The sequence below is a fragment of the Phyllobates terribilis genome, unplaced genomic scaffold (assembly GCF_046119375.1).
Source record: "Phyllobates terribilis strain yellow unplaced genomic scaffold, ASM4611937v1 Scaffold_7__3_contigs__length_470593459, whole genome shotgun sequence".
In the NCBI taxonomy this organism is placed as follows: domain Eukaryota; kingdom Metazoa; phylum Chordata; class Amphibia; order Anura; family Dendrobatidae; genus Phyllobates; species Phyllobates terribilis.
This window is the reverse complement of record NW_027362767.1, coordinates 251,555,015-251,676,910: the sequence shown is the minus strand read 5'-3', so window position 1 is coordinate 251,676,910 and position 121,896 is coordinate 251,555,015. Positions and strand designations below refer to the sequence as shown.

The 121,896-nt window shown below is 45.9% G+C and overlaps 1 protein-coding gene across 3 annotated transcripts; it reads left to right on the top strand.

Moving 5' to 3' along the window:
- The first annotated feature begins 1,403 nt into the window (after positions 1-1,403).
- On the top strand, positions 1,404-115,691 carry FAM163B (family with sequence similarity 163 member B). Of its 3 annotated transcripts, none has more exons than XM_073640244.1 (4): positions 1,404-3,072; positions 30,901-31,078; positions 99,359-99,474; positions 108,669-113,564. In XM_073640244.1, exons 3-4 carry the CDS (start codon positions 99,382-99,384, stop codon positions 109,050-109,052), a joined length of 477 nt encoding a protein of 158 aa, XP_073496345.1. In that variant the 5' UTR covers positions 1,404-3,072; positions 30,901-31,078; positions 99,359-99,381; the 3' UTR covers positions 109,053-113,564. The 3 variants fall into 3 exon arrangements, 2 of the variants coding, with proteins under 2 accessions (XP_073496345.1, XP_073496344.1); XR_012247430.1 differs by lacking the exon at positions 30,901-31,078 and adding an exon at positions 113,792-115,691 and having other exon boundaries at positions 1,408-3,072; positions 108,669-110,123; XM_073640243.1 differs by lacking the exon at positions 30,901-31,078 and having other exon boundaries at positions 1,408-3,072.
- Positions 115,692-121,896: the final 6,205 nt, after the last annotated feature.

The following is a 121,896-nucleotide window of genomic DNA, read 5'->3' as shown; positions in this document are numbered from 1 at the left end:
GCACCAGTCCCATCTCTAGGGCATGTCTGGTGTTGCACCAGTTCCATCTATAGGACATGTCTGGAGTTGCACCAGTCCCATCTCTAGGACATGTCAGGAGTTGCACCAGTCCCATCTCTAGGACATGTCAGGAGTTGCACCAGTCCCATCTCTAGGACATGTCAGGAGTTGCACCAGTCCCATCTCTAGGACATGTCAGGAGTTGCACCAGTCCCATCTCTAGGGCATGTCTGGTGTTGCACCAGTCCCATCTCTAGGACATGTCTGGAGTTGCACCAGTCCCATCTCTAGGACATGTCAGGAGTTGCACCAGTCCCATCTCTAGGGCATGTCTGGAGTTGCACCAGTCCCATCTCTAGGGCATGTCTGGAGTTGCACCAGTCCCATCTCTAGGGCATGTCTGGAGTTGCACCAGTCCCATCTATAGGACATGTCTGGAGTTGCACCAGTCCTATCTATAGGGCATGTCTGGAGTTGCACCAGTCCCATCTCTAGGGCATGTCTGGTGTTGCACCAGTCCCATCTCTAGGGCATGTCTGGAGTTGCACCAGTCCCATCTATAGGACATGTCTGGAGTTGCACCAGTCCCATCTCTAGGGCATGTCTGGAGTTGCACCAGTCCCATCTCTAGGGCATGTCTGGTGTTGCACCAGTCCCATCTCTAGGGCATGTCTGGTGTTGCACCAGTCCCATCTCTAGGGCATGTCTGGTGTTGCACCAGTCCCATAGGGCATGTCTGGTGTTGCACCAGTCCCATCTCTAGGGCATGTCTGGTGTTGCACCAGCATGGCCTTAGCATGGACCTTACTCTGGGCCTCCATGGATAAGCTTTTCCTTCTGTACAATGCCTGTGGCTAGCTCCTGTCCTGCTGTGTAGCTGAGGGTCTATGGGGGCTGCGCCTCATCACACCAGGGAGGATAAATGAAGATGGGCCCCAGCCACAATAGGGTCCATGAGCTCCAGAAGAGTTTATGAAGCAATTAAAGGGGACATGCCTCATTTCTAGATGCTGACACCCCAGTCTCATGGCCTCTGGTGGGCTGACGGTGGTCTTGTCCAGTAGGCAAAGGCTGGTGGAGGAGGGGAAGTCTCCCTCATCCACCTATTTTTGGTGTGTACTTCTGAAAAAGTTTAGTTTTGGGCTCCCTTAACCCCTTCTATCCCTGTATCATAGGGCAGCAATCTAATAGGAGTGAGAAGGCCAGTATCTCATTCGCATGCGGGTACTGATGGACAGGCAGACATGCCGTCACAAGAGCGATGACTCCCCGTCCTTTGCTTTCCCTAAGTAGAGAGCTATGACGTCAGCTATCAGTAATCATCACGTCACCGCTCATCTCCTTCTCTCTGCTCTGGCGAGGACGCGCGTAACCTGCGCGCCCGCCTGCGCGTCCTCTACCCCGTGATCTCTCGCTGTGCGCGCCCCCGGACCAGGATGAGCGCGCGACCCGACAATAACATTTGCAGCAGCACCGGCAGTGAGAGAAGCAGCAGTCACTGAGCAGCAGCAGCAGCAGCATCCCGGAGCTAGCATCAGTGCCAGCACAGACTAGCCCCCCACTGCGGAAGGGAGAAGGATCCCCAACGTCTCTCTGTACACAGGGTACCCCCTCAAGACTCCTTGGAAGACATCAGACCATCTCAAGACTTTGGTGAAGACAACACATCACTCCGAGGACAGGACATCACTCCTGAACATCAATGCATGCAGGGCAGCAGAAGCTTTGTACTTTGCTACAGACCCCTTCCTGAAAACTGAAGATCTACCCAAGACAAGAGTTCATTTCATTATTCCATCTCAGAGAACACAATATCTCCCAATGACTTTTTTTTTTTGCAAAGAGAGCAGGAATTCAGTGCTTCATATTTAAGATGGACAATGACCCAAGTTCTACACTGAAGACATAGCCCTAAAATAGCGGAGAAGACAAGTCATCAACCTAGGACATCATTCCAGCTAAGTGATCTGGAAAGTGCCGGCAAAACAAGATCTCCAAATTTTACAGGACCCCTAAATTTCCAATGAAGAGAATCATCACTTCAAGACTTCTCAAAGACATCAAAGCCTTCAAGACCTTGCCCACATAATCATTCCAAGGACCTGGTATCCCTTTAGTACATCCTCATAGCTTCTCAGTACTTGCACAGAGTGGTAGATCAGGGCAACTATATACAAACTGGTAGATCAAGGCAATCATCTAGGTAGTGGTAGACCAAGCCAACTATCTATGTAGTGGCAGAGCAAGTCAACCATCTGCGAAGTAGTAGACCAAGGCAACCATCTACATAGTGGAAGACTAAGAAAACCATCTACATAATGGTAGACCAATGTCACCATCTATATAGTGGTAGACCAAGGAAACCATCTTTGTTGTAGTACACCAAGACAACCATCTACATAGTGGCAGACTAAGGCAACCATCTATGTAGTGGTAGACCCAGACCGCCCTAAACATAGTGCCAGACTAAGGTGACCATCTACGTTGTGATTGACCAAAATCAACTATCTACAAAGTGGTAGACCAGGGCAACCTTTTGTGTAGTGGTAGTTCAAGGCAACCATCTACATAGTTGTAGACCAAGGTAACATCTTCATAGTGGTAGACCAAGACAACCATCTACGTGTAGGGTATTATTTCATTATCTCAAGGAACTCTAAAAGTTGGAAATTCAACAGTCCACCCCAACCAGTCATGGACTTGTCAAAACTTGTAATCTGTGTACATCTACCATCATTTCATTGACTTTAGGACCAACAAGAAGACATGACCCAATCACCCTAGTCCTCTCACAGCTGATCCAAGAAACTCATCACTCAATCTGCTGAGATCTGGACCCTAATCCTTGTAAAGAAGACTTCACACTTTCTTCCATGCACCCAGCACCAGGATGGACCGTGCTTCTCAAGTCTGAGCTGCTCCTCTGCCAAGACAGTACCTTCAACTCTTAGCATCTCCAGGACATTATTCCAGTGAGGTCTACCTACTAAAAAACCAAGGACGCCAGGCTTCAGCCTCATGGTCTGGATGCTGGACCTCACATAACAGCCAAGGGCCTTCCACTGTTTAAAGGTGAGGAGCTCTCTGAGTAGTGGTCACCTTTGATTGGAATATCTACTGTAGAAAGTGACCCTATAATTTAGACTTGCAGTCTCCATTTATTGCAGACTGATGGACTGCGCGCTGGGTATAATGTATGTATAATATACATAGATTCTGCCTCCAGAATGAATTCCCTACCACCCAGCCTCCTTAATAGAATTTCACCTTGATGACCTCCTTTCGGTTAAATTCCCACCGGAGGGGAAAAATAAAACTTCATTATTATCTCTGAAACATTAGAGGGTGATAGGTCACTCATGCTCCATCGTATAATTACGAGACTGGATTTAACCCTTTCATGAATGATCCGCTGTATTTCCCCGTAATAGTCTTCTATATCCCTGTGTTCCTTTCTTGTTAAAGAACAATAATAATGGTAATAATAATAATTAAAGCGATTAATATTAATGATAAATCGCAATAAATAAATTAAAATATCAAAATTTGTATAAATAATAATTATTGTTCACTGTTAATAATAACGACAGTGATAACAAATAATGAATCACAATAAATAAAATAATCATACCACTGCTAACAATAATAATTATATTATTAATAAAAAAATATAGAATTAATGATAATCGTGATAGAACATAAATATAATAAAAAAAAAGGGATTTTTTTTTCTGCGCTAATGTGGAAAACATATTTTTATTTTTGGATTACAAAAATCTATTAAAATAGAGATACCTACCAACATGAATAATAAAAAAAACAATAAATGCTAAAAATAATTATTAATAAATAAATGCAAAATTATTATTTAATGACTACTACTTGTATTATTTTATATTCGTAGCACACACACACACATATATATATATATATATATTTTTTTAAAGCAAAGCCTATGTTGACTGTGGCATGTCATACCCCATCAGTAGTATTATATGTGAGTGGGTCTGTTAGTATTTGGATTGCATTGAAGTGTCCTTCAAACCTCTCGTCATGAGCTTCACCTAAATGGTCCGGTCGACTTTACAGGGAATGAATGGTCGGATTAGCTGCGTTTTTTGGCATCATTAAGTCAAGCATTTTGGCGCCAGTTTACAATTAAAAGGGAACATAGAAATGATGAAATGATTTTTAATATTATTATTTGTTATTTTTTTATTTACACGTTTTTATTTTTTTATGTTACTTTTTTTTATTATGTTTTGCCTATAAATATAAACAGATACATATATGTGTGTATATATATATATATATATATATGATGGTTTTCATTTTCTTTTCTTTTAATCATGTACTATATATATGTTTTATTTAGTAGCTTGGCTATGCACGATCTCGTTTCGTTCGGTCTTCTCCTTATTTGGCTGTGAATCCATTAAATCTCAAATAGTAACCGAGCAGCGGTATCATGTATATCTGCAAAGGTCAGCACATACTGCAATAAAATGCATCGCTTCAGATTATTTACGCCCCCCATGAATTATTCTGCTTCCAGGAATCAGATAGGATGTGGGGGATTAAGGTTACGATTTTCACTTGGTGACCTGACAGGTAAATGTCGTCATTTAATTAGGCTTATATATATATATATATATATATATATATATATATATATATACGTTTATTATATATATATATATATATATATATATATATATATTGTTTTAAAAAAAAAATATGCTCATAGTTTGGAGACTATAACTGTGACAGTATGATATTATATAAAAAAAAATAGTATAGCGGTAGTTTTAAATATTATAGGACGGTATAATTTTTAGTTTTTTTGCAGAATGAAGGAGAATATTACAGTCCCAGGTCTGGGATGTCGTAGGACATAAAAAGGACTTTCAGTGGAGATGTCCCTCAGGACATTGTATTAAAACACCATGTGCAGTGAACAGCAACAGTCCTGCCTGATTCTCCGTCCCCAGGCAGCCATAGGACAGGCAGAGGGGCTATGCTTTCCAATCAATTCGGCTTTGTAACCTCCACTTGCACCGTCCTAATTATTTTTGTACTTTACTTTCCACTCATTTTTGCATTTGGGCTTAGGAATGCAAGGAAGACATTATTTGTGTCTTCCCTACGTCTTTCCATATACAGATCACAGATAAACTACTGCCCATTATATCACAACTATCAGCCATCTTCGTGTAAGGCGTTCCCTCTTGGAATTCCTTTTTGCCCCCCCCCTTCAGTAAAAAGAACATGTGAAGTCATAAACGTCTTAAAGAAGTTATCCTTTTTTCCGTTCATGATAAGTTGATCACATGGTCCCCAGTGATCAGATGTTATGTGTGATGGAAACTGGAAAGTTCATTTTTTTCGTGCAGCGCCCCCAGAGGACAAATGAGGTGATGCATATTGAAATAATTGGATTGTCTTGGGTCATTAATGGATTTAACGGATCTTCGAGAGAGAGAGAGAGGCACTCTTTGCTCCATTCTGGCTAATGATCCCTTAGTGAGAGAGAGCCACAAATAGAGGCTCCCTCTTTAGTAGATCCAGCTTGACCTTTGACAGGTCAGAATGTAATACTACATCTCCCCTATAGTGGCCGCTGTAGAGAAAATGAATAGTTAGCATAAGGTTCTGCTGATGACAATTTGTGATTGTTGGGGATTTCTGATGAAAACATAGCTGCTAACCCTGTGGGAGTTGTAATAGTGACCATTTTGATCATCACCCATGTTTTCCAGCTCTGGATATGACTAGTAAATGGCTAATAAATGTGAATACTAATAAACTTTTTATTCTGTTTTGGCCAGTCAATAAGTACCAGTCCTTCATCATAAATATGTAACTTCTCTACCTGGTGTAAAAGCCGCTGTTCTCCTGAATTTGGCGATGTTTTTCTTTTGTTCCTGCTCCTCTCCGTTCCTGAGATACAGCCCCTTCTTCTCTGTATATAAATCTACTCTTGTCAGCCAAATGGGTGTGACCCTCAAGAAATTGTCCACAAAAAATAATTGAGGACCACGCCCACTTAGCTATATGAACTACAGGGAAAAGAAGAGCATATCTCAGGAATGGAGAGGCGTAGGAACAAAAGAAAAACAGTGCCGGATTCAGGAGAACAGCAGCATTTACACCAGGGTAAAAAAATACATATTTATGGCAAGTGATAAGTCCCCTTTAAGAGTTCTTTGCCTTTTGATTTGAAGAATTTCTTATCTTTTCCATCCTCTCGAAGCATCAGAGAGAAGAAAGTGACCAATATCAGCTTGGTAATCTTCTACAGGATGGATCCTATTTCTCAGTCTTTGAGCGTCTGCCCCCTTGCTGGTTTCTAGGTCAAAAATAGCAAAAATGTAATATTCCATAAAATAAATGTTCGGAGTTTTGCGACGTGACTTGTGTCCATACCCAGTGTATAGTAACTCATTAGGATCCAAGCAGAGGATCAGGAGAAGGAAAAGTCTTGTAAGTAAAAAGAAGCAGGTCTCTGGATGTAAGTAATTAGCCTTAAATCTCTCATACCCTTTTGCTTATGCAGAGCGAGGGGAGCCGGAGACCGACGGAAAATAATTACATTCAGTAATAAAAAGGGAAAATTAGTGACAGTGATATATGGCTGCCCTGCTAATTATTCCTGACATTCAGGCTACAGCGTAGTAAACTATGAGATGGAAGCTGGATGTCATTACATATCGGCACGGATATGGAAAAATTGCATTTTCTATATAGTACGACATCCAAAAGAATTTAAAAGAAGAACATAAAATTCTACGTCACGGAATATTTTGTACTAAAAGGTAATATTCCAGTGAAGCCACTGCACAAGACCACCTCTATGAGAAGACCACACCACTATCCAGACCAGATTTCTTCTGGCAATGTTCGGTTCAATATCAGACACTTTCCTTGAGAAGACTACCCCCCCTCCCTAGAAGACCACTGCTCAAAGCAGTACTAGGTGGTCATCTTAAAAAGGTCTCACGCTATGTTCCAGGATATCCCATAGATTTGGCAGTTTTAGCGTATAAAAGTCACGGAGAAATTCAGCTTACCCTTAATGAAGACCAGGTAAGTTTCTGGTGTGGAGAAGCCCGGAGTTTAGTCTCTACCAGACGTTGGTTATGCTTGTAAAGAAAAAGTTGATTCCAGCTTCTATCCATAAAATCAGGTTCTTTATTTCATGGTTAAAATGAACAAGGAGTTTAAGAACGCAGCAGTCGTTTGAAACTCGTCCGGTTTCACGTCCTTGTACCCCTCATCCCCAATTATGATCATACCTATGCCTGTCTTAGTGTTGCCTTGTTCATTTTCACCATGAAATAAAGAACCTAATTTTGTGGATAGAAGCTGGAATCATCTTTTTCTTCACAAGTTTTAACGTATGTTCACACGTGGCGGATATGTTGTGGATTTTCATCCGGATCTTCCGAGCCTACTACAGTAGCCGCAATGTAGATGAGATTTTATCTTGTCATCCACATGCTGCGTAAAAAAAAAATAATTGTGCGTTATTTGCTCAGAAATGGACCTGTGGTATGGGATTCAAAATTTGAAACATTTTTTATGTTTAGTTTTTTTATGTTGATTTCACCCTTTGGATATGTTCACACAGAGTTTTTTTATGTGCATTTTTAAGCTGAGAATTCTACAGCAAAAATGGCTTAGAGAAAAAACAACAAGTTATTTGGTGCTTTTTGGGGTGTATTTTTTTTAGTATATAGAGTGGTTTTTTTTTCTGCTTTAATCGACTCAGTCAATCAAATTTGTAGCAGTTTTTTTGTAGCAGAAAAAAATAACATATTGCTTACTTTGCACTTAAAAAAACAGTACAATGTGCACAATTGGCATTTTTTCCCATTGAAATAAATAGAAAGTTCATTCTGAGAATATTTGAAGAAGTTTGGAGCGACTTCTATTCCAAAATCCACATGAGAAGCCGCTTCAAATATTATTTGAATGAACTTCCTATTGATTTCAAAGGGAAAAAGCCCTGCTGTTTTTTTCATGTGAAAAATGAAGCAACTGGTCAGTTCATGTAGCGTTATACTAGAAAAACTGCTCCATATTTTGTCTGCTGATTCAATTGAAGCAAAACAAAAAATCTCTATTCACAAAAACCTTGTAAAAAATGACACAAAAAATTCGTCTTTTTTTCCTCATAGATTTTTCAACCAGAAAAATTCACGTAAAAAAACTCCATATGAAGATACCTCTTTTTCTGTGTGCACTATTGGGGCAGTAGTTAGAAAACTCACTCTAAACCTAATCCTAGAAATCTCAATTTAATCATTAATCCTAGAAATCTAACCCTAATCTTAAAAATCTCACCCTAACTATAGAAATCTAACCCTAATCTTACAAGTCTCACCTTTATTATATAAATCTCACCCTAATCCTAAAAATGTCAACCTAACCGTAAAAATCTCACTCTAACCCTATAAATTTCACCCTAATCTTAGAAATCTAACCCTAATCTTACAAGTCTCACCTTTATTATATAAATCTCACCCTAATCCTAAAAATGTCAACCTAACTGTAAAAATCTCACTCTAACCCTATAAATTTCACCCTAATCTTAGAAATCTAACCCTAATCTTACAAGTCTCACCTTTATTATATAAATCTCACCCTAACCCTAGAAATCTCACCCTAATCCTAAAATTGTCAACCTAACCGTAAAAATCTCACTCTAACCCTATAAATTTCACCCTAATCTTAGAAATCTAACCCTAATTGTAGAAGTCTCACCTTTAGGCCACGGCCCCACTATCAGTATTTGGTCAGTATTTTTTCTCAGGAGTGGGAGCCAAAACCAGGAGTGGGTGATAAATGCACTTCCACTCCTGAGAAGAAATACTGACCGAATACTGACCAAATACTGATAGTGGGGCCGTGGCCTAAAAATCTAACTCTAACCCTAGAAATCTAACCCTCATCCTAGAAATACAATCATAATCTTAGAAATCTCACCCTAAGGCCTGTTTCACACGTCCATATATCTTCGGTACCGGAGATATTCGTGTCCCGTGTGTCCGTCAGGATCACACGGACACCGCCTGGGAATCAGCGCTACAGTTAGCTGTGTTCCCAAGCGTCGGGTGCAGAACGCTGCTCTCATCATGGTTACATGTCGGCGCTGCGATCAGCACCAGCAGGGACAATCATGAGGGTAGTGGTAGTCTGCTCCGGCAGTGTCCCTGTGTAAAAATAATAATAAAATCCACGTACTCACTTCTCCTAGGTGTCCCCTGCTGTAATCCATGCGACCACTGCTGCAGAGGAGCCGGGGAGAATAAGCCGCAGTGATTGACAGGACACAGCTCCTGAGCTGCCGCTCCGCAGCAACTCATTCTCCCCGGCTTCTCGGCAGCAGCGGTCGCATGGATTACAGCGAAGGATATCTAGGAGAGGTGAGTATATGGTTTTTATTATTTTATTCTTATTTTTACAGATGGAGACTCTGCGGGAGCAGACTACCACTAACCTCATCATTGTCCCTGCTGGTGCTGATAACAGCGCCAGTAGGGAACCATGATGAGAGCAGCATTCAGCACCGGCACTTGCGAACAGCGCTAACTGTACACTGATTCCCAGGTGCCGGTCCGTGTCACAATGATGACACACGGATGTCATCCGTGTGTGTTCAGTGTGAGACACTTTTGCGGACCGTGTATCCATAAAAAAACGGACATGTCAGCGTGTGGAGCACACGGACACACAGTCTGTGAAAACACACTGACATGTGCACAGACCCATTCATTTGAATGGGTCTGCGTGTGTCAGTGTCTCCAGTACGTGTGGAAACTGTCACCACTCGTACTGGATATACTGACATGTGAAAGAGCCCTTAGGCCACGGCCCCACTATCAGTATTCGGTCAGTATTTTTTCTCAGGAGTGGGAGCCAAAACCAGGTGAGGAACAATCAGAGAAAAGGTATAATAGAAACAAGTCACCAATTGTGCATTTATCACCCACTCCTGGTTTTGGCTCCCACTCCTGAGAAAAAATACTGACCGAATACTGACCAAATACTGATAGTGGGGCCGTGGCCTAACCCTAGAAATCTCATTCCAATCCTAGAAATCTCATCGTAACCCTAGAAATCTAACCCTAATCCTAAAATTCACACCCTAACCCCAGATGCTTGTCCCTTGCAAGTATGTGTAAAGCTGAGCTTGAATTTTAGGAATATTGCCCCTTCCTCAGCAGGACAGCACGGTTGCAACTTTATTTTTCAGTTTTCTACTACCCCTTTAATAAACTCCTCCTGAAAGTATCAAAACCGCTTTAGTCAGGGTTATGTGAACACCATTACTATAGGAACAGGCATTGTGCCGTAATGTGTTGTCTTCTCGTGGCAGAAGAAATGCTAAAAGCCCATACTCGCTGCCAGTTTGATGGTGTGCCCCTGATAACGAGCAGTGATACGAGGGGCCCTCATCTCGGTTTTGTTTCTTAACGGTCTTGGAAAAATGACAAGTGACCTCTCCTGTCCACCTACCTACATCAGAGTAGGTCATCATCATCATCATCATCGCTGCTGGGAAGGAGTATGTAACATGGAAGGGACTCCAGCAGCAAAGCTATCACACCCTAAGGACCCCATAGTGACCTAGGACCCCCAATCAGTCACAGCCTTAGGACACTCAAAGTGTTGCCAAACGCCCCTCTAACAATGTGACCCCTAATACTTCCACATTATATAAGCCGCAGAACCGCCAGTTACAATCAAAGGACCCTAATAAAGGGTTAACTCAGGACCCCATAAAACAACAAATAATCCAGTCTCAGACCAAGGACCCCCATATAATGTCTGAACCCCCATACAGCATCAACTACAGAACTCTTATACAGATTAATGTGTATGAGGGTAGTTCTGACTTTTCCTAGATGAAAAATGTTGAGGAAATGAAAGATCAGGCATGTTGGATTTCTACATGCCCAGTCCTTTGTTCCCTTGAGAGTTGGTGCCAGAGAAGTCTATAATTTCCTATTGAAAACACATGCATGCTCAGTGAGCCGAGTGTGCATGTGTATGATAGGGTCGAGAGGAATACTGTAACTGTGGGTCCATCGAGCGTTCTGCTGACAACTATCTAAGGTGTACGGGCCCCTGGAGTTACAGGACCCATATAAAGTAGAGTCCACGATTTCCATTGCCAGGGTTAATATCCCTTTAAATGCCACCTTGTGCCCCTTCCCAGCGCTGACAATGACTTCTCTTATGTACAGAAGGTTTAGATGGAAGACGTCTTTCCTGTAGAGATGAATAGACCTTTCTTGAGTCTCTCATTGTTATTTTCTGCTTTCTGCACATACCCTCTCAGGATTAAGTGTCTTTTGTGGGCACCGCTTGGCACATATTCCATATACATCAACATAAGTAGTGCTGCCTTTCATGATCTGAGCGCGGATCAGAATAATATTTTGATTTAAGCCGCCATCAAAGGCTGAGACTTTATATAAGGAGAAAAATAAGATGGCAATAATCTGCTCGGAAAGCCACACGTTAGTTTGATTTCTGTTTTTGAGCTGAGGGATGATTGGGCGGTGGGACGGATGAGAGATTGGCGTAATCCATCACTGCTCTGCTAGTCTATTGTTCCCGGTGTATAAGACGAGGTCTTTTAACACCATGCTGACATCTGCGTCTTCTGTTAGAAAGGGGTTTAAGAGAGAGTGATGGCCTGAGAGACCGCATCTCGATATACGTAGAAATAATGGTCCTATATAATGCCTCCATAACGTGCTGAGTAATAATGGTCCTATAGACTGCCGCCATAACGTGCTGAGTAATAATGATCCTATAGACTGCCAAGATAATGTGCTGAGTAATAATGGTCCTATAGACTGCCACCATAATGTGCTTAGTAATAATGGTCCTATAAACTGAAGCCATAATGTGCATAATAGTAATGGTCCTATAGACTGCCGCCATAACGTGCTGAGTAATAATGGTCCTATAAAATGCCGCCATAACGTGCTGAGTAATAATGGTCCTATAGACTGCCGCCATAACGTGCTGAGTAATAATGGTCCTATAGACTGCCGCCATAACGTGCTGAGTAATAATGATCCTATAGGGTGCCAAGATAATGTGCTGAGTAATAATGGTCCTATAGACTGCCACCATAATGTGCTTAGTAATAATGGTCCTATAAACTGAAGCCATAATGTGCATAATAGTAATGGTCCTATAGACTGCCGCCATAACGTGCTGAGTAATAGTGGTCCTATAAAATGCCGCCATAACGTGCTGAGTAATAACGGTCCTATAGACTACTGCCATAACGTTCTGAGTAATAATGGTCTTATAGACTGCCAAGATAATGTGCTGAGTAATAATGAACCTATAGACTGAAACCATAATGTGCATAATAGTAACGGTCCTACAGACTTCCGCCCTAACGTGCTGAATAAGAATGGTCCTATATAATGCCGCCCTAATGTGCTGAATAAGAATGGTCCTATATAATGCCGCCATAGCGTGCTGAGTCATAATGGTCTTGTAGACTGCCAAGATAATGTGCTGAGTAATAATGGTTCTATAGACTGAAGCCATAATGTGCATAGTAGTAACGGTCCTATAGACTGCCGCCATAATGTGCATAATAGTAATGTTCCTATAGACTGCCACCATAAAGTGCATAATAGTAACGGTCCTATAGACTGCCGCCATAAAGTGCATAATAGTAACGGTCCTATAGACTGTCACCATAATGTGCTGAGCAATAATGGACCTATAGACTGTCGCCATAATGTGCTTAGTAATAATGATCCTATAGACTTCCGCCATAAAGTGCTGAGTAATAATGGTCCTATAGACTGAAGCCATAAAGTGCTGAGTAATAATGGCCCTATAGACTGCCGCCACAATGTGTATAATAGTAATGGTCCTATAGACTGCCGTAATAATGTTCCTATAGACTTCTGCCATACTGAGCTTAGTAATAATGGTCCTATAGACTGAAGCGATAATGTGCATAATAGTAATGGTCCTATAGACTGCCGCCATAACGTGCTGAGTAATAATGGTCCTATAAAATGCCGCCATAACGTGCTGAGTAATAACGGTCCTATAGACTACCGCCATAACGTTCTGAGTAATAATGGTCTTATAGACTGCCAAGATAATGTGCTGAGTAATAATGAACCTATAGACTGAAACCATAATGTGCATAATAGTAACGGTCCTACAGACTGCCGCCCTAACGTGCTGAATAAGAATGGTCCTATATAATGCCGCCCTAACGTGCTGAATAAGAATGGTCCTATATAATGCCGCCATAACGTGCTGAGTCATAATGGTCTTGTAGACTGCCAAGATAATGTGCTGAGTAATAATGGTTCTATAGACTGAAGCCATAATGTGCATAGTAGTAACGGTCCTATAGACTGCCGCCATAATGTGCATAATAGTAACGGTCCTATAGACTGCCGCCATAAAGTGCATAATAGTAACGGTCCTATAGACTGTCACCATAATGTGCTGAGCAATAATGGACCTATAGACTGTCGCCATAATGTGCTTAGTAATAATGATCCTATAGACTTCCGCCATAAAGTGCTGAGTAATAATGGTCCTATAGACTGAAGCCATAAAGTGCTGAGTAATAATGGTCCTATAGACTGCCGCCACAATGTGTATAATAGTAACGGCCCTATAGACTGCCGCCACAATGTGTATAATAGTAACGGCCCTATAGACTGCCGCCACAATGTGTATAATAGTAATGGTCCTATAGACTGCCGTAATAATGTTCCTATAGACTTCTGCCATACTGAGCTTAGTAATAATGGTCCTATAGACTGAAGCGATAATGTGCATAATAGTAATGGTCCTATAGACTGCCGCCATAACGTGCTGAGTAATAATGGTCCTATAAAATGCCGCCATAACGTGCTGAGTAATAACGGTCCTATAGACTACCGCCATAACGTTCTGAGTAATAATGGTCTTATAGACTGCCAAGATAATGTGCTGAGTAATAATGAACCTATAGACTGAAACCATAATGTGCATAATAGTAACGGTCCTACAGACTGCCGCCCTAACGTGCTGAATAAGAATGGTCCTATATAATGCCGCCCTAACGGGCTGAATAAGAATGGTCCTATATAATGCCGCCATAGCGTGCTGAGTCATAATGGTCTTGTAGACTGCCAAGATAATGTGCTGAGTAATAATGGTTCTATAGACTGAAGCCATAATGTGCATAGTAGTAACGGTCCTATAGACTGCCGCCATAATGTGCATAATAGTAACGGTCCTATAGACTGCCGCCATAAAGTGCATAATAGTAACGGTCCTATAGACTGCCGCCATAATGTGCTGAGCAATAATGGACCTATAGACTGTCGCCATAATGTGCTTAGTAATAATGATCCTATAGACTTCCGCCATAAAGTGCTGAGTAATAATGGTCCTATAGACTGAAGCCATAAAGTGCTGAGTAATAATGGTCCTATAGACTGCCGCCACAATGTGTATAATAGTAACGGCCCTATAGACTGCCGCCACAATGTGTATAATAGTAATGGTCCTATAGAATGCCGTAATAATGTTCCTATAGACTTCTGCCATAATGTGCTGAGCAATAATGGTCCTATAGACTGCCGCCATACTGAGCTTAGTAATATTGGTTCTATAGTCTGCTGCTAAACTGAGCTTAGTAATAATGGTCCAATAGGCAGCCGCCATAAGTGCTGCGTAATAATAGTCCTTTAGATTTCTGCCATAATGTGCTTAGTAATATTGGTTCTATAGACTGGCTTGATAATGTGCTGAGTAATAATGGTCCTATACAGGGCGGACATTCCATTGGAGCAACCTGTGCAGTCGCACTGGGGCCCAGGAGATAAAGGGGCCACTACCATCTCCAAAGCAGGTGGAATTGTGCATTATGATGAGCTATTAGACTGCACAGGGCCCATATACAGTGCTGGCACAGGGGCCTCTTCTGTCTGTGTCCGCCACTGCTGAGGCTGGTACTGTATAGGGAACCTGCGACTATTAATGTATTGGGGTCCTGCGGCTGGAATATTAAAGGGGTCCTGTGGCTGACACTGTATAGGGGTCCTGTGGCTGACACTATATAAGGGGCTTGTGCCGGACATAAAAACTGGGGTTTTGTCCAGAACTATTGGGGTCCTACGGCTAACACTGTATCGTGGTCCTGCGTGTGGTATTATATATAGTGGTTCTGTGGCTAACACAGTATGGGGGTCTTGTGGCTAACTTTGTATTGGGGTCTTACGGCTGGTATTGCATAGGGGTCCTGTGGCTAACACTGTATAGAGTTCCTGTGCCTGATATTGTATAGGGGTCCTATGCCGGACTTTTATTGGGGTCCTGTGGCTATAACTGTATGGTGGGTTTTTGGATAAGTTTGTATGGTATTCTGTGGCTAACTCTGTATTCAGGTCTTACGGCTGGTATTGTATAGCGGTAACATAGCTAACACTGTATGGGGGTACTGCAGCTAACGCTGTATGGGGGGGCTTTTGGTTGACTTTGTAGGGGGGGGGGGTCCTCTGGTTATTCCTGTGACATATCCTGTAGGGGTCTTGTGAATGAAATTATTTGGTGGTCCTGGGTCTGACACAGGACTGGCACGGGTATGGGCACACCACTTGTGCTGAACAATGCAAGTCACACATGATGCCAAAGTCATGTAAAGTGATGTAATAAATCAGAATTGTAGTTACAATCCAAAAATTAGGATTTGGATCCACAAGAGTAAAGAACCTAACTCATATTTTTTTAAAAAAAGGAAAAAATGTCATGAAGCGCGGCGCGCCAGTGTTATGTGCACCCGGCCTACATATCTATCCTCTCTTTACTGGTGACTGCACACGTACGAGCCTTAAATGACTGCACTGTCTCTGCTGATCTGTGTCTGTGTGTTTCTGCTCTGATGGGGCTGTTAGCTCTTCAAGCCTGGCACGTGCCCCCCGGGGGCCCGGAAAAGCGCTTTAATCACTGCCCCACATGACACAGCATTTATACTTAATTCTATCCACGTCCCACTGCCGCTCATCAGAAAATGCATAAAGATTAATGCTAAATGCGCTTATATTAACAGCACAGACCAGGGGCCACATTTCTACTTCTGCTTTGGGGCCACCATAGCTGTGCCTGGCATTGCCCTGGTGCTGAGCTGCAATATTACTATATATCTGCAAATAGAAAAACATGGGTGCGTTCTTCCATAAACAGCGCCACCATTGTCCAGTGGCTGTGGCTGGTATTGCAGCTCAGCCACAATTACACCCAAAGCTAGCCACAGCCATATTGTCCTATTCAGCACAGAGTGTCCCTGACTATATCCCTGCTGGTAGATTATGCTTGCTAGCGAGAGCGTTAGCGAATACAATGTAAACAATGCAGCCTAATACATATTCAGTAGCACATGTCTGCCGATGCAATTAGATCCATGATTCATTCTGCAGCAAGGCGGAGGTGCTGCCAGCCCGGGGTGGTCACCCAGCAATCTTCAGCTGACGCAGTAATACTACTGCTATCATCGGCGGACAACTGGGATGAGCACATCGGCATATGTGCAGTGACACGGGGACGCTGCATTGTGGGTTAATCTCCATCTAAAGGGGCTTTTTGTAGGATTCAGCCCATAGAGAATAATGCGAGTGTTATGCACACGCCCGGACTGACTGGCGTGTGCGGGTGTTGTGGTTCCACTGGACCATGGACCGGAGAGTGCCTGGAGGGGCGTGACTAAGTATCTGGCCGATCCGACCAAGGTGGCACGACGGCATACGACGCCAGTGCACCAGGGAGAAACCGGGCAGAGGGACCAGGTGCTACTCCAGGTCAAACTCCGGACACGGGGGTTGACCCACACTGGGATTACTGGAACAGGCAGGTTAGGCTGGCACAGACTGGTGGATGTAAGCAAACACGGCAGGTATGCAGATGGGTAGATACAGGCGAGTATGCAGGCAGGGAGGTACTGGCCGAAAGGACGGGCTGGAGCACAGAAAGGTTAAGACCCAGTACAGACTGGGTCACAGAACCGCAGATGCGGTAGACAACCACAGCAGAGAGGGAACGCCCGAAGCGGTGGGCAAGAACAGAGCAGGACGGGGCTGCAGGAGCAGCGGGCACAAGCAGGGCAGGACAGGACTGCCGGAGCAGCGGGCAGAAGCAGGGCAGGACAGGACTGCCGGAGCAGCGGGCAGAAGCAGGGCAGGACAGGACTGCCGGAGCAGCGGGCAGAAGCAGGGCAGGACAGGACTGCCGGAGCAGCGGGCAGAAGCAGGGCAGGACAGGACTGCCGGAGCAGCGGGCAGAAGCAGGGCAGGACAGGACTGCCGGAGCAGCGGGCAGAAGCAGGGCAGGACAGGACTGCCGGAGCAGCGGGCAGAAGCAGGGCAGGACAGGACTGCCGGAGCAGCGGGCAGAAGCAGGGCAGGACAGGACTGCCGGAGCAGCGGGCAAAAGGGACAGAGCGGAGCAAGGCTGCCGGAGCAGTGAGCAAAAGGGTCAGAGCGGAGCAAGGCTGCGGAGCAGTGAGCAAGGAGTCAGAGCAGGCTAGAACCGCCGGAGCGGTAAGCAAAGGAGTAAGAGCAGGCAAGGCTGAGTAGGGGGGGACAGGGCTCTGTTCACACGGAACAGACAGGAAGGGAAAGGCAGAGCCAGACACCCACAGGGTACTTGCAGAGAAGTAGCGAGTGGACCACAAACTCACAAACGGGAGTACAGAGACAACAAGCAGGAGTTAGGTACGAGTTCAGACTCTGCAGAAAAAGGAAGGGAACGGACATAGAGGCAAAACAGGTAAAGGATAGGAGAGAGTTCAGACTGGAACTGAGTGTACGGAGGAGACCGACACTGCAGCGGAATACAGGAGCGGGTCTGGGAATACGGCCCCCAGAGAGGCAGGACGAACAGGCAAGGAGCGTGTTCAGACAGGACAGACAAGATACAGGAGCGGGTCTAGGTAATCGGCCCCTAGAAGGCGGGAGGAACAGGCTAGGAGCGTGTTCAGACAGGTCAGACAAGATACAGGAACGGGTCTAGGTAATCGGCCCCTAGAAGGCAGGAGGAACAGGCTAGGAGCGTGTTCAGACAGGCCTGGAAATACAGCCTCCAGGATAGGCAGACAAGAGAAACACAGAACGGGACCTGGCACCTTCAGAGTGCAAGCACACACTGAAAGAAACACTATGCTCAGGCAGGAATAGATGGAAGCAGCTGAGCTATATACCAGGTGACAGACAGCAATAGGCTGAGGACGCACAAGGGGTGTGACCCACAGCAGGTACAAAAAGCAGGAAGTGATCGGGCGCCGCCCTTAAACAGCAGAAACAGACACAAACAGACAGCATGGAGGGAAGCCAGAGAGACATTCTGGACTGGAGATCAAGTGCGCGCTCTTGCACAGTGGGAGATGGACCACCATGCAAGGACGCCGCCAGGTATGTTACAGTACCCCCCCCCTTACGCCCCCTCTTCTTCAGGCCTGCCAGAATCTTCCGCAGGGAATTCGAGGACCAGTCGTTCACTTCAAGGAGATCACTTCCACTGTCCACAGGAAAAACTGATCTCATCTGGTTAGCTAGGATGCTACCTCCTATCCAGCCATCCTCAGCAACAGACGAAACGGGTGGAGTACCAGGAACAGCACACAAGGAAGTCTCTCTCCACATATTTTCAGGTGGCACCCCAGAGGGTACAGGAGACAACTGGAAGTCCTTCACCGGGTTGGAGGGGGACAGAGACTTGAGGGTAATCTCTGCTTCGAGGTACATCTTGTCAAGCTCACAGGAAGAAATAGACGGGTTATCAGGTACATAATGAGAAAAAGTCACTGTCTCTTTGTTATCTGGTGGTACCCCGGAGGATTCAGGAAACAACTGGAGATCCCCCGCCGGGTCAGAAGAGTGCAGAGGCTCAGAGAAAACATCTGCTTCAGAGTACACTAGGTCGGACTCACTGGACGAAGCAGGCGAGGTATCGGGTACCGAGTATAGGAAAGTCTCTGTCCATTCACCACCAGGTGGCACCCCGAAGGGTTCTGGAGACAACTGGCGGTCCTCCGCCTGGTCAGAGGGGTGTAGAGACTCACGGGTAACCTCTGCTTCAGAGTACACTAGGTCGGACTCACTGGACGAAGCAAGCGAGGTATCAGATCCAGGATATAGGAAAGTCTCTGTCCATTCACCACCAGGTGGCACCCCGAAGGGTTCTGGAGACAACTGGCGGTCCTCCGCCTGGTCAGAGGGGGGTAGAGACTCACGGGTAACCTCTGCTTCGGAGTACACTAGGTCGGACTCACTGGACGAAGCAAGCGAGGTATCAGATCCAGGATATAGGAAACTCTCTGTCCATTCACCACCAGGTGGCACCCCGAAGGGTTCTGGAGACAACTGGCGGTCCTCCGCCTGGTCAGAGGGGGGTAGAGACTCACGGGTAACCTCTGCTTCGGAGTACACTAGGTTGGACTCACTGGACGAAGCGAGCGAGATATCAGGTACAGAGTATAGGAGAGTCTCTGTCCTTTCGCTACCAGGTAGCACCCCGTAGGGTTCTGGAGACAACTGGAGGTCCTCCGCCTGGTTGGAGGGGTGTAGAGACTCGGGAGTAACCTCTGCTTCGGAGTACACTAGGTTGGACTCACTGGACGAAGCGAGCGAGGTATCAGGTACAGAGTATAGGAGAGTCTCTGTCCTTTCGCTACCAGGTAGCACCCCGAAGGGTTCTGGAGACAACTGGAGGTCCTCCGCCTGGTCGGAGGGGTGTAGAGACTCGGGGGTAACTACCACTTTGGGGTACCCATTGTCAGGCTCACAGGACGAAGCGGACAAAGTATCGAGTACCGAGTGTAGAGAAGTCTCTCTCCATTTGTCATCGAGTGGTATCCCGGAGGATTCAGGAGGCAACAGGGGGTCCTCCGCCAGGTAGTAGAGGTGCACAGACTCAGAGGTAACCACTGCTTTGGAGCATCCTTGGACATGCACACCGGTTAAAGTGGGTGAAGCATCTGATGCCGGGTGCAGGAAGTTCTCCTGTGTGGAGTCTGGATGGGCAGAAGTCTCTTCGGGCAGGAGAACTGGTGCACTACCCACGCACATTACCCGTTGGGGCTTCTCCAGGATACAGGGAGATGAAGCTTCAGTAGGGACTTCAAGGTTGGGGTCAGGAGGTCTCAGGGAGGACAGACCTTGGCGTGACGGCTTGCCTCTACGTCTAGCACGTCTGGACTGCCTCTTGAGGTTGGGAGAAGTATTCCGGAAAGCGTAGTCACCCTGTGAGGATTCTGGGTGGGCAGTAGTCTCATTGGGCTGGAGGACTATTGCGCTACCCACACACATTACCCATCGGGGCTGCTCCGGAATATTGGGAGGTGAAGCTTCAGCAGGAGCCTCCGGGTTAGGATCATCGAAGACCATTAGAAAGGCCACCAGGAAGGCCATTAGGTCCAGGAGGATCGGATCCTGTGTTTCATATAGGGGGTTGATCCATTCCAAGGCATCACCCGCCAGGTAAGACATAATGAATGCCACCTTAACCCGATCGGTGGGAAAACATAGAGGGTAGAACTTGAAGTGTAGCATGCATTGCTCCACAAATGCACGACTTTGTCTTGGATCCCCATAATAACGTAGCGGATCCGCAGGAACGAGAGCAGATAGATCCATCTGGACGGGTGCGTAAATCGCCTGGAACTCAGCTAAAGGGAAAAAAAAATTTATTTATTTATTTTAATGCATGTATTCGCTGGAAAACTTCTCAGAGAGCGAAGGCCGTGGGGCTCAACGGGAACCATGGCCTGAGCATGCTGTTATGCACACGCCCGGACTGACTGGCGTGTGCGGGTGTTGTGGTTCCACTGGACCATGGACCGGAGAGTGCCTGGAGGGGCGTGACTAAGTATCTGGCCGATCCGACCAAGGTGGCACGACGGCATACGACGCCAGTGCACCAGGGAGAAACCGGGCAGAGGGACCAGGTGCTACTCCAGGTCAAACTCCGGACACGGGGGTTGACCCACACTGGGATTACTGGAACAGGCAGGTTAGGCTGGCACAGACTGGTGGATGTAAGCAAACACGGCAGGTATGCAGATGGGTAGATACAGGCGAGTATGCAGGCAGGGAGGTACTGGCCGAAAGGACGGGCTGGAGCATAGAAAGGTTAAGACCCAGTACAGACTGGGTCACAGAACCGCAGATGCGGTAGACAACCACAGCAGAGAGGGAACGCCCGAAGCGGTGGGCAAGAACAGAGCAGGACGGGGCTGCAGGAGCAGCGGGCACAAGCAGGGCAGGACAGGACTGCCGGAGCAGCGGGCAGAAGCAGGGCAGGACAGGACTGCCGGAGCAGCGGGCAGAAGCAGGGCAGGACAGGACTGCCGGAGCAGCGGGCAGAAGCAGGGCAGGACAGGACTGCCGGAGCAGCGGGCAGAAGCAGGGCAGGACAGGACTGCCGGAGCAGCGGGCAGAAGCAGGGCAGGACAGGACTGCCGGAGCAGCGGGCAGAAGCAGGGCAGGACAGGACTGCCGGAGCAGCGGGCAGAAGCAGGGCAGGACAGGACTGCCGGAGCAGCGGGCAAAAGGGACAGAGCGGAGCAAGGCTGCCGGAGCAGTGAGCAAAAGGGTCAGAGCGGAGCAAGGCTGCGGAGCAGTGAGCAAGGAGTCAGAGCAGGCTAGAACCGCCGGAGCGGTAAGCAAAGGAGTAAGAGCAGGCAAGGCTGAGTAGGGGGGGACAGGGCTCTGTTCACACGGAACAGACAGGAAGGGAAAGGCAGAGCCAGACACCCACAGGGTACTTGCAGAGAAGTAGCGAGTGGACCACAAACTCACAAACGGGAGTACAGAGACAACAAGCAGGAGTTAGGTACGAGTTCAGACTCTGCAGAAAAAGGAAGGGAACGGACATAGAGGCAAAACAGGTAAAGGATAGGAGAGAGTTCAGACTGGAACTGAGTGTACGGAAGAGACCGACACTGCAGCGGAATACAGGAGCGGGTCTGGGAATACGGCCCCCAGAGAGGCAGGACGAACAGGCAAGGAGCGTGTTCAGACAGGACAGACAAGATACAGGAGCGGGTCTAGGTAATCGGCCCCTAGAAGGCGGGAGGAACAGGCTAGGAGCGTGTTCAGACAGGTCAGACAAGATACAGGAACGGGTCTAGGTAATCGGCCCCTAAAAGGCAGGAGGAACAGGCTAGGAGCGTGTTCAGACAGGCCTGGAAATACAGCCTCCAGGATAGGCAGACAAGAGAAACACAGAACGGGACCTGGCACCTTCAGAGTGCAAGCACACACTGAAAGAAACACTATGCTCAGGCAGGAATAGATGGAAGCAGCTGAGCTATATACCAGGTGACAGACAGCAATAGGCTGAGGACGCACAAGGGGTGTGACCCACAGCAGGTACAAAAAGCAGGAAGTGATCGGGCGCCGCCCTTAAACAGCAGAAACAGACACAAACAGACAGCATGGAGGGAAGCCAGAGAGACATTCTGGACTGGAGATCAAGTGCGCGCTCTTGCACAGTGGGAGATGGACCACCATGCAAGGACGCCGCCAGGTATGTTACAGCGAGCCATATAGCGGGCAGATTGCACCATCCAATAGCCCATGCCAGAGCTCAAAGTAAACAGTGAATTTGCCTGTACCCTCAAGGGGTTATTCCCATTTTGTTGTTTTTTATGTCTGGGGTCTTGCTTACGGGTCAGATTTGAGGGCCCATGATAATTTAGGGATTTGGGGGCCCATGATGATTTAGGGATTAGTGGATTAGGAAATGGGAAAGTACCAATGCAGAAGTGTGGCAAGAACCCTCAGGTCCCTAAATCAGATCTCAGGCCTTTACCTACCTCTCATCACTTCTGGTTTCTCGGTGGTCTCCATGGCCCGTCATGTAAAACCCCCTGACACATCAGGCCCCAGCACAAAAGGATCACCAGGCCAGCATCAGGATCTTGTATGCACCGTGGTACCTGATGTGGCAAGGGACTCTTGGGCCAAGGGGCCCACTCACACCTTCAAGACCCTTTACAGTAATGAGGATGCAGGGGTTGCAATCACAATGAGGCCTTGGAGCCCAAATGATCCCTTTGGCCCATAAGATTTTTGGGGGTCCTATTGGAAATTTTGCATTGAGGCCCACACGATTCGAGGTATACCACTGACATATCCACATGACGTACCAAAAGTGTTCAGCTAGAAGAAGTTTGTACCTGTGGAACCAGGGGTCCCCATCCGACCATACATGCCGTGTTCCAGATTTTCCCGTTCTAATTTTTTGGAAACAGTCCAGCGGTGTCACAAGTCAAAAAGATGTAAAGAGAGGAGAGAACAAGGCGCAATGGGTGACTCAGTATTGCAATTGTTAGAGGGGTGTGAGGATGACTACTAACCTTATGAAGTTGTGCACCTCTGCACAACCCCAGTGTAAAGCTCCACAAGCTCCGCTCTGTTGGTGGCTGTCATCTAATTCCAGCGGCGTTCACAGATCCTGATCTCTCAGTGGTGGATCACGTGGTCAGGTTAGTTGCATGTAACGCCGAGATGGACGCCCAGCTTCACCAACACCCCAGGCAGCGCTCCGGAGGGGTTAGGGCAGCGCAGCTTGGAAAACCTGGGTAGTGATTCTAATTAAATTCCTCCCACAGGTGAAAGAACAATAAATTAAAGGCAGCTCTACCGCACCCCAACAGGGGGAAAGGGACAATCAGTGAATATGAATAGCGGTACCAGAGCGCCAATAACAGGGCAAAAATATTAAAAGGACTGATTTATTAATATACACAGTGTGTATATTAATAAATCAGTCCTTTTAATATTTTTGCCCTGTTATTGGCGCTCTGGTACCGCTATTCATATTCACTGACAAGTCAAAAAGAGTCAGGGTTTTACACAACCCCAACGACAAATGGGAAGTTCTGCTGGGATTGGGTTCGGACGAAAGTGTCCCTGAATACTATGTCCCACATGGAAGGGAATGGAAGGAGGGCGGTCACACTACCGGCAGACAAGTATGGAGTACCATGAGTATCTACAGGCCAGTTGGGCCCTTATGGTGCAGCATGGTATCCTTATAGAAAGCTGAGATAAAAAAGCCAAGACAAAGTGAAAAATGGTCAAAATTGGCGCCAACTATGTTATGCAAACATCAAAGCAAAGGGCATAAAGGAAGTAACTGCAGGCGCGTGATGATAAGCATTTCATGTCTGTATTTCCTACATCAAGACGTCTCCGCGCAGTGAACCTGTAATATATTCTGTGGATGTAGCACGCTCTCCCCATGGTACAAGCATTGCGTACGTTAAATTATGGTCAGCATAATTGATCAGACAGGAGCTTCGGTGTCCAGTTTCCTAGGCCACGGGCGGCTTTTTATTATTTTTTTTTCCTTCGACCTGCAAGGAAAACTCCCGAAGGAGACCGGAGAGACGAAAGGATTCTGTTATCAGAGGCAAAACATTCATTATTTCATTAAGAACGTTTAGGAGAGCATGGCCAGATAGCCATCTACACAGCCGGGGCTTATAATACGGGGCCAGGCTGGACGCTTCACTTAGCAAGATTGAAAAAAGAAAATGCAAAGGTTTGTTTATTCGGTGATCAAACAGATTTATTGGCTAGCGTTAACGTGTCAATCACACTGGTCTTGTTTAATTTAAAGGGCCATGCTCCATCTAAAGGTGTTTATACTGTTAACCACGGGATATGCCATGAATGCCTCCTAAATACAGGTCATGCCTCCGGGACCTACACCGATCTCCTCTTCCAACTGATGCCGTTGTTAATATGAATGAATAAGTGATTGCGCATGCGCGGCTTTCTAAATTCGCTTCCAAAAAATAGTCAAGTGAACTTTTTCTGGGTATGCCAGCAATGTTGGTGATGACACAACCCCATTATCCGGTAAATTGAGGGGAGAAATAGATCAACATTCCTACAGGAGTTGTTTTTTTTACCTTCCCATCTCTAATCATCCTAAGGTAAGATTACCTACAGATGCCTAAGCGGGAGGAGATGGTCAACCAAGGGGCACGAGAGCACAGGGCAAGGTCCTGAAAAGCACACCTTTGTACATATGTCTGGACATTAAAACAATTTACCGTAAAGAGATACTCACATCGTCTTCAGTGAAAGAGGGACATATTGTTCACCCTCCTTACATATTGACTGGGCTGAAGAGGTGCCCATGGCGGTGCCTTTGAGTTTAAAGCACATAAAGAAAACTTTAAATTTCTGCTGAGGTATTCAATCTTCACACGTGGCTCCGATGGTTTTTTATAGAAAGATTGGATTCAACCACTATCTGATCACCACAGTACTAGTGTGCAGTCTCTGATTATAACTGATAGCACTTTATAGGAAATATCACTTAAGTATTTTGCGGAGATTAGAGAAATTGTTTCTATACTCATCCTATTATTGCAAAGCTGAGACTCATGTCATGACAATGAATTATCAGGATATTTGTGTGATGTGGGGAGGGCATATGGTATCCAGCAGACACAATGGTATGATTACTTACGTCCTGTCAATGTGGCGTTGACAAGGCGGCCATGCATTTTATTGCAAAGGCCAAGGTCTTGCCTAATTGTGTTTAGAAAAGCCAATGCATATGTCATAGTCAGGATAAGAGATTGAAACATTCTCCTCTTGTGGTGCCGCACGGCGTGAAAAATCGTCTATGTTTCCGCACTTGTCATTTCTTACATATTGTTTTGCATAGTCTGTTGTTCTGTGAGTTATGTGTTGTCACTGTCGAGAGGAATTATAGGATCTGCGTGATGCTAAGCGCAGCAACAGGAGTCATTTCATTTCAGATGAGACATTTCATTGATACAAAAGGAAATTTATTCTGTCTTTGTGACTAGTGAGATAGGAACGGATTTGTTGTGTAGACTAATGTATAAGGAACAGAAAGGGGAACCTGGAGGGTGAATAGATGTCATGTACCAGTCATTTGTTTGCATAATTTAAAGGGATTTTCCACCTTTGGCTAATTTTTGGATTAATCGGTAATGTAACCAATATGGCTGCTATTTCTTGGTGCATCCAGACAGACGTATGTATGTCAATACTTTTTTTTTGAGAAATATAGTAATGTAGGGCTGATGCACCCAGCCGTCCACTTAATGTAAAATATCATTCATTAGACCAGACCACCTTTTGCTTCCATTACTCTATGGCCCAGTTCTGATGCTTATGTGCATATTAAAGGCGCTGGAATGGGGTTAGCATGGGCACTCTGCCTGCGATGCTCTGCGTGTTCTGACACCTTTCTATCATAGCTGTGATGTTCTGCATGTTCTCTTTATATCATAGCGAGCCTTGGGCGACCATGATCCTCTCCACAAATTATACACTACAAGCCCTGTCGTATACCAGGAACAACCCACAAGACCTTCCGTACGGGAACACCCCACAATACCTGTTGTGTACGGTAACACCCCACAATACCTGCTGTGTACGGAAACACCCCACAAGACCTGTTCTGACCCAGTCATCTGATGTCCTTACATTTTTCCTGCTTCCTTTGTTTACTTGACCTTGCATGCCCTGCTGGATTATAATCCATGACGGCGTAGTGTGTTAGTAACTGTAATGTCTGAGACTGTGGTCCCAGCTCTTTTCAGATCATTGACCAGGTCCTCCCATGTAGTTCTGTGCTGATTCCTGACCTTTCTCAGAATCATCCTTACCCCACGAGGCGAGATCTTGCATGGAGCCCCAGACTAAGGAAGATTGACAGTCATCTTGTGTTTCTTCCATTTTCTAATAATTGCGCCAACAGTTGCTGCCTCCTCACCAAGCTGCTTGCCTATTGTCCTGTAGCCCATCCCAGCCTTGTGCAGGTCTACAATTTTGTCCCTGGTGTCCTTAGACAGCTCTTTGGTATTGCCCATAGTCAGGGAATCTTTACTTCTCCCCTGTCATAGATATTAAGAGGATATTAACCATTTCTCCCAAGCCCCTCTCACCCCTCCCTTATCCACCTTTGTGACAAGACAAGAGCTAGCAATCGACCACTGGTCAGTACAAGAGCTGTCTCCATGTAAATCTCAGCACAAAAACCCAATTAACACACTCATGAGTAAGGCCCTATAAATAAATGCTGGCAAGATAGGTGCCAACAACCTGCTTAAAATGCAAGTAGACTTCCCCTGTCAAAGGCAGGGGACAATTAGACGCAGTCTTGCGATAAATCTATAGATGCCTGTTGAAATTTCATTCCCAGGACTTCAAAGAGAGTTTAAGAAAAGTCTCCAGGCCCTTTGGAGTCGAAATGAAATATGAAATAACTAAAGTTCCATACATCCGATAATGATGGGACCCATATTTTTAGTGACAGGTTCAACTAGGGAATGATAGGGATATTTTCGTGTCTCTGGAAATCCCTCTGTGGAACTGTAGCACAAAAGCACCAGAATAATGGATCGCAGGTACGCCATGCATGGTCTCTAAATGAAGGTAAATCATAACAGAAAAAATGGCGTCGTTTGCAAGCTTCTGCGATCAACGACCGATAAGTTATCCCAGAAGTTAGTTATTTTAATGAAAACATGAAGGGTGGAGCCCTGAGCTCACGTGATGTCACCACAGGGGTGTGTGGGCAGATCTCCCCTTAGGCATAAAAGAGCCAACTGAAGATTGATCCATACTCATTGCCAGGAGGGTATAGATACTATAAGCAACGGGTCACGTTCGATAATGTTCAAATCAAATCAGGGAGCCCCTCCTCCACCTATATTGAATCGTCTCAGCAATCTTATAGTAAGTCTCTTCTTTAATCCTTATTATTTTGTGTAACTGCTTATGTATTGAAATGTCTCCTTTGTAAAATCTTGTATATTTTTCTTAAACACTGCCTCCCTTTTGGATTAAATATAAAATTTAATAGTTCTGTTTCTTTTGTCCTGTAATCGTTCCCTTCCCCGAAGCCATATGCTACCAGAACGCAGGCGTCCGGCCAGGCCTGTATTATATTTCAAACGCAGCCGTTGGTGGCAGCGAATAATATTAATAATCGGGCTATCGTGAAGCTGACAGTGACCTACAGAGGGCGTAAACACATATTCCATGCGTTGGAATCCAGAGGTGTGAATTCATACGCTCACTGGTCACTTGCCGATACCTACGTAGGGAGTAGTGGGGACCGTGTGCTCGCGGATCCCTGACGAAATCCCGACAGAGTGACGGCATGGTGAGATATTGTGTGATCTCCCCAGTGTCTTCTTTGTGGAAACCCTGACACCCATGGTGGAGAGGTTGGAGTGTGATTGATTAAGTGTGTGGACAGGTGATTTGTATACAGGTTACGAGTTCAAACAGGTGTAATTAATACAGGTAATAAGTGCAGAGTAGGAGGGCGTCTTAAAGAAAAACTAACAGGTCTGTGAGACTCAGAATTTTGCTGGTTGGTGGATGATCAAATACTTATTTCATGCAATAAAATGCAATTTAATTACTTAAAAATCATACAATGTGATTTTCTGGATTTTTTTTTTAGATTCTGTTTCTCACAGGTGAAGTATACCTATGGTAAAAATTACTGACCTCTCCATTCTTTGTAGGTGGGAAAACTTGCAAAATCGGCAGTGTATCAAATACTTATTTTCCCCACTGTGTGTATATATATTCGGACTATAAGACTATAACATTTTGGGGGAAAATTGGGGTGTGTCTTATAGGCCGAATGTAGCTTACTGGGGGGGCGGTGGCATAAGTTGGGCGATACTGCGGTTGATGCTGCGCGTCCTGCTCTTGGAGGAGGGGATGTGCGGAGGTACGATGCCCAGGGTAGCCGGAGTGGGTGTTCGACGGTCCTCGGCGGTGCGGAGGCTGCCTCGACATTTTGTGAAAGCCCCCGCACTTCCATGTTCTCTATGTGGTGGACTCTGGGAAAATGACTGCTAGAGGCGGCGCCAGCACAGATTGAGATCTCGTCTCCTGAGATCAAAATCTGTGCATGCGCGGCCTTCGGCTGCCATTTTCCCGGAGTCCACCACAGAGAGAACATGGTAGTGTGGGGTCTCTGGACTTTCACAAAATGTTGGCGGAGCCCCTGCACCACCAAGGCCCATCGAACACCCCTTCCTACCACCCTGGGCATCGTACCTCCGCACATCCCCTCCTCCAAGCACAGGATCCACAGCATCGACCGCACTATCAACCGACTCCTGCCGCCGAGCACTGCTGAGCAGCCTCTTCTTCCAGCCTGGGATGGGACTCCCAGCATCACCCTGCAGCGTCACACCTCCTATGCCCCCGCTCCACCACCGCCTCTGCTCCTAGCCGGTAAGCTGAATTCAGACTGTAAGATGGACCACCATATGACGCATTACATTTTTTTTCCCTATTTTCCTCCTGAAAATTTGTGGTGCGTGTTATGGTCCGCTGCGTCTTATAGTCCAAAAAATATGGTGTATGTATATATATATATATATATATATATATATATATATATATATATATATACACACACATATATCCACATATATCACCCATGGAGAGGTGCCATTGTCATAAAACAACCATGTTATTCCTTGCACCTTTTTTATTGTTATGGCCTCCAAATACCCCCCAATCAGCTCCAGACCTGCACAGTGAATAAGATGAGGTTTGGTTGAGAGTGTCTCTCACTATTCATTCCTGTGCTCAGTAAAGATAAAATCTCAATGCCGAGTAGGCAAAATACACTAAATAACCCAGAGTTAGTGAGAAAAATTTACAGCTGATCTGGTGGCGGAAAGAGATAAATCTTTTTGAGAGAAAGCATTGGGTATGCAGTATATCTGCAGCTAGGACATGCTACAGGAAATTATACCCCTATGAGATGCCTGCAGATCCTAAGTGACTCCTCTTATTGATGTCTAAGCTATCGGCTTCATGTTAATTTTTCAGGATTCTTAGAGACAGGGCCCAATTATGGAGGATATACTGGATCCAGAAGTCACCTAATCCCTATCACAGGGGCCACACGTTTGCTTGTCCCTCTCCAGAACTCTCCAGGAGCCTTCATCATTCAAGGCCACCACTATACCCCCTCTTGCCTGGATAGCGTCACCTGATATCCATGAAGTATGATGGGTGGTGGAGACCTCTTAATTCACCAAGTTGGTGGAGGATCTATGTGCCCGTTTTATAATCTGGCCTTCTGAAATAGTCTCCCCTAAAATGAAGATATTTCCCTTTCATTTCCTTAATTGTGGAAAGTCTTATTCTATTTTGCCATTACAAGTTCCTAAAGGATTGGTTTAGAGATGAGCAAAAAGATTGGCAGTACGCTGGTCGGGCGTCCACTTCATTGCTCCTGTGACAGCCGGACCAGGGCAGTGCGAACTCCATTCATATGCCAACATATGCGAAAGGGTCTCCCCGAATGAGTGCCAGCTAAGGAAATTGCCACTGCCGTGGTCAAGCTTCTATAGGGTACCAAAGTGGACACCAGACAAGAGGAGTGCAAATCTTTTTGCTCATCTATGTAATTAAAAATGTAAATGTTCGTTTGTTCAAAATCTTAAATCTCTGAAAATTCTTCACCGATTGCTTTGAAATTTTGACACAATGCATTTGAATACACACATGTTTTTATATACAATATAAATAAATAAAAATGAAAATGTTCGTTTGTTCAAAATCTTAAATCTCCAGAAGTACTTCACCGATTGCTTTGACATTTTGACACAACGTTGCATTCGAATACGTTCATGTTTTTATATACCTACTATGTTTTTATATACCAGCTGTTGGACGTAAAAGCAACAGCGAGAGGGGGGTGTTACGAGCTCAGTCCCAGGCTGACTCTTCCCGGCCGCCCAGCATTCTCCCCCCCTTAGTGACATCTCATTCTCATTCATAAACCCTTCTCCCTCTCCTTCATTCGCCCCAGCCGCTGCCTGTTCTCTGCTACTTTCGTGTCCCCCGTGGGGGTTGGAGGGAAGGGGAATGACGAGACCGTCTGTCCGAGGCTGAAAGATGCTGCTTCTCATCACCACCACCACCACCTGAGAGGCGGCCGCCTCTGCTCTCTGGCACTGCTGCTTCTGTGGCTTCTTCTTCTCCAGCAGGTGAGTCTTATTTCCAACTGCGCAACAAGCAAGCGGGGGAGGGAGGGAAGGAGAGAGGGAGGCTGCACGGAGAGGCGCAGGCCGCGGCCTCCGCTCTGGGTGCTGAGCTGAGCCCGAGCCTCGCAGCAGTGGGCGTATAGCGAGCGACTGCAAATCCCACTGCGCCACCGGCGGGAGCGTCACTGTGATAAGGCCGGTATTGGCCTGGGACATGTGATGCGGATCACCCTCCCCTCCTCTGCCGCCTGCCTTAATCTCTGCGCCCCCTCCTGTCACATTCCCTCTGTACTAGGGAATTGCATAACTAGCAATCCCTGACATGACCGGCTCCATTGTGACACCTGACCTGCAAGTACCAACCTCTTTAGTGACTTGTGCAGAGTACAGGCCTGCAGGAGTCACATAGTACAGGCTGCCACCATACCTGCCTGATGGGCACAACTATCAACAGCGCCAGCATTGCCCCATCTGATATAACCTTATAACTCTAACCCTAACCCAGACTGAGCCACAGCAACGTGTGGCCAGGTACAGATAGTTTCTAATATAAGACCTCTCTGCCGAATCCTAGGAAAGACCTGGATGTAAGCCATCTGTACGCCTCCAATAAAAGAGGGCTCAGGGGCAATGAGAATCCTAGATTTTGATCTCCAGTTGCCACCTCTATGGGCATTAGTGGGTAGAGGATTGCCTTGGTGACTGGTTTGGTCAAGCAGAATTGCTGTTTTTGGTCTATTAATTGGCTAGACTGCTTGATGATGGTTTCCAGTTAGTAAAATATTTTTCGCCTAGGCCGTACACAGTAAAAAATATGAAAAAAAGCCAATAGAATAATCAAGAAATAACACATAGATTATAGATTCTGTAACATCCCTGGCGGCGTACTTGCATGGCTTACCATCTCCCACCATGCAAGACTGCAATCTTACCTATCAGGCCAGGCTGCACACTTTGCTCCAGTACCTGCTGTTTGTATGTCTCTTGTCTGCTGGCTCAGGGCGTTGGCGCTGTTGCTTCCTGATTCTTAAAGCTACAGTGTGCGCAGTCCTAATGCGTCCGCAGCCTATTACTGTGAGTCACTGGATACTTAAACCCCCTCCACCCAGTAGGAGGTGCCTGAGCAACACTTGTTTACAGTCTGTTCTGTGCAACTGTGAGTTGCCAGGTCCTGTCCTGACTCTAGTCTGTTTCCGCCACCCTGGGGGCTGAGTTCCCAGGCTCGTTCCTGTATCTTGTTCCTGGTTCAGTTCCTGTCTGAACAGTGTCCTAGCCCTTTGCCTGTTTGTTTCTATGTCCGAACCTTCCCTTTTCCTGCAGTGTCTGAACCTGCACCTAACTCCTACGCGTTGTCTCTGTACTTCAGTTTGTGAGCTTTGTGTCCACTCGCTACTTCATTGTAAGTACCATGTGTGTATCTGGTTCTGCTTGTCCCCTTTCCCTGCCTCCGTATCTACCTCCTGTGTTTTAACTATCTTCCTGTATTTTCCAGTCTGTTCCATGTGAACAGAGCCCTGTCCTGTCTGCCTGCACCTTCTGCTCTGTTCCGCTCTGCTTGCTCACCGCACCTGCGGTTTTTCTCCGCTCTGCTTGTTCACCGCACCTGCGGTTTTGCTCCGCTCTGCTTATTCACCGCACCTGCGGTTTTGCTCCGCTCTGCTTGCTCACCGCACTCGCGCTTTTGCTCCGCTCTGCTTGTTCACCGCACCTGCGGTTTTGCTCCGCTCTGCTTGTTCACCGCACCTGCGGTTTTGCTCCGCTCTGCTTGTTTACCGCACCTGCAGTTTTGCTCCGCTCTGCTTGCTCACCGCACCTGCGGTTTTGCTCCGCTCTGCTTGCTCACCGCACCTGCGGTTTTGCTCCGCTCTGCTTGCTCACCGCACCTGCGGTTTTGCTCCCCTCTGCTTGCTCACCGCACCTGCGGTTTTGCTCCGCTCTGCTTGTTCACCGCACCGGCGGTTCCGCTCTGCTCTGCTTGTCCACCGCATCGGCGGTTCCGCTCTGCTCTGCTTGTTCACTGCACCTGCAGTTTCGCCCTGCTCTGTCTGTTCACCGCTCCGGCGGTTCTGCTCTGCCTGTTCATCGCACCGACGGTTCTGCTCTGCTTGTTCACCGCACCTGCGGTTTCGCTCTGCTCTGCTTGTTCACCGCATCTGCGGTTTCGCTCTGCTCTGCTGTCCACCGCTCCTGCGGCTCCATTCCTGTGTCCCAGTCTGTACTGGTCCCTATCCTGCCTGCTTTCCTACCTGCCAGTGCCCGCCGGTCTGCATACCAGCCGTGCCTGCCAGTGCCCACCTGTCTGCATACCAGCTGTGCCTGCCAATACCCACCTGTCTTCATACCAGCCGTGCCTGCCAGTACCCACCTGTCTTCATACCAGCCGTGCCTGCCAGTACCCACCTGTCTATATGCCAGCCTAACCTGCCTGTTCCTGCATTGGGTGTGGGTCAATAACTGTGACCGGGGTCTGACCTGGAGTAGCACCTGGTCCCTCTGCTCGGTTCCTCCCTGGTTCACAGAGTCGACTGAGCCGCCGTGTGACCTTGGTCGGACCGAGTAGATACTTAGTTACGCCCCTCCATGCACTCCTCGGTTCATGGTACAGTGGGATCACTAATCACGCTCAAGCCAGTCTGCCCGGACGTGTGCGTAACAGATTCCATCTTTATTATGTATGCAGCCAACGTTAAACAGAGGTGAATTCCAGCTTGACTAATGCCCCTGTTGACTACCCCAAAAAGATGATGCCAACTACTTAATATATACAGAAAATATTATATCTGTACTATTGGATATGAATAGTGCTAAGGCATCAATAAGTGGTTCAGAAGAGGTCTTCTTCCTCTAAGTTGGTTTTCCTGGCAGTGACAGTACAAACCCTTCAGCTTTTTCCGTCTGTGGAATCAGCACAAAATCCCATATTGCTTAAAAGAGTTTTTGGATGAGACATTCATCCCGAGGCTGCCTACCTCATCCATCTTATCGTACACTTTTTATTTCTTCTCCAATAACTTAAGATGCAGAATAAGATGCATCTCGCATCCATTTCTGTCTCTCGCCCCATTTATCTTTTTTGCTTACTATTTACTCTAATGCAAGCCAAAACCATAACTGCTGGCCACAAATGGTTCATTAGACCATTCTTATCCGCTGTCCTCTGATTATTTACCTTCAGTACCTTCAAGAACAAAAAACATGAATTGCGGAAATACGGCCAATACACTTTTTGCTGACAGTGGACATTTGGTGTTCTCTGCGTCTTCGTACCCTTCTTACAATAATGGTACCAGCATTAGAAGTCTTATTTCTTGGTTCAGTGACATAGAATACATTGAATCAAGTGGTAGGATCTGGTCAACTTGATGTCTGATTTTATGCGGTGGCCAAATGGGCAATTTCCCAAGGTCCTGTTTGCTATTAGACTAACCAAGGATGAGCATCTTAGGATCAAACTATAATCACCCTCTATTATGGTGGTCATATTTGCGATATGAATTACACTATCATGTGGGAACTATATGGCAGCATTATTTATGGAACTGTATGGTGTTATGTAAGCTAATATTTTGAAAAATTGTCTAAAAAATGTCAAATTCAGTGAAAGGGAGACTCTATTGGAATGATTGTTCTTGCCTTCTTGCTTCTACTTTCTTTAAATTTTCCCTTGTCCAACTTGAACGGGTTTTCCATAAATGAATGCATATGACTAGTGAACAGATGACAAGACAATGGTGCTAATACGATTGCCTATGCAGATGGCTGCTTTCCATGCGATTCTGGAATGCTACTGCCAACTCTTCCAGGAGTCCAAGAGGTTTCTCGTTTTTACAGGAGCCTCTCTGATGTTTCAAGAGAGTTGGCAAATTTGTTTTAAAAAATAAAATTATATCATGCCTAGTTCACAGCCAAAGGGGTGAAGCAGGACAGAAATGTTCCCTCTATGGGAATCCCTATGTGCTGCTCTGCCATCTTTGTCCAGGTGCAAGATACAGCAAGCGTATATTTTTCTGGAAAGCTACTTTACTTTTAGTTGAGGTTTCTTCTGTATGTCACATCCTATAACGCTCCGATGACACCAACGGCAGATCCTCGCGATCCAGACTAAAATAAAATTTTGTTTTGTCAATGCCTTTATGAAAGCTGACGTTTTTTTCATATGAATTCTTTTCTATAGTATTTGCTTCAAACCAAATTCTCATAGTTTTTTTTTATATTCCCTTTTATACTTATTTTTTAAAAAGTTAAAAAAATAAGTTGCATCCAGATCTGCATGGCATTGTTCTGTGGATTCTGTGTGTATTCAGAAATAGGAATGGTAACGGTGAGATGTTTCTATGTATGTGAATGTTGTCCAGTGATGTAGCTGTATCAATATAAAAGGCCGTATCCTCATAGATATGACGTGACTGGGTGATGTCACTGGATCCAGGTGGTAGACTGCATCCTCATAGATATGACGTGTCTCGGTCATGTCACTGGATCCAGGTGGGAGACGAGATCCTCATAGATATGACGTGACTGGGTGATGTCACTGGATCCAAGTGGTAGATGGCATCCTCATAGATATGACGTGTCTCGGTCATGTCACTGGATCCAGGTGGGAGACGAGATCCTCATAGATATGACGTGACTGGGTGATGTCACTGGATCCAAGTGGTAGATGGCATCCTCATAGATATGACGTGTCTCGGTCATGTCACTGGATCCAGGTGGTAGACTGCATCCTCATAGATATGGCGTGTCTCGGTGATGTCACTGGATCCAGGTGGGAGACCAGATCCTCATAGATATGACGTGACTGGGTGATGTCACTGGATCCAAGTGATAGACTGCATCCTCATAGATATGACATGACTGGGTGATGTCACTGGATCCAAGTGGTAGATTGTATCCTCATAGATATAGCGTGTCTCGGTGATGCCACTGGATCCAGGTGGGAGACGGGATCCTTATAGATATGACGTGTCTGGGTGATGTCACTGGATCCAGGTGGTAGACTGCATCCTCATAGATATGACATGACTGAGTGATGTCACTGGATCCAGGTGGTAGACTGCATCCTCATAGATATGACATGACTGAGTGATGTCACTGGATCCAGGTGGTAGATTGCATCCTCATAGATATAGCGTGTCTCGGTGATGTCACTGGATCCAGATGGGAGACGGGATCCTTATAGATATGATGTGACTGGGTGATGTCACTGGATCCAGGTGGTAGACTGCATCCTCATAGATATGACGTGACTGAGTGATGTCACTGGATCCAGGTCGTAGACTGCATCCTCATAGATATGACGTGACTGAGTGATGTCACTGGATCCAGGTGGTAGACAGCATCCTCATAGATATGGCGTGTCTCGGTGATGTCACTGGATCCAGGTGGGAGACGGGATCCTTATAGATATGATGTGTTTCGGTAATGTCACTGGATCCAGGTGGTATACGACATCCTCACAGATATGACGTGTCTCTGTGACGTTACTGGATTCAGGTGGTAGACTGCATTCTCATAGATATGATGTATTTAGGTGATTTCACTGGATCAATGTAAAAGCCCGTATCCTCTTAAATATGACATGACTGGGTGATGTCACTGGATCCAGGTGGTAGACTGCATCCTCATAGATATGACATGACTGGGTGATGTCACTGGATCCAGGTGGTAGACGGCATTCTCATAGATATGTCATGTCTTGGTGATGTCACTGGATCCAGGTGGGAGACGGGATCCTTATAGATATGATGTGTTTCGGTAATGTCACTGGATCCAGGTGGTATACGGCATCCTCACAGATATGACGTGTCTCAGTGACGTTACTGGATTCAGGTGGTAGACTGCATTCTCATAGATATGATGTGTTTTGGTGATGTTACTGGATCAATGTAAAAGCCCATATCCTCTTAGATATGACATGACTGGGTGATGTCACTGGATCCAGGTGGGAGACGGCATCCTCATAGATATAAGGTGTCTCGGTGATGTCACTGGATTCAGGTGGTAGACGGCATCCTCATAGATATGATTTGTCTAAGTGATGTCACCGGATTCAGGTGGTAGATGGCGTCCTCATAGGTATGACGTTACTGGGTGACGTCACTGGATCCAGGTGGGAGACAGCATCCTCATAGATATGACATGACTGAGTGATGTCACTGGATCCAGGTGGTAGATTGCATCCTCATAGATATAGCGTGTCTCGGTGATGTCACTGGATCCAGGTGGGAAACGGGATCCTTATAGATATGATGTGACTGGGTGATGTCACTGGATCCAGGTGGTAGACTGCATCCTCATAGATATGACGTGACTGAGTGATGTCACTGGATCCAGGTCGTAGACTGCATCCTCATAGATATGACGTGACTGAGTGATGTCACTGGATCCAAGTGGTAGACGGCATCCTCATAGATATGGCGTGTCTCGGTGATGTCACTGGATCCAGGTGGGAGACGGGATCCTTATAGATATGATGTGTTTCGGTAATGTCACTGGATCCAGGTGGTATACGGCATCCTCACAGATATGACGTGTCTCTGTGACGTTACTGGATTCAGGTGGTAGACTGCATTCTCATAGATATGATGTGTTTTGGTGATTTCACTGGATCAATGTAAAAGCCCGTATCCTCTTAGATATGACATGACTGGGTGATGTCACTGGATCCAGGTGGTAGACTGCATCCTCATAGATATGACATGACTGGGTGATGTCACTGGATCCAGGTGGTAGACGGCATTCTCATAGATATGGCATGTCTTGGTGATGTCACTGGATCCAGGTGGGAGACGGGATCCTTATAGATATGATGTGTTTCGGTAATGTCACTGGATCCAGGTGGTATACGGCATCCTCACAGATATGACGTGTCTCAGTGACGTTACTGGATTCAGGTGGTAGACTGCATTCTCATAGATATGATGTGTTTTGGTGATGTTACTGGATCAATGTAAAAGCCCATATCCTTTTAGATATGACATGACTGGGTGATGTCACTGGATTCAGGTGGTAGACGGCATCCTCATAGATATGATTTGTCTAAGTGATGTCACCGGATTCAGGTGGTAGATGGCGTCCTCATAGATATGACGTTACAGGGTGACGTCACTGGATCCAGGTGGGAGACAGCATCCTCATAGATATGACGTGTCTGGGTGATGTCACCGGATCCAGGTGGTAGATGGCATCCTCATAGATATGATGTGTCTAGGTGATGTCACCAGATCCAGGTGGTAGACGGCATCCTCATAGATATGACGTGTCTGGGTGATGTCACCGGATCCAGGTGGTAGACTGCATCCTCATAGATATGACGTGACTGAATGATGTCACTGGATCCAGGTCGTAGACTGCATCCTCATAGATATGACGTGACTGAGTGATGTCACTGGATCCAGGTGGTAGACGGCATCCTCATAGATATGGCGTGTCTCGGTGATGTCACTGGATCCAGGTGGGAGACGGGATCCTTATAGATATGATGTGTTTCGGTAATGTCACTGGATCCAGGTGGTATACGGCATCCTCACAGATATGACGTGTCTCTGTGACGTTACTGGATTCAGGTGGTAAACTGCATTCTCATAGATATGATGTGTTTTGGTGATTTCACTGGATCAATGTAAAAGCCCGTATCCTCTTAGATATGACATGACTGGGTGATGTCACTGGATCCAGGTGGTAGACTGCATCCTCATAGATATGACATGACTGGGTGATGTCACTGGATTCAGGTGGTAGACGGCATTCTCATAGATATGGCATGTCTTGGTGATGTCACTGGATCCAGGCGGGAGACGGGATCCTTATAGATATGATGTGTTTCGGTAATGTCACTGGATCCAGGTGGTATACGGCATCCTCACAGATATGACGTGTCTCAGTGACGTTACTGGATTCAGGTGGTAGACTGCATTCTCATAGATATGATGTGTTTTGGTGATGTTACTGGATCAATGTAAAAGCCCATATCCTCTTAGATATGACATGACTGGGTGATGTCACTGGATTCAGGTGGTAGACGGCATCCTCATAGATTTGATTTGTCTAAGTGATGTCACCGGATTCAGGTGGTAGATGGCGTCCTCATAGATATGACGTTACTGGGTGACGTCACTGGATCCAGGTGGGAGACAGCATCCTCATAGATATGACGTGTCTGGGTGATGTCACCGGATCCAGGTGGTAGATGGCATCCTCATAGATATGATGTGTCTAGGTGATGTCACCAGATCCAGGTGGTAGACGGCATCCTCATAGATATGACGTGTCTGGGTGATGTCACCGGATCCAGGTGGTAGATGGCATCCTCATAGATATGATGTGTCTAGGTGATGTCACCGGATCCAGGTGGTAGACGGCATCCTCATAGATATGACGTGTCTGAGTGATGTCACCGGATCCAGGTGGTAGATGGCATCCTCATAGATATGATGTGTCTAGGTGATGTCACCGGATCCAGGTGGTAGACGGCATCCTCATAGATATGACGTTTCTGGGTGATGTCACTGGATCCAGGTGGTAGACGGCATCCTCATAGATATGACGTGTCTGGGTGATGTCATCGGATCCAGGTGGTAGACGGCATCCTCATAGATATGATGTGTTTCAGTGATGTCACTGGCTTCAGATGGTAGACTGCATCCACATAGATATGACGTGTCTCGGTGATGTCACCGGATTCAGGTGGTAGACGACATCCTCATAGCTATGACGTGTCTGGGTGATGTCATCGGATCCAGGTGGTAGACGGCATCATCATAGACAGGCCCGGACTGCTAATCTGCCTTATTGGGCAGATGCCCGGTGGACTGGTCTGTTAGGTCATAAAATGGGCTGCCTGGCTACTGTTGTCAGTATACCATTGTGTATCAGTGAGTCATGCATTCTGTGTGGAGTCTGAGGTTATCTGCTTATCTACTTGCCTCTAATGCTCTGAAGAGTTTGTCATTGTCAGAAGAGTCATTCACACAGGTACCATTCCTCCAGTATTCACTGGGAAAATACTAATGTGGTTACAAAATGACAGTGTTCATAAAGCAGAGCTGGGCTATGTTAAGGTGGCAAGGGTTCCAGAAGTGACAAGGTGCCAGGCTGAGACCATGCCAATCTACTCATCTGTATATACACACACTGCACAGTACCACTTCTCCTGTCCTGTATATTTACACTGCACAGTACCACTCCTCCTGTCCTGTGTATATACACTGCACAGTACCACTTCTCCTGTCCTGTATATATACACTGCACAGTACCACTTCTCCTGTCCTGTATATATACACTGCACAGCACCACACCTCCTGTCCTGTATATATACACTGCACAGCACCACTCCTCCTGTCATGTATATTTACACTGCACAGTACCACTACTCCTGTCCTGTGTATATACACTGCACAGTACCACTTCTCCTGTCCTGTATATATACACTGCACAGTACCACTTTTCCTGTCCTGTAATATACACTGCACAGTACCACTTCTCTTGTCCTGTGAGTATGACGCGCCCCCTGGGCCGTGGGGTACTCGGTGCCGGGCCGGTCGGTGCAGGGGATGTCACAGTGGCGGTGACCCGGTCCGTGACCCAGGGCGGTCAATAAAAGGGGGATTATTGAAAGGGGATTATAGTTTTTATATATATATAATTCGTGACGCCACCTGTGGTATGCGGCTATATGGAGCCGCCGCTGTGGTGCGGAACCTCTCGAGCCGTTGTTAGTGCAGCAGAGTTGGTTCAGCTCTCCACAGGCAGAGCTCAGCTCCAGGGCAGGAAGTAGTGTTTTTATAGATGTTGCTGTGCGGTGTAGTGCAGAGGATGGCGTAGTTAATAATCAGTCCACAACTTAATGGCGGTTTCCTCTTATCTTTACTTGCGGTGGTTAGGCAGACCGAGACACGGGTACTAGCTGGTAGTAGAGGTCCGGGTGGCCTGGAAGCAAGTTGGGGGATCCACCTAGCCAGGTGGAGTTGTAGGCCTTCCCTTTGCGCTACCTCTTTGGCCCTGCTGCGTATAGCTGAGCTGCGGCCCTCGTCCCTGAGTAAAACGTCTTTGTGCTCACCCGTATGGCTGGCAGCTCGGGCCTTCCTGGAGTGTCAGTTCCACTTGGCGGTGCTGGGCCCTATGATGCTGCTGAGCCTCCGGGTGTCTGATGGGGCCCGGAGACCTGCAGTCTCCTGCCCTCCGGTTTCTGCTGCTGGGCCTTCAGTGCCCCACAACCAGGGCCGGCTCCAGGTTTTTCTGGGCCCCGGGCGAAAGAGTCTCAGTGGGCCCCTTTAACACATACCACGATTCATGATGCAGAGATACAGCGGAGAATATATATATATATATATATATATATATATATATATATATATATATATATACTACAATGCAAAGATTTCACTTCTTACATTACATGAGTGATATCTATTGTAAATTCCACAATAGCTCAGAAACCAGTGAATCGCTCCACACAGAATACTAGCCCCCATATAAGGCTCCATACGGAATACTGGCCCCCATATAACGCTTCATACGGAATACTGGCCCCCATATAAGGCTCCATACGGAATACTGGCCCCCATATAAGGCTCCATACGGAATACTGGCCCCCATATAACGCTTCATACGGAATACTGGCCCCCATATAAGGCTCCATACGGAATACTGGCCCCCATATAAGGCTCCATACGGAATACTGGCCCCCATATAAGGCTCCATACGGAATACTGGCCCCCATATAAGGCTCCATACGGAATACTGGCCCCCATATAAGGCCCCATACGGAATATTGGCCCCCATATAAGGCTCCATACGGAATACTGGCCCCCATATAAGGCTCCATACGGAACACTGGCCCCCATATAAGTCCCATACGGAATACTGGCCCCCATATAAGGCCCCATACGGAATACTGGCCCCCATATAAGGCTCCATAAGGAATACTGGCCTCCATATAAGGCTCCATACGGAATACTGGCCCCCATATAAGGCTCCATACAGAATACTGGCCCCCATATAACGCTCCATACAGGATACTGGTCCCCTTATAAAGCTCCATACAGGATAATGGCCCCCATATAACGCTCCATACAGGATACTGGTCCCTTTATAAAACTCCATACAGGATACTGGCCCCCATATAACGCTCCATACAGGATACCGGTCCCCTTATAACGCTCCATACAGGATACCGGTCCCCTTATAACGCTCCATACAGGATACTGGCCCCCATATAATGCTGCATGCAGGCTGTTACCCCCCACATAATGCCCCATACAGGCTGTCCCCCCCCTTATAATGCTCCATGCAGGCTGTTACCCCCCACATAATGCCCCATACAGCCCCCCCCTTTTAATGCTCCATGCAGGCTGTTACCCCCCACATAATGCCCCATACAGGCTGCCCCCCCTTATAATGCTCCATGCAGGCTGTTCCCCCCCACATAATGCACTATGCAGGCTGCCCCCCCCCCTTTATAATGCCCCATGCAGGCTGTTCCCCACCTTATAATGCCCCATGCAGGATGTCCCCCCCCTCTTTATAATGCCCCATGCAGGATGCCCCCCCCCTCTTTATAATGCCCCATGCAGGATGTCCCCCCCCCTCTTTATAATGCCCCATGTAGGATGTCTCCCCCCACTTTATAATGCCCCATGCAGGATGTCCCCCCCCCCTTTATAATGCCCCATGCAGGATGTCCCCCCCCTCTTTATAATGCCCCATGCAGGATGCCCCCCCCCCCTCTTTATAATGCCCCATGCAGGATGTCCCCCCCCCTTTATAATGCCCCATGCAGGATGTCCCCCCCCCTTTATAATACCCCATGCAGGATGCCCCCCCCCCTTTATAATACCCCATGCAGGATGCCCCCCCCTCTTTATAATGCCCCATGCAGGATGTCCCCCCCTTTATAATGCCCCATGCAGGATGTCACCCCCTCTCTTTATAATGCCCCATGCAGGATGTCCCCCCCTTTATAATGCCCCATGCAGGATGTCACCCCCTCTCTTTATACTGCCCCATGCCTCCATACATTAAAAAAAAAAAAATCAAATACTCACCTCCCTTCTCCTCACCTGCTACCTGCTGCCCGCTGCCCGGGTCCGAACTCCAGCGTTGTCGGTGTCTTCCCGCTCAGCGCTCCCTGTGACGGCTCAGGGGAGGGCGCGGTGAAAAGACGTCACCGCGCCCTCTGACCTGAGACGTCACAGGGAGCGCAGAGCAGGAAGACAGCGGATCTGCGGAGGCACGGGGAGAGGTAAGTATCGGGCTGCCGGGGCCCTGAGCAAGCGGGGGGGAAGGGCGGGCGCTGACACCGCTCTCCTCCGCCCATAGCCCAGCGGGGTGCGCGACCGCCAGTGGGCCCCTCTGCCTGCTCAAGGCCCCGGCATTTGCCCGGGTGCGCCGGGTGCTGACGCTGGCCCTGCCCACATCCTCGGACTCCGGTGTCCGGTTCTTCTGCGCTTCCTCTGGGGTGAACTGCCGTGCAGCTCCACTCCCTAGGTCTTTCCTCGTCGACGTCCTGACTTCAGCTCTTGTCTGTTCTCCTCACACTAACTAACCCCGCCTCCAGATCCCAGTTGCTTAGGGGAGGAGCTTCCCTTGCTCGTCTGGAGCCAGGAAAGTGTCGCATGCTAGTATACCTGACTAGGGGACCCCTCCTTGCTTCCAGGCATGGCATCACCTCTTGTGAGGGAGGCAATGCCACTGTGGCAACCGGACTCCTGGGGTGCCACATATATACACTGCACAGTACCACTTCTCCTGCCCTGTATATACACACTGCACAGTACCACTTCTCCTGTCCTGTGTATATACACAACGCACAGTACCACTTCTCCTGTCCTGTGTATATACACAACACACAGTACCACTCCTCCTGTCCTGTGTATATACACAACTCACAGTACCACTTCTCCTGTCTTGTATATATACACTGCACAGTACCACTCCTCTTGTCCTGTATATACACACTGCACAGTACCACTTCTCCTGTCCTGTATATAAACACTGCACAGTACCACTTCTACTGTCCTGTGTATATACACTGCACAGGACCACTTCTCCTGTCCTGTGTATATACACAACGCACAGTACCACTTCTCCTGTCCTGTGTATATACACACTGCACAGTACCACTCCTCCTGTCCTATATATACACACTGCACAGTACCACTTCTGTCCTGTGTATATACACTGCACAGTACCACTTCTCCTGTCCTGTGTATATACACAACTCACAGTACCAATTCTCCTGTCTTGTATATACACACTGCACAGTACTACTTCTCCTGCCCTGTATATATACACTGCACAGTGTAACGGGTCCGGGAGGCGGAACCTCTGAGCTACTATACAAGGGGGCGGCCCTTGTAAGGGAGCGGGTGGCAGTCTCTGGGTGAACGGACAGGGAGTTACGGCAAGTGATCAGGGCAGTCTCTGGGTAAGGGGTAGGTACGACCTGTGATGGCAGAGCCTCCAGGTAGGCTAGCAGGCAGATGGTAGATGTGTGCTCCCAGGTGAGCAAGCGAGAGTCTCTGGAATAGCAGGTGGTCACGGCACGTGACGGCGGAACCTCCGGGCTGGCAGGCAGGTAGGTAACGGAGAAGCGCTCCCAGGTGAGTGGGCAAGAGTCTCTGGAATAGCTGGTGGTCACCGCACGTGACAACGGGACCTCCGGGCTGGCAAGCAGGCAGGTAACGGAGATGCGCTCCCAGGTGAGCGGGCAAGCTGGTCCATAGACAGACTGACCGGAGTTGTAAGGCAGACCGTCGGACCTCAGGCAAGCAGGCAGGTAGCTGATGTGCGCTCCCAGGTGAGCGGACAAGTTGGTCCTTAGACAGACTGACCGGAGTTGTAAGGCAGACCGTCGGACCTCAGGCAGGCAGGCAGGTAACAAGTATTCAGGCAGGAATCAGGCAGGTAACTAGCAGGAAACTGGCAGGAAACTGGCAGGTAACTGGCAGGTAACTGGCAACGGGACCTGAGGGCTGAAGCACAGGTGAGACACAGGTGCAAACAACATTGCTCGGGCACCTCCATTTTGGAGGAGGTGCCTTATATATGATGAAGTCCTCCGGCCATTGGCCGGGGACTCCTTAGGACGGCGCGCGCGGCCCCTTTAAGAGGAGGGGAGCGCGCGCGCGCGCGCCCTAAGCACAGGGGCCGGGAAGGAGCGCGCGCTGAGAGCAGAGCGGGGAGAGGACGCCGGGCACAGAGCAGAGCGGTGAGGGGAGCAGCGTCCCTGCCTAGCAGAGGGCAGGGACGCCAGCGCTACACACAGTACCATTTCTCCTGCCCTGTATATATACACTGCACAGTACCACTTCTCCTGCCCTGTATATATACACTGCACAGTACCACTTCTCCTGCCCTGTATATATACACTGCAGAGTACCACTTCTCCTGCCCTGTATATATACACTGCAGAGTACCACTTCTCCTGCCCTGTATATATACACTGCACAGCACCACTACTCCTGCCCTGTATATATACACTGCAGAGTACCACTTCTCCTGCCCTGTATATATACACTGCACAGTACCATTTCTCCTGCCCTGTATATATACACTGCACAGTACCACTTCTCCTGCCCTGTATATATACACTGCACAGTACCACTTCTCCTGCCCTGTATATATACACTGCAGAGTACCACTTCTCCTGCCCTGTATATATACACTGCAGAGTACCACTTCTCCTGCCCTGTATATATACACTGCACAGTACCACTTCTCCTGCCCTGTATATATACACTGCAGAGTACCACTTCTCCTGCCCTGTATATATACACTGCACAGTACCACTTCTCCTGCCCTGTATATATACACTGCACAGTACCACTTCTCCTGCCCTGTATATATACACTGCACAGTACCACTTCTCCTGCCCTGTATATATACACTGCAGAGTACCACTTCTCCTGCCCTGTATATATACACTGCAGAGTACCACTTCTCCTGTCCTGTGATATAATATATATATATATATATATATATATATATATATTATATATATATATATATATATATATATATATATATATTATATCACTGTAATGTATAGGATGTGGTGAATCTGCATGGTTCAATGAACACATGTGGATTCACCTGCATGCAGCGCTTTGGACACAGCATAAAGTATCCTGCGTTCAAAGCGCTGACAATACCGACCGTGTGCTCATAGCCTTATAGTATGTGGGCTTGTGGGGTTTGAATGGCTGCTTTTTTTGACCCAGTCTGGCCCTGATCATAGATATGACGTGTCTCAGTGATGTCACCGGATCCAGGTGGTAGATGGCATCCTCATAGATATGATGTGTCTCAGTGATGTCACTGGATCCTGGTGGTAGACGGCATCCTCATAGATATGATGTGTCTCAGTGATGTCACTGTATCCAGGTGGTAGACGGCATCCTCATAGATATGATGTGTCTCAGTGATGTCACTGGTTCTAGGTGGTAGATGGCATCCTCATAGATATGATGTGTCTCAGTGATGTCACTGGATCCAGGTGGTAGATGGCATCCTCATAGATATGATGTGTCTCAGTGATGTCACCGGATCCAGGTGGTAGACTGCATCCTCATAGATATGATGTGTCTCAGTGATGTCACTGGATCCAGGTGGTAGACGGCATCCTCATAGATATGATGTGTCTCAGTGATGTCACTGGATCCAGGTGGTAGATGGCATCCTCATAGATATGATGTGTCTCGGTGATGTCACTGGATCCTGGTGGTAGACGGCATCCTCATAGATATGATGTGTCTCAGTGATGTCACTGGATCCAGGTGGTAGATGGCATCCTCATAGATATGATGTGTCTCGGTGATGTCACTGGATCCTGGTGGTAGACGGCATCCTCATAGATATGATGTGTCTCAGTGATGTCACTGGTTCCAGGTGGTAGATGGCATCCTCATAGATATGATGTGTCTCAGTGATGTCACTGGATCCAGGTGGTAGATGGCATCCTCATAGATATGATGTGTCTCGGTGATGTCACTGGATCCTGGTGGTAGACGGCATCCTCATAGATATGATGTGTCTCAGTGATGTCACTGGATCCAGGTGGTAGATGTCATCCTCATAGATATGACATACCTTGATAATGTTACTGGATCCAAGTGATAGACTGCATCCTAAAAGATATAACGTCTGGGTGATGTCACTGGATCCAACTGAACTGATAGGCCGTCTAATATGTCAGTGATGTCACTGGTTTCTACTGAAGTGATTGGCTGCATCCTCATGAATATGATTATTTTCTTATTGATGTCACGTCTTCCTAGTAAATTAATAGACTGAGGCTCTGTTATCACTTGGCTGTCCAAGATGGGCTCTCTGTCTTAACAGGACATCAATGAAGTGCATTCTTCAGCTTTGAATATCTACAATCCCCTCTTTTAATGTTAAATTGATCAAAAAATGGCTGATTGGTTATTTTTATTGTCAGGTGAACACAGACATGTAATATAGTTCAATAGAAAAGTAACTCTAGTGTCAGAGCGAGGTGTAAATGGACATCCATCTAACATGATTACGAAACTCATCACAGCCTTGCCCTGTGGACACAAAAATTCTACTTTGTAATAAATGTGTTTATTTCTAAATTATGACAGATTGGTGAAAAGGGTCATCACCAGTTTAGATCTATATTATAGTATGGTTACCTCTAGTGCAGGGATGTCAAACTCAAACACACAGGGCCTAAATGAAAAAGTTGGACAAAGTCGCGGGCCAACCAGTATACAGTATAATGGACCCCGCACAGTCCTCCATACAGAATAATGGTTCCCACATAGTCCTTCAAACAGTATAATAGCCCCACATAACTTTCCATACACTATAATGGGCCCCACATAGTCCTCCGTACAGAATAATGGCCCCACATAGTCCTCCATACAGAATAATGGGCCCCACATAGTCCTCCATACAGTATAATGGCCCCACATAGTCCTCCATACAGAATAATGGCCCCACATAGTCCTCCATACAGAATAATGGCCCCACATAGTCCTCCATTCAGTATAATGGCCCCACATCGTCCTCTATACAGAATAATGACCCCACATAGTCCTCTATACAGTATAATGACCCCACATAGTCCTCCATACAGAATAATGAGCCCCACATAGTCCTCCATACAGTATAATGGGCCCCACATAGTCTTTCATACAAAATAATGGGCACCACATAGTCCTCCATACAGAATAATGGCCCCACATAGTCCTCCATACAGAATAATGGCCCCACATAGTCCTCCATACAGAATAATGGCCCCACATAGTCCTCCATACAGAATAATGGGCCCCACATAGTCCTCCATACAGAATAATGGGCCCCACATAGTACTCCATACAGAATAATGGCCCCACATAGTCCTCCATACAGAATAATGGCCCCACATAGTCCTCCATACAGAATAATGGCCCCACATAGTCCTCCATTCAGTATAATGGCCCCACATAGTCCTCTATACAGAATAATGACCCCACATAGTCCTCTATACAGTATAATGACCCCACATAGTCCTCTATACAGTATAATGACCCTACATAGTCCTCCATACAGTATAATGGCCCCACATAGTCCTCTATACAGAATAATGACCCCACATAGTCCTCTATACAGTATAATGACCCCACATAGTCCTCTATACAGTATAATGACCCTACATAGTCCTCCATATAGTATAATGGGTCCCACAAAGTCCTTCATACAGAATAATGAGCCCCACATAGGGGCGAGGGTACTGCTGTCTCGGGCCAAATATAATCACCCATGGGCCAGAGTTTGACATGTTTGCTCTAGAGTGAGCACGATTTGGTTTGTGAATAGGAGTATACATTTTCCAGCCATAACATTAATACCACTAATCACTAAGAAGACCCCACAAAACTTGCCGTATACCAAGAACACTCTATAAGAACTACTGTATACCAGGAACACCCCACAAGGTCAGACATATACCATGAACACTCCATAAGACCCAGCTTATATCAGGAACGCTCTACAAGACCTGTGTTACGGGTCCGGATGGTGGAACCTCTGTGCTTCGGTGCAAGGAGGGGCCAGAGGGGCATGACTAAGTGCCTACTCGGCTCGACCCAGGCCACACGGCGGCTTAATCGACTCCGTGAACCAGGGAGGGACCAGGCAGGTGGACCAGGTGCCACTCTGGGACCGACCTTGTGTGAGAGCAGGTGACTCCCATGGGTCAGATGGCAGGAAGGCTGAGGGGTGGTCCGGGTAGGCAAGCAGGCGGGCACAGCAGGTAACTGGCAGGTGCTCCGGGTAGTCTGGCTGGCGGGCACGACAGGTAACGGACAGGTGCTCCAGGTAAGCAGGCTGGCGGGCACAACTGTAGACAGACTGGAGGATAGAACTGTTAGACAGGCTGGCGGGTTGGACTGACAGACAGGCTGGCAAGCAGGACTGACAAGCAGCGGGACCTGAGGGCTGGAGCTAGTGTTTAGCACACGGAACAACAACCTTGCAGCGGCACCTTCATTTTGGAGGAGGTGCCTTATATAGGGGAAGTCCTCCTGCCATTGGCCGGGGACTCTATAGGACGGCGCATTTAAGAGGGAGGGAGCGGGCGCACCCTAAGCAAAGTGCACGGTAAGCTGCACGCGATGCGCGCCATAGCGACAGGGGAGTGGGAAAATGCCGGTCCTGGACCGCGGCGGTGAGGGGAACGGCGTCTCTGCCCGGCAGGAGGCAGAGACTCCGATGCTACAGTACCCCCCCCCCCCTTTATGCCCCCTCTTCTTTAGGCCCGCAAGAAATTTTTTAAGAAGATAAGGGTCATGAATGTTCTCCCTGGGTTCCCAAGACCTCTCCTCAGGGCCAAACCCCTTCCAATCCACAGGAAAGAAGTCTTTCCTCTTACCCTCTTGGTGGCCAAAATGTTTTCTACCTCAAAGACGTCCTCAGCAGAGACTGGAGCTGGAGCGGTACCTGGATCGTCAGAGAAAGAATTAAGGACAACAGGTGAAAGGAGGGATACATGAAAGGAGTTGGGAATCCGTAAGGTGACCAGGAGTTTCAGCTTGTAAGCCACGGGATTGATTTGGTTCATAACCTCGAACGGACCGATGAACCGCGGACCCAATTTATAGGAAGGTATCTTGAGACGAACATATTTGGAGGAAAGCCAGACCTTGTCTCCCAGACGGAATTGAGGCGGATCCAGACGTCTCTTATCACCATGCTTCTTCATCCGCTCAGAGGACTGAAGAAGCGCAGATTTATACTGTGTGCAGAATTATTAGGCAAGTTGTATTTTAGAGGATTATTTTTATTATTGATCAACAACTATGTTCTCAATCAACCCAAAAGACTCATAAATATCCAAGCTTAATATTTTTGGAAGTTGGAGTGTTTTTTTTTTTAGATTTGGCTATCTTAGGAGGATATCTGTTTGTGCAAGTAACTATTACTGTGCAGAATTATTAGGCAACTTAATAAAAACCAAATATAATCCCATCTCACTTGTTTATTTTCACCAGGTAAACCAATATCAGTGCACAAAATGTAGAAATAAACATTTCTGACATGCAAAAACAAAAAAAATTAGTGATCAATATAGCCACCTTTCTTTATGATGACACTAAACAGCCTTCCATCCATAGATTCTGTCAGTTGCTTGATCTGTTTTCGATCAACATTGCGTGCAGCAGCCACCACAGCCTCCCAGACACTGTTCCCAGAGGTGTACTGTTTTCCCTCCCTGTAGATCTCACATTTTATGATGGACCACAGGATCTCTATGGGGTTCAGGTCAGGTGAACAAGGGGGCCATGTCATTATTTTTTCTTCTTTTAGACCTTTACTGGCCAGCCACGCTGTGGAGTAGTTGGATGCATGTGATGGAGCATTGTCCTGCATGAAAATCATGTTTTTCTTGAACGATACCGACTTCTTCCTGTACCACTGCTTGAAGAAGTTGTCTTCCAGAAACTGGCAGTAGGTCTGGGAGTTGAGCTTCACTCCATCCTCAACCCGAAAAGGTTCCACAAGTTCATCTTTGATGATACCAACCCATACCAGTACCCCACCTCCACCTTGCTGGCGTCTGAGTCGGAGTGGAGCTCTCTGCCCTTTACTGATCCAGCCTCTGGCCCATCCATCTGGCCCATCAAGAGTCACTCTCATTTCATCAGTCCATAAAACCTTTGAAAAATCAGTCTTAAGATATTTCTTGGCCCATTCTTAACGTTTTATCTTATGTTTCTTGTTCAAAGGTGGTCGTTTTTCAGCCTTCCTTACCTTTGCCATGTCCCTGAGTATCGCACACCTTGTGATTTTTGATACTTCAGTAACGTTGCAGCTCTGAAATATGGCAAAACTGGTGGCGAGTGGCATCTTTAATAATTAAGCACACCTTATATAGGGTGTTGATGTCATTAGTCAACACCCCTCCTCATTACAGAGATGCACATCACCAGATTTACTTAATTGGTAGTTGGCTCTCAAGCCTATGCAGCTTGGAGTAGGACAACATGTATAAAAAGTATCATGTGATCAAAATACTTATTTGCCTAATAATTCTGCACACTGTGTAGTGTCTTCCTAAATAACTGAATATTCTCTGACCAGAGACTCAGCGGCCAGATTGTCGACAGAAGAGGAGACGGGAAACGGAATCCGGTGGTGTTGACCGTAGACCAAAAAGAACGGGGATTTAGAAGAAGAGTCGCTCTCATGATTGTTATAGGAGAACTCAGCCCAGGGCAGGGGCTCAACCCAATCTGAGCGTTGACAAAGTGCCGAAGAAAGCTGGTAAGGACCTGGTTGATACATTCCACTTGACCATTGGATTGAGGATAATAAGCAGAGGAGAAATCCAAGGAGACATCCAGCAGCTTATACACAGCTCTCCAGAAGCGCAAAGTGAACTGAACCACGCGATCAGACACAATGTGGAGGGGTAGGCTGTGAAGACAAAAGATGTGATGGATGAACTCCTTAGCCAGCAAAGATGCAGACGGAAGACCAGGCAGAGGGATGAAGTGGGCCATTTTAGAAAAGCGGTCAGCGACCAGCCAAATGACAGTACAACCGGCAGAAACGGAGATCCGTAATGAAGTCCATTGCATTGTGTTGCCACGGAGCGGAAGGCACGGGAAGAGGAAGGAGACGGCCGGATGGAAGGTACCTGGGAACCTTGTTATGGGCACAGGAGGAACAAGCCGTGATGAAGTCCGCAACATCCTTGCGCAGGGAAGGCCACCAGTAATGTCGGGCGATGAGCAGAAAGGTCTTCCTCTGGCCAGCATTACCGGCTAGTTTGGATGAATGGCCCCAGAGTAGAACCTTCTTACGATCCGGAACCGCTACAAAGGTCTTACCGGGTGGAAGATGAGACAGGTCAAACGGAGCCACAGTCGTTACTTTGGAGGGGTCAATGATATGTAGCGGCTCCTCCTCTTGGTCGGAAGACAGGAATGGGCGGGATAGAGCATCAGCTTTAATGTTCTTGTCCGCTGGGCGGTAATGCAGAGTGAGGCAGAATCGAGCAAAGAATAGAGACCACCTGGCCTGACGCGGATTTAATCTTTGGGAGTTCTGCAAATAAGCAAGGTTTTTGTGGTCAGTGTAGATGACCACCGGGTGAAGAGCCCCCTCCAGCAAGTAGCGTTACTCCTCCAGCGCTAATTTGATGGCCAGCAGCTCACGATCTCCTATGGAGTAGTTGCTCGGATGAGGAGAAGAGCTTGGAGAAGAAGCCGCAGATTACCATTCTCCCGGACAAGGATTTCTGGGTGAGCACCTCTCCGGCTCCGGAGGAGGATGCATCAACCTCCAGGAAGAACTGCTTGTTGCAATCCGGACGCTGTAGCACAGAAGAAGGCTTGTTTAAGGGAGACCAAGGCCTCCTCCGCTTCGGAAGTCCATTCCCTGGGATTTGCTCCTTTACAGGTGAGCGCGGAGATGGGAGCAGTCCGGACGGAGAAGTGAGGAATGAAGAGGCGGTAATAATTTGCGAAGCCCAGGAATCGCTAAATCGCCTTCAACCCCTCCGGTCGGGGCCACTTTAAGACGACAGAGACCTTCTCGGGATCCATCCGCAGACCAGTCTTGGAGATAATATAGCCCAGGAACAGTAGAGAGGTCTGCTCAAAGAGGCATTTCTCAAATTTAGCGTATAGGCGATTCTGCCGGAGCCTTAGCAGAACCTGACGAACATCCCTCTGGTGAGAGGGCAGATCCGGAGAGAAGACCAAGATATTGTCCAGGTACACCACCACGCAAGAATACAGGAGATCACGGAAGATGTCGTTAACCAGCTCCTGGAAGACGGCTGGAGCATTACAGAGACCAGAGGGCATTATGTGGTATTCGTAGTCCCTGGCGGATCCGGACCAAATTGTATGCCCCACGAAGATCGAGCTTGGTGAACATCTTCGCGCCTTTAAGGGGGTCGAACAGCTCCGAGATGAGAGGCAGGGGGTACTTATTTTTGATGGTAATATGGTTAAGACCCCTGTAATCGATACAGGGACGTAGAGAGCCGTCTTTCTTCTTGACAAAGAAGAATCCTGCTCCAGCCGGAGAGGTGGATTTCTGGATAAATCCCCTAGCAAGATTCTCCTCTATGTACTCAGACATGGCCCGGGTCTCAGCCAGCGACAAGGGGTAGATACACTAACGGGGAGGAGAAGCACCAGGTACCAGGTCGATGGGGCAATCATACGGCCTATGAGGTGGTAGTATCTCTGCTTCCTTTTTGTCGAAGACGTCCGCATAGGACCAGTAGGGTGCCAGCAGACCAGGTAGATTAGACGGGGGTCGGGCTGGATGAACCGGAACCAGACAAGACTCATAGCATTCCTGACCCCAACAGAGCACTTCACCAGGTCTCCAATTCAGGACGGGCTCATGTCTTTGTAACCAGGGTAGACCAAACAAGAGGGGGTGAGAGACCAGACAGCACATGAAAGGAGATCTTCTCCGAGTGCAGCATTCCCACCTGAAGGGTTACAGGCTCTGTGACGAGCAAGATGGTCTCCGGAAGAAGCCTCCCATCCACGGAGGCAACTGCCAACGATTCAGCCAGACGTAGAGTAGGAATCTGATACCGCTCCACAACAGCCTGTTTAATGAGATTCCCAGCGGCTCCGGAATCCAGATGGGCAATCTCGAAGAAGCGGGTCTCACCACTGGAAATAGAAACAGACAGAGTCAAGAACGGAGAGGATTTACTCTTGCCTAGAACTACCTCTCCAAGTGGTCCTAGACACTGGAGTTTCCCGGCCTCACCGAGGAGGAACGGATCAGATGCTCTGTCCTGCCACAGTAGAAGCAACTCCCCTCGGCTCGGCGCGTCTCCTGGCGAGACTTGACCATCTTGGTTTGGTCAATTTGCATGGGCTCAGGCGAACATGCCCGGGGAATTGCTGGTTGCGAGGCTGGCTTTTGGAATACAGGGTCGAGACACGGAAATCTTCTCTCCTGGGTAGTCTCCTTAGCACGTTCCAGAAGACGGATGTCAATCCAGGTAGTTAATGACACCAGGTCGTCCAGGGTGGAAGGGATGTCACAACCGGCTAGCTCATCCTTGATCCGTACGGAAAGACCCTCCCAGAAGCTGGACACCAGGGCATCGTTGTTCCAGGCAAGCTCAGATGCGAGGGTTCGGAAACTTATGGCATACTGGCCCATGGAGAGACTCCCTTGGTGGAGACAGAGAAGTGAGGAGGCAGTAGAAGATTGTTGTCCAGGCTCATCGAAGACTTTCTGGAAGGCAGCGAGGAAAGCCAGAAGATCGGACACCAGGGGATCCCCTCTTTCCCACAGAGGGTTTAGCCATACCAATGCCTCCCCGGTGAGGTGAGACATGATGAACGCCACCTTGGCCCGGTCGGAGGGGAACTGATGTGCCAGGAGTTCAAAGTACAGCATGCACTGATTCAAGAAGCCCCGACATAAGACGAGGTCACCACCAAAACGTGGAGGCGCAGAGATCCGGGGTCCAGAACCGGGTGCCATAGCGCCAGTGAGTTGAGGTGCCACCGGAGCGGGTGCCGCTCGGCTAGAGACGGACACAGACGGGATGGACAGCGTGTTCAGGCGGGAGTTGACAGTCCGCAGATAGGACAGGATAGTTTCCTGTTGAGATCTCTGACGTGAGGCCTCCTGATACAGATCAGAGAGCGCAGGAGCCTGGTGGCCACTGGGTTCCATGGCCTGTGCAAACTGTTACAGGTCCGGATGGTGGAACCTCTGTGCTTTGGTGCAAGGAGGGACCAGAGGGGTGTGACTAAGTGCCTACTCAGCCCGATCAAGGTCACACGGCGGCTTAGTCAACTCCATGAACCAGGGAGGGACCAGGCAGGGGATCGACCTTGTGTAATAGCAGGTGACTCCCACGGGTCAGATGGCAGGAACTGACCATTACAGCGGATAAGCACAGCAGGAAGGCTGACGGGTGGTCCGGGTAGATAAGCAGGCTGGTTCAGCAGATAGCCAGACGGGTGCTCCGGGTAGGCAACCAGGCGGGCATGGCAGGTAACTGGCAGGTGCTCCGGGTAGTTTGCCTGGCGGGCACGACAGGTAACAGGCAAGTGCTCCAGGTAGGCCGGCTGGAGGGCACAACAGGTAACGGACAGGTGCTCCAGGTAAGCAGGCTGACGGGCACAACTGTAGACAGACTGGAGGACAGAACTGTTAGACAGGCTGGCGGGTTGGACTGACAAGACTTGTTGGCAGGCAGGACTGACAAGCAGCGGGACCTGAGGGCTGGAGCTAGTGTTTAGCACATGGAACAACAACCTTGCACAGGCACCTCCATTTTGGAGGAGGTGCATTATATAGGGGAAGTCCTCCGGCCATTGGCCGGGGACTCTATAGGACGGCGCGCGCGGCCCCTTTAAGAGGGAGGGAGCGCGCGCCCTAAGCACAGTGCCCGGGAAGCTGCACGTGGTGCGCACCATAGCAGCAGGGGAGCGGAAAGACGCCGGACCTGGACCGCGGCGGTGAGGGGAACAGCGTCTCTGCCCGGCAGGAGGTAGAGACGCTGATGCTACAACCTGCCAAATACCGGGAATACTCCACAAGATCTGCCTTATACTGGGAGCACTCCACAAGACCCACCGTCTACTAGGAAGACCAGAGAAGACCTGCCCTATACCGGTAACACCTCACAAGACCCGCCGTAGACCTGGAACGCCCCACAAGACCTACTGTTTTTCAGATGCTATACTCATCCATCTATTAGAATTTGGCCACTATTACAGTCAGATCTTTACTCTTGCTTATTTCACCTGCTTCCAACACATCAACTTCAAATGCTGACTTTTCATTGTTAAACAGTAATGTGACTATCGATCTCACTTTTCTTGACTCACAATTTGAATCTCTCAACCTTTGATCTAGAGATTGAGGTGACGCAACCCAACCATCTGGGACTTCAGAACTGGAGTTGTCAAGTAGACTTTCTTGTTAAAGATATGCTCGCTGTGGTTTATAGCTCAACCGTTTCATGTTCCAGTGTCTCTGCTTTTATCTAAGACTCCTGGAAATAATTCTGTCCAGTGGTGGATCATTGTTCGTAAAGACCTAAAGATCTTGGGAATTGATCTTCTGAAATCCTTGGAAGATTTAATGGCTGAGCCACCTGTCAACTGGCACCTTTTTCTTCTCTTGTATCTGCTGTGTGTCTGCTCGGTTAACAGGCGAGCACTTTGTGCTTTGAATCCAGACCATTTGGGAGGAATTAGACATAATCAAGAGCTAGGATGTCTGATAACAGCTGCAGCAAAGCGAGTGAAAATATTACTCTCCTCTGTAATTACATTTCCGTGCTCTAATTATTTTTTTTCTCCAGTGATGTTCCGTATTTTGCTTTGCAGCCCTGAGGGATACTTCATGTTACCATGTACAAAACCTTCATGGACCTTGGAGAAGGGAACTTACCAAGTGATGGGTCTCATTAGTATTTTTGGGTGGGCAATGAGAAAAGGGGTGCCACAAAAATAAAGGGATTCTGCAGTTCAGCAATATATATATCAGCCTAAATTTTCACAACTTTGCTTCTAAAATCTTTACTGTTTTGTAGGAGCACCATAACAATAATCAAAATATGGCCAACCTCTGTAAAAGAAGTGACTGGTGTTTGTTCTCTGCCCTCCCATCCCTTTTAGGATAGAAAAACCACCACCAATGACCCATTCATAGTTACCAACATCTAAAAAGTCCCAACCTGGGAACTTCCCAAAAATGCTCACTTGTTGGTCAAGGTTTCACAGATTTTTGTAACTTCCCATTGGACCAAATTTCACTCCTTCCAAAGAACTGGAGGGCCTGTTAAATGTTCTGCTCCCTTTTCCACCACTTGAAGGACAAAAGGGTGACTATTGATTCATTGGCCAGGGTGCAATGACATTGGAAGAGGTGTAGCCAAATTTAGAAACCCCTCTTATGTTTTAGTTCACAAAAGCTGTGCATTGTTTTATATTTTTAAGAATTTTGCTGTTAGGTTTCCATCACGAAGACGCTGTGACCATCAGTTCTGGTGCGTCCGATTCTATTGCTTGAAAACCATTCCAGAAAAGAATAAAATATTTTAGCTGGAGTTTTTTGGATCATTTTACATTGAGGGTGGAGTTGTGCTTGCTAAAACGGGGTTGACAAATAATTGGGTGATATTAAATGGACAGGTGTACATTCTGCGACATCTGTCTGGAAGATGAATGGTAAGCAGAGGTTTGCACCTTCAGAAGGATATATTTACTGGCAGGGAAAGGTCTGGAGGATGGGACTGATAACACAGCAGGAGAGTTAATGAAGCTATAAAATATAGTCAGCCTTGCTGGAGCACTGGCTTCTCCTTTAAAGATAATTTGTAGCTCGCATGACTTTGTGCACAAGGGGCCGACCCTTCCAGCAGCCAGAAGCATGACTGATCTGATCTGAGTGACTGACAGGACCGTTGTAATATGGGGTTTAGAGTGACGAGTTAGCAACTCTATCATCTATCTATCTATCTATCTATCTATCTATCTATCTATCTATTTATTATCTATCTATCTATCTATCTATCTATCTATCTATCTATCTATCTATCTATTTATCTATCTATCTATCTCACCCCTATCTGTAAAGTACATGCAGGCTGTGGGATGGCACAGAGCTTCCATTGTCAGGATTTGTATCGCTGTTACAGTTGTATGAAAAAGTTAACTGAACTGTAATTGTTTTGTAAAGAGGAATGGTCAAAAATACCTTCATCCAGGATCCAGGATCTCATTAAAAGCTACAGGAAGCGACTAGAGGCTGTTATTTTTGCAAAAGGAGGATCTACTAAATATTAATGTCACTTTCCTGGTGAGGTGCCCATACTTATGCACCTGTCAAATTTTGTTTGAATGCAGATTGCACATTTTCTGTTAGTACAATAAACCTCATTTCAAGGCAGAAACATTACTGTGTCCAACAGTTATTACATAGATCAAACTGAAATAGCTGTTGCAAAAACACCAATTTTTATAAAACATTAAGCTTAAGATTAATAGGGGTGCCCAAACTTTTTCATATAACTGTATAGAAATAAAATATTTGCAGGACAAAATGCATTGTGGTTGCAGTCTCCCAACATGAGGACACTTCACTTGAACAGTTCAAAATTAGCTTTAAGTCACAATAAAGAGCAGGATCAATCCAGCAACTATATATAAAGTCCATTGGCACCTCCATTAGGCCAAACATTCATGGGCCAGGGGCTTCCTGGTAGCTTTTTTTATCGTATTTGCAGCTTCCAGATGTCGTTCGACCACAGCACGTATCGCCGCCTTCCTATCTCCAGACGTGGTAACTCACTTCCAACCCTCTGGCTGTCATTTTTCAGAAGGTCAGACGGATAGGACAGGGCGTAGGCTTAGCATCAGGTGGGGAGCCTTACCTCGCCACCTGCTGGACCGCTGCCGGGTCCAGTACTTATGGTGCTCTTGTGCCACTTCGGGGCCTTTGTCGCTTGCTCCTGTTTGGTGCTGAGCAGCTCCAGTCAGTTCTGGGCCTGCTTATGGCAAAAGACTCTGCCCTCAACTTATGGCAGGGGACCACTAGTATAACCACAGTAGGGGGAAGCGCACACAAGTGGCACATGCCCAATCTCCAATTTTGGGAGATGGAAAACTTAATTTGGCATCTTCAGAGGTAATGAGTACATTTGCCATCTTTTGCCAAATATTAATAGTCATTATTTTCCCTTTTCGTTGCTATGTCTAAAAAAAAAGTCATATTTAAATATTGGGCTTTCCCATCACACAAGTTTTGCATGATTCCGATGGCTGAGCATACGGAAATCCATCCATCCGGCCATGAAGCCATTTCCTGCTCTCCACTGGGGATTCTCAAATTCCCTTTTGCTTTTTTTGTCCTCTGGTTAAAAAAAGATCATTCTTTGGCTGTCTGCCCTCATCTTTCTAGTGACTGTTCCTAAACTGGATCGACTTTCACAGGTCAAAGTGAGCTGCTCAATGCGTCATTAGGTGATTTCCAGGATTACAACACCACCTACATCCAATACTAGTATATTGGCTGAAGGTAGGTCCCCGGCCTCCCTTGTCTTGACCTCACATGACATTCGGGAGGAGGAAAGTCTGTCTTTTCTTATGGGTGAAGCTTTTGCATTCTGTCTCCTTCAGCTTTTTACTCTTGGATCTATGGGACTGAATACATCAGCAATGAAAGGTCTTAGAGATTATGTTATGATAAAGTCACCCAGCGGGGTGTCCCATCTGTGTGGCCACATCTCTGTCTTGTAATCGGTGTCTCATTGATTAAGTTAAATGGAAGAAGCTGAGTCTCACCGTTTAAGAAATGGAAGTAGCGTCGCTAATAGATGGAAAGAGACACCCCGTGAAGGTCCTGAAATATTGTTTTCCCTTCGTCCGTGATTTGAATGGAAGATGAGGAGATAAAAATCCACACAATGCATGAGGACATGCGAGGGATTGATTTTATTTCTTATAGAAAGTGGTCACCAATGGAAATATCTGATGACCTCACATTGAGAAGGTGGAGGGACTTAACTGCAAGATGAAGCACTGACAGCAATTCAACAGAGGGATGTGAGGAGCAGCCGGTTGACTGTCAAGGATCCATAATGGATCATAATCTTTGTGGACGTAAGACCAACTATGCTTTGTGTTGGAGATATCGACTGACCTCAGATTGAGAAGGTGGAGGAACCCATCCCCAGATGAAGCACTCCCAACAATTCGAGTGAGGGACATGAGATGCAGCAGGTTGAATGTCTAGAGTCTACGATGGGTCCTAATCTTGGTGGAGATATCTGCTGACCTCACATACAGAAGGTGGAGGAACCCAACTTCAAGATAAAGAACTGCCAACAATTCAAGTGAGGGACATAAGGTGAAGTGGGTTGACTGTCTAGGATTCATCTCGGTTCCTAGTCTTGGTGGACCTAAGACTAACTGTGCTGTATGTTGGAGATATCTGCTGACTGCAGATTGAGAAAGTGGAGAAGCCCAACTCCAAGATGAAGCACTATCAACTGAAGGATGTGAGGAGCAGACTGGTGACTGTCTAGGGTGGATGACGGGTCCTTACCTTGGTGGACCCAAGACCAACAGTGCTATGTTTTGGGAGATATCGGCTGACCTCACTTTGAGAGGGTGGAGGAATCCAAACCCAAGATGAAGCACTGCCAACAATTCAAGTGAGGGACGCAGAATACAGCTGGTTGACCATCTAGGGTCTATGATGGGTCCTAATCTTGGTGGAGATAACGACTGACCTCACATTGAGAAGGTCGAGGAACCCACCCCCAGATAAAGCACTGTTAACAATTCAGTTGAGGGATGTGAGGTGCAGCCGGTTTACTGTGTAGGCTCCATGATGGGTTGAAATCTTCGTGGATCTAAGACAAACTGTGCTGTGTGTTGTTGACTAGTACATGACATGGACTGAAACTAATAAAATACTACTACATGCTAAGTGCAACTACATTCCTGTCTTCTCAACAGTATGAGAACGTGGGACTTCAAAACATGTCTGTGTAGTATAGAGAGGCAGTTCACTGTATAACAGATACTTTCCCCAGTCCCGCAAGCTCGCTGCCTTGGGGTAACCCTGGACTCTAATCACTCCTTCAAACCACATATCCAATCCCTTTCCACTTCCTGCGAACTCCAACTCAAAAATATCTCCCGGATCCGCACATTCCTCAACCACGAATCTGCAAAAACACTAGTGCATGCCCTCATCATCTCCCGCCTCGACTACTGCAACCTCCTGCTCTGTGGGCTCTCTTCTACCACTCTCGCAGCCCTCCAATCTATCCGACTAATCCACCTGTTCCCTCACCATTCCCCGGCCTCTCCTCTCTGTCAATCCCTTCACTGGCTCCCCATTGACCAAAGACTCCAGTTGAAAACCCTAACCATGGCATACAAAGCCGTCCACAACCTGTCTCTTCCATATATCTGTGACCTAGTCTCCCGGTACTTACCTGCACGCAACCTCCGATCCTCACAAGATCTCCTTCTCTACTCCCCTCATATCTCCTCTTCCCACAATCGTATACAAGATTTCTCCCGTGCATCCCCCCTACTCTGGAACTCTCTACCCCAACATATCAGACTCTCGCCTACCGTGGAAACCTTCAAAAGGAATCTGAAGACCCATCTCTTCCGACAAGCCTACAACCTGCAGTAACCCTCGCTCCACCATACCGCTGCATGACCGGCTCTACCCTCACCTACTGTATCCTCACCCATCCCCTGTAGATTGTGAGCCCTCGCGTGCAGGGTCCTCGCTCCTCTTGTACCAGTCTCCGACTTGTATTGTTCAAAATTTATTGTAATTGTTTGTGTTATGTATACCCCTTTCACATGTAAAGCACCATGGAACAAATGGCGCTATAATAATAAATAATAATAAAATGTACATATAGTTGCATGTACACTGGATGATAGGCTTACACATGTGTTTTTACAGCACAATATAGTAAGTAGGGAAACAGGTTAATAGAAGAAGAAGCAATAGTCCTTTCATAAAGTGTAACATAACTAGATGCTGAATTTGTGATGATGACATCACTAGGTTTGCACTTTATGTTCTCCGTAAACAGTGGATAAAGAACAGCGCCACCAATGTCTATGGATTGTTACTGATATTGCAACAGGGCAACGGGGATAATGTTTCTGTAGATAAAGACTGCCAGCTGGCGTCGGGAGTCTTATACACCAGGTAATGCTCCCTGGGAAAAAGTATGCAAATAATCTCATAGAAGAAATGAAGTTGACTCTCTAGTGCCACCTTTTGGCAGTAGCTTCCCCATAAATCAATGTCCATCTCTTCAAAAGGTATTGTGGCATTATATTAGGTAATGTTGGCAAACAATGGTAAAAGGAAGCCGGTCCACGGGAACAAGAGGCATGAAGGGGGTTCAATGATGGATGTGCATAGCCCCTTTCCTCCGTTTCTGCATCAGAACAGAGTGCACTCTGATGATATCTTCCACCTCCAGGACGCTGCACCTCGTCAACTGATTGGATTAAGATGTTAGTGTTGGTCCATGGCCACGTCTTTATAGAACAGCTGCCCATTGTCAGAGAAAAATCTAATCTAAGCCCTGATTTTAGCCGTGTCGTTACTAGTGATAATCTCTTTAAATCTGCACGGCTTGGCTGGAGAACATCTGCTGTCTGACACCTGCTCTGCTCCATAGAGCTGCACTATAATGGGATGTGAAATGCTGTGAACACTGAGCCCAACCCACAGGGGAGCAGAGATTCCCCCACTGGTCGCATAAAAACACTCTAGTGGGCACAGAGGTAGCAGAGATTCCCCCACTGGTCGCATAAAAACACTCTAGTGGGCACAGAGGTAGCAATCGGCCCTGCGTCCTGGTGCCTAAAGGAGCCCAAAAGCTCCTCTGCCACACAAGAAAACGCCACTGTTATAAAAGACACATGGTAGGTGTTAGACTGTTGACACTTTGTCCCCATCCCTTTGTATGAGTCATGTCTTCAACTTACAGCCCTAGGCCAGACCCCCTAAAACTAACACAAACCCTGGACCAAAAATAAACCCACAAGTACAAACCTCAGTTCTGACCGCAGGTCAGATCCCATAAAGTAATACAGACCCTCAAACAGACCATGATGCAAGACCAGAATCCATAAATCAATACAGACCCTCAGACCAGACCTCCTGAAGAAATACAGGCCCCCTAAACAGATGCAGACCTCAAACCCTTTAAGTGATCCAGTCTGAATTCAAACCCATAAACCCAACCCCCTAAACAGTTACAGACCCTAGACCAGACCACTTGAAATAATGCAGACCCCAGACTATGCGATCTAAACAGATACCAACTCTTGACCAGACTCTTTAAAAGAATATAGACTTAAGACCAGATTCCTTAAACAGTTACAGACCCAAGACAAGACTCTGTAAATTGATACAGACCCCAGACCAGCCACATTAAAGTAATATAGACCTTAATCCCCTAAATGTAAACACCAGACCCTCTAAACAGATACAGACCCATGACCGGACCCCCTAAATAGATGCAACCCCTTAAGTAATACAAACCCCCTAAATACAATTGTGGCGCTCGTGTCTATAGCGCTACAAAATAACTGTGTGATATAATTCATATGTATTGCCTGCAATGGTGAGGGATAAGTTCTCTGCTGTTATCATTGCATCTACACATTGTTACGATCCCTTACTGGAGGATTGTGCACTTTTGCCTAAACCAGGAAGTTGTGCACCATCCCTCAGAGAGGGGAGGGGGTGCTTCAGTAGTGGTAGTTGTAGTGTGAGGAAGATGTAGCATCATGGAGTGCCCTGTGCAAGGGAGAGATGTGTGCTCTCTGCAAGGGCAAGCTGCACAAAGCCAGGTCTCAGTCCTGAGAGCTCAGAGACTTCCAGGGTCCGTGCTAAACTGAAAGACTGCTAAGTCTTTATCACTGGCGGAAAAGTGCTTTTTCCTAGGGGCTCAGCGGTGCATAGAATCAGGGACACTACTACAAGAGAAAGAAGGTGTTTTCCACAGGATTCAAGCTGCCTACTGGAAGGGATCAGGGATCCAGTAACTGTTTACCTTGGACCCCTGGGGATCCAAGGAATCGTCTACCAGAGGTATAATTAGCAGCAGGAAGGCTACACAACCTCACTGAACCCTCACCATGCAGGGCTGTCCAAAACCCTGTATGTTAACTGTACAGAAGCTGTTGGAGCTGTGTGCTGGATTCCAGTAAAAGGTACAAACTGGTTATTACCCTGTCTCAAGCTGATTATTCCCTGCTGCGCCATTCCTGCTCCAACTCCCCTGGGAACCAGCCCTGGTTGGGAAGGTTAATCATCTGGCACTGCTCATCACCACCTAACTCCCAGGTGCCCTCATCAGTGCCCGGCCATACCAAGCCGAACATCCCAACTGGCGTCATGAAACCTTTTTATTATTTTATTATTAACCCCCACAATTGATAAAGACTGGCGCGCACCCCCGGTCGGACCATACCAGCACTCAGACCACCGTGCACCAGTACCGTGACCATAACGGCCCGGCCGGGGTGGCACGCAATCCCCTAAACAAAACCCCCTCAAAACAGCTACAGACTTTAGAACAGACTGCCAGAAGTAATACAGACCCCAGACCATGAGGTCTAAATAGATACAAACTCCAGACCAGTCCATTTGAAATAATATAGACCCCCTAGACAGTTATAGACCCCAGACAAGACCCCTTCAGATAATATAGACCCCATACCAGACTCCTTAACCTGATAGAGATCCTTGATCAACCACACCAAAGTAACACAGACCTTAACCCCCTGAATAGAAACTCCAGACTAGAACCTCTAAACAGATACAGAACCCTTACTAGACCCCCTAAACGGATACAGAACCCTAACCAGACCCCTTAAACAGATACAGAACCCTAACCAGACCCCCTGAACAGATACAGAACCCTGACCAGATTCTGAAGCTCCTCACCTCTCTTAGTTCCTATAGTTTGCAGTCCTTCTAGTTTTTGCCGTGTTGGCTGATGCGGCACCCAGATCACTGCAAGCTGCAGGAACCAGAGGAGAGCATGGAGACATAACCGAAAAGTAGGCGAGTATATGTAGTACCGCCATAGGAGAAATGTGTATTTTGGGAGGAGTTACACTTTAATATTCTTGCACTGTCTGGTAGTTTGAGGTCGCTTTTTTTAACCACACAAATGCAAACGATGAAACATCGAAGCTTCTGTACGTTACTTTTTATGACATAATTGCAGGCAAGATTTTTCTAAGTAGCAGAGGAAATGAATAAAGGGGAAGGGCCTGAGGGCCGCAGTGTTATGTAATATGTAGAAACCATATGGAAGCTCGGTGAAAGTGGGTCAGGGCAGGAGACATGAGAGAGCTTTATCTGTGACTACGACATCTAGGAAGTAATATGATGTTTCTGTTTTAAAGGGTTTATCCAGAATTTAAAAAAATATATATTTTTTTTTCTGAGAAACAGCGCCACTCTGGTTTATAGGCATTGACTGGTATTGCAGCTCAGACTAATTCTCTTAATTAGGACTGAGCTGCATTACCAGACACAATAAATGGACAGGAGTGGCGATGTGTGCGGAAAAAATATCGCCATTTTTTCTTATCTCTTTTTGTGAAGTTATAGTACTGCTCACAGACTATGGACGAGAGTGGCGCTGTTTTCTCGAATATAAGGTAATGGTTGGTAGAGGATGTACACTTATAGACAACACATTTAACGTGACGAGGGGAGTTTTCATCAGCTGCTTTTTATTTTTCCAGCAGCGCCCCTCTAAAGGTGATATGTAGCAGTTAAGGCCCTTAAAATGTGTCCCACCATGTAATCCATAGATGAGCCATATATAGGAGGCGTGCCCCACGTAATATAACGAAATATGGCACATATAGGAGGATTTTTGATGATTCAGGGGTCGGGGAGGACTGGGGTAAGGCATTTGTCTGTAGCTACAGATGAGATGAAGAAATGTGTGAGCGCGCGTCGGAGAGATGCTCTGGCTGTGTGTGTTTCAGGTCAGCGCAGCCTTAGCATTGCAGGTAGCCTTGGGGAGCTGATATATGGGCTCTTAGAATTGAATTACAGTGCGGAGAATGGAGAAAGCTGCGCGCTGATGCATGGTGAATTATGGCGAGAGGGAGCCAGGATGTGCTCAGGTTGTAGGATGGCGCAGGGAGGAGGGTGTGAGCTTCTCTCCCAGGACCCACTCCACTTGTAATAAAGCTTTTAAACTGTTTAGGATCCAGGGGGAAGAATTAAGAATTCAGCTGCATCTTCTCCAAATGTTCTGCCGTAGAAAACACAATTCTCTCTATAGGATGGAGCAGTCTTCAGGATTACAGATCATATATAATTATTACTATTATGGAGGCACTGTGACTACTGTTACTAATATGGTGACACTGTGGCTGTTACTATTATGGAGGCACTGTGACTGGTGTTACTATTATGGAGGCACTATGACTGTTGTTACTATTATGGAAGCACTATGACTGTTACTATTATGGAGGCACTGTGACTGTTGTTACTATTACGGAGGCACTATGACTGTTGTTACTATTATGGAGGCACTGTGACTGTTGTTACTATTATGGAGGCACTGTGACTGCTGTTACTATTATGGAGGCACTATGACTGTTGTTACTATTATGGAGGCACTGTGACTACTGTTACTAATATGGTGACACTGTGGCTGTTACTATTATGGAGGCACTGTGACTGTTGTTACTATTATGGAGGCACTGTGACTGTTACTGTTATGGAGGCACTGTGACTACTGTTACTAATATGGTGACACTGTGGCTGTTACTATTATGGAGGCACTGTGACTGTTGTTACTATTATGGAGGCACTATGACTGTTGTTACTATTATGGAGGCACTGTGACTACTGTTACTAATATGGTGACACTGTGGCTGTTACTATTATGGAGGCACTGTGACTGTTGTTACTATTATGGAGGCACTGTGACTGTTACTGTTATGGAGGCACTGTGACTACTGTTACTAATATGGTGACACTGTGGCTGTTACTATTATGGAGGCACTGTGACTGTTGTTACTATTATGGAGGCACTATGACTGTTGTTACTATTATGGAGGCACTGTGACTACTGTTACTAATATGGTGACACTGTGACTGTTGATACTATTATGGAGGCACTGTGACTGTTACTATTATGGAGACGCACTGTGACTGTTGTTACTGTTATGGAGGCACTGTGACTACTGTTACTAATATGGTGACACTGGCTGTTACTATTATGGAGGCACTGTGACTGTTGTTACTATTATGGAGGAATTGTGACCACTGTTACTAATATGTGAACAGGAAGAGAAAGTTCAATGCAAAAAGGGTGTGCACAACTGTCAGGACGACATCGACAGAATCATACAATATTGCACCGCTGCCAATTTCTTAAAACTCTGCACAGAATTCTCGCAAGAACCATGCAGTGACAGGAATTATTACTCAATTCAGCCACTGATGTTCTGTAATCTCCCACCGCTGCCACCAATTTGTCTGGACGACACCGGCAGGATCATACAATATTCCACCGCTGCCACCAATTTGTCAGGGATTCACACACCTGCATGATACCGGTTACTCACTACGTAGCTATCGGCAAGCGAGCAGTGAGTATATGCGTACACACCTCCGAATTCCAACGCATGGAATATGATACCCGATACCCCAATTAAGATTATTAGCTGCCTCCTCCAATCAGTTTTAAATATTCAAATACAAGACAGGCCTGATTGGACGCCTGCTTTCTGGTAGTGTATATGGCTTCAGGACAGGGACGATTACAAAACAGAAGAAACAGAACTGTTAAATTTTATATTTAATCCAAAAGAGAGGCAGTGTTTATGAAAAATATACAAAGATTTTACAAAGAGGGACAATACTATACAGAATATACAGTTACACAAAATAAAAAGGGATTAATGGAAGAAACTTACTAGACAGATCGCAGAGACGATTCAGTTTAGTTGGAGGGGGAGGCGCTCCAATGGACTGGTATCTCCCAGCATGACTATAAATCCATGCTCAGCTGGATCTTTTATAACGAAGGGGGGCCCTGCCCACACACTCCCCTGTGATGACCTCACGTGGGTTGGTCTCCGCCCTTCATGGTTTTATTAAAATCTCTAATTTCTGCGATATCTTCTCGCTGGTTGAGCGCAGAAGTTCGCAAGTGACACCATATTTTTTATTGCGAATTTACCTTTCTGTGGAGACCAGACATGACATGGCTGCTGCTTGTTATTTTTGTGTTCTTGCGTTACAGCTCACCGGAAGGGCTCACAGATCCGGAAAAATGTGCATATTGTTCCTTAGCTAACCCTGCCGCTAAAAATATGTGTCCCATCATTATCGGAATTATAGAACTTCTGAGATTCCTTATTTCGTGTCGGTGCCTACGAGACTGCAAACTCCACACAGGTGCAAATGGCTATTGTGGAGAGTGAGATAGGTTTCCTTTGAGGTTTTAATGAGCAGTTTCCTTTTTAGCCTGGTGTCTACTCAGCACAGGTCTCTGCTACTATGAGCTACATTTGTATGGTAATTAGCCTGGACAATTGAGTTTGCCACCTTTCCTGTGTACTGCGATTTGCATAGAGACAGCTCAGTAGATTGCAAGCTCTTCTCCTTGCGAGTAAGATAGGGGAGGGGGGATGAGCGAGAGGGATTCCAGAGGGAGAAATTCTTAGTATTTTCTATGACAACACCTGATAAACAAATAAGTATACAGCTTTAGTGATACGAAAGGACAAACACACAGTAGTAACAAAATCACTTAAAAACAAGTACAGTACAAAACCTTACCTCTGCCCAGGCTGTATGTAACGAGCTGATGTAACAAAATGATAGAGTAACTGTGGATAGATAGGGATGAATAAAGAATAGACAAATAAGATGCTCCACCAAATAAACTCAAATAACCATGCACTAAAAGAGGTGTCGTATGCAAACAGTGCCTAGTACCAGTAGTTTTATAGGTGTAATAGGTTCCTGTAGGACAAATAACTTATATCACAAGGATACAGCTGACCAGAAGCCACTATTGGAGATACATGTATGAAAAAAAAATAGGTTGCAACCCTAGGCGTCCCCAGGGAGAAGCAGATAGCACAATGTATAGCGAATAAGAGACCTGGCCCCTATGGGGCCATATGGCTGGTCAGGTCACAGACAGCAAAAGGTTGTACACAGAAACTAGATAAAGTATGATCACATACCTAGGATGGCAAATGGTTATCAAGCCACAATGGAATCTGACATCAGGCTAGGGTAAGCCTGAGAGTAAGAAAAGCAGCATGGAGAGAGCTGGGGAGAAAGGGCAGTGATGTGTAAGCAGGCCCACGCGTATCGCCGCAGCGGGGCTTCATCAGGGCAAGTGCTACCGAGAAGTATCAAATGTATGCAATCATTATAATTACAAGGGGAAACCATGTACATAGCCAGTGTAGTCCTCCCAGGGCGGACATATGTGTGCATGTGCACATGAACACATATGCCCCCATGGTGCGGGAAATGTATCAAATGGAATGGAGGACAACGTGTCCAGTGACCCTATTATGGATAAGAGCCCAGAGAAACCCAATAATTATGTATGGAAATCAGAAGAGAGTAACTGCAACCACATGAATGGGATCCAAATACCGTAGTATGCAGAAAGGCCAGTACAGTGGGTAGAACAATATGGCGTATGCCCCAAAGTAGATGTAAGAACATACGAAGCTACCCCAGGGCTAGTCTGCCCATATCAATGTGACTACAGAACCAAATACTGAGGCAAGGGGGCGTCTTGCCCCAGAAGGAAGTGGGATAGAAGGGAGGGTGGTAGAAATTAGACTGGGAATTGGTGATCCCAGCCAAACTGGATATGGAAAGCAGATATATATAGACGGATGCATGATACCAACTTTAATAGAGAGTATTCTGAAACAGGTATGAGGCAGAAAATGAGAACAAGCCAAGAACAGGAGAAGAACAACCTCATAATCCATATGTAGGGTCACACAGAGACCTTTATGCATGTAAAATAGTGAACGGGGAGGAATACGGTCTGAAATAAAGGTGGTCCATTTCTCACAACCAATAGAGCCAGAGATGCTGTCTGAGGCTGTGGTTATCCCAAAAATCCAGTGTAAAGTACCTCGTTGAGTCCTAGGTGGGCAACTGTTCGTAAGTTGAATATCCATCTGAATTCTGTACGTAGTAGCTGATTATGGCAGATGCCGCCTCTGCCGTTGTTGAAGATCCTCTGTAAGTCAAAAAAGAAAATGCCATGAGATTTCCCATAATGCATACCTAGAAAATGGGCAGCGATGGGAGTGAGGGTCTTTTCCTTCCTCAGGTCGGAGGCTGCAAGGTGTATGGTGGACAGGTGTTTTTGGGCCCTCGTTCTCAGCTCTTGAGAGGTCTGGCCCACATAAACCTTATGACAGGGGCAAATGATGGCGCAGATGACATTCTTAGTCTTACAGTTAATGTAAGATTTAAGCGGAAACTGTGGTGAGTCATTGCGGTTGGTAAATCATGTCCCTTGTTGGACACATGAAAGGACAAACATTACATCCCTCGCATACAAAGGAGCCCCTAAGGACTATGCCCCGATTCAAGCTAGTGGTTGGCCGGGTGAAGTGACTAGAGGTGAGGTTGTCCCGCAGGTTGGGGGCCATCCTGGCTGTTATGAGGGGTCGTGTACTGACAATGGGAGAGGTTTGGGCATCAGCGGTGAGTATGGGCCAGTGCCGTTGTAGAATGTTCCTCACCTGATTCCATCTGGTGTTGTAGTCGGTGATAAATCTAGGTAGCGAGTCCCGTGTCCAATCCTGAGGTGCCAATAATGAGTCTTGGCTTTGTACACTGGCTTTTTGGAAGGCCGTAGATATTCTTTTGGTATAGCCCTGTTGTACAAATCTGCTGGTAAGGGATTTGGCCTGAGCATGAAAGTCTCCGTCACAGGTGCAATTGCGCCGGACACTGAGAAACTGCCCGACAGGTGTTCCTCTTTTAGTATGCGATGGATGGAAGCTGTTGAACTGGAGCAGGCTGTTGGGAGCTGTAGGCTTACAGTAAAGGTCCGTAATGAGATGATCACCAGAAGTGGATATTTTCAAGTCCAAGAACGTCGCCAAGCTAGGGAAGAGTAAGTAAGAGTATGTTAAAGGAGTTGTGATTTAGATCACTCAAGAATCGCAAGCACTCAGCCTCGGTACCTGGCCAGAAGAAAAAGATGTCATCAATGTAGCCAGTATGGCACTTGTTCTTGAAAGATGTTACACTGCTATACCACTGTCTCTTCCCACCATCCAAGAAACATATTCGCATAAGCCGGTGCTCATAACAACCCCCGATTACTGTTACTAATATGATGACACTGTGGCTGCTGTTACTATTATGGTAGCACTGTGGCTATGGTTAATGTTATGGAGGCACTGTGACTTGTTACTAATATGGTGACACTGTGGCTGTTACTATTGTGGCACTGTGACTTTTGTTACTATTATGGTGGCAATGTGACTTCTGTTACTATTATAGAGGCACTGTGACTACTGTTACTAATATTGTGACTCTGTGGCTGTTACTATTATGGTGGCACTGTGACTGATGTTGATATTATGTTGGCACTGTGACTATTGTTACTTTATTAGTGGCACTGAGATTACTGTTAGTATTATGGTGGCACTGTGACTACTGTTACTATTATGGTGGCACTGTAACTACTCTTACTATTATAGTGACACTGTGGCTGTTACTATTATGGTGGCACCGTGACTGTTGTTATTTTTACAGTGGCACTGTGACTACTCTTTCTATTATGGTGGCACTGTGGCTGTTGTTACTATTATAATGGCACTGGGACTACTGTTACTATTATTGTGACACTGTGGCTGCTGTTACTATTATGGTGGCACTGTGGCTGATGTTACTATTATGGTGGCACTGTAACTACTCTTACTATTATGGTGACACTGTGGCTGTTACTATTATGGTGGCACTGTAACTGATGTTACTATTAAGTTGGCACTGTGACTACTGTTACTTGTTTGGTGACTCTGAGACTACTGTTACTATTATAGTAGCACTGTGGCTGCTGTTACTATTATGGTGGCACTGTGACTACTCTTACTATTATGGTGGCACTGTGGCTGATGTTAATATTAAGTTGGCACTGTGGCTGATGTTACTATTATAGTGGCACTGTGACCACTGTTACTAATATGGTGGCACTGTGACTACTGTTACTATTATGGTGGTACTGTGACTACTATTACTAACATGGTGACACTGTAGCTGTTACTAATATGTTGACACTGTGACTATTGTTACTTTATTGGTGACTCTCTGACTACTGTTACTATTATGGTGGCACTGTGACTACTCTTTCTATTATTGTGACACTGTGACTGCTGTTACTATTATGTTGACACTGTGAATGCTGTTACTATTATGTTGGCGCTGTGACTGCTGTTACTATTATGTTGGCACTGTGACTACTGTTAGTATTATTGTGACACTGAGACTGCTGTTACTATTATGTTGGCACTGTGATTGCTATTACTATTATGTTGGCACTGTGATTACTGTTAGTATTATTGTGACACTGAGACTGCTGTTACTATTATGTTGGCACTGTGATTGCTGTTACTATTATGTTGGCACTGTGACTACTGTTAGTATTATTGTGGCACTGTGACTACTGTTAGTATTATTGTGACACTGTGACTACTGTTACTATTATGGTGGTTCTGTGACTACTATTACTAACATGGTGACACTGTAGCTGTTACTAATATGTTGACACTGTGACTATTGTTACTTTATTGGTGATTCTCTGACTACTGTTACTATTATGGTGGCACTGTGACTACTCTTTCTATTATGGTGGCACTGTGACTACTTTTACTATTACAGTGGCATTGTGACTATTTCTATTATGGTGGCACTGTGGCTGATGTTACTATTATGGTGGCACTGTAATTACTCTTACTATTATGGTGACACTGTGGCTGTTACTATTATGGTGGCACTGTGACTGATGTTACTATTATGTTGGCACTGTGACTACTGTTACTTGTTTGGTGACTCTGAGACTACTCTTACTATTATGGTGGCACTGGCTGCTGTTAATATTATGGTGGCACTGTGACTACTCTTACTATTATTGTGACACTGTGACTACTGTTAGTATTATTGTGACACTGTGAATGCTGTTACTATTATGTTGGCACTGTGACTGCTGTTACTATTATGTTGACACTGTGAATGCTGTTACTATTATGTTGGCGCTGTGACTGCTGTTACTATTATGTTGGCACTGTGACTACTGTTAGTATTATTGTGGCACTGTGACTACTGTTAGTATTATTGTGGCACTGTGACTACTGTTAGTATTATTGTGACACTGTGACTGCTGTTACTATTATGGTGGCACTGTGACTACTCTTACTATTATTGTGACACTGTCACTGCTGTTACTATTATGTTGACACTGTGAATGCTGTTAGTATTATTGTGACACTGTGACTGCTGTTACTATTATGTTGGCGCTGTGACTGCTGTTACTATTATGTTGGCACTGTGACTACTTTTAGTATTATTGTGACACTGAGACTGCTGTTACTATTATGTTGCCACTGTGACTGCTGTTACTATTATGTTGGCACTGTGACTACTGTTAGTATTATTGTGGCACTGTGACTACTGTTAGTATTGTGACACTGTGACTGTTGTTACTATTATTGTGGCACTGTGACTACTGTTAGTATTATTGTGGCACTGTGACTGCTGTTACTATTATTGTGGCACTGTGACTACTGTTAGTATTATTGTGTCACTGTGACTGCTGTTAGTATTATTGTGGCACTGTGACTACTGTTAGTATTATTGTGACACTGAGACTGCTGTTACTATTATGTTGGTGCTGTGACTGCTGTTACTATTATGTTGGCGCTGTGACTGCTGTTACTATTATGTTGGCACTGTGACTACTTTTAGTATTATTGTGACACTGTGACTGCTGTTACTATTATGTTGGCACTGTGACTACTGTTAGTATTATTGTGGCACTGTGACTACTGTTAGTATTGTGACACTGTGACTGTTGTTACTATTATTGTGGCACTGTGACTACTGTTAGTATTATTGTGGCACTGTGACTGCTGTTACTATTATTGTGGCACTGTGACTACTGTTAGTATTATTGTGTCACTGTGACTGCTGTTAGTATTATTGTGGCACTGTGACTACTGTTAGTATTATTGTGACACTGTGACTGCTGTTACTATTAATGTGGCGCTGTGACTGCTGTTACTATTATGTTGGCACTGTGATTGCTGTTACTATTATGTTGGCGCTGTGACTGCTGTTACTATTATGTTGGCACTGTGACTACTTTTAGTATTATTGTGACACTGAGACTGCTGTTACTATTATGTTGGCACTGTGACTGCTGTTACTATTATGTTGGCACTGTGACTACTGTTAGTATTATTGTGGCACTGTGACTAATGTTAGTATTATTGTGACACTGTGACTGCTGTTACTATTATTGTGGCACTGTGACTACTGTTAGTATTATTGTGACACTGTGACTACTGTTAGTATTATTGTGTCACTGTGACTGTTGTTAGTATTATTGTGGCACTGTGACTACTGTTAGTATTATTGTGACTGCTGTTACTATTAATGTGGCGCTGTGACTGCTGTTACTATTAATGTGGCGCTGTGACTGCTGTTACTATTATGTTGGCACTGTGATTGCTGTTACTATTATGTTGGCACTGTGACTACTGTTAGTAATATTGTGGCACTGTGACTACTGTTAGTAATATTGTGGCAGTGTGACTACTGTTAGTATTATTGTGACACTGTGACTGCTGTTACTAATATTGTGACACTGTGACTGCTGTTACTATTATTGTGACACTGTGACTGCTGTTACTATTATGTTGGCACTGTGGCTGCTGTTAGTATCATTGTGGCACTGTGACTGCTGTAACTATTATTGTGGCACTGTGGCTGATGTTACTATTATTGTGGCACTGTGACTACTGTTAGTATTATTGTGACACTGTGGCTGCTGTCACTATTATTGTGGCACTGTGACTGCTGTTACTGTTACAACCCCTGGCAAAAATTATGGAATCACCGGGCTCGGAGGATGTTCATTCAATTGTTTAATCATGTTGAAAAAAAGCAGATCACAGACATGGCACAAAACTAAAGTCCTTTCAAATGGCAACTTTAGGGCTTTAAGAAACACTAAAAGAAATCAAGATTAAAAATATGGTACTCAGGAAGGGTAATTTTTTTCAGACCAAGCAGAGGGACAAAATTATGGAATCATTAAATTCTGAGGAAAAAATTATGCAACCACCCTGTAAATTTTCATTTCCAAAACTAACACCTGCATCAAATTAGATCTGCTCATTAGTCTGCATCTAAAATGGAGTGATCACACCTTGGAGAGCTGTTGCACCAAGTGGACTGCCGTGAATCATGGCTCAAACACGAGAGATGTCAATTGAAACAAAGGAGAGGATTATCAAACTCTTAAAAGAAGGTAAATCATCACGCAATGTTGCAAAAGATGTTGGTTGTTCACAGTCAGCTGTGTCTAAAATCTGGACCAAATACAAACAACATGGGAAGGTTGTTAAAGGCAAACATACTGGTAGACCAAGGAAGACATCAAAGCGTCAAGACCAGAAACTTAAAGCAATATGTCTCCAAAACAGAAAATGCACAGCAAAACAAATGAGGAACGAATGGGAGTAAACTGGAGTCAATGTCTGTGACCAAACTGTAAGAAACCGCCTAAAGGAAATGGGATTTACATACAGAAAAGCTAAACATAAGTCATCATTAACACCTAAACAGAAAAGAACAAGGTTACGATGGGCTAAGGAAAAGCAATCGTGGACTGTGGATGAAAGTCATATTCAATGATGAATCGCGAATCTGCATTGGGCAAGGTGATGATGCTGGAACTTTTGTTTGGTGCCGTTCCAATCAGATTTATAAAGATGACTGCATGAAGAGAACATGCAAATTTCCACAGTCATTGATGATATGGGGCTGCATGTCATGTAAAGGCACTGGGCAGATGGCTGTCATTACATCTTCAATAAATGCCCAAGTTTACATTGATATTTTGGACAGTTTTCTTATCCCATCAATTGAAAGGATGTTTGGGGATGATGACATAATTTTTCAAGATGATAATGCATCCTGCCATAGAGCAAAAACTGTGAAAACATTCCTTGAAAGAAGACACATAGGGTCAATGTCATGGCCTGCAAATAGTCCGGATCTCAATCCAATTGAAAATCTTTGGTGGAAGTTGAAGAAAATGGTCCATGACAAGGCTCCAACCTGCAAAGCTGATCTGGCAACAGCAATCAGAGAAAGTTGGAGCCAGATTGATGAAGAGTACTGTTTGTCACTCACTAAGTCTATGCCTCAGAGACTGCAAGCTGTTATTAAAGCCAGAGGTGGTGCAAGAAAATACTAGTGATGTATTGGAGTGTTCTTTTTTTGTGTTTGTTTTTCATGATTCCATAATTTTTTCCTCAGAATTGAGTGATTCCATAATTTTTTCCCTTTGCTTGGTCTGAAAAAAATTACCCTTACTGAGTACCACATTTTTAATCTTGATTTCTTTTAGTGTTTCTTAAAGCCCTAAAGTTGCCATTTGAAATTACTTTAGTTTTGTGCCATGCCTGTGATCTGCCTTTTATCAGTAAACCACATACACTGTCAGGATTGTGCTCAGTAAACTGCATACACTGTCAGGTGGGCGACATTACACTGATTAGAATGATACCTTGTTTAATGAAATCCGTCCTGTGGTTATTGTGTAATCCTTGCTTACAGTTTGGAGATAATGATATGCTCGTGCTTCGGGGCGGCCTGTGGGGGGCGCTCTATCTGGTGCTCTGCTTACATATTCATCTGTATGCTCTTATGACAGCTCACTGATCGTTCACTGACCTGCCTCCTATTTTACATAATGCATCTAGTAGTGCCAGGCCAGGTAAAATAGGAGGCAGCGCAATGAAGGCACAGTGAGCTGTCATAAGAGCATACAGATGAATTTGTAAGCAGAGCGTCAGATAGAGCGCCCCCCACAGGACGCCCTGGAGCACAGGCATATCATTATCTCCAAACTGAAAGTAAAGATTACACAAGAACCACAGGACGGATTTCATCAACCAAGGTATCATTCTAATCAGTGTAATGTCGCCCACCTGACAGTGTATGTAGTTTACTGAGCACAATCCTGCTGACAGGTGCGTTTTAAAGTAAGCACAGAGGTGTAGCATCTTTAGACCAGAATGATTATTGTGCAGAACAGCAGTTATGATGTCACCGGCGAGCCCATGAAAGCTCCACCAGCTTTTAGATTACTAGGAACAAGCTTCCCTGCAGCATCGCTGTCACTTTGCATTTGGCTGATGGGTGGTATAATGGTATTAATATTAGGTCACTCCAACTGGTCCTAGCAGTTGTATATGTCATCATCTTCCCAAAGCTGCATCTGGCAAACTTAGTTTATCAGCAATATAAAAAGTTAATTCTCTGGGAAAGTATGAACTGTTTGGCTGCTGTTACTATTATTGTGGCACTGTGACTACTGTTAGTATTATTGTGACACTGTGACTGCTGTTACTATTAATGTGGCGCTATGACTGCTGTTACTATTATGTTGGCACTGTGATTGCTGTTACTATTATGTTGGCACTGTGGCTACTGTTAGTAATATTGTGGCACTGTGACTACTGTTAGTATTATTGTGACACTGTGACTACTGTTACTATTATGGTGGTACTGTGACTACTATTACTAACATGGTGACACTGTAGCTGTTACTAATATGCTGACACTGTGACTATTGTTACTTTATTGGTGACTCTCTGACTACTGTTACTATTATGGTGGCACTGTGACTACTCTTTCTATTATGGTGGCACTGTGACTACTTTTACTATTACAGTGGCATTGTGACTATTTCTATTATGGTGGCACTGTGGCTGATGTTACTATTATGGTGGCACTGTAATTACTCTTACTATTATGGTGACACTGTGGCTGTTACTATTATTGTGGCACTGTGACTGATGTTACTATTATGTTGGCACTGTGACTACTGTTACTTGTTTGGTGACTCTGAGACTACTCTTACTATTATGGTGGCACTGGCTGCTGTTAATATTATGGTGGCACTGTGACTACTCTTACTATTATTGTGACACTGTCACTGCTGTTACTATTATGTTGACACTGTGAATGCTGTTAGTATTATTGTGACACTGTGACTGCTGTTACTATTATGTTGGCACTGTGACTACTGTTAGTATTATTGTGACACTGTGACTGCTGTTACTATTAATGTGGCGCTGTGACTGCTGTTACTATTATGTTGGCACTGTGATTGCTGTTACTATTATGTTGGCGCTGTGACTGCTGTTACTATTATGTTGGCACTGTGACTACTTTTAGTATTATTGTGACACTGAGACTGCTGTTACTATTATGTTGGCACTGTGACTGCTGTTACTATTATGTTGGCACTGTGACTACTGTTAGTATTATTGTGGCACTGTGACTAATGTTAGTATTGTGACACTGTGACTGTTGTTACTATTATTGTGGCACTGTGACTACTGTTAGTATTATTGTGTCACTGTGACTGCTGTTACTATTATTGTGGCACTGTGACTACTGTTAGTATTATTGTGTCACTGTGACTGCTGTTAGTATTATTGTGGCACTGTGACTACTGTTAGTATTATTGTGACACTGTGACTGCTGTTACTATTAATGTGGCGCTGTGACTGCTGTTACTATTATGTTGGCGCTGTGACTGCTGTTACTATTATGTTGGCACTGTGACTACTTTTAGTATTATTGTGACACTGAGACTGCTGTTACTATTATGTTGGCAGTGTGAGTGCTGTTACTATTATGTTGGCACTGTGACTACTGTTAGTATTATTGTGACACTGTGATTGCTGTTACTATTATGTTGGCACTGTGACTACTTTTAGTATTATTGTGACACTGAGACTGCTGTTACTATTATGTTGGCACTGTGACTGCTGTTACTATTATGTTGGCACTGTGACTACTGTTAGTATTATTGTGGCACTGTGACTAATGTTAGTATTATTGTGACACTGTGACTGCTGTTACTATTATTGTGGCACTGTGACTACTGTTAGTATTATTGTGACACTGTGACTACTGTTAGTATTATTGTGTCACTGTGACTGTTAGTATTATTGTGGCACTGTGACTACTGTTAGTATTATTGTGACACTGTGACTGCTGTTACTATTAATGTGGCGCTGTGACTGCTGTTACTATTATGTTGGCACTGTGATTGCTGTTACTATTATGTTGGCACTGTGACTACTGTTAGTAATATTGTGGCACTGTGACTACTGTTAGTAATATTGTGGCAGTGTGACTACTGTTAGTATTATTGTGACACTGTGACTGCTGTTACTAATATTGTGACACTGTGACTGCTGTTACTATTATTGTGGCACTGTGACTACTGTTAGTAATATTGTGGCAGTGTGACTACTGTTAGTATTATTGTGACACTGTGACTGCTGTTACTAATATTGTGACACTGTGACTGCTGTTACTATTATTGTGACACTGTGACTGCTGTTACTATTATGTTGGCACTGTGGCTGCTGTTAGTATCATTGTGGCACTGTGACTGCTGTAACTATTATTGTGGCACTGTGGCTGATGTTACTATTATTGTGGCACTGTGACTACTGTTAGTATTATTGTGACACTGTGGCTGCTGTCACTATTATTGTGGCACTGTGACTGCTGTTACTATTACAACCCCTGGCAAAAATTATGGAATCACCGGGCTCGGAGGATGTTTATTCAGTTGTTTAATCATGTTGAAAAAAAGCAGATCACAGACATGGCACAAAACTAAAGTCCTTTCAAATGGCAACTTTAGGGCTTTAAGAAACACTAAAAGAAATCAAGATTAAAAATATGGTACTCAGGAAGGGTAATTTTTTTCAGACCAAGCAGAGGGACAAAATTATGGAATCATTAAATTCTGAGGAAAAAATTATGCAACCACCCTGTAAATTTTCATTTCCAAAACTAACACCTGCATCAAATTAGATCTGCTCGTTAGTCTGCATCTAAAAAGGAGTGATCACACCTTGGAGAGCTGTTGCACCAAGTGGACTGCCGTGAATCATGGCTCAAACACGAGAGATGTCAATTGAAACAAAGGAGAGGATTATCAAACTCTTAAAAGAAGGTAAATCATCACGCAATGTTGCAAAAGATGTTGCTTGTTTACAGTCAGCTGTGTCTAAAATCTGGACCAAATACAAACAACATGGGAAGGTTGTTAAAGGCAAACATACTGGTAGACCAAGGAAGACATCAAAGCGTCAAGACCAGAAACTTAAAGCAATATGTCTCCAAAACAGAAAATGCACAGCAAAACAAATGAGGAACGAATGGGAGGAAACTGGAGTCAATGTCTGTGACCAAACTGTAAGAAACCGCCTAAAGGAAATGGGATTTACATACAGAAAAGCTAAACATAAGTCATCATTAACACCTAAACAGAAAAGAACAAGGTTACAATGGGCTAAGGAAAAGCAATCGTGGACTGTGGATGAAAGTCATATTCAATGATGAATCGCGAATCTGCATTGGGCAAGGTGATGATGCTGGAACTTTTGTTTGGTGCCGTTCCAATCAGATTTATAAAGATGACTGAAGAGAACATGCAAATGTCCACAGTCATTGATGATATGGGGCTGCATGTCAGGTAAAGGCACTGGGGAGATGGCTGTTATTACATCTTCAATAAATGCCCAAGTTTACATTGATATTTTGGACAGTTTTCTTATCCCATCAATTGAAAGGATGTTTGGGGATGATGACATAATTTTTCAAGATGATAATGCATCCTGCCATAGAGCAAAAACTGTGAAAACATTCCTTGAAAGAAGACACATAGGGTCAGTGTCATGGCCTGCAAATAGTCCAGATCTCAATCCAATTGAAAATCTTTGGTGGAAGTTGAAGAAAATGGTCCATGACAAGGCTCCAACCTGCAAAGCTGATCTGGCAACAGCAATCAGAGAAAGTTGGAGCCAGATTGATGAAGAGTACTGTTTGTCACTCACTAAGTCTATGCCTCAGAGAAAGCAAGCTGTTATTAAAGCCAGAGGTGGTGCAAGAAAATACTAGTGATGTATTGGAGTGTTCTTTTGTGTGTTTGTTTTTCATGATTCCATAATTTTTTCCTCAGAATTGAGTGATTCCATAATTTTTTCCCTTTGCTTGGTCTGAAAAAATTACCCTTACTGAGTACCACATTTTTAATCTTGATTTCTTTTAGTGTTTCTTAAAGCCCTAAAGTTGCCATTTGAAATTACTTTAGTTTTGTGCCATGTCTGTGATCTGCCATTTATCAACAACATTAAACAACTGAATGAACATCCTCCGAGCATGGTGATTCCATAATTTTTGCCAGGGGTTGTATGCTGATACTGTGACTGCTGTTGCCATTATAGTGTCACTGTGACTGCTTATATTGTTGTGAGTGTACTGTGATTACTATTACTGTATTCAGTTTTTTGGCTGGTAACATTTGTAGAGGGTGCAGTATTACTTTAATGGGCACTGTGGGCAGTATTACTCTAATGGGCATTATGACTGGTATTAAAAATTAAAATTTTACCAGTGGTTTGGTATATTAATAAATAACAAACTAAGCTACACTTACCGGGATCCAGCACAGGCTGCTCCGTGGACTGCTTTTATAATCAGCAGCAGGACTATTGGGATGTTAAATACATCACATGTGTGACCTGCATTGTCACTGCTGAACACCAGAGGGCAGCAGTGATCTGTTTTTTGTTGTGTTTTTTTTGCACAAAAAAAGGACATTTATTCAAATTAAATGCTGAACCTGAAAGACTACATTTATACTGGAGCCGGAGACAGATTTTACTAGAAAGACATAATAGAAATTAAATGAGATCATTCACTTATTTTGATTAATTTTCCTTTTATTTCCATAGCGTATTATAATCAGGGAAAATTTAAAGGAACAATTGCTCAAATTTTTTCCTGATTCATCTATGCACCAGCTCTTTAAAATGGGTTGTAATAAATTAGAGGAAAGGTACGGCTTTTTATGGTCATGTGAATATGGCTGAGCTGCAATGCCAGATAAAACCTATAGGCGGGAGTGCAGCTGTTTTAGGAAAAAGTTAAAAAAAAATTATCACTTATAACCCCTCTTATTTGTAATGCCTTGCTCCACCACTAGCACCATCTACTTTTGATTCCTAGGTAATTTAAAGTGCACCTGTCAGCAGGATTGTGCTCAGTAAACCACATACACTGTCAGGATTGTGCTCAGTAAACTGCATACACTGTCGGGTGGGCGACATTACACTGATTAGAGTGATACCTTGTTTGATGAAATCCGTCCTGTGGTTCTTGTGTAATCCTTGCTTACAGTTTGGAGATAATGATATGCTCGTGCTTCGGGGCGGCCTGTGGGGGGCGCTCTATCTGGTGCTCTGCTTACATATTCATCTGTATGCTCTTATGATAGCTCACTGATCGTTCACTGACCTGCCTCCTATTTTACATAATGCATCTAGTAGTGCCAGGCCAGGTAAAATAGGAGGCAGCGCAATGAAGGCACAGTGAGCTGTCATAAGAGCATACAGATGAATATGTAAGCAGAGCGTCAGATAGAGCGCCCCCCACAGGACGCCCTGGAGCACAGGCATATCATTATCTCCAAACTGAAAGTAAAGATTACACAAGAACCACAGGACGGATTTCATCAACCAAGGTATCATTCTAATCAGTGTAATGTCGCCCACCTGACAGTGTATGTAGTTTACTGAGCACAATCCTGCTGACAGGTGCGTTTTAAAGTAAGCACAGAGGTGTAGCGTCTTTAGACCAGAATGATTATTGTGCAGAACAGCAGTTTTGATGTCACCGGCGAGCCCATGAAAGCTCCACCAGCTTTTAGATTACTAGGAACAAGCTTCCCTGCAGCATCGCTGTCACTTTGCATTTGGCTGATGGGTGGTATAATGGTATTAATATTAGGTCACTCCAACTGGTCCTAGCAGTTGTATATGTCATCATCTTCCCAAAGCTGCATCTGGCAAACTTAGTTTATCAGCAATATAAAAAGTTAAGGCTCTGGGAAAGTATGAACTGTTTGGAGATGTTGCAGAGTTAACTGCTATGTAGTTGCTACATGACATGACTTCTCTTGCTCCACTGCTAGCATCATCTGGGTTCCCAAGTAATTTAGAGTCAGCTCAGAGACATAACCCCTGTTCTGCACAATAATAATTATGGTCGAAAGAGGCTATCATATCACCAGGAAGCTTAAGAAAGCTTCTACGTTATTGTGATCAGTTAAGCAAGTTGAAGATGAAATGATTTCTAAAAGGCATAAAGTTAAAAGAAACATGTCATCAGGATTTTGCTAAGTAGCCTACAGGCATTGTCAGGTTGACGCTGTTACACTGATTAAAATGATACCTGGGTTGAAGAAATCCATCTTGTGGTTGTTGTTTAATCTGTGTTTGCAGTTTTGAGTTAATGAGATGCTTGTGCTTCGGGGCGGCCTGTGGGCGGGTCTTTTGTTGGTGTTCTGGCCTCATCATCATCATTCTGGGCTTAAATGACAGGTCACTGAACCTTCAGTGACCTGCCTCCTATTTTAAATACTACGCTTGCGCAGCTAATATTGTGATTTTTTAAAAAAATAAATAAATTGGCTCCAGCAAAATAGCGGCGACGCATGCGCAGTAGCATCTGTTGGCAAGTGATGCTCTCAGTCTACTCAAGCGCTGCCCGATGGATGCTACTGGCGCCCCCGGCCCGATTTTGCTGGAGCCAATTTTTTTTTGCCCCAACAAAATGGTGGCTACACATGCGCAGTGACATCTATTGGCAAGCGATGTTCTTAATCTGTGCAAGCCCCAGAGGGTGGTGCTGCGCAAATTGAGAGCATATTTTGCTGATAGATGCTGCTGCGCATGTGCCGCCGAGGCCATTTTGTTGGAGTAAAAAAAAAAAAATGGCTCTAGCAAAATGGCGGCTGCACAAGATCAGTAGCATCTATTCTCGGTGCTTGAGCAGATTAAGAGCATTACTTGCAGACAGATGCTACTGCGCATGCGCCACCACCATTTTGCTGGAGCTAACTTTTTTTTTTTTTTTTTAAAGGCCTCAATATTAACTGCGCAAGCGCAGTATTTAAAATAGGAGGCAGGTCACTGAACCTTCAGTCATTTAAGACCAAAATGATGATGATGAGGCCAGAGCACCAAATAAAGAGCTGCCCCGGAGCATGAGCATCTCATTAACTCAAAATTGCAAGCACAGATTAAACAACAACCACAAAACATTTCTTCAATCCAGGTATCATTATATGCAGCATAACAGCGCCAACCTGACAATGCCTGTAGTTTAATTAGCAAAATCCTGATGACAGGTCTCCTTTAAAGATGACACATTTCCTTTGTATTTTAGGCAAAAAATATACAGTGGGTACGGAAAGTATTCAGACCCCTTTAAATTTTTCACTCTTTGTTTCATTGCAGCCATTTGGTAAATTCTAAAAAGTTCATTTTTTTTCTCATTAAAGTACACTCTGCACCCCATCTTCACTGAAAGAAAAACAGAAATGTAGAAATTTTTGCATATTTATTAAAAAAGAAAAACTGAAATATCACATGGTCATAAGTATTCAGACCCTTTGCTCAGACACTCATATTTAAGTCACATGCTGTCCATTTCCTTGTGATCCTCCTTGAGATGGTTCTACTCCTTCATTGGAGTCCAGCTGTGTTTAATTAAACTGATAGGACTTGATTTGGAAAGGCACACACCTGCCTATATAAGACCTCACAGCTCACAGTGCATGTCAGACCAAATGAGAATCATGATCTCAAAGGAACTGCCCAAGGAGCTCAGAGACAGAATTGTGGCAAGGCACACATCTGGCCAAGGTTACAAAAGAATTTCTGCAATATTCAAGGTTCCTAAGAGCACAGTGGCCTCCATAATCCTTAAATGGAAGAAGTTTGGGACCACCAGAAGTCTTCCTAGACCTGGCCGTCCAGCCAAACTGCTCAGTCGTAGGAGAAGAGCCTTGGTGAGAGAGGTAAAGAAGAACCCCAAGATCACTGTGGCTGAGCTCCAGAGATGCAGTAGGGAGATGGGAGAAAGTTCCACAAAGTCAACTATCACTGCAGCCCTCCACCAGTCGGGCCTTTATGGCAGAGTGGCTCGACGGAAGCCTCTCCTCAGTGCAAGACATATGAAAGCCCGCATACAGTTTTCTCAAAAACACATGAAGGACTCCCAGACTATGAGAAATAAGATTCTCTGGTCTGATGAGACGAAGATAGAACCTTTTGGTGATAATTGTAAGCGGTATGTGTGGAGAAAACCAGGCACTGCTCATCACCTTCCCAATACAATCCCAACAGTAAAACATGGTGGTGGCAGCATCATGCTATGGGGGTGTTTTTCATCTGCAGGGACAAGACGACTGGTTGAAGTTGAAGGAAACATGAATGCGGCCAAGTACAGAGATATCCTGGATGAAAACCTCTTCCAGAGTGCTCTGGACCTCAGACTTGGTGTAACGGGTCCGGGAGGCGGAACCTCTGAGCTATTATACAAGGGGGCGGCCCTTGTAAGGGAGCGGGTGGCAGTCTCTGGGTAACGGGTAGGTACGACCTGTGATGGCAGAGCCTCCGGGTAGGCTAGCAGGCAGATGGTAGATGTGTGCTCCCAGGTGAGCAAGCGAGAGTCTCTGGAATAGCAGGTGGTCACGGCACGTGACGGCGGGACCTCCGGGCTGGCAAGTAGGCAGGTAACGGAGATGCGCTCCCAGGTGAGCGGGCAAGAGTCTCTGAGATAGCTGGTGGTCACAGCACGTGACAACGGAGCCTCCGGGCTGGCAAGCAGGCAGATAACGGAGAAGCGCTCCCAGGTGAGCGGGCAAGCTGGTCCATAGACAGACTGACCGGAGTAGTAAGGCAGACCGTCGGACCTCAGGCAAGCAGGCAGGAAGCAAGTATTCAGGCAGGAATCAGGCAGGTAACTAGCAGGAAACTGGCAGGTAACTGGCAACGGGACCTGAGGGCTGAAGCACAGGTGAGACACAGGTGCAAACAACATTGCTCGGGCACCTCCATTTTGGAGGAGGTGCCTTATATATGATGAAGTCCTCCGGCCATTGGCCGGGGACTCCTTAGGACGGCGCGCGCGGTCCCTTTAAGAGGAGGGGAGCGCGCGCGCGCGCGCCCTAAGCACAGGGGCCGGGAAGGAGCGCGCGCTGAGAGCAGAGCGGGAGGAGGACGCCGGGAAGGAGCGCGCGCTGCCAGCAGAGCGGGGAGAGGACGCCGGGCACGGAGCAGAGCGGTGAGGGGAGCAGCGTCCCTGCCTAGCAGAGGGCAGGGACGCCAGCGCTACAGTACCCCCCCCTTTAGGCCCCCCCTTTTTTAGGCCAGACAGAAATTTAGCTAGGATGAGAGGGGCATGGATGTTCTCCCGGGGCTCCCACGTTCTCTCCTCAGGACCAAACCCCTTCCAATCTACCAGAAAAAAGGTCTTTCCTCTTACCCTTTTGGTGGCAAGAATGTTCTCTACCTCAAACTCGTCCTCAGCAGAAACCGGAGCAGGAGGCGTACCTGTAGACTTGGAAAAAGAGTTAAGCACTACAGGTTTGAGGAGAGACACATGGAAGGAGTTAGGGATCCGTAAGTTGGCCGGGAGTTTCAATTTATAGGCCACCGGGTTGATCTGACTGATGACCTCCAGTGGGCCGATGAACCGAGGCCCTAACTTATAGGAAGGGATCTTGAGCCGGACATATTTGGACGAGAGCCAGACTTTATCCCCAGGGCGGAATTGAGGAGGGTCCAGACGTTTTTTGTCAGCGTGTCTTTTCATACGCTCGGATGACAGAAGGAGTGCGGACCGGGTACTCTCCCATATGGAGGAAAATTTGTTAACAAGAGATTCCGCAGCCGGATTGTCCGCCGAGGTGGAGACGGGAAACGGGATCCGAGGATGCTGACCGTAGACTACAAAAAACGGGGATTTGGAGGAAGACTCGCTCTCGTGATTGTTGTACGAGAATTCGGCCCATGGCAGGAGATCCACCCAGTCAGAATGGTGGGCATTAACGAAGTGCCGAAGGTAACTGGTCAGGTTCTGATTGATCCGCTCCACTTGACCATTAGACTGTGGGTGGTAAGCGGAGGAGAAGTCCAGGGTGACGTCCAGCAATTTACAAGTGGCTCTCCAGAAACGGGAAGTGAACTGTACCCCACGATCCGACACGATGTGACGGGGCAGGCCATGAAGACGGAAGATGTGGCGGATAAAGTCTTTAGCCAGCTCGGGTGCAGACGGAAGACCTGGCAGTGGAATGAAGTGTGCCATCTTGGAGAAGCGGTCAGCGACCACCCAAATGACCGTACAACCGGCAGAGACGGGTAGATCAGTAATGAAGTCCATCGCTATATGCTGCCAGGGGGCAGCAGGTACTGGCAGAGGTAGGAGGCGGCCGGCCGGCAGGTGTCTCGGAACTTTGTTGCGGGCGCAGGACACACAGGCAGAAACAAAGTCTATTACATCCTTGTGCAGGTTAGGCCACCAGTAGTGCCGGGTAATAAGCTGGAGGGTCTTTTTCTGACCGGCGTGGCCAGCTAGTTTAGACGAATGACCCCAGTGTAGGATCTTCTCCCGATCAGGTACTGGTACGAACGTCTTACCAGGAGGAAGACGATTTAGACTCACGGGAGCCACCTGCATTACTCTGGCGGGATCGATGATATGTTTCGGATCCTCCTCGAGATCAGACACCAGAAAGGACCGAGACAAGGCGTCCGCCTTGACGTTTTTGTCAGCCGGGCGAAAATGAAGGACAAAATCAAAACGAGCAAAAAACAAGGACCACCGGGCTTGGCGCGGGTTAAGTCTCTGGGCATGCTGGAGGTAAGCCAAGTTCTTGTGGTCAGTGTAAATTATTACCGGGTGAAGAGCCCCCTCGAGCAGGTAACGCCACTCCTCCAATGCCAGTTTGATGGCCAATAACTCTCGGTCTCCTATGGAATAGTTGCGCTCAGAGGAGGAGAAGAGTTTAGAGAAGAAGCCACAAGTTACCATCCTCCGGGAAGATGATTTTTGAGTAAGTACCGCTCCGGCTCCAGAGGAGGAGGCGTCAACTTCCAGGAAGAACTGTTTGTTGCCATCTGGGCGATGCAGCACCGGGGCGGAAGAGAAGGCCTGTTTAAGGGAAAGAAAGGCCTCCTCTGCTTCGGGTGGCCACTCTTTGGGATTAGTACCTTTACGGGTGAGCGCAGAAATTGGGGCCGTCCGGGAAGAGAAGTGTGGTATGAAGAGGCGGTAGTAGTTGGCGAAGCCCAGGAATCGCTGAATGGCCTTCAACCCCTCCGGTCGGGGCCATTTCTCGATGGCAGACAGTTTCTCAGGATCCATTTGTAGGCCGGTCTGAGAGATAATGTAGCCCAGAAACGGAAGCGAGGTCTGCTCAAAGAGGCACTTCTCAAATTTAGCGTAGAGATGGTTCTGCCTTAGCCTGAGCAGGACCTGACGAACGTCCCTCCGGTGAGTCTGGAGATCCGGAGAGAAGACCAAGATGTCGTCCAGGTACACCACTACGCAGGAGTAGAGAAGGTCCCGGAAGATGTCATTGACCAACTCTTGAAAGACGGCAGGAGCGTTACAGAGACCAAAGGGCATTACCAGGTATTCATAGTGGCCGTCCCGGGTGTTGAATGCCGTCTTCCATTCATCCCCCTGACGAATACGAACCAGGTTGTACGCCCCACGAAGGTCCAGTTTGGTGAAGATCCTAGCCCCCCTCAGGCGATCAAATAATTCTGGAATGAGCGGAAGGGGGTACTTATTCTTCACCGTGATCAGGTTTAGGCCTCTATAGTCTATACAGGGACGGAGAGAGCCGTCCTTCTTTTTGACGAAAAAGAAGCCTGCTCCCGCCGGGGAGGTAGATTTCCGGATGAATCCTCTGGCCAGATTCTCCTCAATATATTCGGACATTGACCGGGTCTCAGCAGCGGATAAAGGATAGATACGCCCACGGGGAGGAGTAGTACCGGGTAGCAGATCGATGGGACAGTCGTATGGTCTATGTGGTGGTAATGTCTCTGCCTCCTTTTTATTAAAGACATCTGCATAAGACCAATAAGGAATCGGAAGTCCAGGTAGATTAGCTGGGGTAGGAGAGGGACGGACGGGATGGACGGGAACCAGGCAGGTTTTATGACAGTCTTGTCCCCAGCGAAGGACCTCTCCGGTTTGCCAGTCTAGCACGGGTGCATGTCTCTGGAGCCAGGGCAGACCTAGCAAGAGGGCGTGAGAGAGTCCAGGCAGAACATGAAAGGAGATACTTTCAGAATGCAGCATTCCCACCTGCAGGGTAATGGATTCGGTGATGAGTTGAATGGGGCGAGGTAAGAGGCCCCCATCCACGGCAGCGACAGACAAGGGTACAGCCAGAGGTTTGGTAGGGATGCGGTATTTCTCAACCAGGGACTGTGAAATAAAGTTCCCGGCTGCTCCAGAGTCAAGTTGGGCTAGTTCGAAATAACGGTTCTCCCCGTAGATGATCGAAACTGACAACAGCAGGGATGGAGAGGATTTATTCTTGTCTAGGTGGACCTCTCTGAGCGAACCTAGACACAGGCGTTTCCCGACCTCTCCGGGCAGGCACGGATCCGGTGCTCCTTACTGCCACAGTAGAAGCAGCTCCCCTCGGCACGGCGTGAGTCCTGACGGGTTTTGACCATCTTGGTCTGGTCGACCTGCATAGGCTCAGGAGAGTGTACCTGGGGAGAGATGGAGGGAATGACGGGTTTCTGGGAAGTAGGAGCTAAACGTGGAATCCTTCTCTCACGGGTGACCTCTTTGGCACGCTCCTGGAACCGTAGGTCAATCCGGGTGGCAAGGGTTATTAGATCATCGAGAGAGATAGGAATGTCCCGACCAGCAAGTTCATCTTTAATACGACCGGACAGACCCTCCCAGAAGACGGATACCAGAGCGTCGTTATCCCAGGCCAGCTCCGAGGCAAGGGTGCGGAACCGTATGGCATATTGGCCCACGGTGAGACCCTCCTGACGGAGGCGTAGCAGAGAGGATGCGGATGAGGTCTTCCGTCCGGGTTCGTCGAAGACTTTCCGGAAAGCCGAGAGAAAAGCAGGCAAGTTGGACACCAGGGGGTCTCCTCTCTCCCATAGAGGATTTAGCCAGGCCAGGGCCTCCCCGGTGAGATGGGACATGATAAAGGCAATTTTGGCCCGGTCGGAATTAAACTGATGGGACAAAAGTTCAAAGTGCAGGGTGCACTGATTTATGAAGCCCCGAGCCTGGACGGGGTCGCCTCCGAAGCGAGGAGGTGCAGAAAGCCGGGGTCCGGGGTAGGATACCATAGTATTAGTGGGCAGCGGAGCTGCCGGATTGCAAGATATGGCACTGGCGGAGGTTGTTGGTGGATCAGACAGGGTGTTCAGGCGAGTATTAACATTCCGCAGATGACCCAGGATGGCCTCCTGTTGGGACTTCTGACGGGACAGTTCAAGACAGAGGTCCGAGAGCGAGGGAGCTTGGGTGCCACCGGGTTCCATGGCCCGAGCAAACTGTAACGGGTCCGGGAGGCGGAACCTCTGAGCTATTATACAAGGGGGCGGCCCTTGTAAGGGAGCGGGTGGCAGTCTCTGGGTAACGGGTAGGTACGACCTGTGATGGCAGAGCCTCCGGGTAGGCTAGCAGGCAGATGGTAGATGTGTGCTCCCAGGTGAGCAAGCGAGAGTCTCTGGAATAGCAGGTGGTCACGGCACGTGACGGCGGGACCTCCGGGCTGGCAAGTAGGCAGGTAACGGAGATGCGCTCCCAGGTGAGCGGGCAAGAGTCTCTGAGATAGCTGGTGGTCACAGCACGTGACAACGGAGCCTCCGGGCTGGCAAGCAGGCAGATAACGGAGAAGCGCTCCCAGGTGAGCGGGCAAGCTGGTCCATAGACAGACTGACCGGAGTAGTAAGGCAGACCGTCGGACCTCAGGCAAGCAGGCAGGAAGCAAGTATTCAGGCAGGAATCAGGCAGGTAACTAGCAGGAAACTGGCAGGAAACTGGCAGGTAACTGGCAGGTAACTGGCAACGGGACCTGAGGGCTGAAGCACAGGTGAGACACAGGTGCAAACAACATTGCTCGGGCACCTCCATTTTGGAGGAGGTGCCTTATATATGATGAAGTCCTCCGGCCATTGGCCGGGGACTCCTTAGGACGGCGCGCGCGGTCCCTTTAAGAGGAGGGGAGCGCGCGCGCGCGCGCCCTAAGCACAGGGGCCGGGAAGGAGCGCGCGCTGAGAGCAGAGCGGGAGGAGGACGCCGGGAAGGAGCGCGCGCTGACAGCAGAGCGGGGAGAGGACGCCGGGCACGGAGCAGAGCGGTGAGGGGAGCAGCGTCCCTGCCTAGCAGAGGGCAGGGACGCCAGCGCTACACTTGGCTGAAGGTTCACCTTCCAACAAGACAATGACTCTAAGCACACAGCTAAAATAACAAAAGAGTGGCTTCAGAACAACTCTGTGACCATTCTTGACTGGCCCAGCCAGAGCCCTGACCTAAACCCAATTGAGCATCTCTGGAGAGACCTGAAAATGGCTGTCCACCAACGTTCACCATCCAACCTGACGGAACTGGAGAGGATCTGCAAGGAAGAATGGCAGAGGATCCCCAAATCCAGGTGTGAAAAACTTGTGGCATCATTCCCAAGAAGACTCATGGCTGTACTAGCTCAAAAGGGTGCTTCTACTCAATACTGAGCAAAGGGTCTGAATACTTATGACCATGTTATACTTCAGTTTCTCTTTTTTAATAAATTTGCAAAAAATTCTACATTTCTGTTGTTTTCAGTCAAGATGGGGTGCAGAGTGTACTTTAATGAGAAAAAAAATGAACTTTTTAGAATTTACCAAATGGCTGCAATGAAACAAAGAGTGAAAAATTTAAAGGGGTCTGAGTACTTTCCAAACCCACTGTATATATTGTCATTTTTACATTTTGAAAAATTACAAAAAGGAAAATGGGCCAATGCAATAGTTTGGGTACCCTTGGAGATTTGTGTGCTCAGATAACTTTGACCAAGGTTTCAGATCTTAATTAGCCTGTTAGGGTTATGGGTTGCTCGTTATCATCGTTAGGAAAGGCCAGGTGATGCAAATTTCACAGATTTATAAAAACCCAGCCTCCTCTAACCTTGTGCCAAAAAACAGCAGCCATGGGTTCTTCTAAGCAGCTGCCTAGCACTCTGAAAATGAAAATGGTGGAGGCCCACAAAACACAAACGTTTTCAAGTTGCTCTTTCCTCAGTTTGAAATGTAATTAAGAAATGGCTGTATACAGGAACAGTGGAGGGCAAGATAAGATCTGGAAGACCAAGTAAATTTTCAGTGAGAGCTGCTGGTAGGATTGCTAGAGAGGCAAATCAGAACCCCCCCTTGACTGCAAAAGACATTCAGGAAGATATAGCAGACTCTGGAGTTGTCGTACATTGTTCTACTGTTCATAGACACCTGCACAAATATGGCCTTCATGGAAGAGTCATCAGAAGAAAACCTCTCTTGTGTGCTCACCATAAAATTCAGCTTCAGAAGTCTGCAAGAGAACATCTAAACAAGCTTGATGCATTTTGGAAATAAGTCCTGTGGACCGATGAGGTTAAAATAGACCTCTTTGGCCACAATGATCAAAGGTATGTGTGGAGAAAAAAGGGCACAGAATTTCAGGAAAAGAACATCTCGCCAACCATTAAGCATCGGGGTGGATCAATCGTACTTTGGGGTTGAGTTGCAGCCAATGGCACAGGGAACATTTCACGGGTATATGGAAGAATGGTTTCAATGAAATTTCAACAAATTCTTAATGTAAACATAACACCATCTGTAAAAAAGCTGAAGTTGAAAAGAGGATGGCTTCTACAAATGGATAATGATCTTAAACACACGTCAAATTCAACAGTAGACTACCTCAAAATGTACAAGCTGAAGGTTTTACAGTGGCCCTCACAGTCCCCTGATCTGAACATCATTGAAAATCTGTGGCTAGACCTCAAAATAGCAGTGCATACAAGACGACACAGGAATCTCACAGAACTGGAAGAATTTTCCAAGGAAGAATGGAGGAAAATCCCTCAGATAAGAACTGAAAGACTCTTGTCTGGCTACAAAAAGTGTTTGCAAGCTGTGATACTTTCAAAAGTGGGTGCTACTAGGTACTAATCATGCAGGGTGCCCAAACCTTTGCATCGGCCTATTTTCCTTTTTGTAATTTTTAAAATGTAAAAGATTAAAAAATATATTTTTTTGCCTAAAATACAAAAGAAATGTGTCATCTGTAACTTTAGGCCCCTTAGAGATTGTTTAATCTCCAACTTGCTTAACTGTTCACAATAAGGCTGTGTGCCCACGATGCGTTTTTTAAGCGTTTCCGCAGCGGCAAAAGCGCTGCAGAAACGCTTAAAAAATGCATGGTAGAAGGCCTGCCATGTCCCCCAATGATAATCCGCATGTGCTGTGCACATGCTGCAGAAATTTCCGCTGCGGATTATCACTGCGGAAAAAAACGTAGCACTACTAATTATTTTGCAGAAGTGCTGCGTTTTCGCCGCCATTGACTTGCATTAGAACGCGTGTATTCCGTTTCACTAGATAAGGACATGCGGAATGCACGCGTTCTAATGTGCGGATGGTACCCAGGTCTAGAGGAGAGGAGACTCTCCTCCGAACCCGGGTACCATAGAAAACTGTAAAAAAAAGAATAAAATAAAAAATAATTATACTTACCTTCTGGCGGCTCCCGGTGTGCTCGTCCTCTCATACCGGGAGATCGCGATGGACTGGAGGACCTGCGCTGACATCATAGTCACGTGACCGGTCACGCGACGCTGACGTCGGCAGGTCCTTCAATGTACCGCGATCTGCCGGCATGAGAGGACGAGAGTGAAGCAATACTCCGGGGGCCATTGGAAGGTAAGTATAGATTTTTTATTTTTAAACATTCTCTACGGTCACACTATAATATATGCCTTTTGCATGGATTTATATAGTGTGACCAAGTTGACAAGCACTTTCCAAGTGATACTAAAATCGCTTGGAAATCGCTTGTCAACCCACATGCGGAAATGCAAGTGAAGAATGCTTCACATCCGCATGTCCCTGGCAGGAAAACGCATGTACAATCCGCACGTACAATCCGCATGTACAATCAACATGTACAATCCGCATGCGTTTTTTTCTGCCAGGGAGATGCAGAAATGCTCAGAAAAAATCCGGAGCATTTCTGCATCATGGGCACATAGCCTAACTTTAATTTTGACCAGGGGTGCCCAAACTTTTACATGCCACTGTAGATTACACGGAACAGGCTTCCTTGCGGCAATTCTGTCACTTTGCGTTAGATTTATGGGTGGTATCAATATTAGGTCACTCCAGCTGATCTTGACAGCTATGTCGCCCTCAAACTGCTGCATCTGAAAAAATGAGTTGATCAGCAGTATAAAACGTCAAGGTTCTGGGGAAGGATTAGCTGTTTGGAGATGTTGCAGAATTGTCTGCTTGGTAGTGGATACATGACATGTCTTTTTCTCGTGCTTCCTCACTAGCGTCATCTGGGTTTGTGTCCTGTTTAATTTAAAGTTAGCGCAGAGGTGTAGCCTCTTTAAACCAGAATGAATGTTGTGCAGAACAGGGGATATGATGTCACCGGGGAGCATAGGAAAGCTTCAACAGCATTTAGATTACGAGGAACAGGCGTCCCCGCAGCAATGCTGTCCGTTTTCATTAGGTTGACTGGTGCTATCAATGTTAGGTCACTCCAGCTGGTCCCAGTAGGTGGATATGTCACCCTCTCACTGCTGCATATGACAAAACGAGTTTATCAGCAGTATAAAAAAGTCAGGGCTCCGGGGAAGGATGAGCTGTTTGGAGATGTTGCCTAGTCAGCTGCTTGGTTGTCACTACAAGTCTTCTCTCGCTGGACACACAACATGCTCCCATTATTTCTCGAGGTCATCTCCAGATTATGTCCTTGATACATAAAATACTTTTAGTTCCCTTAAGCCATGATTGAAGATGAAGATGATTTAAAATAGCTGGTCCTGAGGTTAGGGCCATTGTACTTGTCAAAACAGAGAAGGACCAAATCTACAATATTTACAATATTCAGGACAATGACTTAACTATGTAACTTGTATCTTCAGAGTCCTGGTGAGCAACAGGGCATTTATATTACTGTTGAGGTACCGGGCCTGGACACGATTGGTACCGCTGCACCCCGTATCTTGTACCTCTTGAACCAGGTACCCCTTGAGTGCTTGAATTGAGTATCCTTCGAAGATTAAGATGGTAAAGGTGTCTAAGTTTTAGTAATGCCATGAGAACTATAGAACTTTGTGCCATACTCTTAATCAGCATACAGTTTGGAGTTGACAATTTTGGGATGTTCCAATGAAAACTATGATTTGCAATTTGCCTAACAACAGATCCTGCAGCCTGTGACCACTCTGGACCTCCATGCTTTTGTGGAGACCAATTTGGTCACCTTCTATATAACGTAGGTGTTGATTCTCCAAACTGCAATATCTTTGCAGATAAATGGAGGGGCAAAGTCTGAGACATACTTTCCAACAGTCATGATTTCGAGTCCAGCAACTGCAGCTCCAAAGGGGCCCAGGTTTAATTCATCCAGGACTTTTTCTTGGCTGTGCCGGAGTGTTACGTCTGGGGCTTTAGCGATTTGATATTTTTTTTGTGATAAGTGTTTAATTAATACCCTTGTTTCCAACCCTAAAATGCTGCAAGGAGGTATGGTCTTAGCTTCATGAAGAGTCTCAGGACATGGTTCCCGGGATAGTCACAAATTGAAGGTAGTAACACTGATGGCACAATGGCTTAGTTGAAAAGAGTCAAGAATCGTTACCAGGAGAGGTGTCTAGAAATGCAACAGGCCAAAGAACAAGCCAGGAACGTTTCCAGAATTCAGAACCAGGATTAGAACAACAGACAGTGGGTACGCAATCCAAAGAATTTGGCAGATTCAGAAGTCAAGCACAATTGAAATAATTCAAGGACTGGATGGCAGCTCCTTCTTTACATAGGTGGCCAGGTCAGCTGTCATCTTCAAGCACCAGTTGCCTTGGCAAACTGGCACGATCATGCGTTCAGAGCAAGTCAAATCAGCAGGGCCGTGGCAGAAGGCCACATGAGAATAAGATCAGCACGGGAGAAGGTGTCATCATATGCGTCCGTAAGCTGCCCCTGTGACTGCTTTATAGAATCCAACACTCAAATCAGGCGCAGAGTGTGACAAACCCACTGGTTTGTAACAAATCCACTAGCCCTTCAAGGAGTGTAACAAACCCACTGACTCTTCTAGTTGTGTAATAGACCCACTGGCTACTTAAAGTGTATAACTGACTCACTGGCCCTTCAAAGTTTAAACCCATTTGCCCTTTTAGGAGTATAATGGACCCACTGGCCCTTCTAGTTGTGTAATAGATCCACTGGCTATTCAAGGTATGCAACCGACTGACTAGCCATTCAATGTGAGTAACAGACCCACTATCCTTTAAAGGTGTGTAACCGACCCACTTGCCCTTCAATGTGTGTAACAGATCCACTATCCCTTCAAGGTGTGTGAGAGATCCACTATCTATTTAAAGTGTGTAAAAGACACACTAACCCTTCAAGATGTGTAATGACCCACTATTTCTTCAAGATGTGTAAGCAGATCTTTTGGATCTTCAAGGTATGTAACAAACTCACTATCCCTTCCAGATGTGTAACAGACCACTGGACCTTCACAAGATTATCAGCAATATAAAAAGTCAAGGTTTCAGGAATAAATCAGCTGTTCAGAGATTGTTGTATAGTGGAGAGAGGTTCTCGAGGGACTCTTAGGACACAATAGAGGACATTCTACCCTCTTGGGAGGTTTCTGTAATTACCTGCAATCTGGAATTTATTTAGCATTACATGGAGTGGACTATGAATTGAGTTTCTTGACTGCCCCAAGCTGAAGAAACTGCTGAAAACCGGAGACTCTCATTTCTTTTTTATTTTAGAGACAGAAACCCAATATTAAAAATAGCGTTCAGAAATTATAGACGGTCTGTGGACGTCAGGCTGCACACAGGGACCATTGTCTACTCCCATAATAGCAGATGTGGACCTTCCCTTACGTTTGCCAAGGATTGCTTGGTTCATCTTGTCCTTCCCTCCGCACAGTATGCCAATATTACAAGCTGAACGCAGCTCTGGCAAGTAGTAGCTGAGACTTAAGGAGAGAAGTAAACAGGTTTGGACCACCATGACGCAGGAGGGTCTATATATCACGCATGGATGAAGCCAGTGGACGCTCAGGAAAGCATTCATCAGGAGGAGAATTATCCAGTTGCCTCCCTCAGGGGCATGTTCTTCTGGCAGATGATATGATGTCTTGTTTTAAGCCTAAGACAAGCTTAAGATGAGATATTTTGTACAAGGATTCACCTTTCAATTAGCCAAGTTCTTTTACTTTACAATATAAAAAAAACAAAACATTTTTTTGCTAACCTCTATTACAATTTTAAAGTAAAAATAAAGTTTGGCGAAATTATCGCTGCGTATGAGGTTATCTTGTGAAGTCCTTGGTTGCGTGTTGGAGCACAGTACACTATATTATTTCATGAGTTGTTCAAGTGTCGAACTGGGGTTCCTTGGGCCCACCACAAGAGATTATTCCATGGACCCATCTACCCTCTTATTTGTAAACCCGTAAGAAGTAGATTCAAGTGATCAGTGATTAGCTCTGTTCTCCCCTCCAAGTAGAGTTATCTTCTGCTGGAACTTTTCAAGATCATTATTGGGGCAAAGTGTGGGCCCACCGGAGAATACTCTGCCAGTCTAGTGGGCCAGTTTGGGTGTTACATTGATTGACAACTCCCAACAACCGTAAGTGTCAAAAACTAGCCAGCTAGTGTCTTTAACAGTTAACTCCTGTAGTCTTGGTCCAAAAGACCCAGGTAATTGGATACTACCTTGGAGGACTGACTGTGTTAGTGTGACCTTTAATTAAGAAAGTGGCTAAGCTGCTCGGTAGTTGTCTTTTCATTTTAGTTATTAGGACTGATGAAACTAAAGCTTTTCTTTGCCTTCATATATAGCATTTACCTAGTGACACCTTGATGAAATGGAGTCTCTAACCTATGACGTTCCAGTTGAGAAGGTCAAGAGATGTCATGTCATCATGGTCTACCAATTTGTATAGGAATAACCTTCCACTTACAAGGTCATAATTCTCTTGGGTCATTCCTACAATTAAAATGGATCCGATGTGACTCTGCATTTTTCCACTCTATCCAAGACAAAATGACTTGTTAGTGATAGATGGAAGGATGGACAGAAAGAGGGAAACCGAGAATCAGAAAGCCAATTTATTGGATTGTTTGTAGACCCTCAAGAAGGTCTGTAATCCTCGATTTACATCTATGACCAGGTTTAGCGAGTTTTTCGTGTGGGGGGTCTTTTCCTCTGGAATGACAACTTCCATAAATAAGTTAGGAGGTCCTTCTCTTGTTTCTGTTCCCTTGTGAAACGATTATGTTTGGCCCAGAATTCTTTCCTGGTAGGGTGAGACATTCTGCAGGAATGACTTCACATCTCCCAGAGACCATTAATCAGTGGGATCATATTCTTGATTGATCCTTGGTTGCAAATTCTTACACCTGCATAAGATTGATAAAAGAGTGGATATTAATCTCCTTAATCTGCAGGTCAGATGGAGCACAAATACATATTCATACAAAGGCCATTTCAAGCTTGTAATACGGCTGGGCGTAATAGAAACTTCTGAATTGTCTTTGAATATGTGAGAAATCATTTATTTTAGTATCTTTTCTTGAGTATCACTTTCTCTTCTTATAGAGAACTTATTATAAGAAAATGACCCCTCAAGTTCCTGTGTTCAACATGTTTACATTTTGTTTTCTATGTGTCTTTCTATATTGCAAAAAGCTGGTTAAGGTGATGCCTCCATGATATCAACGCTGTGTCAGGACACTGTGTGTTCTTGTGTCTTATGATCTACTCACAATGTATATCTATTCCTTAGGTGGTTAATGGAGAGACGGTCGAATGACAGCCGGGACTGTGGTCATCACCGGTGGAATATTAGCGACTGTAATCCTTCTCTGTATTATTGCCGTTCTCTGCTATTGCCGGCTACAGGTAAGATGATACAGGATGTAACTGAGGATCAGTACAGGATAAGTAATGTAATGTATGTACACAGTAACTGTACCAGCAGAATAGTGAGTGCAGCTCTGGAGTATAATACAGGATGTAACTGAGGATCAGTACAGGATAAGTAATGTGATGTCTGTACACAGTAACTGTACCAGCAGAATAGTGAGTGCAGCTCTGGAATATAATACAGGATGTAACTCAGGATCAGTACAGGATAAGTAATGTGATGTCTGTACACAGTAACTGTACCAGCAGAATAGTGAGTGCAGCTCTGGAGTATAATACAGGATGTAACTCAGGATCAGTACAGGATAAGTAATGTAATGTATGTACACAGTGACTGCACCAGCAGAATAGAGAGTGCAGCTCTGGAGTATAATACAGTATGTAACTCAGGATCAGTGCAGGATCAGTAATGTAATGTATGTACACAGTGACTACGCCCGCAGAATAGTGAGTGCAGCTCTGGAGTATAATATGAGGATGTAACTGAGGATCAGTGCAGGATAAGTAATGTAATGTATGTACACAGTGACTACGCCCGCAGAATAGTGAGTGCAGCTCTGGAGTATAATACAGGATGTAACTGAGGATCAGTACAGGATAAGTAATGTGATGTCTGTACACAGTAACTGTACCAGCAGAATAGTGAGTGCAGCTCTGGAGTATAATACAGGATGTAACTCAGGATCAGTACAGGATAAGTAATGTGATGTCTGTACACAGTAACTGTACCAGCAGAATAGTGAGTGCAGCTCTGGAGTATAATACAGGATGTAACTCAGGATCAGTACAGGATAAGTAATGTAATGTATGTACACAGTGACTGCACCAGCAGAATAGTGAGTGCAGCTCTGGAGTATAATATGAGGATGTAACTGAGGATCAGTACAGGATAAGTAATGTAATGTATGTACACAGTGACTACGCCCGCAGAATAGTGAGTGCAGCTCTGGAGTATAATACAGGATGTAACTCAGGATCAGTACAGGATAAGTAATGTGATGTATGTACACAGTGACTGCACCAGCAGAATAGTGAGTGCAGCTCTGGAGTATAATATGAGGATGTAACTGAGGATCAGTACAGGATCAGTAATGTGATGTATGTACACAGTGACTGCACCAGCAGAATAGTGAGTGCAGCTCTGGAGTATAATACAGGATGTAACTCAGGATCAGTACAGGATCAGTAATGTAATGTATGTACACAGTGACTGCACCAGCAGAATAATGAGTGCAGCTCTGGAGTATAATACAGGATGTAACTGAGGATCAGTACAGGATAAGTAATGTAATGTATGTACACAGTGACTGCACCAGCAGAATAGTGAGTGCAGCTCTGGAGTATAATACGGGATGTAACTGAGGATCAGTACAGGATAAGTAATGTAATGTATGTACACAGTGACTGCACCAGCAGAATAATGAGTGCAGCTCTGGAGTATAATACGGGATGTAACTCAGGATCAGTACAGGATAAGTAATGTGATGTATGTACACAGTGACTGCACCAGCAGAATAGTGAGTGCAGCTCTGGAGTATAATACAGTATGTAACTCAGGATCAGTACAGGATCAGTAATGTAATGTATGTACACAGTGACTGCACCAGCTGAATAGTGAGTGCAGCTCTGGAGTATAATGCAGTATGTAACTCAGGATCAGTACAGGATCAGTAATGTTATGTATATACACAGTGACTGCGCCAGTAGAATAGTGAGTGCAGCTCTGGAGTATAATATAGGATGTAACTCAGGATCAGTACAGGATAAGTAATGTAATGTATATACACAGTGACTGCACCAGCAGAATAGTGAGTCCAGCTCTGGAGTATAATACAGAATGTAACTCAGGATCAGTACAGGATAAGTAATGTAATGTTTGTGCACAGTGACTGCACCAGCAGAATAGTGAGTGCAGCTCTGGAGTATAATAAAGGATGGAACTCAAGATCAGTAAAGGATAAGTAGTGTAATGTATGTACACAGTGATTGTGTAGTAGAAGGTAATGAAACCTCAGGAGAACTCTTGCAGGATGTACCAGTGGTGAAGAGAGACTGCCATCTGTTGGCCAGGCGAAATCAAGCAGAACCAAGTTGTGCTAGAAGATTTGAAGGGGGGAGGAAATTCAGATGCCAGACCTGGTCAGGTGACCTCCAGGAAGGAGCGCGCCAAGCCATAGGGATTTTGGCACCAGGTTGCAGAGCAGACGTGCTCGTGCTCCAGAGGTCCCGCCGAGCCCAGTGTGACAGGCCTCAGCCGGAGGCTTGCATCACCTAAGTGCCGAAAGCCGCCTGATAAGGTCCGGACCCCTCGCAGAAGTGCCCTGAGTTCTGCGCATGTTGGCCAGAGTCAGGACCCACGCTCTGCACTGATTAAGTTCCCGGAATCTGACGTCGACTGTCAAGAGCTGAGGTCTGGGCCCCCTCGCCCCAAGCCTGAGAGACTACCGTCAACAGTCAAGCCGAGAAGAGCTGAGAGAAGACTGCGACAGGAGAGGCGCGCCCACTTAGAGAATGCGAAGCTGGGCGTGTTAGAACAGCGGTGGGTCTCTAGGATGTTTAAATATCAGTACGTGATCTCCTATCGGTCTAAGTCCCTGAACACCCATGCAGATGCCCTGTCCCGAGTCCCACCCAGCTGGGCCGAAGAGAGACACAGACGAAGAGCTTGGAGGTGACGAGATCCCATATTTCAGACAGTTTGCCGCTGCTGTAATAGCCGCTCAGGAGTCTGGAGAAGAGCCCAGACCCACCCAGATTCTGGGCCACTCAAGAGACGAGTGGATACACCTGCAACAGTCCGACCCAGAACTAGCAAAACTGAGAAAATGGGTCGCCCTGGGGCAAAGACCTGACCAGGTGGCCAGGGCTGCTTCACTCCCAACTACCCTGGAAATCTTGGGCCAGTGGGAAAGGCTCTTCCTGAAAGATGGCCTGCTGTGCCGAAGGATTCAACTACCTCGGGAGTTCGATGTTACCTGCCAAGTGGTGGCTCCAGAAGCGCTACTAGTGCAACTAGCTAAGGAAGCTCATGAGAGGGGTGCCCACTTTGGTGTGGAAAAGACCTTTCGGTGGTTACAACAGCTGGTGTATTGGCCCCATCTGCGGCAAGAAGTTGAAGGAGTCTGCCGAAAATGTCGCCAGTGTGAGTTAAACAAACCCCCGGAACAGAGAGCTCCTGTTAAGACCATGCGAACTTCTGTGCCCTTGTAGGTCCTGATGATTGATTACCTGATGATCGGAACTTCGTACAATGGCTACGAGTATTGCTTGGTGTTGACTGATCACTTCACCAAGTTCGCGGTGGTGACCCCCACCCGGGACCAGACAGCAGAACCTGCAGCTAGGGCTATCTGTCAGGATTTCATCCGAATATATGGGTGCCCGAAGTGAATACACTCTGACCAGGGGGCCTGCTTCCAGGCACGAGTGATGGACGAACTGTATCGTATCTATGGGATCGATAAATCCTGAATGACGCCGTATCATCCCCAAGGGAACCGAGCCTGCGAGCGCTTTAACCGAACCCTGTGGCAAATGTTGCGAACCCTGGAAGAGGACAAAAAGATGAAGTGGCCCGAATTTGTGTCTGAGTTGGTGTGGGTGTGGCGCCCCTGCGGGTTCAGTCGCCACAGAGGTACTGCATCTCACCCAGAGGTGTGGTATCCCACTCTCAGGTAAGGAGGGAGTACTACCCGGGACCCACCCACCTGCATCCAACACTACACCATTCCAGACCAGCAGGCGGGGCAAGATGCAAGTGTACAATGCTGAGCCCTGTCCCTGGTTGGAAGTGGGGGGAACCGAGTGAGGGGGAACCATGTAGTGGGTGAGAGTGGAGGAAGTAGTACATGGGAGCACCTTCAGAAGGAGTATAAAAAGGGAACATCTTGTAGGAGACAGTTCAGTCTGAGAAAAAGAGAGAGAGAGTTGGGAACAGGAGCTCTGGAGGAGCTCTGCTCAGGAGGAGAGGAGGAAGGAGTGGGCCTAGTCTGGGAGGCCCAGGAGAACAGACTGAGAGAGGACGGGAGCAGAGGGAAGGCTCCAAGAGGAACAGAGGGGATCCCAGGGGCACGGTGAGTGCGGAAGCCACCCGTGCTCCCGAATCTACTAGGACGTGGAGGGATCAGACCGCAGAGGGGACCGGCCCCTAAACTAGTGGAGAACTACACGGCTCAGCTAGAAAACCAGAGGTTGCTGTACTTTCAAGGTGCAGCTGCCCAAAACCACAATTATATCGCCGAAAAGGTGGCCGCATAGGATTCAGGGAACTGCACGTCGCCCACCAAGATCCGAGCCTACTGGCTTGGGACACTGATTGTGAGGCGCAGGGCAGGAGGGTGAGTGCTAGCTCAGGAAACGACCGAGGAAGGCACACAGAACGGGGTCCCGTTAAGTACTCCTGAATTACCTAAGGGATTGCTGAACCCCTTCCCTGGTGAACGCAGGACGACGTGGGAGGTTACACACTGGCGCTGGTAACCTGGAGTCTTGAACAACTGTAAACCTTGAAGACTGCACCCCACTGTGTCCTGGAATTATTGCTGCGCCATCACCAGCCCTGCACTACACAGCACCAGCAACATCTACCTCATAACATCACTACTTCCTGCCCTGGGGCTTAGCTCTGCCTGTGGAGAGCTGAACCAACTCTGCTGCTTCACCATCAGCTCCAGAGGATCTGCACCGCAGCGGCGGTCCCATATAGCCGCATACCACAGGTGGCGTCACAAACATTATATATAAAAACTTTATTCCTTTTACTTTATTCCCCTTTAATTGACCTCCCTGGGTCACGGACTGGGTCACTGCCACCGTGACATCCCCCAGCACCGACCGGCCCGGCTACCGAGTACCCCACGGCCCAGGGGGCGAGTCATGGGTGTATAATAATAGAGTCCATGCGACTACCGGCTACACCCCCTACATGCTGCTGTTTGGGCGGTGTGACGGAACCAGAGCTGTGGAGTCGGTCTCAGTGTCCATTTTGGTGGAGTCGGAATCGGAGTCGCTATAAAATGGACCGACTCCAACTCCTAAAATATATAATAAATTGGGTACAGTAGTTCAATGCAGTTTGTGGGGAATATTTTTTCATAATAATTTGGGAAAGTTATGAAATGTCTATCCTATTCCTGATCTAAGGGTCTAGACTTTTAGCTGAGATGAATCTGTGCTACAGTAAATTTATCACTTAAACATGAGCCATGTATGAGGGAGTCGGAGTTGGAGTCATTGTCATGGAAATTGAGCAGTCGGAGTTGGAGTCGGAGGTTTGGCTTACCGACTCCACAGCCCTGGACGGAACAGCTTCTAATCTTAATCAGCCAGACATTTAGATTTTTTAATCCAAGAGAAATACACTTATCTTTGTGCTGACTTGTAAATGTATGTGTATTTCTATGGCTGGTCAAGAAGGACTGACCAGTATTTGCATAACCCTGAATGTTGTCTTCTATTGGTTTGTGAACAATGATGTTTGTTACTATGCTAATTGCATATTATACTAAGATAGCTAGTTTATTTAAGAGAGCCCCTGCTATACCAACTATGTAAATTGATTAAATGCACAAACAATGAGACCTGAGCCATGTTGAATAATATCCCTAACCCTTGACCTGTGGATGTGTACTTAAAAGGACATGTGCCTCTGTAGCAGATTTGGATTCTACATAATTCCAGCCTAATGGTATATGGCCTTGACTGGAAAGATACGGATCTGCTCCATTGACTATCAGAAAGCCCATGGATACATTTGGGGAGACCAGGTTGAGACAATGAAGTCACCTGGCCCCATGGATATGTTGTTTGGGGTGGCCAGGTGGGACACTCCGGTCGCCTGGAACCCATGGAGACTTCAGAGAAGCCAGATTGGGACCAGCCGGTCATCTGGCCCCATGGAAACTCTCAGAGAGGCCAGGATGAGATCCTTGGGTCTCCTGGCTTTGCACCTCGATGGACTGTCGGCTTCCTAAGCTTGCCGCTATCTCGTCTCTGTGGGGGCCCGCCAGAAGCGGGGAGCCACTGGTTGCGGTAGTTGGCCCTGGAACTGGAAGTCCAAAAGTCACAGCTGTTCTATCCCAGGCTGGCCAGCGGAAGGTTGAGACTGTGTAATGTTGTACCATCTTGAGTATTTGCTGGAATTGTTCTATGTGTTTATTGTCCATTTGGTGGTTCACTAAAGTATTGCCACACTGTTTTACCCTCACTCTGTGTAATCTGAGTAGTATTACGCCCACGGAAGACCCCGGGTCTTCACAGGCGGAGTGGACGAGAAACACTGAACTGGAGCTGGACTCAGAAGACCCCTGTCCGGGCAGTAGCCCAAGTACCTGGATTCAGGAGCATCGGCGCCGACTTCACACAGTGAGAAGATTAGTTGAACAGAAGTTTTGGGAAGTTGAACATTCGAGTCGGTCCCTGACCTCGGGTGGACAACTCTGGCCAGGGGACCATGTGCTAGTGCAGGCCAAGTGGCCTGGGAGCAAGCTGGATCACCGTTGGGAGGCAATACCCTATCGAGTAGTGAAGAAGGTCCACCCAGATAACCCGGTCTACGAGGTGAGACCTGAGGGAGATGACACCAGCGACACCTAGAGTGTTGCACCGAAATATACTGCAGCCCTGCTCTTCCAAAGCGGAGGACTGTATCGAGGCTGGGTCTCCAACAGAAGTGGCTGAAGTGCCACAAAGAGGGGCCTTAGAGGATGAGGAAGGATGGGCTACAGTACCGTTGAGTCCGCCGGAGCTGCCGATGCCACTCTCGAGTGGGACAGAGAATGAACCGGGAGGCAATTTACAATCCCCAGTGATTGATTCTTCAGGGACTCCAGAGCCACCTCTGCAAGAGAAGCCCCACAGGACTGAGCAGGCCAATGCCGGAATTCCTCCTAACCCGTATGCCCAGGAAGAGTTTGTCTGGTCTCAGGTTCAGCAAAAAACTAAAGAGTGTGCTCATCTCTTGGCTGAACTTACACTGCCTGTGCAGGGACGTCAATCCCGCAAGAAGTCCACGCGCCCGAGGACTGGCAAGCAAAAAGGGGGGAGGAATGTAGTAGAAGGCAATGAAACCTCAGGAGAACTCTTGCAGGATGTGCCAGTGGTGAAGAGAGACTGCCATCTGCTAGCCAGGCGAAATCAAGCGGAACCAAGTTGTGCTAGAAGATTTGAAGGTTGAGAAAATTCAGATTCCGGACCTGATCAGGTGACCTCCAGGAAGGATTTCCTGGATATAAAAGTCCAGTGCGCCAAGCCATAGGGATATTTGGCGCCAGGCTGCAGAGCAGAGCAGATGTTCTCCAGAGGTGCCGCAGAGCCCATCGTGACAGGCCTCAGCCGGAGGCTTGCATCACCTAAGTGCTGAATGCTGCATGATAACGTCCGGACCCCTCACAGAAGTGCCCTGAGTTCTGCACATGTTGGCCAGAGCCAGGACCCACGCTCTGCACTGATTAAGTTCCCGGGATCCGACGTCGCCTGTCAAGAGCTGAGGTCTGGACCCCCTTGCCCCAAGCCTGAGATACTACCGTCTACGGTCAAGCCAAGAAAAGCTAAGAGAAGACTCCAACAGGAGAGGCACGCCAGCAGTAGCGGAGGAACCACGCAAGTGAGCAGGGCCGTCACTTCCTACTTTCACTTACGGTACCGGGGACAGTTGGGATTAGGACTTCAGGTTGGGAGGGGGCCGGTTGGTGCATGGGATGCTAAAAGGGATTTGATTGACTATATCCGGAAGAGACTTGCGGCCTAGCGGAAAGAACCGGTGACCCCCGCTAAGGCCATATAGAAAGAGAACTTACTTGGTGACTCCCACGACTGGGTGCATCACATTTTTGCAAATAACTCTACTGTTACTTACTGAAAAGACTTCATATTGTTATTCCAAGTTATTGTTGATTCAATTGTTACTAACCCCTTTAAAATAATTATTATATCTATAAAGTGGTTATATCAATCCCTGACTGCTTCCACCTCGTGGTCTCTGTGCATTGCATTCCGGCCCCTGTGTTACAACAGCACCAGCAGAATAGTGAGTACAGCTCTGGAGTATAATACAGGAAGTAACTCAGGATCAGTACAGGATCAGTAATGTAATGTTTGTACACAGTGACTGCACCAGCAGAATAGTGAGTGCAGCTCTGGGGTATAATACAGGATGTAACTCAGGATGAGTACAGGATCAGTAATGTAATGTATGTACACAGTGACTGCACCAGCAGAATAGTGAGTGCAGCTCTGGAGTAGAATACAGGATGTAACTCAGGATCAGTACAGGATCAGTAATGTAATGTATGTACACAGTGACTGCACCAGCAGAATAGTGAGTGCAGCTCTGGAGTATAATACAGGATGTAACTCAGGATCAGTACAGGATAAGTAATGTAATGTATGTACACAGTGACTGCACCAGCAGAATAGTGAGTGCAGCTCTGGAGTATAATACAGGATGTAACTCAGGATCAGTACAGGATAAGTAATGTAATATCTGTACACAGTGACTGCACCAGCAGAATAGTGAGTGCAACTCTGGGGTATAATACAGAATGTAACTCAGGATCAGTACAGGATCAATAATGTAATGTATGTACACAGTGACTGCACCAACAGAATAGTGAGTGCAGCTTTGGAGTATAATACAGGATTCAACTCAGGATCAGTACAGGATAAGTAATATAATCTATGTACGCAGTGACTGCACCAGCAGAATAGTGAGTGCAGCTCTGGGGTATAATACAGAATGTAGCTCAAGATCAGTACAGGATCAGTAATGTAATGTATGTACACAGTGACTGCGCCAGCAGAATAGTGAGTGCAGCTCTGGTGTATAATGCAGAATGTAACTCAGGATCAGTGCAGGATCAGTAATGTAATGTATGTACACAGTGACTGCGCCAGCAGAATAGTGAGTGCAGCTCTGGAGTATAATACAGGGTGTAACTCAATATTTGTAAAGTGACTAAGCTTTTAGGTAAATTATATTTACATCATGGTGTAGCTTGTCCTTGTAGGTTGTTAGTATTTTACATCCTTGTCTTGTGATGTTAGAGCCACCAAGGTCATCCAGGTTGACGCATTGCGAAATAAGTTGTCCGGAATGAGACCACGCTTTAATAAATGAGAATCTCTCTCATGTTTAGTAAAGTTATTCATTATTTTGTGTTTGATTTTCTCAGTATTACTGCTGCAAGAAGGAGGACTCGGAAGAGGATGAGGAAGAACCAGATTTTGCTGTCCATTCTCGTTTCCCACCGGTACATTGCAACCGAAATGTAGTATTAGCCAATGGCCCGTCCATCTATGCTTCCCCCTACAACAAGAAGCATCAGCACTGCAGGAGCGTGTGCCAGGGCTGCTCACACAATGAACCGCCAGCTTTCCTCCTGCATCCACCGGACGAGATCCGAAATGGAGGCGACCGTATCACCTACAAGACGATCAGCCAGGAAGAAATCGAACTGCCGGTTAATCTGAGCAATTTGCAGGTGCTCAATCCCAATCGCCTGTCCGCCATGAGGGAGGCATTTTCCCGAAGCCGTAGTATCAGCACGGATGTATGAGGGCAGCGCGCCTTTTCCAGGTGTTTCACCGCTGCCTCTTCTGTCCTCAGCATGTCTGGGCCATTATTTGGTGTAACACTGAAGCCTTTTTTCTCCTCGGCATGTCTACGCCATTATCTAGCGTGAGACTGCCACCTCTTCTGTCCTCGGCATGTCTGGGCCACTTTCTGGTGTGACACTGCCACCTCTTCTGTCCATGGCATGTCTGGCTTTGCTCAGTACCACTGTTCTTTACGTCATCATCACTGGCGTCTTTTTTTTATTTGTTTTTTTTATCCTGAAACTGGACCTTTAAAAAATTTTGGGGAAAACTTTGTCTCCCTCTAGTGGTTAATATTGTGCAAAAAATCCCCCAAAACAGTTCACAGTGCAACATCGTTCTAGTCCGTGCTTCCATCTCGTGACCAATTGAGAATTATCAACTAAGTCTTTTTTAACCATGAATGTATTTATATACAACAGACCAGAAAAAATAAAATAAAATACGTCAAGGCAAGCAAAAAGGAAAGAAATGGCAGTACAAGTAACGCTCCAGGCCGCAGTTAATTATTATTTTTTTCTCAATGAAACTCCTTTTGTTCTCTATAATTCTTGACATGCTGTGTGTCGTACTTTTTTGTACATGTGAAAAGGGGAATTAATGTTAAATACATTTTTTCACGGATGTTTTTTGCGCAGCAGGGACAGGGTGACAATGGTGATTGGATATTTATGCAATGGGCAGGGGAAAAGGAGAACATTTTTGTAAGGTGTAAGACTCTACCTTTTGCTAGGTTGGAAACAATACATCAATGGTATAGGATATTTGCAAATAAAGAGGGCGCAAAAATTTTCGGAAGCCCTTACGTGCAACTCAACTTATATTTATACATCAGGATGTTTTTATAATCTGTGCTTGGCTATATATCTGCCGAAATCGACATATACAGCAAAAACCCTTGAATACGGTATTTAAACCAACTGAGTTATCGTATGCCGAATTTCTAGAAAGGAACTTTCTGTATATACTTAATTAAAAAATCCTCGCCGAAATAAGGATACTGGTGGCGTCAGGATCCTCGAGGGATGGAGGTAATATTTTTTTATGAACTGTGTATGGTGCGAGTCTGTGATTGTGAGTCTGTGCTATACATAGAGTTAAATTAGCAATCATGAAATTTTTCAAGTCCGTGACAAAAAAAAAAGGTGGTCTCAGCTGCTGCAGAACAGCTTGTGCAATAACAGGATGCAATACTGGCTGTGCTGTTTATAGCAAGGGTGGTCCCAAATGCTTTATAGCCAGTTATCAGTGGGTTAGTTAGCAGGGCCAGTATAATACCTGCACTAATAGTGACGCCCATCTTCATGGTAAATATTCACTGTTGTTATCTGCCAATTTAATAACATAAATGATAAAACAAAAGTCCCTGCCACCAATATAATCACGATTTCCACTGCTGAAAATATCTATGGAGGTGACTGATATCAGCGAAGATGTGCACTCTAGGATAAATAGGATTTTAAAGGGAATTTAAAGGGGTTGTCTTGTCAAGAAAACTTGCTGTGGATTGACGTTGTAGAGGCGCTCCACAGCTCAGAGAGATGAGCGGCTTCTATTGAGGTAGCCTAAGTTCATCAATAAAAAGGGGTCACTATTAAAACAATTGGGCAAATTTGTGAAAGCAAAACTGTCTTTGTTGCCCATAGCGACCAATAGCAGCGCAGCTTTTATTTTTCCAACAATAGAATATTAAAAGAAAGCTGAGCCGTGATTGGTTGTTATGGACAATAAACAGCTTTCATTTTACAGTTTCAGCCCATAGCAACCAGTCAGAGCACAGCTTTCTTTTTTTTTTTTTAAAGAGAATATGAAATGATAGCTGCGCTCTGATTGGTTACTGTAGCAAACAGACAGGTTTACACAACACTGTCTAACCTGTCCTTGTTGCCCATAGCGTCCAATCAATCAGATTGCAGCCTTTATGTTTTAAACTGCTCGGGAAAACTGAAAGCTGCTCTGTGATTGGTCGCTATGGGCAACAAGGACAGATTTACTGTTAGAGAGTTTGAGGCCTTTTATTTTAGTGGTGCAGTCATCAAACATGACAAAGATTGAAGTGGGGCTGTAATATCAAGCATATATGTTGTCACCCAACTTTTCCTATGACAGATTTAATAAATTTCTCTCCTGTATGGAATCAGTGTCTTTGTAGGTCAGTCATCGCCTCCTGCACGGTAATCTCTAGTTACAGTTCAGGACAAGCTATAGAGCAGAATTACCAGCTTCATCCATAATAGACAGCCCTAGTACACAGGGTCCAGACCAGGCTGACGAGTGTCGGGTGGAAACTGATGCAGCCGAAGTGCAACTTTCCACCTACCCACAAAGACCCCAGCTAAACTAAAATGATGCCCCCTGCTGGTGCCGTTTCATGGCTAGCTAACAACTTCCGCTGCTTTGACTTTCTCGGTGTGATTTTTCAGATTTTTCACTTTAATACTCCGGCAATCAGACTAGCTTGATTTTAGGCCACCTTTTCAAGTGAGAAGTGAAAAGTGCCCCAGGGGTAATGCATAGATTAGTTTGAGGAAAATGACTATTTTTGGTGGGGATTAACCACATGTTAGAGGATCATTATTAGGCGGTGTGCACACAAAGAGTTTTTGGTGAGTTTTTAACACTGTGTATTTTCGCTGCATTAAAAATGCAGCATCTTACAGTTCCAGCAAAGTGGATGGGATTTATAGAAGTCTCATGTCCTCTGCGCTTGTTTTTACTCAGCATAAAGTGACCTGCGGTGCGTGCTTCAAATCCACAACACGTCAATTTCTATTATGGATTTTGTGTGAGGGTTTTCCCATAGATTTGCATTAGGTGCGTAAAAAACACATGTAAGAAACGCACATGCCTTTTTAATTAAAAAACATATGTAAAAAAAAAAGCACTCAAAAACGCTATGAAAAAGTGCAAGTAACCTGACTTAATAGGTACAGAAAATATGAAACATCAGAAACTCACCAAAAACTCATCATGGGAACATAGCTTTAGGTTATGTGCGCACATTCAGGATTTGCTTGCAGAAATTTCTGTAGCGTTTCTGCAAGGTTCTGCATCTCTTGGCGGCAAAAACGCTGCGGAAATTCCGCTCATTTTTTATGCGTTTTTTTGCATTCTCATGCGTTTTTTTTGTACATTTTCATGCGTTTTTTGTCCATTTTTGCCTGCGGATTTGCCATTCGTTTTTTCCAATGCATTGTATAGGAAAAGCGCACAAAGAATGGACATGCTGCTTCTTTTTCCGCACATGAAATTCTGTAAGGAAAAATCTTGATCATGTGCACAGATCTTCCAAATTCTCATAGAAAATGCTGGAATAAGGTTTGCAATGCGTTTTTGGGGCCAATTCTGCGCGGATTTACCGCATCAAAAAATGCATCGTGTGCACATAGCCTTAGGGTTGCAGGACCCTGGTTCATCGACCATGTTATTAGTCTGTGGCCGCTGGCTGGGAGCCCTTTGAACTGCCTAATACCGGACGCCATCTGTGGCTCTTGTTTTGATCAGTTGACCCGGCGTTATGTCACATGTGTGTCCCACCGCTACAATGATGTCGCACCAGGATAATCAAAAGAAGAGCCGCGGATGCTGTCAGGTAGGAGGCGATTTGTCAGGGTTCCCGTCCAGTGTGCACAGATTACTGACAGGGCCGGTGATCCTAGAAATCAATTCGCACCAACCCTAATCATTATGTGTGTGAGATATCATCTGATCTAGTTAAAAAATATGCACATTATTTTTGTATTTTTATGCCAAAAAAGCAGTTTCCTTGAGAAGGACGTAGTTGTTTTAGTTACATTTTTATATGGAGGATAACACAAACCAACCAAAAATCCCTAGAGTGTACTTCTGAATATACATAGGTTGTCTACATTCAGACAACACTTTCTGAAATGCACTTTCAAAAAGTTTTGTAATCAGCAGTGTTAAATCAGAGTCGCCCATTCTTTAAGGTCTCACATAGTAAGCTGAGGACAGCATGAAGATCCATGTATTCTATAATCCAAACTTATTTTTGGATCTGTCCTTTCATGATCATATGATGAGAAGATCAGTCACTGTCCAGGAAGATAAACCCCTAACACTTTAAAACTTAGAGGGGTTTTCCTATGCGGTGGATATTTTTTAGGTATAATAATCATTCATAAAAAAAAGTTGAAAGGACTCAGAGGCTACTTTTAGAGTATGTTCACACTGTGTTTTGAGGAGTGTTTTTGTGAGTGGACGTTCTCCTAAATCCTCCTCAAAAACTTCTTCAAAAACTCTTGGACATTTCTTCCAATTCATTTATATGGGAAATCCACTATGCTGTTCATATGAGGGTTTTTTTTTTCCTTAAGAGGTTTTGAAAAACGCCTGGTTGAAAAAAATAATGTGTACATCAGTTCTTTGAAACGTGTTATGAAGGAAACCTTTCCAAACTAGGCACTGTCCACTAAAAGGGCTGCAAAGAACGCTTCAGTTAAAAAAGAAAACTCTTCCAAACTTTTCAAAACAGCTTTAGGAAATGATTCTGGAAAAAAAAATACTGTTTTTGCTTAAAAAAAATCATGTTTTTGTCTGTGTGCAACTCTTCCAGAGTCCTTTTTTCTCAAAGATATTCAATATTATGAGACTTTTGACAACGCTGGTTGATATGGATTCTGATCCTAGGCCTTTTGCACTAAAGTATACCCCATGTGTATTTCTCTTTGGGTTATAGCTCATGGATAATGCCCCAATCCAATTCAGATGTCATAAGAAGACAAAGGCCCATCACACTGAAACTGGTCCTAATTTGCTAACCCCCGTTGACTTATTGTTCTTCCTATCGTTACCCAGCAGTCCAGAGCATCTTTGTACTGACGCTTCCTGTTTTTTTAGCAGCGAAGTCACAGGAGTGGCAACCTTAGCAATAATATGAAAACTTTTAGGGAATTTTTTGAAAAATAAAAAAGGAAAATAATACATATTTAGCAGGCAGTCCTTCTGGGATACCAATAAGGTTGAATGGGGTCTGGACATTTTTTAAAATATGGTATAGGGCTTGGTGCAAGTGCAAAAATATGGACCCCAATTCTCTGGTGACTACAGTACCGTGAGCGGGACATCGACCTTTCGATTACTTACATTTACCAGTCTGACACAAATCAGAAACATTGAATATGTCGGAAAATGAAACGAGCTGAAGATAAACCCATGTATAATTCACCGGACTGCCGAAGAACTTCACAGCCTTCCAGTGGGTCGTGTTCTGCTACAGTCATACGAGACAATGGAACTGATATGGTCTTTCATGCATCTTTCATTCATGTCAGTGGAGGTCGTGTTCAGGGTGTGTGACTTATTCGCAGTCTCACTGTTTGCTCAGGAACGTAAATTGTGCATTTTCTATTTTGCAGACTAATCATTTGTGCAAGATTTATAAAGAGCTCTGTGACATTTAAGTTGTATCTGTTGCCTTTGCATGATGGAGGTGGATATTTTTGGGGCTTAAGTATTATGCATAAAATGCAACCTCAGTGTGGCCCTAATTGGCTCAGTGACGTCACCACATCCTAGGGAGTTCTGTATTTTTCTACTGTTCTTAGTGTAAAGGAAACTCATAGGCAAACTGGTGGACAATAGTGATAGACCTGGCTGCTGGAGACTAAATAGGCTACACTCTCAATGGAACCTCTGATTGCTAGAAAATAGATAGGCTGCTATCACTATGATTGCTGGAGACTATAGTAGGCAGGCTGCTGTCTCCATGATTTCCTTGGATGCTGGAGAATAGATAGGCTGCACTTTCAATATTTCCTTTTGGTTGCTGGAAAATAAATACACTGCTACCAATATTAGTCCTCTGGTTGCTGAAGAATAGATAGGGGTTATCGCTATGATTTCTTTGGTTGCTGGAGAATAGATAGGCTGCACTTTCAATGTTTCCCTTCTATGATAATAAATAAATGTTCTTTCCATGGATTGTCTGGTTGGTGGTGAATAGACTGGAGAATAGGTAGGTTGTGCTCTTTATGATACTCACGGCTGCTAGAAAAATAGGCTGCTTTATCTGTGATTCATTTGGATTGCTCAAGACTAGAAAAGCTGCACTTTGAATTATTTTCTCTGTTTCTGGAGACTAGATCGGCTCCACTCTCAATAAATTCCTAGATTGCTGGAGACTAGTTAGGCTGCACTCTCAATATGTCTCAAAGTTGCTGGAGACTACATAGACTGCACTCTCAGTTATTCCCTAGCTTGCTGGAGACTAGATAGGCTGCACTCTCAATATTTCTTTAAGCTGCTGAAGACTACATAGACTGCACTTTCAATAATTCCCTAGGGTGCTGGAGACTAGACAGGCACCACTCTCATAGATTCCATTCGTTGAGGCTGCCTTCTTGTGCTACAGCCCACAAAGTGGCTGCTTCCATCGTGCGTAGGCAACAAAAGCATTTTGATTATTTTTCTTGCCATTCGGTCATTGCTTGCTTTTATTCTCTTTCTACGCAATATATTTATTTCAACATTACTGCAGAAATTCATGTTTCACAACAATAAAAAAAAATGCACATTCGTTAATTTGTTGTAGGATATTTCAGGACTCACTGAGACAATGAATTGAAATAAATTACTATTTGGAGATTTCCTAAAGACTGATTTTGTGTGGTGTTTTATCTCAGGAATGTGCGTTAATTCTGGGTTAATTCTGTGCTGTATTATTTCTTCATATATCTTTATGGCTGTCAGAGTGTCATTTTTTCTGATCCAAAGCATTAAATCTCCTTTATAAGCACAGCTAAAGTGAACCTGACACCTGATACATGCTGTCCAATCAGCCATGTATGTGTGTCTCTGAAACGCTGCGGCCACCGTCGGGGACCGAGCCGCGCTTTACACTAGTCAGACAAGCGGGTCCCTGGTGGTTTTTCCCCTTCTGCTGACAGTGACTGACAAGCCTTTGCTTACATGCGCAATAGGTAGAGGCTTGTCAGTCAGCGGAAGGGGAGAAGCTGCCAGGGACCCACCTGTATGACTAGAGTACAGTGCAGCTCGGTCCCCAGCAGCTATTAAAAGTATGTTTTTCCATGAAACGCCGCAGCTTATCCCATTATTTTATTAGCCTTGGCAGCAGCTGCCTGGCACTGGTCACTAAAGTTGAGTTTGCCATCCACCCAATTCTTTTTCAGCGACAGTTTTACAGTGTTTTATAATTTAATACATAATTATACATTTTATTTCCTGAGCCCAAGTGCATGACCTTACATTTATCTACATTAAAGTTCAATTGCTATTTCTCAGCCCAAGCCTCCAGCTTACATAAATCCTTCTGTAATATTAAATTATCCTCCTCTGTGTTGATTACGCCGCAGAGTTTAGTACCATGTGCAACTATTGAAATTTTACTCTGTATGCCCCCTACAAGGTCATTAATAAATATGTTAAAAAGAAGAGGGCCCAATACTGACCCCTATGGTACCCCACTGTTAACTGTGCCCAATCCGAGTATGCACATTAATAACCACCCTGTGTTTCCTATCACTGAGCCAGTTGTTAACCTAGTTATACATTTACACATATTTTCCCCTAGTCCCATTATTCTCATTTTATATACCAACCTTTTGTATGGCATCGTATCAAACACCAATGAAAAGTCGATATGGACAACATTCACTGCGTTTCCCTGGCCCAATCTGGAATTTACCTCCTCATAGAAGCTGATCAGATTAGACAGGGCTGATCCCTCATAAACCAATGTTGATACTGGGTCATGATGCTATTCTTATTGAGATTCTCTAGGATAGCATCTCTTAGGAAACACTCATGAACTCTATCCACAGGAGAGGTTAAATTTACCGGCCTATAATTTCCTGGCTCAGATTTTGTCCCCTTTTTGAATATTGGCACCACATTTTCTATTTTAGTTACCCTTTAAGTAAAAAAAAATTGTGGTTTCATGCCATCAACCCCACAAGAGGGAGCTTAATGCATACTGAATTATTATTGAAGTCAATGTATAACTAGTATGTGTTACGCTCGCGCCCGGACTGACTGGTGTGAGCTTGGTTAGTGATCCCACTGGATCATGAGCCGAGGAGTGCCTGGAGGGGCGTGACTAAGTATCAACTCGGTCCGACCAAGGTCGCACGGCGGCTCAGTCGACTCTGTGAACCAGGGAGGAACAGAGCAGAGGGACCAGGTGCTACTCCAGGTCAGACCCCGGTCACAGCTGTTGACCCACACCGGGGGATGCTTGAACGGGCAGGCACAGCTGGTATGCAGACAGGTGGGTACTGGCAGGCACGGCTGGTATGCAGACAGGCGGGTACTGGCAGGCACGGCTGGTATGCAGATAGGCGGGTACTGGCACGCACAGCTGGTATGCAGACAGGCGGGTACTGGCAGGTATGAACGCAGGCTGGATAAGGACCAGTACAGACTGGGATTCAGGAACAGAGCCGTGGGTGCGGTGGACTAGCAGAGCAGAACCGCAGGCGCAGAGGACAAGCAGAGCAGAGCAAAACTGCAGATGCGGTGAACAAGCAGAGCAGAGTGAAACCGCCGATGCGGTGAACAAGCAGAGCAGAGCGAAACCGCCGGTGCGGTGAACAAGCAGAGCAGAACCGCCAGTGCGGTGAACAAACAGCGGAGCAAAACCGCTGGTGAGGTGAACGAACAGAGCGGAGCAAAACCGCAAGTGCGGTGAACAAGCAGAGCAGAGCAGAACAAAACCGCAGGTGCGGTGAACAAGCAGAGCAGAGCGAAACCGCAGGTGCGGTGAACAAGCAGAGCAGAGCGAAACTGCAGGTGCGGGGAACAAGCAGAGCAGAGCGGAAAAGCAGGTGCGGCGAACAAGCAGAGCAGAGCGGAACCGCAGGTGCGGTGAACAAGCAGAGCAGAGCGAAACCGCCGATGCGGTGAACAAGCAGAGCAGAGCGAAACCGCCGGTGCGGTGAACAAGCAGAGCAGAGCCGCCAGTGCGGTGAACAAACAGCGGAGCAAAACCGCAGGTGCGGTGAACGAACAGAGCGGAGCAAAACCGCAAGTGCGGTGAACAAGCAGAGCAGAGCAGAACAAAACCACAGGTGCGGTGAACAAGCAGAGCAGAGCGAAACCGCAGGTGCGGTGAACAAGCAGAGCAGAGCGGAACCGCAGGTGCGGTGAACAAGCAGAGCGGAGCGGAACCGCAGGTGCGGTGAACAAGCAGAGCAGAGCGGAACCGCAGGTGCGGGGAACAAGCAGAGCAGAGCGGAACCGCAGGTGCGGCGAACAAGCAGAGCGGAACCGCAGGTGCGGCAAACAAGCAGAGCAGAGCGGAACCGCAGGTGCGGCGAACAAGCAGAGCAGAGCGAAACCGCAGGTGCGGTGAACAAGCAGAGCGAAACCGCAGGTGCGGTGAATAAGCAGAGCAGAACAGAGCAGAAGGTGCAGGCAGACAGGACAGGGCTCTGTTCACATGGAACAGACTGGAAAACACAGGAAGATAGTTAGAACACAGGAGTTAGATATGGAGGCAGGGAAACGGGACAAGCAGAACCAGATACACACAAGGTACTTACAATGAAGTAGCGAGTGGACGCAAAACTCACAAACAGAAGTACAGAGACAACTAGTTGGAGTTAGGTGCAGGTTCAGACACTGCAGGAAAAGGGAAGGTTCGGACATAGAGACAAACAGGTAACGGGCTAGGACACAGTTCAGACAGGAACTGAACCAGGAACAAGATACAGGAACGAGCCTGGAAACTCAGCCCCCAGGGTGGCGGAAACAGACTAGAAGTCACAGATACAGGCAACAGGCCTGGGTATACAGCCCCCAGGGTGGCAGAACAGACTAGAAGTCACAGATACAGGTAACAGGCCTGGGTATACAGCCCCCAGGGAGGCGGAAACAGACAAAATACAGGACAGGACCTGGCAACTCAGTTGCAAGGAACACACTGAAGGAAAGTGTTGCTCAGGCACCCCCTACTGGGTGGAGGGGGTTTAAGTATCCAGTGACTCACAGCAATAGGCTGGGGAGGCATTAGGAGTGCGCACACAGTAACTATAAGAATCAGGCAGTCACCGCGCCGCCGCCCTAAGCAATCAGACAAGAGACACAGCAGGTACTGGAGCAAAGTGTGCAGCCTCGATTGATAGTTAAGATGGCGGTCTTGCATGGTGAGAGGTGGTAAGCCATGCAAGCACGCCGCCAGGGATGTTACAATATGCAGAACACTCCAAAGCTCCCCCTAGTGGTGACTATAGATTGATGGCATTGTGTCACTTAAATCAATATATAGATTGCATTTAGAACTTTGTATCACAAAAATGGAAAAAAAGCTCCTGTAACTATAAGTTCTATACTATAAGTCATTTTGTGTACCCTGTTATAGTAATGACCAGAACTCAAGAAATGAAGTGAAGCGCAGAATATTATAAATACCAATGTTTATTACAATGTACACAGACGTTACCATAGAGGAGCATTATAGGTGAGTAAAGTGAATTATTTATAGACTCATATACTGCAATGAAATCCAGGCATATTACTTAAACAAAAGCAAAGAAGGAAACTTTAGATATATCCGAGTTGTCATACATCACCCTATAAATGCATCTTGGAGGCAATGATCAAATTCTGAAACTTCTCTTTCATATTGTCCCCATGACAACACTTCCACACCAAAGTTGATATCGTTGTGTACCTATGATCACTATTCAAATTAGTGTGTATTATCTTAACATTGATGTTGATGGTAATTTGGATCCACTCTATATCTCCCCAAAAATAAGAAGTGTTGTCATGGAGATACATTAGAGGAACTGGTTAAAATTCACAATTGGATAAAATATTAAAACAAGAATTAAAGAGAACCTGTTACTTCCCATAAATGTGTTATTTCTTATCTGGTGTAAATGCCGCTGTTCTCCTGAATCCGGCTTGGGTTTTCTTTTGTCCCTGCTCCTCTCCATTCCTGAGATATGGGCCCTTCTTCCCTGTATATAAATCTGTCATTTTATTCAAGTGGGTGTGGTCTTCACTCTTCTCAGTGTGTCTGTGCTTGAGGAACACGCCCAGTTGGCTATAAAGATGATTTTTTTTTTTATACAGGGAAGAGGAGGCCATATCTCAGGAACGGAGAGGCTCAGGAACAAAAGAAAAACCACGCCTGATTCAGGAGAAGAGCGGCTTTTACACCAGACAAGAATACACATATTTATAGCAAGTGGCACATCCTAAACAGATTAAATGTATATAAGGATTTTCCGGTTTTGAAAAAAAAAAAAGAACATCAAGGACTCAATAATTCTTAAAAAGAGGGTCAACATGCTGGACTACCATTTATTAGCCAGAGTTGGGACAGGGTCTTGGTCTGAAGAACTTGGCACTTCCATACATTATACAGACTGCACATTGATTTAAATCCCCTATGGGGGCGCTGCAGAGGGATTGAACAATTACTGATTAGTTCCCATCTAAATCAAAGCTAATCGCTGGGGTTTCCTGCTTAAAAGGGACCATCCCTAAAAGGGATGCAAATAGATAAACGGTATCATGGACTATAAGAGGTCCATCGAGGGAGACATTGCCTTTAAGATGCCCATTTAGGGCTCAACCCTTTATATTAGTCAGTTTGTAATAAGATTATAATTTTGTACAGCTCATAATAATACCTGTTATATGTATGGATACATTATTCTAAAAGTATACACCTTCATATTACATGTTCATCTGAACCATAGCTATACTTCTTTCCATATGAGGAATGCGTTAGGTCAAACCGGATGACCCCTGGGCCCCCGGCTATTGCCAAACTCCATGATGCCTAATAGCTTAGACGGTTAGATGAGGTTCTGCAATGACGGAAGCACCAGAGGCCGACTATCCGTAGTAAAAGTCTCTGATAAAATTACACAGGATATCTTAAATTAGAAATTACATAATGTGACAAAGCAGCATGGGCTTATTTTCTTCAGCCTAAAAGGAAATACAACTCTCTTACTTCCACCTAAAACTAAGTGACTTTTGAATCTCCAAATATGGTGGCCGAGCTGGAAATTACTAAAGTGCAGTGTGAAATAACATAAAATACACAATAACTAGGCCTCATTTATCAATATGGCTAACAGTAAAGCTGTTGCCCATAGCAACCAATCAGAATTCAGTTTTCATCTCTGAAACTGCTTTGGAAAAATGAAAGCTGAGCTCTGATTGGTTGCTATGGGCAACAGACAGTTTTGATAACTGAGGCCTAGTTTTTTTCCCCCACATTATGCATACAGCGCATGTAAATCACAGTGGGGCAGATTTAATAATTCTGTAATAAATTTTAACTGGAATTAGCCAAATTTATCACAGTGGCTCATGCTGGATAATAAATTTGGCACATTTTTCGGCACTTGTCTCATTTTACACCACCACCTGACTGGCTTACTTTAGAACCCATGTTTTGGTGCATTTTAAGCCTTTTCTGCTAGGTACCTTTACTCTATGCCATGCCCCTTGAATGTGGTGTCCAGGCAGAATTTTGGGACTTTTTTTTATTAATCTGCTCCAGTATATTAGTTATAGAGGTCGCATAGAAGGATACACTTTCAATAAAATTTTGGTAAGTGGCGAAAAAAATTGCCCCAAATTTTACATTTTTGTATAGTTTAAACCTCCAAAAATTTGTACTGAACAGGTCATCTGTGGCGTCATTAGGGGGCACCGTCTCCGCGGGAAAAGGGTTGTCAGACATAACCCAGGTAAGTCATCAAAAATAATAAAGACCTATGTCTTATCCTCTCTTGGATCCCTTAGAGCTTGCAAATTTTTGAAAAAGTTGGAGGTTTAGGGTCTATCCCTACATTTTTA

Bases quoted from the DNA above. Each gene is read 5' to 3' on its own strand.
- FAM163B (XM_073640244.1), top strand. From the start codon at position 99,382: ATGACAGCCGGGACTGTGGTCATCACCGGTGGAATATTAGCGACTGTA. The intron at 99,475-108,668 runs GTAAGATGATAC...TGATTTTCTCAG, and splicing joins TCTGCTATTGCCGGCTACAG to TATTACTGCTGCAAGAAGGA.